The sequence below is a fragment of the Garra rufa genome, chromosome 20, assembly GCF_049309525.1.
Source record: "Garra rufa chromosome 20, GarRuf1.0, whole genome shotgun sequence".
NCBI lineage: Eukaryota > Metazoa > Chordata > Actinopteri > Cypriniformes > Cyprinidae > Garra > Garra rufa.
The window spans coordinates 27555088-27678502 of record NC_133380.1 but is presented as its reverse complement, the minus strand read 5'-3'; the positions used below and the strand labels follow the sequence as shown (position 1 = coordinate 27678502).

The 123415-nt window shown below is 41.3% G+C and overlaps 4 protein-coding genes and 1 long non-coding RNA gene across 5 annotated transcripts in view; 1 reads left to right on the top strand and 4 right to left on the bottom strand.

Annotated features, from left to right (window-relative positions):
* serinc3 (serine incorporator 3) overlaps positions 1-2247 on the bottom strand; it is a 14415-nt gene extending 12168 nt beyond the window's left edge. Inside the window, exon 1 of the mRNA XM_073826188.1 lies at positions 2040-2247. Coding sequence (XP_073682289.1) covers positions 2040-2075 — 36 coding nt within the window. The 5' untranslated portion in view covers positions 2076-2247. The remainder of the gene's footprint in view (positions 1-2039) is intronic.
* A 13509-nt stretch (positions 2248-15756) lies between these two features.
* dgkab (diacylglycerol kinase, alpha b) lies at positions 15757-42820 on the bottom strand. Its single transcript, XM_073825535.1, has 26 exons — positions 42717-42820; positions 42410-42486; positions 41676-41820; positions 41479-41553; positions 41220-41269; positions 40964-41038; positions 34139-34255; positions 33897-34014; positions 32579-32667; positions 26560-26670; positions 26305-26394; positions 26061-26144; positions 25860-25933; positions 25665-25739; positions 25492-25577; positions 23693-23703; positions 23334-23574; positions 23145-23284; positions 22846-22861; positions 21798-21958; positions 21608-21672; positions 21385-21475; positions 20350-20524; positions 19873-19993; positions 17745-17805; positions 15757-16496 (listed from the first exon to the last, which is right to left on the bottom strand). Exons 1-26 carry the CDS (start codon positions 42799-42801, stop codon positions 16419-16421), a joined length of 2511 nt encoding a protein of 836 aa, XP_073681636.1. The 5' UTR covers positions 42802-42820; the 3' UTR covers positions 15757-16418.
* An 860-nt stretch (positions 42821-43680) lies between these two features.
* On the top strand, positions 43681-49001 carry nabp2 (nucleic acid binding protein 2). Its single transcript, XM_073826037.1, has 7 exons — positions 43681-43891; positions 44073-44184; positions 44942-45080; positions 45290-45361; positions 45563-45638; positions 45749-45797; positions 47522-49001. The coding sequence occupies exons 2-7, from the start codon at positions 44106-44108 to the stop codon at positions 47701-47703; spliced, it is 597 nt and encodes a 198-aa protein (XP_073682138.1). The 5' UTR covers positions 43681-43891; positions 44073-44105; the 3' UTR covers positions 47704-49001.
* Positions 49002-49324: 323 nt separating this feature from the next.
* LOC141293502 (serine/threonine-protein phosphatase 6 regulatory ankyrin repeat subunit C-like) lies at positions 49325-75999 on the bottom strand. The gene is made up of 17 exons (XM_073825534.1): positions 75971-75999; positions 75845-75913; positions 75592-75732; positions 71100-71159; positions 70898-71009; positions 70259-70330; positions 68643-68844; positions 68274-68361; positions 63709-63826; positions 59711-59930; positions 59466-59553; positions 59298-59381; positions 58784-58929; positions 58565-58647; positions 57539-57621; positions 57369-57460; positions 49325-50231 (listed from the first exon to the last, which is right to left on the bottom strand). The coding sequence occupies exons 1-17, from the start codon at positions 75997-75999 to the stop codon at positions 50038-50040; spliced, it is 1881 nt and encodes a 626-aa protein (XP_073681635.1). The 3' UTR covers positions 49325-50037.
* Positions 76000-76003: 4 nt separating this feature from the next.
* Positions 76004-79155, bottom strand: LOC141293307 (uncharacterized). The gene is made up of 3 exons (XR_012340714.1): positions 79025-79155; positions 76254-76336; positions 76004-76072 (listed from the first exon to the last, which is right to left on the bottom strand). It is a non-coding gene; the product is annotated as an uncharacterized lncRNA (long non-coding RNA).
* Between the last annotated feature and the right edge of the window lie 44260 nt (positions 79156-123415).

Here is a 123415-nt window from a genome sequence, read left to right as displayed (position 1 = left end):
GAGAGTATGTCAGTGGTTAGCTTTTATTTACAGCAGTCCAGTACATTACTACAGTTAGATTTTCCGATTTATATTGTGTTTACAGGTGTTTTGAACTGTGTCTGACTCACACAAACATTAAGAAGCAACACATGAATCTCAACAATGGTGACAATCAACAAAAAACTTTTTTTGTAACTTGTTTTGTGATGATTAGAGTTCATACACAGATTCATACATAGGTTCATATATGCAGACTCGGTGTCTGTGAGTCTATAATCCTGTCCAAAAAATGAACAAAAAAAAAACATTCAAAAATATCAAAGCAGGGCAGGATTTTATGCAGTTGTATCCTACGCCAAACGTAATACAAAATTAATCCATCTAAACAATACATGGACATATTGGATGCTGGTTGAGACCAGCGTGTCTTCTATATGATAATTAAATGCACATCAACAACTAACCAAATTCATCTAACCACATTATTTCTTTGAAATTTTGTTATAACAAATGTGCTTTATACACACACAGTTACAACATTAAAAAGGCAGGGGTCAAGAACCCAACTAAAGCAAGCGCTTATCTCCACAATGGTGACTTCAAACTAGGGGTGTGTGATATTGACAAAAAAAAATATCTCAATATTTTCTGTATGGAAGGTGGAAAATCTCAAAACTGTGCAATTAGAGGTGTGTAGACATTCCATAGACAGTATATTTCAGCTGGATCATAATATTGAATACTACTCCTGCTTATCTACATAATGGCATTAAATATGTAAATTTGTTATGTTATATCTGTTTTATTATGATCGAATGTTCAGCATTTATTTGGTTCTATGGCTTTTTCATAGTGACTGCTATCACTATCAAAATAACTTCAATAGAAGATTCCAATATTGGTCAGTTGTGACAAACTGACACTTTGAAGATTAGAATGGAGTTTTTTAACCGCTAAGCAAAAACATTGGACATATTTAAATTCTTCATACTGTATATCATTACTTTTCTAATAGCATAAGTTTTTTAAAATAAGACTTACTCTTAGCTGTAGCTCAAACAGTAGCACATGGCACTAACAACACCAGGGTCATGGGTTGAGTACCCAGAAACACCAAAAACTGATAAAATATTTATCTTGAATGCAATGTATTTTGCTTTAGGTGAAAGTGTCTGCCACATGCATGAATGTAAATGTAAGAACTTGATTTTTAATTTAATGTTTATATGGCAGCACAAAGCAGCCTGCTAAGTAGATATCAAAAGAGAGACACATAAACTTGATTTGCTCACTTTAACATACTTGCACACAGGATATGGAATTGATAAATGTTAATTTTACAGTAGCAGCAGGAGGTCTAAGAGGCAAAGAGACTGTTTATGAATTAGACATAAGATTTAAAGCAGCTAATGTAAGATCTGAGCTCAGTCTGTTGTAAACAACTTAATACTGTCACCTTGAGAAGTCATACAATGCATGCAGCTAAACCATGTGAATTAAAAATGTTCTCTAGAATACGTGTTTAAAAATCTCTATAATATTCTTTATAGATCTGTATTATATAGAATAATATTCTATAGAATTGACCTATGCTTAATTATATTAATAATATTCTTTAGAATAATGATTCTCAAGCATGGTTGTGCCCGTCTTCATTATCAGACACTCTATGTGTAAAAATATTGTGTAAAATACGTGTGATTAATAGTATTCTTAAGAAATTACCTGTGTTTAACTATTCTGTAGAATTCAGCTGTTGTTAATATTAATCTTAATTCTTCACCTGTATTACATTATACTATACTATATATAAACATTTTCGATATATACTGTACACGTATTTGACATGACGTAGCTGAACTGACCCGCTGCTGACTGTCAGAGGAAACAATACGACTAATCCAGTTAAGCACGAGCGTAAATAACAGGTGATTTACTTGACCTGTCCTGCTTTCATTACACATGAATCAAATTTCTTTGATTCTTCAAAAGTTTCATTATATTACAGTCTGAACAAAATGTGAATATATATATACATAAAAAGCATAACGACTTACCCAACTAGTCAGGGTCCCCAACGCAGCACCCATCATTTAGCTCTTTCTGCAAGAGCTACAATACCTCTGATCGCCTGTTAAAGTATTTTGAAGTCACTTTAGAATAATCGAATAAATAATTCCAGAGGAGATCCCTTTGAAATTAACAGAACATGCTGTAAAATATAATGCTGGCCGAAATTCATGTAGGTATCAGTTCCGATCCAGATCCACCCTTATTTGAGTTCTGGAATGACAGGTGGGAGATCCATCACATGACCAAACATCAGTAATATTAATTAGCTTCGTGACGTTTTCCTAACAGACCTTACTGATTTGCTGAAATAGAGCCGGCCCCTAAAAGGCTAGCCAATTAGAAGAATCATGTAGAGGTGGAAAGTTTATCTCATGAATATTAATTATTCTGTGTCTGAACGGAAGGTTGACCAAACAGTTCAACAAGCTCATTAATATTTATAAGCTTAGCTTTTGCCATCACCACTAGCTAGCTAGAAGAATATGAGAGATGTTTCACAAAAGAATGTTTCTGTTTTACGTTCCTAAAGATGATTTCATGATTTTTGAATTTAAAGTCATTTACTGTTAATTTAATGTAATTTAAATTGTTAGTGTGACGAGATAAATATTAACCCCAGCTAACAAAAATATGTTCTAAGAACGTTTTGCTAACGTTATACTAATATAGAATAACAAAGCATTTACAAACATTTTTTAGAACAGTCATACCACAAGCCAGGAATACCACAAGTGTAACAAATTGGGGAGAAAATTAAAAAAAAAAAAATTATTTGTCAAAAAAATATTTTGGGACGATTTGCTGATGATAATCAGGTAAGGTTATTAGTAAAATTATTTGTTTCATAAGACACAAGAGAAAACATGTTGCACATTGGTCTGTTTTGATGAATTACTTTTGAATTGAATATGGAATTTCTAAAAAAGCATAAAATAAGCCAGAATTTTTCTTATAGCAATGTTTTTTATCGGTTTATTTTTACCATAATTACTTTGACTTCTGAAAGTATATGTACATGTCATTTTCATTATTATTTTTTGCTGTCAAAAAAAAGTAATTTGCTTTGAGGTCATTTTTATTTTGTTCATAATGATTTAAAAAAAATAACAAACAAAGAAACATTTATTTATGGACATTATGTCCAGTGTGTGTTCACTTGTTATAATTTTAGTAAAATATTTTTTTTCTTTCTCAATTTTAATCTTTATTTTTTAATAATAATATAATGTTTTTTTTAATTATTAAAAATAAATTATTTATAAATGATTGATTTATCATGAAATTGATTATAAAATTTATTCATGGAAAGTATATATTCCATATGGATTTTATACACACTGGTAATTCATAGTGCTTTAGTGATTTTAAAAATCTAATTAAAACAAAAATAATACACTAAAAATAAATATAAAAAGTGTAAATTAATACATTTTTCAAAACTGCATGCTAACCAATGTATTGACTGAGAAGACAAAGGAATTTTAATATTATGCTTAATGTGTAAGACGTCTGTGGATGTAGAAACTTTAATCACAATACCAATACAAACTGTTGACCAGATGTGGGACGACACCAGCAAGTCTGTACCCTCTGCTGCTGCTGTCTGATGGTTCCACCTGTTGAACACAAACACCGTTTTTAGATGGTGTTGAGGCATTTCAATTATCTCGTAACATCCTTGTCTATTTCATATCTATCTATGAATTGCTGGCTATATCTTTCATATGTGTGATGAACTGAGCCACACCTATACTACACAGAAAACTCTTCTGGAACTTCTGAGGATGTGATGTCAAAGTGCATGACCAGGAGAACTAGCACCCTGTAGAGAGAATCAGATAATTAGAAATTATGCTTAGGTTGAGTTATTATTTATGATGACAGCTAGAGTGTTCAGAGATACCTTCATGGCTGTGACAGGACAGACAGAGAATTCACAGACAACCTTCTTGGCCGTGACAGTTGGCAGACAGGGTTGCTGTTCTTGGGAGGTTTTTGGCGACTGGAAGAGCAGCAGATGGTGGAAAGACCTCTGAGACCACCAGGCTTGAGAACACTGAGGCCACAGAGCTGGAGATGCCAGCCGTCTAACACCATATCAAAGGAAGTCTGCCACACTGGACACTAGTGTCGTCTGTCATAAGAGGATTCAGACGGTGCAGGGTGATGATTTTAGGAGCATAGCTTTCCCCCAGAAATATTTAGACATAATGTTTAGACAGAAATGTTTAGGGAATGAATCCTTCTCCACTTTCCCCACGGTGAAGGGGGATCCACTGAGCTGGAGCAAGTTCCACAAACTCGCAAATGGCCCCTAAAGAGTCATAACTGAGTTGTCATGATTTTAGTGGTTCGTTAAATCCAGCGTGAAAAAAGTGATAAGAGTATTGTTCAGGGAGTGGGTTTGATAAGACAAGTCCAAAAACTCATGGGTGTGGTCCTCGAGGGAACTTTAGTTGCATTCCTGCTAGATCCATTGCACATTCAGCATAATGGTAACACACAGAAACTCTTTAAATCCCAACAAAACATTAAACACTTATAGATCTTTCAAGATCTCAGCAGAGCATGATTAAACACACAAACAACCATCTTCACTTATTACTAACCAGTTTAACTTTATTTCTTTCATACAAAAGTTGTCATTGAGAAATGACAGAGGTTTAGATATTTCAGTTTTATTGTAAATAATACACTCTGATATCATCATGATGGAGATCAGTGTTTGCTTTTATTGGGCTCTTAACCCGGTAACACTTTATAATAACTACACACTATGAGTCATTAGTTAAGCATTGGTAAATAGTTAATTAATCATTTATAAAGCATTATTCCTACATTAATAGACATTTGTAAGCAGTTCATAAATACAGCTATAAATGCTATATTCTTGTTTTATAAGCATCTGTATAATATGCTTAATAATTGTATTTTCATACTTTATTAAGGATCAGTTAATCATTTCTAAATTAAGCATTACATTATTTACAAACCAGTTAGTAGTTGTAAGTGGTACATGAGATCGTTTAGAAAATGTTAGTAAATGGTCAATAAATTATTTGAATGCACATTTATATATCTTATTATTCAGACATATATTAACAGTTAGTCAGTGTGTTAATAAATTATTTAATAACACATATTCCTGCTGTAACTCATAATTAATTCAGGCAGTTATAAAACATTTACTAGCTGTCAGTTAATAGTTTTTGTGAGCTCATCTAAAGTGAGGACTATTTATGCCTTGTAAAGTGTTAATAAGTTTTACCATTTTGAAATCCATTCAGCCGTTCTTCTATGCTATATTGGTCTCATAGGATTCAATGATCTATGCTAAGCTATGCTAAAAGTGATATCGCCAGAACAGGAGAACGACTTTTGTAAACACTTTACTTGGCATAAATAGTCTTAACTTTAGATGAGCTCACAAAAACCATTAACTGACAGCTAGTAAATATTTTATAACTGCCTGAATTAATTATGAGTTAATTCAATTCAATTCAATTCAAGTTTATTTGTATAGCGCTTTTCACAATACAAATCATTGCAAAGCAGCTGTACAAAAAATGTAGGCTACTACAATATATTTAGTAGCTTATTAGTGGTGACTACCGTATGTTAAGTCAAAGTACATATGGTATAAATATAAAAAAAGTAATGGTGTAATCAAAAACAGATGATGAACACTAATAGTAATGATTATGTGTTGCAATCAAACTTGTAGAAAAAATGTGTAGTGCTGTATGTTGTTTCAAGGCGGTCCTCTGAGGGGTTGGCATCATCTCTTCTTCTGAATCCGGGCTGAATCTTGTGCAATTCCTAGATACCAACGGGATGGAAATCCCGTGGCAGAAACAGAGAAACAAATAGAGAAATAATTAGCGTAGCTGCTGTTCCAACCAAGCAAAAATTATGTGTTTTGCCCAAGCTGAAAAATGTTGATGTGCATTTGATCAGATGTAACTGAAGTACAACGTTATGAGATACACTATGTGAATGCTTGGCTAAAGAGATGAGTCTTCAATCTAGATTTAAATATACAGAGTGTGTCTGAACCCCGAACGTTATCAGGAAGGCTATTCCAGATTTTTGGAGCCAAATGTGAAAAGGCTCTCCCTCTTTTAGTGGACTTTGCTATCCTAGGTACTACTAAGAGTTCAGAGTTTTGCGACCTTAGGGAGCGTGAGGGATTGTAGCGTGGAAGGAGACTAGTTAGGTATGCAGGAGCTAAACCATTAAGGGCCTTATAGGTCAGAAGTAATATTTTGTAAGTGATACAGAACCTAATAGGTAGCCAGTGTAGAGACCGTAAAATTGGGGTAATATGATCATATTTTCTTGACCTGGTAAGGACTCTAGCAGCTGCATTTTGGACTACCTGTAGCTTATTTATTGAAGAAGCAGGACAACCACCTAGTAGTGCATTACAATAGTCCAGTCTAGACGTCATGAATGCATGAACTAACTTTTCTGCATCAGAAACAGGTAACATGTTCCGTAGCTTGGCAATGTTTCTAAGATGGAAGAATGCTGTTTTTGTAACATGAGAAATATGATTTTCAAAAGACAGGTTGCTGTCTAATATAACACCCAGATTTTTGACTGTAGAGGAAATAACAGTGCATCCGTCTAGTTGCAAATTGCAGTTTAAGAGATTCTGTGTACTGTTTTTTGGTCCAATAAGTAATATCTCGGTCTTATCTGAATTTAATAGTAGAAAATTATTGGTCATCCAGTCTTTCACATTTTTAACACATTCTGTTAATTTTGCTAAGTTAGAAGTTTCATCTGGTCTTGTTGAAATATATAGTTGAGTATCATCAGCATAAAAATGGAAACTAATCCCATATTTCCTAATAATATTACCAAGGGGTAACATGTAAATTGAAAATAGCAGAGGACCTAGGACAGATCCTTGTGGCACTCCATACTTTACTGGTGTTAGCTGCGATGACTCCCCATTTAAATAAACAAAGTGATAGCGATCGGACAGGTATGATCTGAACCATCTTAAAGCCTTCCCTTGAATACCTGTATAGCTTTGTAATCGATCTATAAGTATGTCATGATCTATAGTGTCGAACGCAGCACTAAGATCAAGTAAAACTAGCAATGAGACACAGCCTTGATCTGACGCAAGTAGCAAGTCATTTGTGATTTTTACAAGTGCAGTTTCTGTGCTATGATGGGGCCTGAAACCTGACTGAAATTCTTCAAAGAGATCATTATTTTACAAGAAGGAGCACAATTGAGCAGACACAACTTTTTCCAAAATTTTAGACATAAATGGAAGATTAGAAATAGGTCTGTAATTTGCCAATTCATTAGGGTCTAGCTGTGGTTTCTTAATAAGAGGCTTAATAACCGCTAGTCTGAATGGTTTTGGGACATGACCTAAAGATAACGATGAGTTAACAATATTAAGAAGCGGTACTTCTGCTACAGGTAGCAACTCTTTTAGTAATTTAGTGGGTACAGGATCTAATAGGCTTGTTGTTGGTTTAGATGTGGTGATAAGTTTATTTAATTCTTCCTGTTCTATAGTTGTAAAGCACTGCAGTTTTTCTTTGGGTGTAATGAATAATGCTGAAGTATCGGTTGCTGTAGTATCTATATTTGTTATTGTACTTCTGATGTTGTCTATTTTATCAGTAAAGAAATTTGTCTTTACTATTAAACTGTGCAGGAATATTTAGGTCGGGTGGCATTTGGTTATTTGTTAATCTAGCCACTGTGCTAAATAAAAACCTTGGATTGTTTTGGGTTTTTTCTATGAGTTGGTGGATGTATTCGGCTCTAGCAGCTTTTAAAGCCTGTCTATAGCTGGACATACTGTTTTTCCATGCAATTCTAAAAACTTCTAAGTTAGTTTTTCTCCATTTACGCTCAAGATTACGAGTTTCTTTTTTTAGAGAATGGGTATTACTGTTGTACCATGGCGCAGTACGTTTTTCTCTAACCTTTTTTAGCTTGATGGGGGCAACAGCTTCTAGTGTATTAGAGAAGATAGTGCCCATGTTACTAGTCATTTTGTCTAGTTCATTTGTATTTATGGGTACACAGAGCAGCTGAGATAAATCAGGCAGGTTATTTGTGAACCTATCTTTGGTAGCAGGAACAATAGTTCTGCCCAGACGATAGCGCAGAGCTATATAGTTAACATCAGTAATACGCAGCATGCACGATACAAGGAAATGATCAGTAACATCATCGCTTTGAGGTACGATATCTATATCAGTAGGATCCGTGCGATATAATTAGATCTAGTGTATGATTAAAACGATGAGTGGGTCTGGTGACGTTTTGCTTGACTCCAAAAGAGTTTATTAGGTCAGTAAACGCAAGTCCTAACGCATCATTTGCATTATCAACATGGATGTTAAAATCTCCAACAATTAATGCTTTGTCAAAATTAACCAATAGGTCTGAGAGGAAATCTGCAAATTCTTTTAGGAAATCTGTATACGGCCCTGGAGGTCTATACACAATAGCCAGAGCAAGAGATAGGAGAGATTTCTTTTGCATATCTTACAGTTACAGTAGATATTTTGCATATCTTATAGTTACAGTAGGAATATGTGTTATTAAAGCATTTATTAACACACTAACTGTTAATATATGTCTGAATAATAAGATGTATAAATGTGCATTCAAATTGTTTATTAACACTCTAAATGATCTCCTGAACCACTTACAACTAACTAACCAGTTTGTAAATAATGTAATGTGTAATTTAGAAATGATTAACTGATTCTTAATAAAGTATGAAAATACAATTATTAAGCATATTATACAGATGCTTAATAACAAAAATAGAGCATTTATAGCTGTATTTATGAACTGCTTACAAATGTGTAATAATGTAGGAATAATGCTTTATAAATGATTAATTAACTATTTACCAATGCTTAACTAATGACTCATAGTGTGTAGTTATTATAAAGTGTTACCCTTAACGCTTGACTTTTGCATTTCTGAACTTCTCACTTCATGGCAAAAATGCAAGAGAAGATCAGATTAGTTGAGGTTGCTTGCTTATTGGTGAGTTATTGTGTAATGGTCTGATTTCTGATTAAATGATTTAGTTAATAGTTTTACACTAAACTAAGATCAGCAAATCCACCACATGATAGCTACATCATCAGCAAGAAGTCAGTCAAAGTCAACTTTATTGTCAATTCTGCCATATGTACCGGACATACAGAGACCTGAAATTGCGTTACTCTCAGACCCTAGGTGCATACACGTAACATCAAATACAAAAGGTAGAAATTTAAAAATACAAATAAATACAATTAAACATATAACATATAAAAAAAATATATACAAGTAAGGGCACATGGCAGACAGTGCAAACCAGACAGAGTAGTGCAAATGCAAAAAAAGAATATGGTGCAAAAGGAGCTTATAAGTGTAATAAAGTGACAGTTATAACAGACAAGTCTTTAGAGGTAGTCTGTGTGTAGTAAGAGGTAGTTAGCAGAGCACCAATACTACACAAAGTGACTGGTGCAGGTCAATGGGTGGGTGTGTGCGTGTGTGTGTGTGTGTGTGTGTGTGTGTGTGTCTCTCGCAGTTTAGGAAGTTCGTGGGGCAGAAGGGAGTGGGGGCAGAGCCGGTAAAGAGTTAAGCTTCCTGACAGCCTGATAGATGAAGCTGTCCTTCAGTCTGCTGGTTCTGGCCTGGAGACTCCGCAGTCTCCTCCCTGATGGAGTAGCCAACATCATATTTTGCTGCTTTGATTAATTTGTTTCAGAAAGCAAGCGTCAAGGGCCTAACTAAAGCAATACTGATCTCTATCATGGTGACATCAAACTTTAGTATTTTTAATAAAACATTAACATCTAAACAGTTTTTCAGTTGTTACAGTTTTTCTTGATTGCTAAAACACAGCTATAACCAGTCTTTTGAACTAAAATTTTAAAACTATAAGGCCATTTTTTAAAAAGAACACCCATTTCCCTAAATTATAAATACTATTCCTCTGCTTTGACACAGGAGTTATATTTGGTGAACTGTTACTGCAAAACTCTACACACAAATCCCTACATTTCTCAGGGCTTACACTGTCACGATGCAGGCAGGAACACACGAACAACGACGTAAATAAAAGACGTATATTTAATAAATCCAACGGAATACAGGCAGACACAGGAACACCAGGGGAAAACATCCATATAACATTAAAGACCGACAAGAGTACTGGGAAAACACACACCTTAAATAGACAGACTAATTACAAACACAGGTGCAGACAATAAGGGAGAAACCAAAAACACTCAGAACTGCGGGGGAAAATGGGAAAAACCAACAAGAAAGTCCGGGGGTGTGACATTACCTCCCCCTCCCGGAAGGCACGTCCTCGTGCCGACAAACAGACAAAAGGAAACAGTACAAAGTCTTAGGAGGGGGCTTAGGTGGAGGACGGACTCCCGGGAGGAGGACACAAGATGGAGTCCAGGGTGGTGACGGAGGGAGGAGCCAAGGAGGTGACAGGAAGGGGCTGGAGCAGGAGGAGCCAGGTGGGACCCAGAACTCAGCCATGGAGTTCCAAGGTGGAGCCGATGGAGGGAGGAGCCATGGTGGAGGAGAGGCTGACGACTCCATGGGGCCAACCGACGGAGGCGGAGCAGGTGGTGGGAGAGCCCGATGCGGAGACGGAAAGCCGAAGATCTTGAACGGAACCCAAGGCTCTGGCGACCAAAGCGGAGATGGAGATCCGGAGGTCCGCAGCGGAGCTGGAGCGACAGAGGGCCGAGGCTGTGCCCGCGGGAGGGAGGAGGTCCAACGAGCTGGTGGGATGGAGCGACGAGGCACAGCCGGAGGAGTATAGTCCAGAGGCGAAGGTGGGGCGACGACTGACCAGGGCGGAGCCGGAGGGACGATGGAGCCCGGTGGAGCTGGTGGACCGACGGGCGACAGCGGAGACGAGGGAGCAGAGAGCCGGGGTGGAGCCGCAGGGTCGGAGGGCCGAGGCGGAGTCCAGGACTCTGAGGCTGGAGGCGATGGTGAGGGATCCTCCAGCCATGACACCGATGGAGATTGGCAGACCCGCGGCGAACCCACCGCACAGATGGTGGGCTGAGGGTGAGCAAGGGAACAGACAGCAGACAACGGGGATTCATGAAGGCTGGGCGGAACCAGCGGTGACTCTGGATGACTGGGCGGAACCAGCGGAGATTCAGGCTTAGGCAGAAGAGGGAGGGTGGGTGGGAAATCCAGGCAGATGGGTATTTCCGTGAAACAGTCAATTAAGTCCCCAGAGTGCTCTTGCTCACCCCCAGTGGCGGTGCAGTGGACGGGGCTCTCTACAGCCCTCTCTTGCTCCACGAAGCACTCCACCGTCGCGGATGTAATGGCCGGCTCACGCACCTGATCAGCAGTTTTGACCCCGTCGGCACTCCATACTGCTGTCGCTCCGGGCTCGGGCTTTCCGTCTGTGAAGGGCTCATAATCCGCGGGTCGGGGTGGCTGGCTGGGCTCTGGGTCCGGAGTGGCACTGGCGAGATGCTCCTTGGAACAGGCGGGGAACGCGGGTCTGTTTCTCGCCAGTGTCTACTCCACAAATGCGGCGAAATCCGCTCGAGGGCCATCCTCGGACGACGGCGCTCTGCACGACGCGTTGAGGCTAGCGTCATAGAACGTACAGAGCGCGTCGTCCGGGTAGCATGTCATGGTACAATATAATCGAATTATGCGAAATATAGGCCTAATAACTAATATCACGCTGATGAGCACGAGGTTGGATTTTTTTTTTCTTCTAAAACTAACACTGCTAACTGACATGGATAAGTATTTCTCACTTGCAAAGGAAGTTTCAAACTAGGCTAGTGTGTTTAATACTTCACTCACAAAGACATGTAAAAAAAACTCGAATAGGTCAGTGATAAAGTTTAGCTATTTGTGTTAAAGTTATAGGTTGAACATTTGTGATTAGGAAAACCGCTATGGTGCACAAACACCCTCTTAAAATATATCGTTTATCCAAAAAAACGACGCTTTGTTTAATAAGGATTACTGGACAAAAGTATTTTTAGATGTGACGACGGCATAAAGCATGTCGTTGCATAGAAACGTATAACGTTAACTTATATGCCTGTGGCGATGTGACTGATCGCTATAATAATAACGTGGCGAAAAATAGCACGTGAACTCCGCCTAAACTTGCATTTAGTTTTATTTGCTAACTGTTTTACCTTTCATTTAGTAATGATTAATAATCTATTAGCTGTTTGAGACAAAAAGTAAAGTGCTACTTACAGTAACCAGACCTTGATAAAATGTGCGCTCCATCCATGTGACGTCAGTTCAAAGAGCCAATCAAAATCTTCCTTGGATAGCGTTGCTTTGACAACGGACTAGAATAAGCTCTGTTAAGTACATTCAATTGAAACAATTCAATAGAATGAAAAATATAATGCAAATCGTTCAACAAACTAAACACATGGAATAATTGGGCAAAAACTATGTTTTTTATGTTAATTGTATCCAAGGCTTTTTAATTAAAACAATTTCAGGGATAACAGTGTATGGAAACAAAAAGACTGAAAAACTGAATGATAAACAAAACGGGGTGGAATACGCAAAAAAAAAAAAAAAAACTGTTTCGGTCGGTCTTTCTGTCACGATGCAGGCAGGAACACACGAACAACGACGTAAATAAAAGACGTATATTTAATAAATCCAACGGAATACAGGCAGACACAGGAACACCAGTTGGAAAACATCCATATAACATTAAAGACCGACAAGAGTACTGGGAAAACACACACCTTAAATAGACAGACTAATTACAAACACAGGTGCAGACAATAAGGGAGAAACCAAAAACACTCAGAACTGCGGGGGAAAATGGGAAAAACCAACAAGAAAGTCCGGGGGTGTGACATACACATGTGATAATTTAGAAAGCACTAGCATTCAATATTGTTCACTCAAATCTGCAAGGTTTGAGCTCAATTAGCACACAATTAACCAAGTGGAGTTAAAATATATCACACACCAATATATCTTAGATTGAGATTAAAAAAAAAGGGCCAAAGTCATCTTACCGTTTTTCTCAATGGATTTGGTGCATTTCTCAGATCGGATATGAAATTCTCAAAACTACTTGTTCAACTTCCACATCAAGTCACTTGTGCACATTATAAAAAGTTTCTCATTCTTTTGAAGAAGTTGCTTTGGTACATTCATGCAACTGATTATATACATTTGTCTGCGGTTTCCTACATTATCAATTGTATTGTCATGTTGCTTCAAATTTATTATATAGTTCTCTGTGCAATAGACTTACCCCTCAAAACATCAAGTCATTACCTCATCGTCTAAATAAATAGTTTTTTACGATTGCTTACACACTAAAATAAAAAATAACACAGTGAAACCTGACACCCAAGGAGCAAAACCTCAGCCCAAATCTATACACAACTATAAGCACATTTTCAGTCTCACACTTTTTGCAAGACACTAAACACACTTCTCTACATTCATCTAACACTTCTCTACATTTATCTAACATCTATAAAAATCTAACATGATGTCACTTCTTTGCCATTTTAAGGCTTTCCAAAATACTCCACATATAAACCAATTGATCAAACTTGGCCATTAGGTGTGCAGACACCTGTGTAACCTAATAGAAGCCAAGTCTGAGCAAGGATGGAGTTGCCAATCGAGAAGATACTTCCCTTGCTGTCTTGTGAGGGAGGACATTAGCTGTAATGTAAACCACGTGGCCATATCCAGCTACATAAAGAGATTATGCTAAGGTGGGGTTTTTTAGATACCATATTGTATTTAGAATATGTTCAGATTTTCAGTGCAAAATGCAGTGTAATTGCAATGATTTTACAATGTGGTGAGAAATAAATATTTAATCAAGGTGCAATACTTGTCTCATGTGTTGTGTTTGGTCAATATATTCATGTTCTTTAACAATATCTCAAAAAAGGGGAAAAAATCAAACCCAGACTTTATTATTAGTAAGGTAGAAATGTTACAAGTGTTTAAGATGGTTCAAACAGAATCCAACTGTATGAACCATGTGGGTGCCATATGGTACCAAAACTGGCTTTTGTTAAATTATTGTACAGTTTCAAAGTGTTTCATTTTGCTAAATATCTTAGATGTTCTGCTACTTGTGTGTGTAGATGTGTGAATTGTGTGTATAGGGTTTTGACAAAATGAGCCTTGTTTTTAAATCTAATGCCTAAGCAATCGTAAATGCAAATTCTTTGATCTAGTTGTCATAAACTCTCAAGCATATTTTCTACACATCTCTATTAGACTTTTTTTTTAGAAGTTTGCCATGAATTGTTTAAGTGAATCTTGACTTTCACTAATGAAGAGAATATAGATCAACCAATGATAAAGCAGTTTTCTGAATTAGCTCAAAGGTACATCTCATGAACCTTCAATGGGAAAGCATAGACACAAGACAACACAAGAGTTACAAATTCTGACAGACTTTCTAAATTTTATTGTCGCCTTTGTGCCCATGCAGTATTTCTTTTTCTTTTCTATTTCACAATGACGTTGTAATGCGTTTTTTTTTTTTTTTTTTTTGTCAGACCACGATAGTGAAAGTGTAACTGTGAATCCTATCCAGTCTTTTTCAATCAATCTATACAGTAATGTGTAAATTTGAAGAGGAAGAGTAGGAGGTGGAGGAGTATGGAGAGGAAGAAGAGGAAAGGGAGAAGACGAAAGAGGAAGAAGAGAAGGAGGACGACGACCACAACAACATGCAAGAGAAAGAGGAAGGGCAAGGGCAAGAAGACAAGCAGTCTTATATATTTTAGTTGATGTGTGCCAGGGTTGGATCAGGCATGCAAGAAGATTTTACCCTTGCTGCCTGGCCAGGCCAATATAGCCTGTGATGCTGAAGAGGTTCTTTGGCCTGCCCAAACCGAAGTTGGGAGGCTGGGGCAGAAGAATTATTGTTGTTGTTGCTTGCTGTTTTGTACTGTAATCTACAGTACATTAAAGTACATTAAATTAAAGAATAAAACACTTGCAAATGCATTCCTTTTTTTTGCGTTCATATTTTTTTTTTTTTGGCACAAGCAACACTTATTACCAGTTTTTGTAGTATTGTTTTGAATTTATCTCATCAGTGTGTAAAACTGTGTTGTAGTGTGTGTGTTTTGAGGGTTTGTGTGTTATGTCTGAGAACAAAGTTTGGTTTTTCAGCAAGCTTAAGTTGTTTGTAGTGCACTGTAAAAAAAATCCAAAAACTGTAAAATTAAAGTGAAATATTCTCATTTTAAAAAAGTGCAAAAACCTTTACAGATCCCCCCCCCCCCCCCCCCGAATTACTATAATCTAACTTCACTGTGAAAACAAAACAAACAAAAAAATGATTAACAAAATAAATGACTAACAGCAACAGAACAATGAACATAAACAGATCTCTCAAGATCTCAGCATTACTTACCAGTTTGACTAAATTTCATACAAAAGTTGCAAAACTCTAAACACAAATCCAAAACTTCTAACTCAATTTCCCAAAGTTCCTATATTCAGGTCAAAATGAAGCTCATTTTGCATTGCAGAACTGGGCTATATCCATCTTATTATCAAAAACAAAACACAGACTCCCGTCTGAATAGAGGCCATTACAAGAATTAAAAATAGCTGACAGTGTTATAATCTTATGTAAAAAAAAAAAAAAAGTCAGATTAAAGGACAGCACATTCATGATAGTGTTGTGTAGAATTTTTATTTTTTTAATCTTAATTTCCCTAAACATTTAAAAAATGTTTTTCACATTATTTTTCACATTTCACATGTACAATATATGGAAGCATCATATAATTGCTTATTCAGTGTATCAGTTTCACGACTACAAGGTTGTGTGTACATGAACATTGCACAATAGTTAACATGATCTAACAATGAGCCTACTTTAAAGCTTTTTTAAATATTAACATGTAAAGATTTGAATAATAATGAAGTTATGTAGCATACTGAACTAACATCTAAATCAAATAAAATAAAGAATAAAATTATAACTATAAATTAACGTCAAACAAGATGAAACAATGTTTGGAAAAATGTATACAACTTTGTTGTAAAGTGTTAATCACAAAAACATAATCTCATGTTGTGAGATACTAGGACTATTTCTGTAAAATAGAATTCTTAACTAACAGGAAATACATAATTTATTTGCCAAACAAATTATCACTACATAACTCTAGCGCAAGAAAGACAAGAAAAAAGTTAATCAATCTCATTATATTAAAAGTAAAAGGTTCACTATTATAGTACAATATACAGTGTTAAATTACAAAATGTATACTTAAAAATTACTAATTTATTATTTACTTTATCTTCTGTGGTATGATTTTCAAGCTTCTGTTTTACTTGGAGAAGCATCCCAGTGATTTAGCAGAAGGAGCCATCAACATATTAGCCTGGTTTTTGTGTGTGATGTGGATCTACAGACAGAAAGGCAAATAAAACTGATGTAAATTAGGAAGTACATATACAGTATCTCACAAAAGTGAGTACACCCCTCGCATTACACCCAGAGGTTCAGTAACACCCTGAAACCGAGTTACACTACAGTGGTTTTCCAAGATGGGTTTTATTCGGAACAGGCCTTGCAAGGGTCGATCAACAAAGTTGAGAACTCCTTCTGTGCGTCAGGTGCAGAACCTGACTTCAAAAAACAGATGCATGAGTGCTGCCAGCATTGCTTTAAAGGTTGCAGAAGTAGAAGGTCAGCTTGTCAGTGCTCAGGCCATACGCTACACACTGCAACAAGTCAGTTTGCATAGGTATCATCTCAGAAGCAAGCCTCATCTGAAGGTGGCTCACAAGAAAGCCCAACCTGTGCAGCTCTGGTCAATTCCATTCCCAGGATGTTAAAGGCAGTGGCAGATAACAATGGTGCTAACACAAAATATTGACACTTTGGACAAGTTCACTTAGGGTGTACTCACTTTTGTTGCCAGCTATTTTGACAATAACATACAGGTTGAGTAATTTTCAAGGGACACTAAATCTATACTGCTATACAAGCTGCACATTGACTACTCTAAAATATATCCAAGTTTCATTTCTATAGTATTGTCCCTTGAGAATATATTAAAATGGTTGCTGAAATGTGAGGGGTATACTCACTTTTGTGAGATACTGTAGCTACAGTAAATATCACTTCACAGAAATCAGCATGGAGGCTAAGCCATCTGTCAAAGCACCCTATATCAGGGGTGCTCAACCCTGTTCCTGGAGATCTACCTTCCTGCAGAGTTCAGCTGCAACCCTGATCAAACACACCTGAATCAACTAATCAGGATCTGAAAGAGCACTTGATAATTACAGACAGGTGTGTTTGATCAGGGTTGGAACTAAACTCTGCAGGAAGGTAGGTCTCCAGGAACAGGGTTGGGTACCCCTGTCCTATATAATATATTTTAATTCATAGCTAGCTATAGACTAGCCTATTTATACCCCTGGTTCAGGTCGTTTTTTTCTTAAGTAAATGTGGTTAGTGTTGTTCTTTGGAAATTATTCTTTAACGTGCATCTCCTTACAACCACTATATACATGACACGCACATTCATAACACCCTACAACTGATGCATGATGAAACATTTCAATTAATGAGAAATCACTGTAAACAAAATAATACTGATGACATCTTTACAGATCATCAACTGTTTTCCAAACAGCACACTTACCGTACATGGAGGCTGCATCCACGGTTCTCCATCAATCTGCATGGGCAGAGTTTTAGATGTTCTACAGGAAAGAAGAAAAAGCAATGTTGTATCATGTATTGCAGCTCAACATACAATATTCAAATAACTTGAAATCTATAATGTTTATTTTAGCTTCACTTGCTTATTCAAATGAGTGGGAAAATGTACAGTATATAGTAAACACATTTAATGAAATACAACATCAGTTAAATGAACACACTGATCAATGTAATTAAAATTTATTAATGTACATTACTGAAAAAATTAAGATTTCAGTGGTTGATAAAAGCTTATTTTAAGAAAAAGGAAGCTGTGGCCACACTTCCATTTTATTTGCCGTGTAGGGCTCACAAACTCCTCGGGCACACCTGTTGGTTAAGGCTTAAGAGCTGTCTGAAGTTATTTATAGAACTTTTAGTATAGAATTTTAAGCATTTTTCATTCACATAGTATGCTACTAGTATGTCTACACTCTTAAAAATAAAGGTGCTTTAAAAGGTTCTTCACAGTGATGCCATAGAAGAACCATTTTTGGTTCCACAAAGAACCATTCAGTCAAAGGTTCTTTAAAGAACCATCTCTTTCTTATCTTTTTATAATCTGAAGAACCTTCTTTCACCACAAAGAAAGGTTTTTCAGATGTTAAAGATTCTTTATGGAACTATTTAGACAAAAACGTTTTTCTATGGCATCGTGAAGCACCTTTATTTTTAAAAGTGTACTGTGCTATATATGCTTTGGAAATATTTTAAAGGTGCCATAGAATGCATTGAAACAATATTTTAAATTGTTCTCTGATATCTACAAAGAAGGTATATGGCATAGGAAAGGGCAAAAAATCTGCTTTTACAGGTCCATTTACAACCCTAGGATTTGTCCCTAGAATGAAATGCTCTGTTATTGCCTTATTTGGAAGGTCCCTGCATAATAATGAGGAGCTCTGCTCTGATTGGCTGTCTCACAGAGCGGCATGCTCACACAGCTGTAAGGAAACACATGGAGGAAATATATATTTAATTACGGCCGCTTCATTTATTTAACTCTAGCTGCTTTTAATATGCGGTTTGTTGAATCTGCCGTTTTGAATCCGCTGACATTTTACTCTCTCTACTGTGATCGCATGTGCTCTGTATAACGTTACACTGCAGCGAAGTAGTATAACGTAAGAAGGACTTACCACACAAGTTTTGATGCTTTAATGATGCTCAGGATCTGTAAATTATTGGCCATCATCAGTGCACTCATCTCTCCGTTTATGTGGTAAGTAAAATCTTATGTACAGGCTACCGCTAGAATTAAGCTAACCATGTCCCTTCAGTGGTTTTACTGATGTACTGCCGTTACTGATGATTGGGCTATGCAAATGTTGGGGGCGTAACTATTAACGATCGGGACTATTGCGTAATAGTCGGTGTTATGTTGGAATTGACCTATTTTTCGGTGGTCTTTTGCAAACACCAGATTTATATAAGAAGGAGAAAATGGTGGTGTTTGAGACTCATGGTATGTCATGTCCATGACTGAACTGTTATTATTCAACTATGCCAAGCTAAGCACAGTTTTCCATTCTATGGAACCTTTAAATTTTATTTTTTGTAGAGGGACACAACTTCTCTTAATGAGCATTTAACATCATATATCAGATCGGAGAATGTTTTTTCAGTAATGCATATAAATGCATTTAACTAAAGTTCATTTATCTCCACTAGTGTTTGTAAAAGGTTTTTATAATGCACATAAAATAATTTCACTAACATTGATAAATGTTTATTTCACTAGTTTGTAAAAGGTTTTTCAGTAATGCATATGAATTTCACTAAATTATATATTTTTCCATTATTATTTGTAAGAGACTTTACAGTGATTACCTATTAATGAGTTTTAAGTTGATGTGTTCATATCAATAATGTTTGTAAGAGGTTTTCCAGTAATCCATATGAAAGAATTTCACCAATGTTGATCAATCTCTTAATTTTACACTAGCGTTTGTAAGGCTTTTCAGTAATGCATATGAATGAATTTCATTAACACTGATCAAAGTGTTAATTTCACTAGTGTTTGTAAGAGGCTTTTCAAAAATTATGGCCTATATGGACCCTCCTATTACCTGATAGTGATGTGAGCAGCCTGAAGCAGACGATGTGCTTTACGCTTCAAGCCAGTGTAAATCTGACCCATTTCCACAACACTCTCCAGCCCAACAACCTCCAGGAGTTTATCATTCATGTCTACGAGTATAAATAGCATTTATTGCAAAAGACTATATCAAAATGAATGACACTGACATTTTGCCAACAAGGGCATCATCAAAATATAATACTGACCCTATTTACTTTATTAAAAGACATTCGTGGTGTTACTGTGAAATCACTGGTTCATGTTATTTCAAAGAGAAATGTTTTTTCTACTTTAATATGTAATAACGTGCTCTGAAACAACTCTCCTTTTCAGCTGAAGTCACATTTATTTTACTCTCAACAAACGCATAGCAACTATAGCATTTATGAATGTGAACAAATAATGGTTAACATATAACCTATTGTTGGTAATGTATTTTTTAAAATTGTAATGAGCATTTGCTTACCCTGTGAGCACATTTTAAGAGCATCAGGATCAACAGTGACCTCTTCCCACTTCTTTAGCTTTTCAGCACTTTTTGTTTCTCCCCACAGGTTTGAACCACCGTGCATGCTGGGAATGTTCAGGACAGCAATGCCCTCCAATGAAAGTCTGCTCAGATCAACTGGAACTCCACAACACTAGAGTGAAAGTTACACTACAGTTCATCAATATCATTCGCTTCGACTATATTTCACTTATTCATTTAATAGTCACACTGACACGCAGGTAAACAAATTAAATATTTCAAATTTTAGTGTTTAAGTATTAAAATTAGTTTTATTTTACATTTTTATGATTTAATTAATTAGCTTTTTATCAACTCACAAACCCACTGTAGTCCTTATATTAAGCCCAGTTTGTGAAACCCTGGTTTGATGTAACGTGTAATGCATTTAATGGCTTATATGGCTTGGTTGATGGTAAGTTTAAAACAAGTTAGATGAAATCTAAATATTGAGAAAATCACCTTTAAAGTTGTCCAAATTAAGTTTTGATATATTTATGGTAGGACGTTTAGAAAATATCTTCAAGGAACATGACCTTTACTTAATATGCTAGTGATTTTTGGCACAAAAGAAAAATCAACAGTTTTGACCAATACAATGTTTTAGTTGGCTATTGCTGCAAATATATTGTGCTACTTATGACTAGTTTTGTGGTCCAGGGTCACATATATATATTTTTACAATTATACTGAAAGGCATTTTACTTGCTAAAAAATAATTAAATTAAATTAAATTAAATTAAATGCCTTAGAAATGTGCATATTAAATATAACACAGTAGGCTTTATAAGGTTAAATAAGCTCTGGTATGTTATTTGATGGAAGGTTTCTACTAAAATAATATGTGACCTGCAAACAAGGTGTGTTAAATCATCTTGTTTTTTTCTAGGCAATAATGGTGAAAACATTTAATAGCTTTTTTGTAGACTTTATGAGAACAGTGAATGAAAATCTTGTCCAACTATTGAACATAATCATTTTAAAATCATTTACCTCAATAGTGAGACATTCCTTGAGGTTCCGGCAGGAAGCTGAAATAGTCTCAGATGTTGCAAGTTGAAAATACCACAGCTTATTTCTGGTTCTTCCATGTCATAAAACAAATAAATGTAGGACACATAGATTTAAACAAAGCAATAACTGCAACAATAGCATTGTCAAGCAATAACATTGTCAAAACACAACACAGTGTACCAAACACATTTCAGATCCTGACCTACTGTTGAACTTCTGTGGATGTTTTTCTCTCATCACATGAAACTGGTGTGCTATAGATGCATCCTGTTGAAGGAATCACCAAAATTATTGACACAAATACAATATAGCTGCCAATTACAGAAAGAGTCCCTCCATTTAAAGAGCCAAATGACTCAAAATACATAGAGAGGAAATTAAAAGGCACTCACCACACCAACAGAGAAATAGTTGTTGATAATGTCATTAGGCACTGGGTCACCCTCATCTGCCATATCCACTGGAATAACTTGCAAACTCCAGCGATCCATCTGTACCAATGTGCTCTCTTCAATCTGCTTAATGATTTCTGTCAGATCAGTGCCTTCATATCCTGTTTAATCCAACATGTATGAGAATAAAATTTAAATTAAACAAGTTAAACCTCAAAAAACAAACATAGTAACACTAAAATTAAAAGTAACACTAAAAGTTTTAAAGTTAACATTTTAATTGTTATTATTAGTACTTAGAACACAGGCTGTCGTAACATAGCAGTGGCTATGATGGAACAACTTGCTCAGTGTAACATTTAACCTGTACATCATACATTAGCAGCATGAAGTGAGCCATGGAAATATCTCAGCTGATGCAGACAATAGTCATGGACTAGGCTGTTGAAGAAGAGACTCACCTGAGAGACTCAGATGTACATCTGAGTGTAACAGCTTACTGAAAAGAGAAAATGTAGGGCGGCACTTTATTGAAACAAAACAGAAAAGGTGAAAACAGAACGGTTAGTACTGAACAGTGGTGAGATGAACAAAGGCAGTGCAGATGTCTTTGCAGATGGAAATGGCAACACGAAGAACATAACTGGAATACTCAAGTGGACTTAACAAGGCAACAGGAACACAGAGATAGGATGACTGGAGAATTAGAAGACTGGATGACTAAGATGCAAGATAACAGGAAAGTCCAACAGGAGAAAGTCTGTAATGTTGTGTGCACAATAAAGTCCAGATGATGAACAAGTCTATGCACTTGCTTGTGCACTTCATTGGTAAAATGTGTTGCTAAGTACTCTGGTGAAGGTGAAGGAAGTGTGGACTGTAACTCCAGAGGAAACCTCCGATTTCTGAGCCGACTCTGTTCATGCAGTGCAGGGTGAGATGGATAAACCATGTAGAAGTTGTTCAGTATAGAGTCGAATCCAGAATGTCACCTCAAGGTACCTAGGAACTCTCTTCAGGACCTTAACCTTCCCAGTCGATCAGGTACCTGAGAGTCCAGGATCCTACAGACAGCATAGACAAACAGAATGGTAATAAAATCCACTCCTAGGTGTGAGCAGGGGTAGTGGAAGTGGGAGTGGAAGTAGCTTGCCAACTGAGAGATAAAGTGGATTCTTTGACATGGTGCAGTTGGCGCATCCTTTAATGAAGCCCTGGACATCCTGTGACATCTTGGGCCACTAGTAACAATTTTGAAGGAGTAAGAGGGTCTGCTGTTGGTCGGAGTCACCGGAGCTCAGGGAGGAGTGGACAGAGTCTGAATGCTGATGGGATGTAAGTCAATACCTTTGGACAACCAAGCAAAACAGGCTCCGCAGGTGTGACTTTGGCCATGAGGGAATGAGGATGTATGGTTTCAAATTCTGCAGGTGTTGATGCTGGAGTGAAGAGCTGAGAGAGGGCATCTGCCTTGGTATTCTTGGACCCTGAAAAGTAGCTGAAATGGAATTTAATCTTATGAAAAACAGATCCCACAGAACTTGTGAATGTTCAGCCACAGAGCTTCTCCTAGGTTTTCCAGGTTGCGATGGTCTGTTATCACCTCAAAAGGATAATTGGAATCCTTGAGTCGTCGAGGGTTGCCAGTATCATAGTTCTCCTCTACTGGGGTCATCTTCCTGTAGAAGGTGCATGAGTGAAGCTGTGCGGAATCCCCCTGTTGCTGAGAGAGTACCACTCTGACTCCATTAGTGTACGTGGTATAAAAGTTCTGGGTCTGGGTGGACAATGATGGGAGCAGTAGCAAATGTATATATGAATTAAAGTATAAATGTATTTCTGAAGGAAACCAACTTTTTTAAGGAAAGTCTGATGACATTTTCTCTTCAATTTACCTCTATGTAATCTGTAATAAATTCAGGTTTATAGGCACAGCACTTCTTTGTGTACAGCATTTACCAGGAGAAAAGCTCTATTCTGCTCTTCAGATAAGTGTCACCACCTTTCAAAGAATGTATTTGCATTCATTCAGACTGTCTAATGTTTGTGTTCAGACCAATGGAAAATGGACTGAATTTTTGTACTGTTGTAAATTGTAATGTAAACTGGTTGACTGAAAATTATGTAATTTGCATTCTAAAAAATAAAACCAATTCAGATAATGAGGTATCTAGAATTATTCATGGTGCAGATATAATGCTTATTTGTCATTTTGACTCATATCACTTTGAAATGTGAGTTTTATTTTGTCAAAACTTGAACATGTAGTACATGTTAGTATTTAACATGTTGACCTGGTTTCACATACAGGGTTTAGGTTAAGCCAGGATTAGGCCATAGTTCAATTAGGACATTTAAGTATCTTTTATAACTGTGCCTTAGAAAATAACATCACTTGTGTGCATCTTGAGACACAACAATGGCACCAACATATTTTAAGAACAGTCAATGCTAGTTCATTAAAGTTAAAACAGCACAGACATGCATTTTAGTCTGAGATTAGTCTTAAACTTTGTCTGTGAAACCAAGGGGGTTATGCTGTAATGCAAATGCTTTTAAACCAAAGTGTGGGGTTATGCTTTTAAACCAAAGTGTGATTTAAAATTATGATATTTACTCTGCTACAGAATTTCTAATATTAAAATTTAATGTGGATTCAAACACTTGCCAAATTTGGAGAACATTTGGAGGACATAAAGTGTAGACTTTGTTATAAATTGTTTATTTCCTATATTAAAATATCTTATTCACAAATGCAAAGTTTTAAAACAGTTCTTAACCCAGGAAAGTATTTGATTTGTTTAATCAGTATGATATACACTTTATTTTTGCAATCTATTTCTTGGTTTTACTTCTTATTTCTCTTTAGAGCTTGACATATGAAATTGAATTTTTGAAACAGACTGAACCTTTAGAAAAATATTTTAAACATCAGGCTTTTGTTTTTTGATATAGTATAGTATAGGAGAATATGGAGCTCACACTCGAAAAAGAAAAAAACACATTCATTTTATTCTGAGGCACAAAGAATTGCTGTAACCAAACTGTTGTTGGTCCCTATTGACGTCCAAAAAAATGAAAAAAAAAAAAATATATATACTATGGAAGTCAATGGGGGTCATCAAATGTTTGGTTACTAACATTCTTCAAAATAACAAAAGCTGAGTAAACAAATGGGTATAGGTTTCAAAGGAGAAGTTCACTTTCAAAACAAAAAATTTACAGATAATTTACTCACCCCCTTGTCATCCAAGATTATCATGTCTTTCTTTCTTCAGTCGTAAAGAAATTATGTTTTTTGAGGAAAATATTTCAGGATTTCTCTCCATATAGTGGACTTCTATGGTGCCTCCGAGTTTGAACTTCCAAAATGCAGTTTAAATTTAACTTCAAAGGGCTCTAAATGATCCCAGTCGATGAAGAAGGGTCTTATCTAGCAAAACGATCAGTTATTTTCTAACAAAATGGACAATTTATATACTTTTTAACCTCAAATGCTCATCTTGTTTAGCTCTGTGTGAACTGTGTATTCCAGGTTATGACTAAAAACTCCCATCTCATTTTTTTCCCTCCAACTTCAAAATCGCCCTACATCGCTGCAGAAGTACCGACCCAGTGTTTACAAAGTGAACATGCAAGAACACCCTTTACAAACAAATATTTGGATAACTGTGCATAACTTTGTATTTCTCACCAATAGCATCCAATATCCACCCAACAGTGCCATCTCCTCCGCAAACCAGGATTCTGTATTTAAGAAGATTTTGAAAGAACTGGAGCCTGAAACGCATTCACATTCATAGATACACATGTGTTTTTGTACTGTATTCATAATTGTGTTTGTTCACACTAATTATAAAAACGTACCCTGGATTTGGTCCCCCATTGTCAAGATTGTATACCTGTCTTGGGTTCAGGAGGTACTGAAACTTCCTCAACACTCTACAACAAACCAGATAAAGACATTAAGTCATATTATGTAATAAAATGTATGCAAACTATGTAAACAATTAGTAGTTGTTTTAACAAACAGTTCTTCAAAAAGTCGATAGAGGGCATAACCTCTTTCCCTGTTTTCCGCCACTCTTTGGATTTACAAACACCAAGAGAGGGTGTGTGTCCTTCACAGGAAATATCTAAATAGACAAAGTAAATAAATGTATAAATAGACAGTTATAGAAAATAAATTAACTAAAGCACATGCATACAAAAACACAGTTATATTTAAATTCAAGAATGGTTTAAATATAAATGTCTGCTTACCTGCAGAACGTGTCCATCTGAATTTATGTTTGCCAGGTAACTTTCTCCAAGACTGCTTCCCGAATTAGAGTCAGCTAGATCCATCTATAATTGAACATGGGGAGGGGGGGTGCTACAATTATTGTATACAAAATGCTATAAAAGCTATAGGAAAACTGCCTATATATCAACAGCAGCAACAACAACAATAATAATAATAATAAAAACAATAATAATATTTTATATTGTTCTAGTTGTTGCTTACAGCACATATGGCCCATGGTGGAAGGATGTGATGCTGTAATAGTCCACAGTCACAGTGTGATGAGCCCAGAGAAACACAGTCACTGTGGCGCTACATTCATCATCACCAGCAAAAAATAAATAAAAAACATCAGCATCTAAAAATGTACTGTATAAGGTAACAGATCTCTCTAAATAAATTAACCAACTAAATTAAGTCTTTAGGTCAAATGTTTCCTGATAATACTGGTAGCTCTGGACAAAAATCTGCACTCACCATGTGGTGACACCATGCACAGCTCTTTCCTGTGAATATCTTAATCTTTTTGTGGCAAATCTCACATTTGTTGGATTCACAGTCAGCACTGATCCAATCATGAGCTGAACACTGGTAAAGAAATAAAAAACAGGCCAAGCATTAACTGTCACGGTTTATGGATCTGTGTGTTCATTTTGCGTCTCTGTCTATTGTGTGTGTGTGTGTGTGTGCGTCCGTTGCTTAGCAGCCGCAGCTCACGCTCTAATCAGTAGCTACAGCTGCGGCTCGTTTTGCGCTGCCTTTATTAGGCTGTTGTTTGCATGGCGTGTTGTCGGTTCGTTAATCTTGTCTTGTCTCCGTTTTAGCTCTGTTGTCCACCTCTCTGCCAGCTTCGGATTACTGCTTTCACGTTTTGGACTCTGCACTCACGTTGGACTATTTGCACTCGCCGGGTTCTCTGTAGCTCTTCTGGAGTTTCGGTCTGGAATTCCTGGCTGCCTGCTGCTCTCCCCACGCTGACGGTAGCGTGCGAGTTGATTACTCTGCTGAGTGATTCTTCTGTGTTTTCTCCATGCTGGCGAGTGTATGGCTCTTCTCTGAAGAGTTTGTTCCTTTGCTATTGTTAATAAACACTGTTCACTCGCTCTCTGATCTCTCCGACTCCCTCCTTGTGACAGAACGAACCGACCAATGATGGATTCAGCGAGTGCGGCAGAATTAAGAGATTTTTTGACTAACAGCAACCAGCGTTTGGATCAACAGGAGGAGCTGAGTCTCAACACTTCCCGGGCTATCCAGACTCTGATTACTCAGGTTTCTGGACTGACTACACAGCTCCAGCAACTGAGGATGGAGACAGCGTCGACCTCACAACCTTCACTTACACCCGGTCCACCTGTTCCAGTGGATCAAACTGTTCGCGTAGCCGAACCCCGCCTTCCACCTCCTGTGTTTTACTCTGGTGAGCCCTTATTATGTCGTTCGTTTCTGGCCAAGTGTTCCTTGTACATATCTCTCCAACCTTCTTCATTTCCTACGGAGGAGTCTAAAGTCGCCTTCGTTATAACCCTCCTTTCGGGAAAGGCGGCCAGTTGGGGAACCACCGTTTGGGAGCAGAAACTCCCATGCTGTGCTTCATTTCAATCTTTCTCGGATGAGCTTAAGAAAGTATTTGATCGCGCTGCTGCTGGCAGAGAAGCCGCACGACGTCTTGCAGAGTTACGTCAAGGTGATCTGACTGTTACCGATTACTCTATTAATTTTCGTACGCTGGCTGCGGAGTGTGGCTGGAATTCTGAGGCGCAATGGGACATGTTTTTACACGGACTTTCTGATTCAATCAAGGACGAGATATATGTATTGGAATTACCGGTCAGCGTAGATGACCTCATCAGCCTGGCTATCCGGGTGGATTCCCGCCTGCAGAGACGGGGCCCGCGGACACCTCGCGGCTTACCGGCCTCCTCTTTGGGCCATTTTTCAGCGATTCCTGGTGAGACTGTGTTTTCTGTTTCAGAGCCGGAGCCCATGCAAATGGGCCGGTCCCGTCTTTCACAGCAAGAGAAGCAGAGACGTAGAGAAAGAGGACTATGCTTATATTGTGGAGCCGCCGGTCACATCGCCGTGCAGTGTCCAGTAAAAGCCAGCACCCGCCAGTAGGTAAGAGGTTACTGACGGGTGGGATTACACTAACCAAATCCTCTTTTTCAGCCACGCATCTTCCTGTTAGTTTAAGATTACTTTCATCGACGTATGACTGTGAGGCTTTAGTGGACTCTGGTGCTGAGGGTAACTTTTTAGACATTGGCCTCGCCCACAGTCTCATGATACCTGTGGTTACTCTCACCCAGCCCATCTCTGTGATTGCGCTGAATGGTCAGCCTCTATCCTCCATCACCCAGACCGTCTCTTTAAGTCTCATCACCTCAGGCAATCACTCTGAGAACATTGACTTTCTTCTCATTGACACTCCTTCAGCTCCTGTGGTTTTGGGGCACCCTTGGCTGGTACTTCATAACCCCCATATAAACTGGTGTATGAATTCTGTGTTGGCTTGGAGTGAATATTGTCATGCTTCTTGTTTATTGTCTGCATGTTCTCCTGGGTCTTGTTCTGTGTTTCAGGATGAACACCTGGATCTGTCTAACGTGCCACGTGAGTACCTTGACCTGAAGGGAGTGTTCAGTAAGTCTCGAGCTGCTTCTCTACCTCCGCATCGTCCCTATGACTGTGCTATAGACTTATTACCAGGTACGTCTCCGCCTAAGGGCAAATTATATTCGCTTTCTACCCCAGAAAGGGAGGCTATGGAGAAATATATTTCTGATTCTCTAACAGCCAAGATCATCCGCCCCTCTTCGTCTCCAGCTGGCGCGGGGTTCTTTTTCGTGAAAAAGAAAGATGGCTCTCTTCGTCCCTGTATTGACTATCGAGGGTTGAATGACATCACGGTGAAGAATACTTATCCTTTGCCGTTGATGTCATCGGCTTTCGAGCGTCTGCAGGGAGCCTCCTTTTTTACGAAATTGGATCTCCGTAACGCTTATCATTTGGTTCGCATAAGAGAGGGGGATGAGTGGAAGACTGCTTTTAATACCCCCAGGGGGCACTTTGAATATCTTGTTCTTCCTTTTGGCCTTTCGAACGCGCCTGCGGTCTTCCAGGCACTCGTCAATGACGTGCTGAGAGACATGGTAGATCAGTTTATTTATGTCTACCTGGATGACATACTGATTTTTTCTCATTCTCTCCAGGAACATGTTCAGCATGTCAGACGAGTGCTTCAGAGGCTGTTAGAGAATGGGCTTTTTGTCAAGGCGGAGAAATGCGTTTTTCATGCACAGTCTGTTCCATTTTTGGGGTACATCGTCTCGACCGAGGGGGTGCGCATGGATTCCGACAAGACTCAGGCTGTGGTGAATTGGCCAACTCCGGATTCTCGCAAGGCCCTGCAGAGATTTCTGGGGTTTGCCAATTTTTACCGGCGGTTCATTCGCAATTTCAGCCAGCTAGCCGCTCCTCTGACCGCCTTAACCTCCACCAGGACTCCGTTCAGGTGGTCCAGCGCAGCTGACGCTGCGTTTGCTAAACTCAAGAGCTGCTTTGTTTCAGCCCCGATCCTTGTTGCCCCTGATCCGTCCCGGCAGTTTGTGGTGGAGGTTGACGCGTCAGAGGTGGGGGTTGGCGCGGTGTTATCCCAGCGCTCCTCCTCGGACGACAAGATGCATCCCTGCGCGTATTTTTCTCACCGTTTATCACCTGCCGAGCAAAATTATGATATTGGTAACAGAGAGCTGCTGGCAGTCAAGCTTGCCTTGGAAGAGTGGCGTCATTGGTTGGAGGGTTCGGGGGTTCCCTTTATCGTTTGGACTGACCACAAGAATCTTGAGTACATCAGATCTGTTAAAAGACTAAACTCTAGGCAGGCCCGGTGGGCCCTTTTTTTCGATCGCTTTGATTTTTCCATTTCTTACCGTCCAGGCTCTAAAAACATCAAGCCAGATGCGTTATCCCGTATTTTTGATCATTTGGAGCGCTCATTCTGTCCGGAGCCCATTGTGCCACAGAAGGTTTTTTTTTCTGCGGTCACGTGGGAGATCGAGTCGAAGGTCCGCACGGCCTCCCAAGGGGTAACGCCTCCGCCCGGAGGTCCACCGGGTCGTTTGTTTGTGCCAGAGGGGTTAAGGTCCGAAGTCATCCGATGGGGTCATTGTTCCAAGGTAGCCTGTCATCCTGGGGTTAATCGAACTATGTTTTTAATTAAACAACGGTTCTGGTGGCCATCTATGGCTCGCGACGTTCGCTCTTTTGTATTGGCTTGTTCGGTCTGCGCTGTTTCTAAGTCTTCCAATCGACCCCCCGCTGGACTCCTTCAACCATTGTCAGTTCCTTCGAGACCCTGGTCCCACATTTCGCTAGATTTTGTTTCGGGTCTCCCGCCCTCACAGGGAAACACGGTGGTTTTGACCGTGGTGGACCGGTTCTCGAAGGCAACTCATTTCATTCCTCTGCCTAAATTACCTTCTGCCAGAGAGACAGCGGTTGCTGTCATTGACCACATTTTTCGCATTCATGGCCTCCCGATGGATGTGGTCTCTGACAGGGGGCCTCAGTTTGTTTCCAAATTTTGGAGAGAGTTTTGTCGTTTATTGGGGGCGACTGTTAGTCTTTCTTCTGGCTTTCATCCTCAGAGTAACGGTCAGACCGAGAAGGCCAACCAAGATTTGGAGCGCATGTTGCGATGTTTGGTCTCTCAGAACCCCTCCTCTTGGAGCCAGCAGCTTTCATGGGTTGAGTACGCACATAACTCGTTACCAGTCTCAGCCACGGGCCTATCCCCATTTGAGTGTAGTTTAGGATACCAGCCACCTGTTTTTTCCAGTATGGAATCCGAAGTCGCGGTTCCCTCTGCCCACGCTTTTGTCCAGAGGTGCCGACACACCTGGAGCAGGGCTAGACAGACCCTCCTCCAGATGGGTGCGCGCACCAAGGCCCAGGCCGATCGCCACCGGTCAAAGGCTCCCGTCTACGTCGTTGGTCAAAAAGTGTGGCTTTCATCTAAGAATATTCCTCTTCGCTCCGTCAGTAATAAGCTTGCTCCCAGATTTATTGGCCCATTTACTGTCACCAAGATTATTAGTCCGGTGGCAGTCCGCCTCAAACTTCCTCCGGCGTACAGGAGAATTCATCCGGTGTTTCATGTATCCAAATTAAAGCCCGTGTTTCATTCAACCATTAACCCGCCTGTCCCGGTTCCCCCCCCGCCGCGTCTCGTAGATGGGGAACCAACCTATTCGGTAAGACGTATTCTGGACTCGAGGCGGAGGGGACGAGGATTTCAGTACTTGGTGGACTGGGAGGGTTACGGTCCTGAGGAGAGGAGTTGGGTTCCTGCAAGAGACATACTGGATCACTCCCTTATCGATGATTACAATCGCCAGGTAGGTTCCTCTGGGAGCGCCAGGAGGCGCTCCTAGGGGAAGGGGTACTGTCACGGTTTATGGATCTGTGTGTTCATTTTGCGTCTCTGTCTAGTGTGTGTGTGTGCGTCCGTTGCTTAGCAGCCGCAGCTCACGCTCTAATCAGTAGCTACAGCTGCGGCTCGTTTTGCGCTGCCTTTATTAGGCTGTTGTTTGCATGGCGTGTTGTCGGTTCGTTAATCTTGTCTTGTCTCCGTTTTAGCTCTGTTGTCCACCTCTCTGCCAGCTTCGGATTACTGCTTTCACGTTTTGGACTCTGCACTCACGTTGGACTATTTGCACTCGCCGGGTTCTCTGTAGCTCTTCTGGAGTTTCGGTCTGGAATTCCTGGCTGCCTGCTGCTCTCCCCACGCTGACGGTAGCGTGCGAGTTGATTACTCTGCTGAGTGATTCTTCTGTGTTTTCTCCATGCTGGCGAGTGTATGGCTCTTCTCTGAAGAGTTTGTTCCTTTGCTATTGTTAATAAACACTGTTCACTCGCTCTCTGATCTCTCCGACTCCCTCCTTGTGACATTAACTTGCATTAAAAAAATAGTTCAAATAAAAAATAAAATGTGCTTACTTTAAAATTTACCCTCAGGACATTCAAGATGTAGATGAGTTTGTTTCTTTATAAGAATAGATTTGGAGATTTTAATGGATTTGTTTCTTACAAACACGCAGCTTTTTGCTTCACAAGACGTTAATTGATGGACTAGAGACCTTCCTTGTGGATTATTGTGATATTTTTATCAGCTATTTGGACTCTCATTCTGACAACACCCATTCGCTGCAAAGGATCCATTGGTAAGCCAGTGAATTTCTCCAAATCTGTTCCCATGAAAAAACATATCTACATCTTGAATGGCCTGAGAGTGAGTATATTTCCAGGATATTTTAATTTTTGAGTTAACTATTTAATTAATGCCTTTTGTGAACAAATTTAACACATAATTAGCAAGTAAATGTTACTGTAGAACATAATGTGATGCAAATATTACCATGCAGGTGTTACTGTATGGTACAATGTAATTTATGAAACGTGAAACCATCAGATTTTTTTTTTTTTTTTTTCTCACCCCTATCTCGGTTTTGGACTTGACAAAGGTCCTGACACATGGTGTGCTGTTTTTGTTGGCACAGCTGCTGTGGACGGTGTATTTGCAAACTAGAAATCAATAAAAAAAAAAAGTGGGGCAACATTGACAATGTCAATAAATTAAAAAACACTACAGCCACAAGTAAGAGAATATACATAGACACTAGACAAGATTATTCTTATTAAAATCAGACAAGACAAGCCTGTACATATACAGTGTTACTTGCCAAAAAACAACAAATGTACTGTTAGGGTTAGGGTTAGGGTTAGGGCTCTTGAAATGGACTGTGGATATAAACAACTGTTAAAAGAGAGAATATGTATATAGGCCCATTCACACCAAAGACAATAACTGGAGATAACCATAAAGATATAGTTCTGATGACTATATAATTCTAAATTTAAAAGAATAGTGAAGTCTACAGCTATAATGATAACGGCATAGAGGAATCATTGGAATCACTTTTCCAGCTGATGAACACCCTAGTGAAAAAATATACTAAAATGTATTTGAAATACATTTACTTTGTGCTAAGTATACTACAAATACATTTACATATTTATGTGCTTAATAAAAATACCCTTCCAATGTACTTTCAGTATACTGAACTGGTCTAATTTTGTTGCTTAAGTGGAACTACTGCAAGTATACTTAAAGTACACTTTACACTTAAAGACTGATATTACTTTGACCATATTAATAGTGATATTAAAACACATTTTAAGCATAATATTAAAAATATGCATTCTCCAATAAAGAAATACTCCAAATAAAGTTTATGTATAATTTTACATCAGTAAGTCTTAAGTGATGTGTCAATAAATATGTTAAGTAAACTTAAAGGTCAGTGCCGACAGCCTTGTGGGAAGTGCGCCAACATATGGTGAATCCCGCTTTGTGGACCTTTTCCCAATCACTCTCCCACTCACTTCCTGTTATATCTCCACTGTCTTGTCAAAAGAAAAATGGAAAAACACCCCCCAAAAAAGTGTACTCAAAGTATACTTAGTATGAAATAAATATACTTTAAATAAATGATGATTTATTCAATAATACTATTAGCCAATAGGAATCCATCTTGCTTTAAAAAGCTCAAGCATTTAAAGCTGCAGATGGTAAAACTTCAGCAAGCTAATAATTAACAGAATGCTGGTGTGGATGCTAATATAGTTACAGTGTCTTGTAGTTGTCTTTATAGTTACCATTCTCTGTGTGAACAGGCCTTCAGGTTGTACACTGATGATAAATAAATGTTCCCATGAATTAAAAAAAAGAAGATTATAATCGCTAAACTCACAATTGCAGGACAAGCCCTGCTTTCGTAAGCCTAACATCATGTTCTGACAGACAAAGCAATATGTGGGCCTGCTGAAGTTCTTCAGCCGCCAGACATGTTGGCCATCTTTTTCAGCTACCTGAAGATTTAAAAAATAAAGATTAAAAATCTAATATCTAACATCTAACATAATGAGTTCTACATCTTATGACAATATGACAACTCATTACATGATTACATGTACATTCTGACAAAGTATTTACCTTTAATCCCAGCAGAACCAGTAGAGGAATGTTGTTCAAACCACCTTGTATCCATTCTTGTTGGGTTACAGTACCACTGCTGTCTATGTCTATGGCTTTCAGCATGTCTCTAAGTACCTAAAAAAGGAAAAATATACAGTTGAAGTCAAGAATTTACATATTTGCAGAATCTGCAAAATGTTAATTACTTCACCAAAATAGGAGGGATCTTACAAAATGCATGTTATTTTTTATTTAGTACTGACTTGAATAAGATATTTTACATAAAATATGTTTACATATTATAGTCCACAAGAGAAGATAATAGTTGAATATATAAAAATGTGTGGTTTTTTTTTGTTTGTTTGTTTGTTAGTGATAGTCTACAAAGACATTTCATGAGTTTGTCCCTTGTTTGTCCTGAACAGCTAAACTGCCCGCTGTTCTTCAGAAAAGTCCTTCAGGTTGTAGCGTTGCCACATAAATGTGTTTTGTTATAACTATTTCATTAGATGTGTGAAATGGCCATGGAGTTGTATTAAAACTTTCTTCATTTGTCTTAAGGCTTTTATTTTGATACGGTGTATTTGCGAGCAAGTTCATTTCCTTACGTACACACTTATATGAAAAGAAAGTCGTGACGTATTGTCAAATATGGTGACCCATACTCGAAATTGGCTCTCTGCATTTAACCCATCCAAGTGCACACACACAGCAGTGACAAGTGAACAAACACACACACACACACACACACACACACACACACACTGTGAACACACACCGGAGCAGTGGGCAGCCATTGCTCAAGTGCCCGGGGAGCAACTGGGGGTTCAGTGCCTTGCTCAAGAGCACTTCAGTCATGGTACTGAAGGTGGAAAGAGCGCTGTTCATTCACAATCCCCACCTTCAATTCCTGCCAGTGTGGGAATCGAACCAGCAACCTTTGGGTTACCAGCCCAACTCTCTCACCATTAGGACACGGCTGCCCCCAAAAAAGAGATCATCAAAATATAAATCATACCGTCACACCAGTAGGGGGGTATCGGGTACTAGGACGGCGTTCACGAAGAAGCAGAACGGGCGTGGAGACGGCGTTTGCCTGGGCAATCTGTGGTTGGATTATTCGCGATCGCTTTGTGGATTTTAAGAGACTGTTTTCGTCGTTGTTTCATCTCCTGGGGTTTACCGCCCGCTCGGGACTCGTAGAGACCCAGAGGATTACTTATATGGAACAGCTCATTTGGATTGTGCTCACGGACTTCAATTTGAAGGTGAGGCCGATTCTCTCACATCTGCATACACTATCACAGAGTTTGGGACTTTACACAGATACGTCCTATTTGTATATTTGTATAAAATGTGTTTTTGTAGTGCTTTTGTAAATAACATATGAGAGGTTGGGCAGCAAATATTGGTTGTTGGTTTTTTTTTTGTTTAATTTTTGAAGATTTGAGAGTGTAAGTGTCATTCAAACAAGAGAATAGACCCGTGTTTATCTGTGTGACCTGCCTGATATAGGCGGACGGTTACATATTGGTGGCCCGTACGGGGACAGATTCTCTGACTTGCACTGGTTCATGGTTTATTTGTTATTCGTGGGTTTATTTATTATCATGGATTCTACATACACAACTGTGGATGAGATAAGTGGTACGGAAAGGGACACTAATTCTGTTGTACACAATACAGACACAAGTGAAGGGATTGAAGTTGATTATACTTGTGAGCAATTTAGAGTCAGACGCAATCCAACTGAACAAATAACATCGTTGCTTAGTTCACTGTATATATCTGATGTTGATCAAAATGTTGATGATGTTGATTCTGATGGTGGGGGTGAACAAGGAATTCGAGTTGAAGTTTCACAATTGAAGGAGGATTTGTTGGCCCTTTCTGATAAGGTTCAAACTATTGAGCATGATTTTAAGCTAGCTTTGGATAGCACATGTAACCGTGAAGCTACCTTTAGGCAAGCTTTGGATGATCGTTTGACTAAGTTAGACAAAGTTAGAGAGAGCTGTGATGGATTGTTTTTTGAGGAAGGATGAGAAGTGGGAGAATAAGCTTAAACACATACATTCAACTAGCACCCCTTTTCCCACGGGAAGGCAATATAGACCGACTGCTTCCACTTAACATGACTGGTCCCCTGTAGTACAGTCTCCTATACCACAGACTTCTGTGAATGCCACCTATCAGGTTTCACCTTCTAAACTTTTAGATCCTTCTACAGCTCCTGATACCGTGGTGTTATCTGACTCGTCCTCATTTTGCACTCGACCTCCTGTATGGCTTGAATTCCCTACATTTGGTGAATCCTGAGAGACAGCAGATGTCTTCAGTTTCATAGAGAGGTGTGAGGACTATTTGGAAGTCCGACCACTTGCCAACTTTGAACTTTTAGGAACCCTAAGCACCGTCTTGCAAGGACCAGCTCTCAGTTGGTGGAAGGCTGAAAAAAGCAAGGTTAGGGACTGGGAATCCTTTAAGAGGGCATTAATGGATGCATTTCTGCCGGATGACTATCTTTCTGAGGTAGAGGAAAAGCTCAGGATAATGGTACAGCAACCTAATCAACGTTTGAGGGATTTCGCTTACAATTACCGTGCCTTATGTTTAAAGTGGAAACCTGATGCTTCAGAAGAAGAACTAGTGAACCGGGTGAAATCCAAGGGTGGCAGGAGGGGAACCGTACATACTGTGAGTCAGCTGGTGAAGGTAGGAGCTCTGGTGGAAAAGGATTATATGGGGGCGAAGGAGTATTGGAGAAAAGTGGAAAGTAGTAATGGGAAAGATAAGGGTAAGAAATCTTCTGAGACTTCTCATTGCAAACACTTGGCTGGAATAAATATAACCCAGCACCATCCAATATCCTCTCTGCTGGGAGTATCTATTAAGGTGAATGGATGGGAGGTACAGGCGGTTATGGATACAGGCAGTACATTTACCTTACTCCAAAAGAGTGTGTGGGACAAGATGCATGATAGGGAAGTTAAAACATCTAAGGCAATGCCTTCCCAGAAGTTTATCATGGCCGATGGAACTATACATCATTCCATGGACCACCAGTTGATGAATTTTGGTTGGCATGGACAGGAATATGAGATGGGGGCTTTTATTATGGAAGACTCCCACTTGGCATTTCCTGTGATCTTCGGCTTGGATTTCTTAAAGCTCGCTGGAGTAGTTGTGGATTTGGAGCAAGGAAGATATGGTATTAGAAGAGGAAAGGTTTACCAATATTTTCCCTTCTTGCCTCTGCTTCCACCTGGTAAGGGTATGCCGCTAATCCCTTCTTGTTTACCGATACCTGCTACACTCCATATGTACTGTGCTGTTCTGATTGGTCAGTTGAGACTATGAACACTCAGTGTCTGACCCATATAAAACTCATGAGACCACCTACTCTGAAGAATTAAGGGAGTTAATTACGGCTTGGCCAGTTATTACTTCAGAAAATCTTGGTCATACCTTGGTCGTCCGGCATAAAATCACCCTCACCGATGATACACCGGTAACATCCAGAGACTATCGGGTCTCTCCACTGAAGAGGGGTATCATTGAGGAAGAAGTTGATAAGATGCTTGAGAAAGGAATCATCGAACCCTCATTCTCGCCTTGGTCTTCCCCGGTCGTTCTAGTCCCAAAGGAAGATGGAACGTTCCGGTTCTGCGTGGATTATAGGCGTCTTAACAAAAAGACCATCTTTGATGCCTATCCTATGCCTTTGATCCACGGCATATTGGAGTCACTGGAGGGAGCCACTTGGTTTACTTGCTTGGATTTAAGGTCAGGTTATTGGCAAGTTGCCATGGCTGAAGAAAGTAAGGCCTTGACAGCCTTCATCACCACCAAAGGGCTCTTCCAATTTAAGTACATGTCGTATGGGCTCAAGAATGCCGCTGCTACATTTCAACGGCTTATGGAGAGAGTGTTGGATGAATTGAGGGGTAAAATTTATTTATTTATTTATTTTAATCTTTGAAGATGTAAGTGTCATTCAAACAAGAGAATAGACCCGTGTTTATCTGTGTGACCTGCCTGATATAGGCGGACGGTTACAAGGTCCCACAAATTCTTTGGTTTTTCAGCATTATTGTGTATTTGAACCCTTGATTTTGAGATCCATCTTTTCACACAGATGACAACTGAGGGACTCCTATGCAATTATCAGAGAAGGATCAAACACTCACTGATGCTTCAGAAGGAAAAACTATGCATTAAGAGCCGGGGTGTAAACTTTTGAACAGAATGAGTGTGTGTTCTTATCCAAGATGTATGTGACTTTGTTTCTACAGTAGAACACAAACGAAGATTTTTAACTCAAACCATTGCAGTCTGTTAGTCATATAATGGCAGTGAATGGGCACCAAACCTTTGAAAGTAAAAAAAAACATGCACAGACAAATCCAAATTAAACCCTGCGACTCGTGATATATTGATGTCCTAAGACATGAAACGATAGTTTTTTGTGAGAAACTGAACAATATTTATATAATTTTTTTTTCAGCTTTGATACACAGCAATATCCAACTGTCCTGAGCGTGAGCTCAGCATCCGGCTCGTTACATGTGTATGCTCTCTGGCGTAGTATACGCAATCGGTGGAAGCGATCTGTCGAATGTATACGACACTCATTGTTTATACAGTGCACAGAGTTTGTGGGTATAGCGGCTATTCCGAATGGTAATTACTTGCGCTTATCCTGATTGTTCAAACCAATTTAAAGCTAAAAGTTTACGTTTGCTTGCGCAAACTCATCTGGGACTGTTGACTTTTCACCGATTTTCCCTTCGTGTGTTTGCATATACTACGCCAGAGCGCATACACAGGTAACACGCCGGATACTGAGCTCACGCTCAGGACAGTTGGATATTACTGTGTATCAAAGGTAAAAAAAATGATATAAATACTGTTTAGCTTCTTCCAAAAAAACGATCGTTTCGTGTCTTAGGACATCAATGTATTGTCACGAGCCGCAGGGTGTAATTTGAATTTTTCTGTGCATGTTTTTTTTTACTTTCAAGGGTTTGGTGCCCATTCACTGCCATTATATGACTGACAGACTGCAACAGTTTGAGTTAAAAATCTTTGTTTGTGTTCTACTGAAGAAACAAAGTCACCTACATCTTGGATGCCCTGGGGGTAGGCAGATAAACATCAAATTTTCATTTTTGGGTGAACTATCCCTTTAAGAATCAAGTGTATATATTTTTATCATTAGGCCATTTTTATAAATTCAACCATTATCTTCTCTTGTGGACTATATGTAAACGTCTTTTATGTGAAATATCTTATTCAGGTCAGTACTAAATAAAAAATAACATGCATTTTGTATGATCCCTCTTATTTAGTAAAATAATAAACATTTTGCAGATTCTGCAAGGTATATATGTAAACTTTTGACTTCAACTGTACATGTTTTTACACACTTAAAATTTTTGAAAGAGCAAACCACCCCATCTATTGTTCTATGCCTGATTAAGAAATAATGAGGCTTTTATGTACAGCTATTAACATCACTTATTACACGGCTCTTTGGAATGCTCGATTCTCATTGGTCAGTTGAGACATTTGTAGGTTCGTTCTTTTCAAATAATCACCGCTCCAAAGTAATAACGCATAGCCGGTACTACTTGTATGTTTAAAATCCCTCCGTGCCAACAAAGATTACCGTTTGGCGCCATCTTGTGACAAACACTGGACAACCAATTAACAATGGATTAACAATGGAAAATTTCGACATTAATCTATTTAAATTGTCTTACTAACGTACATAGTTTGAATGTTAGTCACGTGGTACTATATCGTTTCGCGGAAGGATAAAAATGTTAATTTAAAACAAATATGCCAATAAAAGGTTTCAAATTCATATTCATGTCCAGTTTTTTTCCTTATGTGGCAAGTAGCCGTGTAATAAACGGGATAATGTACAAGCAGCCTGTAGTTATCGCGAAATAAGCCCCTTCAGTGTGATACAAGTCCTGATCACACTGTCGGGGCTTATTTCTGCGATAACTACCGGCTGCCTGTACATTATCCCTTACTTAACCTTAACCTTCCAACAACAAAGAAATTCTGACATGGATGAGTTTACCAGTAATGGGGAAAGTAACATGCTTAAATTAAGGGGGAAAATGTGTGAGCTTTTGAGCATGATGAGAAAAGGGGGAGACTTTTCAGTGTTTGATGATCAGTTATGTCGGGATTTAGAACTGTTTCAATTATGCTGGGTTATTATTGCATTTAATACAGACTGAACACCATGCATGTTAATATGTGGTATTACCTGGGATTTATTTTACACATCAGTTTCTTTAATGGATTTTATATGGCAGATGGATGTTGTTTAAAAAGAACGGAGGCAGTGTGACAATTAGAAGAAAAGAGCAGTTATAGAAAAAATAAAGGTATGATATGGTGACTATAAAGATTTTGATTAAAGGTAAAAAAAGGGTATAGAACATATGGATAGATGAATAATTCACAATTAAATAAACATTGTATTTTTTAATTTATTGTATGAAAGCTTAAACAGTGGAAGAGTTTGTCATCATCAAAGACTGCTTTTGATGGAATTGACTGAAACTTGTATCTTATTTCCCGAAAAGACTCATTCATGTCAAATGAATTTCAGATATTGGCACTGAAATATTTTTTTTCTCTGTAATGCTGCTTTGAAACACTATGCATGACAAGATTTGACTTTTTTATGTAACAGAAAAGGCAGAACGTCTAGAACTAACCACTGGGATTAACCACTGGCACTAACTAACTTTAAAAGTAATTTCTCCAAACTCATTATACCTTCTGAAAGAGTTACTTGTATGTACCGTATGAACTTACTGGCTTTAGTTCTGTCACATCCCATCCAAGGTATTCTGCAGCTTGCATCATCTGTGTAACAATTTTGTCAACTTCCTTTTAAACAAACACACAAAACAAATTATTATAATTCATTTTAAGAGGAGATCACTGGACATGTTAGTAGGCTAATTTTAACCTAAGTGAGCTACAATGGGGATTAAGAGGGATCATTACACAGAAATATATAGACATAGACATAGACATAGACATATTGAAAATGTATGCATCTTGTTACCTTGCTATCAAGAAGTCCATTGTCATCTTTGTCATATAATTTGAAGGTGTCTGCAAAAGAGGTGTTATATGATTAATAAAAAGCCTACTTTGCAACTTTATTTAATGACATTTAAATGCAAATGGCATGTTTATATAATAATTTAGATTATTAAAAAGTAAGTCAATTCATTATTACATTATAAATGGTATTAGTACATAGTAGCACATGGTATTAGTAATATCATCTACTAGAGATTTAAATTCAATGAATGTCTTACACTCTAGTTTATCTCGTGGATTTCCATCCTCCAATATGGAAAAGTAACATAATACAGCTTTAAGAGAGACACCACCTGAAAGAGATCAAAGAATGTGTTAGATCTTTCACAGAGTTTGGGTATGAACAGGTTGGAAAGACAATAGACTTAAATGATGTAGTTCAAGATGATTTCTTAAAAATGAAGCAGCAGATAACCATCTTTGGTGTGTGGAATTTGGTCAGGACAAGACTGCTCAGATCTTTGGAAATAACAGTAGAGATGTTGGCAGAGATCGGCTGGAAAATCTTCAACCTCAAGATAATTCTTGAGGAACAGAGAAAATCCAGTTGCATCTATGTGCTTCAGTGGAGAAAATGCAAAGGGAAAGTGTAAAAAAAAAAAAGTAAAAAATATGGTTGATTTTAGATTCATATTCAGCATTTTAAACTATGAAAAAAACACCAACTCTGTCTCTGTCCTATGCATTCTATATATTAAAAAAGTATAGTTTACAACCGTCATCCTTTATTGACTGAAAGACTGTCATCCCTTTTCAAACCTGAGACAATGAATCCCACTGATTTTTATTGTATAAGCAAAAACAGATCTCATTCTTTATAATACAAAAAAAAATAGAAAAAAGTAGGTTATATAGGTTTGGAACAACATGAGGGGTTTTAATTATGTTTTGATTAGGTCCCCATGAGGAAACAGGCTTATAAATCATGCACAATGAGTTTTTTTTGAGGAAGTAAAAGTGTGCACAATCTCCTCTGAGGGCTAGGTTTAGGTGTAGGGTAGGTGTAGGGCAATAGAAAATACGGTTTGTACAGTATGAAAACCATTACGCCTATGGAATGTCCCCATAAAACATGTAAACACAACATTTCAATGATTATATTTTTAATGGACAAATTAGAAAGTCATTAGAAAGTCATTGTTAACTTACATCACCAAACCTGTGGTGGACCAGCTTTCCACCAGCATGAAATTCCTTCATTGCATCTTTCGCCTTTATCCTGCTGTCTAAGAAATTCAAAACAAAGAAACAACAACAACAAAAGGAAAAAAAAAAGAGGAATTGTTAAATTAAACCAAACAAATAAATAAATAATCAAAATCTTTTATCAGCTAAATAACATTCTTACAAAGTCTGTGCCATGATTTATCTTGTTATTCTATTATGTATGAGTCAATAAAGAAAATGAGCAATATTTCTCTTAATATTCTGGATGTGGTTTATGAAAGGTACTTACATTCTATATACTCCTGCAACTGAATGAAGTCAACCGGGCTAATCTCATTTTCTAAAGCAGATTCTGTGGCCATTTTGTTTGCCATAAATCAGTCAACCTGAGAAATAAGGACAGCGAGAGGTCAATATACATGAGGAATACATAAACGTACTGTACAGCTATGAAAGAAATCATGTAATAAACACAGACCTTTTTTGTGGCAACGTTTTGTAATCTTTAGTGTGTTGATTACAAGACATCTTTATTTTCACATGTGAATAATTACTGTAACATGCACTATAGTATTTACACTGCTGAACGTTTCTTTATAAGCACAATAGACGACCAAAACAAAGAAACAAATAAACATCTTGATGTGAATTTTTAATGCTATGCATGTATTTCATTTCAAATGATGACGAACGCATTAAGCCTACAAACTCTTAAAAAAATTGTTTAACTACTGGATTAAATGAGACTTCAACTATTTTTTTCTCAAATAAATCAATAAATACCTAAATAAATTCTGTGTTGCTTTAACTACTGACAGTTTTAATCGATTAAGTGACTCTTTATTGTGTGACGGCGTGTTCAAATAACGGTTTTAAAAACACACCCTAAAACACAGTAATTTTAATGAAACTTACCTTAGAATGTCGAAAATTCACTCGGTTCAAATGAACGAGGGATTAAATATCCCCTTTTAACACGTTAAATACAGCCTAGATATATATATATTATGTGGATTAACTAGGTATGTGTATTATATATAGTTCACAAGAAGAACCGTACAGCTCAAATCTCTAAATACTGTTTCTGTACAAATGTGAACATTTTCACATAATTCTAACATAGTTTCATTTTCTAACACATTTTCATTTAACAGATAATTCAACTTTCAAATTATACATATGTTGTGCAAGTCGGTTACGTGCGGTAATACGTCATAACGTACCGAAACATTACGTCACGACGTTCAGAAAAAAATACGTCAATTGCTGTAAGCGGTAGTTGACTGTCCACGTTAACCGTGATGATTGACAGCTGTCAGATCATTTAGCGCCCTAAATAACATAACGAGCAGTGATCCAGTCTTTTCAGGATTGTCCACACAAAGTGTTGCAGATGAAGACAAATAGTAGGCTACTATTAAAACAGAAAACACAGTCAGTGCAGCCATAGCTCAGTGCTAACCAGTAAGTGTTTTCATTAGTTTCCTGCTTTCAGAATGTGTAATGTTGTTGATCAGCTGTCGGTGTTGCACGTGCATGTTTTGTCACAGCGAAATAGTTTGTTTGACAAAAAGTTATTTACATAAATGTTTTGAAACAGTCAGTAAATGCATCAAATGTGGACTGACATCAGGTTATGTGTCAGGTTTTGCAGGATTTGGGCAGAAGCAGGCTGATAATGAGCACAGAGACTCATGTGAAGGACATTAAACCTGGACTCAAGAATCTCAATGTCATCTTCATCGTGCTGGAAACAGGTGTCCAAACAACAAAAACATTAAACTGCATTAACATTTAATTGTTCAGCAGACGCTCTTTATTTAAAGTGAACAACATTATCATACAAGAACCAACAAGCGATATACACTGTAAACCACTGTCATATTTTTATGTAATCTGTACCCTAGTGCTGACACCAAGTGTTACCAAAAATTGTACATTATATTAACTGCTATAGTGTTACAACGATAACACTTTACAATGAGGTGTCTTTAGTTAGCATTAATCGATTAACTAACTTAAACGAACAATGAACAATACATTACATTACACAATTTATTCATTTTTGTTAATGTAATTTAATAAAATACAGTTGTTCATTGCTTGTTTATGTTAGTTCACAATGCAGTACTGTTCATTCTTAGTTAATGTTAACTAATGTAGTTAAGTGATGTTTACTTATAAACCTTATTGTAAAGTGTTACCGTTCCAACAATATACAACATTACTAAAATCATTTTTTACCAATTATAATATTCTGACAACCACCATAATTGCAGGTGGTGAAAACATGACTCTAAAATAAACCCCTAATGTACATAACTGATAAGAAAAAAATATGAAAAAACTACTCTCAGAGGATTCTAGGAACATCAGTTTGTTTTCTTTCACTGTAAATGATAAGATTTTCTTTTGTATGTTTAGCTATAAAAAAAACAGTCTGATGTATCACAATACTAGTCATCCGGACTCTGAATCAAGATCTGAATCTTCTCTCAAACTTTCTTATTCAAGGACGAGTGACAAAGACCAAAGACGGTCATGAGGTGCGCACATGTAAAGTGGCTGACAAGACGGGCAGCATCAGTATATCGGTTTGGGATGAAGTCGGTGGACTCATTCAGGCTGGCGACATCATCAGACTTACCAAAGGGTGAGATTGTGTTTGAAATCAATGATAACCATTGAAAGTCTTTTTTTTTTTTCCCCAAACATATGCTAACATATGCTAACGATGTTCTGTCAATTATAGGACTCAGTACTAAGTGCTTTTATAGTACATATTACTAAATCTGTTCATATACAGGCCTAAAGGTTTACTGTTCACAGAAATGTTTACAGTACATTTGTATTTTGTTGCAGTTACGCCTCAGTTTTTAAGGGCTGTTTGACACTGTACACTGGAAGGGGAGGTGAACTACAGAAGATTGGAGAGTAAGTTGATTATTGGAGAGTAAGTTACATAATCATTTGATTTTTAAAAATTTATTTTTATGTTTTAAATGGCAGTATAGTTATTACTGGGTAAAAAAACGTATTATTAATTTAAGAAGAATTGCTTTACATATAAAAACTTTTATCATGCCCATTATTTTTTATTGTGGAAGAATTAATGTTTTGTATCCAATTTTTAAGATTCTGCATGGTGTATTCAGAAGTGCCAAACTTTAGTGAGCCGAATCCAGAATATTTGGCCCAGATGAATAAAACGGTATGTCTAAAAATTTTTTTTAGACTTTTGTCTTAATAATGAATCAATTCATTATTAAAAACAGTTAAATATTGGTCATAGTAATTCACTTTGTTCTTGTTACCCATCAGGGACTGAATGACCAGAGCAACACGAACAGCAGCACTGGTGCCGCTGCAGGTATAATTATATAGATCAGCATGTGCTTAGGGTTAGGGTTCCTAATTATTTATAAACTGACCAAAATTATAAACACAACACAGCTGAACTCAAAGATCTAAGACTTTTTCTATGTACACAAAAAGCCTATTTCTGTCAAATATTGTTCACAAATCTGTTTAAATCTGTGATAGTGAGCACTTCTCCTTTGCCTAAATAATCCATCCACCTCACAGGTGTGGCATATCAAGATGCTGATTAGACAGCATGATTATTGCACAGGTGTGCCTTAGGCTAGCCACAATAAAAGCGACTCTAAAATGGGCAGTTTTATCACACAGCACAATGCCACAGATGTCGCAAGTTTTGAGGGAGTGTGAAATTGGCATGCTGACTGCAGGAATGTCCACAAGAGCTGTTGCCCGTGAATTGAATGTTCATTTCTCTACCATAAGCCGTCTCCAAAGGCGTTTCAGAGAATTTGGCAGTACATCCAACTGGCCTCATAACCGCAGACCACGTGTAACCACACCAGCCCAGGACCTCCACATCCAGCATCTTCACCTCCAAGAACGTCTGAGACCAGCCACCCGGACAGCTGCTGCAACAATTGGTTTGCATAACCAAAGAATTTCTGCACAAACTGTCAGAAACCGTCTCAGGGAAGCTCATCTGCATGCTCGTCATCCTTTTCAGGGGTCTCAACCTGACTGCAGTTTGTCATCGTAACCGACTTGAGTGGGCAAATGCTCACATTCGATGGCGTTTGCCACTTTGGAGAGGTGTTCTCTTCATGGATGAATCCCGGTTTTCACTGTACAGGGCAGATGGCAGACACCGTGTATGGCGTCATGTGGGTGAGCGGTTTGCTGATGTCAACATTGTGGATCAAGTGGCCCATGGTGGCAGTGAGGTTATGATATGGGCAGGCGTATGTTATGGACAACGAACACAGGTGCATTTTATTGATGGAATTTTGAATGCATTTGAAGATACCGTGATGAGATCCTGAGGTCCATTGTTGTGCCATTCATCCATGACAATCACCTCATGTTGCACCATGATAATGCACGGCCCCATGTTGTAAGGATCTGTACACAATTCCTGGAAGCTGAAAACATCCCAGTTCTTGCATGGCCAGAATACTAACCGAACATGTCACCTATTGAGCATGTTTGGGAAACTCTGGATCGGTGTATACAACAGTGTGTTCCAGTTCCTGCCAATATCCAGCAACTTTGCACAGCCTTTGACGAGGAGTGGACCAACATTCCACAGGCCACAATCAACAACATGATCAACTTTATGCGAAGGAGATGTGTTGCAATGCGTGAGACAAATGGTGGTTACACCAGATACTGACTGGTTTTCGGACCCCTCCAATACAGTAAAACTGCACATTTTAGAGTAGCCTTTTATTGTGGCCAGCCTAAGGCACACCTGTGCAATAATCATGCTGTCTAATCAGCATCTTGATATGCCACACCTGTGAGGTGAATAGATTATCTTGGCAAAGGAGAAGTGCTCACTAACACAGATTTAGACAGAATTGTGAACAATATTTGACAGAAATAGGCCTTTTGTGTACATAGAAAAAGTCTTAGATCTTTGAGCTCAGCTCATGAAAAATGGGGGCAAAAACAAAAGTGTTGTTTTTATAATTTTGGTCAGTGTATTGTAAAGCTATTGATGTAATGTATTTCTTCAATATACTGGTCCACAGAGTTTTTATTTACTCTTTGAAGGTAATGACACTCCCAATGGAAATGGGGTGAATTCTCAAGGCTCTGGCAACTCCACAGCAACTAATCCACAGCCAGGTGGACGAGCAAGTAGTGGAAATGGAAACAGGTCGACACCAAGTCCGGGTGTGGGAGGAAGTTCTGTGAGCAATGGCAAGGAGACACGGCGAACGGTCAAAAGATGATTTTGTTCATAATGAAACAGCATACAGTAATAATTTCAAAATGGTTGTGAGCAGCTATTTTTCATGTCTTATTTGAAGACATATATTACTAAATTTTGAGCTTCATGCTCTTATATATATTGGTTTAATGGATTGTCCAGTCTTGCAAAGTCACTTTTAGAGAACTGCTTCCTGTTTTTCTTGTCCCACGCTCTCCAGAATGAACACATTAAGCTATAGCATCTAGTCCAACTTCGGATTAAAATCACAGTTTTATCATCTAAAATAAGTGTTAGTGGGTAAATGAAGGCAAAAACAAATACACCAACAAACAGATGGGAAACGTGGCAAGAGTGACAACAAGTGTTGAGATTTTTGTAAGTCATAGTGCCCTCTAAATGCCAGAATCTGATCACATTTGATATGTTTCCTCAGGTTCCCTAGAAGTTTTGAACTTGAAGTTTTGAAAATTGCATCTCTGCAAATTAGTTATTATGGGGCAAGGCTGAAAATTTCCATGAAAATTTGAAAAGTGTCCTGTGATAAGTTAAAACTAGATGTTTTGGGGAAAACAAGCTTTTGATTTATGAGCTTCTTGGATTTCTAAAAAAATCACTCTGATGGCACTCTGATTTCATAAACAGTTTACAGTACGTACCATTGTACCTGTTGTCTGTCACAAAAGGTTTTTGAACCTGAAAGGAGCTAAATTTCTAAAACACTGAAATCGTGCAACCATTAAAACTTTTATTTCTGTTTATTTTCATATTTTGTCAGGATATTCTGATATCAATAAAAAGGAATGGAAAAAAAACCCTGAAGGTTTGTTTCATCTATTTTGTTTTAATGCTATGCTGATAGAACATTGACAAACATTACAAAGGATGAGATAAAATAGAGTCTGAATCAAATGATTGTTAAAAGTAACTGTCAAACAGTGACACTTGATTGATCACATTCTGGTCAAATGTACATGAATGCATTTCTTTCTTAGAGAAAAATGGTATTTGTGAGGATTTCCAGTCAGGATTTAGTCTGTATCATAGTACTGAGAATGCTCTCATTAGAGTTTCAAATGACCTGCTCTTATCATGATTGTTGTTGTATCTCTCTGTTAGTGCTACTGGATCTTTGCACCGCGTTTGACACTATCAACCACAACATTCTTGCCTTATTGCTTTTATAAAATTGTTACAGTAGCTGGGGTGCTCAGTGATACAGTGTTTCACATCAAAGCTACTATATTGTGGATTTTAGCACGGCTGGAATGATTTACTCTGTAATGCCCCCATGCTTAGTGGTTATAAAGTACAAATACCATCATGATTAGTTTGTATTCAGCATTAAAATGTGATTTATTGTGAAAATATGTTCATCTTTCGTTCAGTTGTTTGTCTACTCTACTGCAGTAAACATTAAATATAGTCTACTAGAACTGTTAACTTACAATAAATGAAGATTGAAACAAATGAATACAAACACAGTGCAACTTAGTCATTTTCAGTGTTACCGCAAAAACATGAATAGCAAGTGCAATACTGTGACATGAACAAATTTCAGTAGTTTGCAGGTAAGTAAACACAGTAAACACTTTCATTTATTTTTCGAAATAAATTTATTTTTTATCTTCAAAAATGCAGTGTCCACTTTACACAGACTTTACACTGACACTTTATCACCACTTGACACTTTAAAATGGTAACTTATTGCTACTTGCACTACACTTTTATACTGTGAAGAACTTTTTATTGTCAGTTGTTTTCTAATTAGCATATGTGTTCTCTTTTTTTCTCTTTCATTACTTTTTATGCTATTATTTATATTTTTATTACACTTTATTGTATATTCTACATTTTTCTTAGGTATTTTGTATTGTCCTTGTAAGTTATGTTTGTTCTCTTTCTACCCTGTCATTCTTGAGAGGAGTAAACAGTAAGAATTCATTGTACTAGTACATATGACAATAAAGCTCTTGAATCTTGAAAACTGGGAAATGTATTAATAGGCTGAGATAAAAGTGAAATGATAAAGATTTATATTTAAAGTACCCACACATAAATTAATACATTTCTCTCCATGTATACTATATAATGCTAAAACTGCAGCAGATAATTGTACTCTATAATAGAAGTAATTTTCTATTAGTAGATATAAAGGAGGAATTCAGCATGTAATGGAATGATGCAGTTTAGGATGTCTTTCCATACAAATGATTGTCACTGTACGCACTGCATGTTGCTAAAACAGTAGCATTGTATAGTATTGTACAATAGAAATTACATTCTAACATCTTCTGGATGGATAAGAGGACTTCAAACTAATAGAGCAGTTCAGTATAATGTTTAGTGTTCAGCTTTATGGTTCCTCTGTGATCAGCTGTATAGGCACGCTGTTGGACAAGGGCTGATGGGATGCAGCAATGCCACAGTGCTTCATCAGACTGATACCACAGCTGGTGCCAGTAGAAAAAGGCATCATTGTGGAAATGATGAGAGCCAAGCAGTCTGCCACATCTTTATTTGGTGCGCATGCCAATGCTGGAGTATGTCCTAAAATGTCAATAAAAATAGTAAATTGTGACGTAGATACCAGCAATGTAGCATTTTTTCACAAAACATTGATACTCATTGGCTATCATTATTGGAAACCACACAGATGAAAAACAGTTACAGTCACAGTGCTGAAAAATGTACAGTTGAGGTCAAAAGTTTACACCCCCCGTTCAGATTCTGCAAAAGGTCAATTATTTTACCAAAATAAGAGGGATCATACAAAATGCATGTTATTGTTTATTTAGTACTGACCTGAAAGATATTTCACATAAAAGATGTTTACATGTAGGCCACAAGAGAAAATAATAGTTGAATTTTTAGAAATAACCCTGTTCAAAAGTTTACATCCCCTTGATTCTTAATACTGTGTTGTTACCTGAATGATCCACTGCTGTGTTTTTTTTTTTAGTGATAGTTGTTTGTGATTCTCTTGTTTGATTCTCTTTTAGTTGAACTGCCTGCTGTTCTTTAATAAAATCTTTCAGGTCCCACAAATTTTGGTTTTCCAGCATTTTTCATAATTTGAGGACAACTGAGGGACTTATATGCAACTATTACAGAAGGTTTGAAGGTTACAAATGTTCATTGATGTAGAAGGAAAAGCGATGCATTAAGAGCTGGGGTTGAAAACTTTTGAACAGAATGGAGCATTTTTTTATTTTGCTTTAATGTCATATTTTTTTTGTTTGGTACTTCCCTTTCATTGGCTACAGAAGATAGTTACATGTTTCCCAGAAGACAAAATAGGTTAAATTTACCCCGATAACAAATTCAAAAACTTTTCATCCCCTGGCTCTTAATGCATTGTTTTTCCTTCTGGAGCATCTGTGAGAATTTAAACCTTCTGTAATAGTTGCATATGAGTCGCTTAGCATATGAGTTGTCCTCAGTGTTAAAAGATGTCAAGATCTCAATATCATACAGTCATTGTTGGCAAGGGTTCAAATACTCAAAAATGCTGGAAAACCAAAGAATTTGTGGGACCTGAAGGATTTTTCTGAAGAACAGCGGGCAGTTTAACTGTTCAGGACAAACAAGGGACACATTAACAATTATCACTTAACAAAAAATAAATAAAAATCAGCTGTGGATCATTCAGTATTAATATTAATATTCACAATATTAAGAATCGAGGGGATGTAAACTTTTGAGTCATTTTTATAAATTCAACTATTATTTTCACTTGTGGACTTCAGGTCAGTACTAAATAAACAATAACATGCATTTTGTATGATCCCTCATATTTTGGTACAATAATTAACATTTTGCAGATTCTGAAATGGGGATGTAAACTTTTGACCTCAACTGTAATTAAGCTCAGTTAGTTTTTTCCTCAGCACTGATACTGTATCTAAAAAAGACACAGCAAATACACATTATTTTTCTATTTTAAAAATATATACAGTGAGGTCAATAAGTAAGGACAGAAAAAATGTTTACAGAGAAGATTAATGTAAACTTGTCACATTGCCTTCTTAGGATATAACGTCATATACAGTGAGTTCAATAAGTATTTGATCACCCTGTGATTTTGCAAGTTCTCTTAATTAGAAATAATGGAGGGGTCTGCAGTTTTCAACATAGGTGCATTTCCACTGCGAGAGACAGAATTTAAAAATAAAAATCCGGAAATCACACTGTATGATTTTTTAACAATTTATTTGTGAATTACTGTGTCAAATAAGTATTTGATCACTTGGACTTCCTGTTTTGCTGAGCTGCCGTGTGGTGTGTGTTTTTAGCTCTCTGTAAATGTAGCTTTCTGGAGCTTGTTTTTCTTTAGAAATCTTTATCTTATTATTACTCTCTGCTGTTTAAAGTAATTAAAAACAGCTTTACTCCCAACAGACTTGTGAAATTATCCGTCACACTAATCTGACCGCTCACTTTACCCGTTAATCCGCGACTGCAGTGGGTTAGCTATTTAGCTTAGCTATTAGCTAGTCACTGGCGACTTGCATTTACATTTACGTTCTCTACTCGCGTCTACTACCACTCTCCTTTTTCTCTCGCGAACCGTTTCGCTTTTATTCCACAACCACGATTTGCAACAAGTTAACATTCAGTTAGCCGATTAGCTTGCGAATCGCGATTCCTTTTACATCCTATTCACTCCGTTGTTCCTCCTTACATCCCTCTCTTCAAGAGTTCATCATAACAACAGTGGTAAGTTGGAACCATTCTACAAAAACGGTGAGTAATGGCTTCTTCTCTTGCTATTGTTGTCTGCACCACCTGCCACATGTATAGTTTATCTATCTCTGTCGGCAGTGAGCCTTATACATGTGATAAATGCAAGGAAATAGCTAGGCTGACAGAGAAGATTTCAGAACTAGAGACACACATCCAAACTTTAATGGAGGATAGTAAGAATGTGAAGGGACTTAGATACGGCTTTGGATGTGACTAGTTCAGGGAGACATGCAAATTGTTTGGTTCCGGTAGTTACAGCGCCCGTGCAGCAGGGCAACTGGGTGACTGTGAGATGGCATAGTCGCGGGTCAAAACACCGCTCTTCCGTTCCGATTAGAACATCAAACCCCACTCAGTGAAGCACCCACTGAGAAACCTGATGAAAGTGCTCTAGTAATTGCCGATTCTATTGTACGGAACGTGAAAATAGAGACTCCCAACCATAGTCCAGTGTTTACCGAGAGCCAGAGCGCCTGACATCTTGGCAAATTTAAAAGTGCTGGCTAATGCTAAACGTAAATTCAGTAAGATTGTTATTCACGTCAGCACTGATGATGTTCGACTTCGCCAGTCGGAGATCACTAAAAATAATGTTAAAGAGGTGTGTGAACTTGCAAGTACGATGTCAGACACTGTAATATGCTCTGGTCCCCTCCCTGCTTACCGTGGTGACGAGATACACAGTAGATTGTCATCATTAAACGGTTGGATGTCAAAGTGGTGCCCTCGAAATAACATAGGTTTCATAGACAATTGGACGAGTTTCTGGGGCAGACCCGACCTGTTGAAAAGAGATGGTCTTCATCCCTCCAGATGTGGAGCATCTCTCCTATCTAGAAATATGGCACATAGTCTTAGCGTTTGCACTTGACTAACTGGGGCCCAGGTCAGGAAGCAGACAGACTGGCTAAACCGACCGTCTGCTAGCCGCCTCACGTCACAGAAATCAGTTTCACTTAGATATCACCTAGAGACCCTTTCACCTAGATATCACACTATAGAGACTGTGTCTGTTCCCCGAGCTAGAAAATTCAATAAACGTCCAAAGCAATGTAAGAGTAACAATTTAATTGATGTTCAACAAATAAAAAATGTATATAATACTGAGAAACAAATGATAAAGCTTGGCTTATTAAATATCAGGTCACTTTCTACGAAAGCACTTTTTGTAAAATGATATGATCACTGATCATAAGCTAGATGTGCTCTGTTTGACAGAAACCTGGCTAAAACCAGATGATTACATTATTTTAAATGAGGCAACCCCCCAAAATTACTGTTATAAACATGTGCCACATGTAAAAGGTAAGGGGGGAGGTGTTTGCACAATTTATAGCAATATGTTCAGTGTTTCTCAGAGAACGGGCTTTAAGTATAACTCGTTTGAAGTAACGGTGCTCCATATAACATTATCCAAAGAATCAAGTATTAATGATAAATCTCCTGTGACGTTTTTACTGGCTACTGTATACAGGCCACCAGGGCGCCATACAGACTTTATTAAAGAATTTGCTGATTTTCTATCCGAATTAGTGTTGGCCGCAGATAAAGTCTTAATAGTGGGTGATTTTAACATCCATGTTGATAATGAAAAAGATGCATTGGGATCAGCATTTATAGATATTCTGAACTCAATTGGGGTTAGACAACACGTTTCAGGACCTACTCATTGCCGAAATCATACTTTAGATTTAATATTGTCACACGGAATTGATGTTAATGGCTTTGAAATTCTGCATCAAAGTGATGATATCTCAGATCATTATCTAGTCTCGTGTATACTCCAGATAACTAAAACTGTAAAACTAACTCCTCGCTAGAAGTACGGTAGAACCATTACTTCTACCACAAGAGACTGCTTTGCAAGTAACCTTCCTGATTTATCTGAATTCCTCAGCATATCCGATAGCTCAGGAAAACTTGATGATGCAACAGAAACTATTGACTCTCTTTTTTCTAGCACTTTAGATATAGTTGCTCCTCTGCGGTTAAGAAAAATTCAGGAAAACAGTCCAACGCCGTGGTATACTGAACACACTCGCGCACTGAAGAGAGCACGACGAAAAATGGAGCGCAGCTGGAAGAAAACAAAACTAGAGGTTTTCCGTACAGCCTGGCGTGAATGTAACATATCCTATAGAAAAGCATTAAAAACTGCTAGATCAGATTATTTTTCATCTTTCTTAAAAGAAAACAAACATAACCCTAGGTATTTATTCAATACAGTGGCTAAATTAACGAAGAATAAAGCACCAACAGGTGCTGAATTTTCCCAACAGCACAGCAGTAATGACTTCATGAACTATTTTACTACCAAGATAGATACTATTAGAGATAAAATTGTAACTATGCAGCCATCCGCTACAGTATCACATCAGATATGCTATAAATCTCCTGAGGAAAAATTCCATGCATTTTCAACTATAGGAGAGGAAGAGTTGTACAAACTTATTAAATCATCGAAACCGACAACATGTATGTTAGACCCTATTCCATCTAAGCTACTAAAAAAGGTGCTTCCAGAAGTCATAGATCCTCTTCTGAATATTATTAATTCGTCACTATCGTTAGGATATGTCCCCCAAAAATTTCAAACTGGCTGTTATTAAGCCTCTAATTAAAAAACCTCAACTTGATCCCAATGAATTAAACAATTACAGACCAATTTCAAATCTCCCTTTTCTATCAAAGATACTAGAAAAGGTAGTGTCCTCACAATTGTGTTCTTTCTTAGAGAAAAATGGTATCTGTGAGGATTTCCAGTCAGGTTTTAGACCGTATCATAGCGCTGAGACTGCTCTTATTAGAGTTACAAATGATCTTCTCCTGTCATCCGATCGTGGATGCATCTCTCTATTAGTACTACTGGATCGTAGTGCTGTGTTTGATACTATTGACCACAATATTCTTTTAAATAGACTTGAAAATTATGTTGGCATTAGTGGTACTGCACTGGCTTGGTTCGAATCGTACTTATCTGACCGCCATCAATTCGTAGCAGTGAATGACGAGGTATCATATCAATCACAAGTGCAGTATGGAGTACCTCAAGGCTCAGTACTAGGGCCATTACTTTTTACATTTTATATGTTACCCTTGGGAGATATCATCAGGAAACATGGTGTTATCTTTCACTGTTATGCTGATGATACGCAGCTCTATATTTCTTCACGGCCTGGCGAAACATACCAATTTGAAAAACTAACAGAATGCATAGTTGAAATAAAAAATTGGATGGCAAGAAATTTTTTGCTGCTAAATTCTGAAAAAACAGAGGTGTTAATTATTGGACCTAAAACCTCCGCATGTAATAACCTAAAACACAGTCTATTACTCAATGACTGCTCTGTCAATTCGTCGTCATCAGTCAGGAACCTAGGTGTGCTATTCGATAGCAATCTTTCCTTCGAAAGCCACATTTCTAGCATTTGCAAAACCGCATTTTTTCATCTAAAAAATATATCGAAATTATGACCTATGCTCACGATGTCAAATGCAGAAACGTTAATCCATGCGTTCATGACCTCAAGGATAGATTATAGTAATGCTTTATTGGGTGGTTGTTCTGCACGCTTAATAAACAAACTCCAGCTGGTCCAAAATGCAGCAGCTAGAGTTCTTACTAGAACCAGAAAGTATGACCATATTAGCCCGGTTCTGTCAACACTGCACTGGCTCCCTATTAAACATCGTATAGATTTAAAAATCTTGCTAATAATACAGTGCAGTCGTCCTGTCCCCTGTGCAGAAAAACACCCCCAGAGCTTGATGCTTCCAGCCCCATGCTTCACTGTAGGTATGGTATTATTGGGATGATACTCATCATTCTTCTTCCTCCAAACACGGCGAATGGAGTTAAGACCAAAAAGTTCTACTTTGGTCTCATCTGACCACAGGACTTTCTCCCATGACTCCTCTGGATCATCCAGATGGTCCCTGGCAAACTTTGTGCGATGCAAGATTTTAAACCATGATGTCTTAGTGTATTACTGATAGTAGCCTTGGAAACAATGGTCCCAGCTCTCTTCACGGCATTGACCAGCTCCTCCCGTGCAGTTCTGGGCTGATTCTTCACCATTCTTAGCATCACTGATACCCCACGAGGAGAGATCTTCGGTGGGGCCCCAGTCCGAGGGACATTTACAGTCATCATTAGCCTCTTCCATTTTCTGACAATCACTCCAACAGTTGTTCTTTTTTCACCAAGCTGCTTGGCAATTGCCCCGTAGCCCTTTCCAGCTTTGTGAAGGTCTACAATTTTGTCTCTTGTGTCTTTTGACAGCTCTTTGGTTTTGCCCATGTTGCTACTTAGACTTTGGCTGATTTTGGGGTGCACAGGTGTCTTTATGACAGCTAACGACCTCAAACAGGTGCTACTAATTTAGAATCATGAGCAGAGTGTAGCTGGACTATTTAAAAGCAAAATAACAGGTCTTTGAGGGTCAGAAATCTGGCTGATAAGCAAGTGATCAAATACTTATTTGACACAGTAATTCACAAATAAATTGTTAAAAAATCATACAATGTGATTTCCGGATTTTTATTTTTAGATTCTGTCTGTCACAGTGGAAATACACCTATGCTGAAAATTGTAGACCCCTCCATGATTTCTAAGTAAGAGAACTTGCAAAATCACAGGGTGATCAAATACTTATTGATCTCAATGTATATGACGTTATATCCTAAGAAGGCAATGTGACAAGTTTACATTAATCTTCTCTGTAAACATTTTTTCTGTCCACACTGAAAGCAAAAATGGTGCATGAAATAAACAACTGGATTTTAGACTACTGGGATCCCACTGTTGGAAGAGCTACCCATTTATTGAACTAGCAGCTGGTGAGCAACCACAGGCTGGAATGTATCTTTTAGTCAGTTCTATTCGTAAAGTTAAGTCTTTTGGCCCTATCTTGGAAATGTGATGGCCATGGAGTAACTTACCGTCTTCATCTATGGCCAGAACGGTTGCACCTCGAGTAAGCAGCACCTCAACCACAGTGGCAAGACCATTTCTTGCTGCAATATGCAGAGGCCTAGTGGTATGAAAATAGAAAACTTGTTATAACCAAGAAAATCAATGCACATGCATTTATACAGATTTGAATACTCACGTTTGGAGTGCAGTGTTTGTAGTATTGATGAGAGACGGGTCATCAATCTCCGCCAGAATGAGAAGAGCACACATTTCTTGACTCTGTTGAGTTAAAGGTGCCATAGAATGCATTAAAACAATAATTTAAATTGTTCTCTGACATCTACATAGAAGGTATATGGCATAGAAAAGAGCAAAAATTTTCCAGAAACGGTTTTACAGGTCCATTTACAACCCTAGGATTTGTCCCTAGAATGAAATGCTCTGTTATTGCCTTATTTGGAAGCTTCGTGAATATTAATGAGGAGCTCTGCTCTGATTAGCTGTTTCACAGAGCTGCTAGCTCTCACACAGCTGTAAGGAAACACATGGAGGAAATATATATTTAATTATGGCCGCTTTATTTATTTAACTGCTTTTAATATTCGGTTTGTTGAATCTGCCGTTTTGAATCCACCGACATTTTACTCTCTCTACTGTGATCTCATGTGCTCTGTGTAACGTTATACTGCAGCGAAGTAGTATAACGTAAGAAGGACTTACCACACAAGTTTTGATGCTTTAGTGATGCTCAGGATCTGTAAATCATTCGCCATCATCAGTGCACTCATCTCTCCTTACTCTGTTTATGCGGTAAGTGAAATCTTATGTACTGCAATGTAACAGGCTACCGCAAGCATTAAGCTAACCATGTCCCTTCAGTAGCTCGCCTTATTTTGCTGATGTACTGAAGTTACTGATGATTGGGCGATGCAAATGTTGGGGGCGTCACTTTTAACGATCGGGACTATTGCGTAATAGTCAGTGTTATGTTGGAATTGACCTCTTTTTCGGTGGTCTTTTGCAAACACCAGAATTATATAAGAAGGAGGAAACAATGGTATTTGAGACTCACGGTATGTCATGTCCATGTACTGAGCTGTTATTATTTAACTATGCCAAGGTAAATACAGTTTTCCATTCTATGGCACCTTTAAACAAGTGATGATCATTTATGACGGAAACTCACTGCACAAAATATGCTGTATAGTGCTGGGTGCATTACCTTTCTACAGGCGATATGAAGGGCTGAGTTCCTGTTGATGTCCAGCAGTGAGAGGTCCGTACTGGCCTGATGAAGCAAGATATCTGGAACCATATAAAGTCTGAGATGATCACTAAGACTACTAATTAAAGACCACACATAAACCACAAGTTTTAAAACCAATGTAATATGTAACCACTTCACCATATGATACAAAGCTCAAAGTGCAGCAATACAAACCGACAGCAGAAGTATGCCCATTTTCAGCAGCAATCATCAAAGCAGAGCGTCCTGTATAATCAACTGAGTTTACATCTGAACCACAGGTCAACGCCAACTGCAGTGCTGTGACATTTCCTGCATATGCAGATGCATGTAAGGGAGTTCTGCAGATACAACATACAGAAACATGTTAAACTGAATGGATATTACTAATATTAATCATTTTAATAATAATAATGGTAACACATTATTTTAAGGACCAACTCAATATTAACTAGCATGCATATTACTAGCATATTGGCTGTTTATTAGTACTTGTAAAGCACATATTATTCCCTTATTCTGCATGACCAAATTTAGGATCCCTTAGTCCTGCCCAATACCTAATCATAACAACTATCTTACTAACTATTAATAAGAAGCAAATTAGGAGTCTATTGAGGTAAAACTGGACCTTTTGTGAAAAACTGAGCCTCTTATTTCTCCAAAGTGGTTGGAGTTAATATTTTAAGCGTACAATAGACATACACACCTTCCTTTGGCATCTCTGAGGTTCATGGTTTTTTCCCCCATAGTTTTAACAAACAGCTGAGCAGCACCATCATGACCAGCAATTCTGTGAAGAAAGAAACAGGAAATCTATTCTTATAATGGAAATCTAGAAAAACATTTTGAAGATGGCCAGATGAGGTTTACTTACAGTGCACAATGCAGTGGTGTAAAGGTATTTCCTTCCTGAAAGCTTGATGGTCTATATTCAAGTAAAACTTCTAGACAGTCATTGTGCCCTTAAAAAAGTTAACAGTTAAAAAAAAGCATTAAAATACAGAATGTGGCCTTAATTTTAGGTAGCAAATGAGAGATTTGTCATTTATTAGTATAATTCTCAGCCGATGTTTCTGTATTGATTTACCATTTATAAAATATTATAAAATGTAATCTTACCATGGTAAGCAGCCCAGTGAGTAGGTGTGTAGGCACTGTAGTCTAACAGAGAGTCAAGGGGGTCTGAGAGTGATGCAGCATGAAGTAAAGGATGTAACAGCCCTGCGTGTCCACAAGAGGCAGCCAAGTGCAAAGGGCTTCTGCCATAACCGTCCCTGCACAGAGCGAAGGCTCCATGCACCAGTAAAGCCAAGACACACTCTTCACTACCAACTACTGCCTGAAATGCACAGAGGAGACTGAAATTAAGTTTACTTTTACAGTTTATTTTACTAGCACTACACAGTACTTTTCAAGTACTTTTTTATTTTTTGATGGCACAACAGTAACTGTTAAAGTATAAAGAAGAAATACAATTTAAGTGACTAACAAAATGTCTAGTTATTTGAGCAGCCATCTAAATTTAAGGTTTTGACATAATGTTGATTAAATTTGATGACTAAAAATAGTAATTTGGAATCTACTGTACTGAATCCCAAACAATTTACACAAGTTTTCCACCCCCAAAATATAACAACACTGTTGTCTGGTCACTAACCAAGTCCATTCCGGTTAAAATAAGAGTCAGCTGAATCCTCACACAATATATTTCCAGTCCAAGAGGAACTGATTCTCTGAGGATGATGCAACGATAAGTCATTTGCACCTTCATATTCAAGTAAAACATGACTGATCACCAGCCCTCTACATGACCTCTACAGCCCTATAGTTTGACACTATCAACCACAACATTCTTTTGAATAGACTAGAAAATTATGTTGGCATTAGAGGAAGTGCATTGGCATGGTTCAAATCGTACTTATCTAAACGTCATCAATTCATAGCAGTGAATAAGGAGGTATAATAACAATCACAAGTTAGGTATGGAGTACCTCAAGGCTTAGTACTAATACTGTTACTTTTCACGCTTTACATGTTACCCTTGGGAGATATTAGGAAACATGGTGTAAGCTTTGAAAAAACCTCTGCATGTAATAACCTAGAACACTGTTTAATACTTGATGGCTGCTCAAGGTTAGATTATTGTAATGCTTTATTGGGTGATTGCTCTGCGTGCATAAACTTCAGCTGGTTCAAAATGCAGCAGCTAGAGTTCATACTAGAACCAAGAAGTATGACCATATTATCCTGGTTCTGTCAACACTGCATTGGCTCCCTATTAAACATTATATTCATTTTAAAATCTTGCTAAATACCTATAAAACCCTGAGCAGTTTAGCACCTCAGTATTTGAGTGAGCTCTAACTGCATTATAGTCCTTCACATCCACTACGATCTCAAAACTCAGGCCATTTGATAATACCTAGAATATCAAAATCAACCGCAGGTAGCAGATCCTTTTCCTATTTAGCGCCCAAACTCTAGAACAATCTACCTAACACTGTTCGGGAGGCAGACAAATCTCTTTAACCTGGCTTACACAAAACACACTAACACATTTCTAACATTCAAATCCATTAAACCGAACCGGGAACATTTTCTATACTTTTCTAGACTGCATCCTGGATCTAGTCTTTATCCAGTCCAGTGAATCAGTACCTAGAAATGACCTCTACAGCCCTAAATGTCAGCTAGATGAGCCCCAGAGACACCTTGTTACCTAGATCAGGACTAGACCACAGGAACCAGATGAGTCCTCTGCACACTCACTATCTCACTATGCTGCAGCCTAGAATTAAACTGCTGGTTTCGTCTGGCCAAAGGAGAAAGCAACACTATTTCAACATACTTTTTCCCTGCTAATACTGTAAAGCTGCTTTGACACACCATCTGCGTTGTAAAAAGTGCTATATAAAAAATGGTGACTTGACTTGACTAATATACACACTAATATACACACACAACTTGTTTTCAGCATTCAAAGATAGCTATGGCCTCTGCAAGCATGACATTGTCTTAGAAATAAAGGGCCAACTGTCATGATCGGGGCTGTGAGGTTTCCCTCAGCCTCCTGAGGTCGCTTTTAAGAGGCAGAGTGTGAACTACTTTAAGAACTATCACAGATGATTCCAGTGTGGAGGGCTCAGACGAATCCACCGTGGGCCGCAGTTATGTGAAAAGCGACCTCAGGAGGCTGAGGGAAACCTCACAGCCCCGATCATGACACCAACAGCTGGTGGATAAAGATATTAAACATATCTGACTTGTTGGATTAAACTCTATTTTGCTTGAGAACACCATGACTATGTAGGTCCACCAGCTAGACTTGCACTTACACTAACACCCATGCCAGCACTAACCAGCATAAACTAGCTAGTTTATGCTTTATTTTTCAGCAGGGTGTACTGCATGTCTACTGCGTAGACCACTGCTTTTCTTTCAAGTCCTTCATTAAAAGATCTTCAAGTCTTGAAGTCAGAATGCCTCAACTTGCATGTCAAAAATACTGTGCTTTTGGCAAGCAGTGCCCCCATGGAATATGCTATGGAATATGTCGAGTCAGACCATGTATCATGTGAGACTGGATTATCTTGCTTCTCAGCCACTTTATGGCTGAGCAGAGATGTGGAAGGCTCTCTGTCAAAACACTTGAGTGCGCTCAAGTGGTCATGTAATTGACCAATGCACTTTTCTTTCTGTCGATTTGGAAGCATGTCAAAACTGTGCAAAATGCGTCTGTCCTTCTGGACAGTGTAAAGTGGGATTACCATGAATCTGAGCATTATATTTCTTATTTCTCATCTGTTCTACCAGCCAATGCAACAACAAAATATAACTTAAATTAAGTTTTTAAAATAATTTTATATAAAATATAACATAATAAAATATAATTTAATACAATTTTAAAGATGATTTCTTTATGGTCTTTTCTCTTTTGGCATTTAGTGACAACATTCATTCAGTACCTATTTTAATATAAAGTTGCTTCTAAATCCGGTTATGAGTGTACAGTGAGTTGGGGGCAGAAGCGGCAGCCCAAGCTTTAGTCAACCATTATGACAGCAGGCAAAGCAAATCTTTGCCATTTAAATATGAATGGATCATTCAGCTGTCATCACAGAATATAAAGTGGCTTGTAAATCCAGTCTATTTATAGAGGTCAGTAGCCCTATTTTTGTCTTCAGTCCAGTCAGTAGGTGCAAAGCACTCCTATAATAGGTTGTAGAGTCAGCATGGCTAGTTGAGCTAAGGTCATACCTACTTTGGCTTGTGTCAAATGTCACTAATTTTGAAAAAACATGCCTTTATGATCCTGTAGTTGAATTTAATCTAACCTATCGTACCTGCATATGAACAGTATGGCGCTGTAGGTTACACAGCCATAACAAACTACATGTTCTTGATAGGCTAAGTCAAAATCCTAGAACTGTATGTTTCCACCAACCAACTAAATGAAAAAAGCTTAAATAATTGAATGCAAACAATACAGAAAAACACAAAGTTCATTTTTCTTCATTCGTCATCATATATTAGTTGGGAATTCAAATTCAAAGTTGCTTTTAGGGAAAGAAATGTTTACAAACTTCTCTCAAGTGAAAAAAATTGGTAAATAAGCAAACAAAATAGCAAACAAAATTCCATTCTATATTACTTTCGTACCTGTGGTCTATGGTCAGGTGAGATCCAATCATGATTTAATCACAAAAAACACAGGCCAATGTTTTTCACAAAGTCCCCCCTTCAGATTCTTTGCACAACCCGACTCCTATAATTAGGCCACATGTGTTGACTCGTCCTCACTACAGAGCTTAGATCTGCTGACATCTTTCCCACATTTAAGCCCAAGTGACCCAAGCTAAGTTTGGAGATGATTCGAATTCACAATGTTGCCAAATGTGAAACATAGAAGGGCTGTTAAAATGAAATGGATATCTCATAGGATTAGTTAGTTGCAATGATTCTGAGGTTGTATAAAGACCAAAAAATATGATGCCATTTTGCAGAACCAGGTGTACTCAATGCTGTCAACACACCTTAAATTTCCAGCACAATAATGTGTAAATATTCATATAAACAAACTAAACCCATGCATAAATACATACAGAACATAAACTTACTGCACAATGTAATGCAGTGCGGCTTCTTCTGTCTCCAGTGTCTGGTTTACTTCCTCTCTCAAGCAGCATGTGGACACAGTCAACGTGACTGCCCAGTGTAGCCAACATCAATGGAGTCCTACAGATACCATTAAACTATGCTTACAATAGCATTCAAACAATTAAAAAATAAATAAAGAGAGAAAATAAGGAAAACAATATAATATATTAATACTTCTGAATTTTCACAACATTCTGATCAAGCATATTACTAAACTTCGAGCTTTGCCATTAAACAGAAAAATGAGTCTGAACAGGCAGTTTTGAAAATTATGTCCTATAAACAGCATCGCTATGGGTTGTGTGTGTCTTGCTTAAACAAGCTCAGTTTGGACAATGTAAAGTAGAGTGTTAATTTCCTGTTCTTTTATGAATTGGCTGAACTATGTAGCCACTGTCTGTTTCAAGTATAAAAATAAAAATAAAAAAAAAACATGAAATGGCTAAAATAGAAGAATTTGCATTAATTGTAGGTAGTGTTTAATTTACTCTTATTTACATACTGCATATTGATATACTGTTCATATACATTACCACTTTTGATAATTATGCAGCAATATAGCCTATCCCCTGAAAAAGAATCCCCACCATAATCCCTAATCACCATACCATAATCACTTTACAAAACACGTTTCCACTCCTCCAGTGTCAGCGCGCTTTTCGCCACTGATGTGAGGCTTTTTTTGTTTTTTCTCCATTTCTGTCACCTGTGGAGTTTTGATTCCTTGCCGCTGTCGCCTCTGGCTTGCTTAGTTGGGGACACTTAACTTCCAGCGATATCGTATAATATTTGAACTGAACTAAGCTGGATGAAGAGAGTAAATTAAGATAGTACTTAGTACTAGTACCATATTGTCACAAATATGGTTGGAAAGACAATGACGATGAAAAAGGTAAAGTTCCAAAATAAAATGTAATATCAATAGGTAGGTCCAAACATCTAAGGAGGAGTAGGCAAAGGAAGGTCACATGATGGTCGAAGGAGCCATATGGAAGTGGCTTGTGGAAGGACCCATGAAAGATTGGATGGTTGACAATATCATAGTGACCCAGGAGATGGCCATGAGGAAGGTGACACACAGCGGAACTGATGGAGGGAGGAGCCGAGTTGTGACCATGGAAACAGCATTCATGCCCATAGTGAAGGTGGAGTGATGACTGACCAGGACAGAAACGGTGAGACAAGGGTTTCAGAGGAGTCTGCAGGGGGCGCGGCACCAGGGCATAGCTCAGCGACAATAAAGACTGTGCTAGATTTGACTGGTGATGAAGACTGAGTAAGATCAGCGATGACAGACTCTGAGCTAAGTTCAATCAGTGATGACGAAGACTGTGCTGGATGTGACTGATGACGACAAAGACTCTGAGCAGGACAAGACCAGTGATGACGAAGACTCTGAGCTGAGTGGGATCAGCAACGATGAAGACTCTAGGCTGGACGGGACCAGCAACGATGAAAAAGAGACTCTTATGCATGAGGAAAGTTCATGGCTGGGCAGGGTGGATAAGCACTACCTCAGTCTCGCAGTCAAAACCCCATTCCTCTGAATCCAGCTTCACCAATATTCCCACAGGCACAGATGTAGGTGGCCAGCTCACACACCTGGTCAGCCCGGCATCTCAGGCTTTTCCCTCGAGATGGACTCGGCTACTGGTTATGGCTCCATTGTGGGCATCACCACAAGCATGAAATCAGTGGCGGGCATAAAGTGGGTCTCTTGGTCTGTGGTGGGCAGGTTAAACAAAAAAATAGTGGCAATTGAATGGCTGAGATAAAAATGTTGACCTTCTGTTTGTACCACTGTCCAAGCTGGATCTTGTGGACAATAAGCTGAACTTTCTCAGACTTTGTATGACAACACTGTGAATTTAGTGACTGCTGCACTTGATTTTCAAGTCATCAGAAGGTGACCAGACGGAGCAATCTCAGCCCTGGATAACAGTTTTGATCACAGCATCAGTTTTGATGCAGCCTTAATTATGGTACCCAAAGATAATTGTACACCACCTTGGCATAATGAAGAGGTTTGCTTCCTCTTTGAAACACGATGCTGCTTTCAGGGGAGGTGACAAAACAGCAGCCAGGGAAGCCAGGAGGCTAGGAGGGAGGCCAGGAATAATCTCACTGCTGAGGTAAACAGGGTCTACAGTAGATCACATACACCCAGAGGATCCAGAATTCTTGGAATCTAATGACCCTTAGTGCATGTGGAAAGGACTAAAGGAACTTAATGACTACAAGAACAACAACTACAGAACTGCTTCTTTTGGTTAATTTGTTTCTGCTTAATGTAAAGGACAACTTTTTTGCATGTCTGAGGACTCTAACAGCACCTCAGTTATGAAAATCAACCCACAAGCAGATGACATGGGACTTACAGCAGCTGAAATAAAAAGGACTTCGTAGAAAGTTAACCCATGCAAGACTGCTGGCTCAGATGGCATCCCCACCCGGGTGCTGAAGGAATGCTCAACCCAACTGACTGATATCCTTATGGACATCATTAACTACTCTCTGTAACAGTCTGTGGTCCCAGTATGCTTCAAAACTGCCACCATCACCATCACCAAAGAAATCATCAATAACCTGCCTTTTTGACTATTACCCTGTGGCACTCACACCCATCATCATGCAGTACTTCAAGTGATGTTATGACTCACACTGAGACCATCATCCCACCCACACTGGACCATTTAAGGTTTGCTAACAAACACAACTGCAAATGCCATATCATATGCCTTTCACCTTGCCCTCTCACACAGAGTCAGAATGCTGTTCATTGACTTCAGCTCAGCATTCAACACCATTATACCACAGACACCCACTAGCAAACTATTCACTCTTCAACTTTACTCTGCAACTGGATCCTAGACTTCTAGACTAACCGAAGTTATTCCTGTGTTCCAAAGCCCCTCTGGCCTGTGTTCTCAGCCCCTTAATATTCATGCTACCAAAGTTCCTTTAAGGCAAGTCATTCCACTCGGCGACCATCTTTGAAACGCCTCTCGGGCATGCAAGTGCAGCTCCTATCTCTTTGAATGGGAAAACATCAAATTCTCCAAAACTGTTCACCAAGCATACGATTAAATTTCATATTTGAAATCACCAATGAAATCTAACAAGAACTGCCCCATAAATATGGTTCTTTGTTCTCCAATAGCGTCAAAAAACGCTTATTTTTCAGGCTAGATCAGCCAGTGTGCATGCGCAGTACTGAGTGCACGTCTTAGAGCGCCAATTGTTTCTATAGGAACCGGGACTTCTAACGGCAGCTGCAGTGACACGCTGACTTCGCGGCCATAATGAGTGTTGTATTTTTCTCCATTTAAAACTATACGACTGACACGTCTTGGGTATTCTATAGTCTTTGATGCTACTCACTTACGACTGTGTTGCCCAGTATCATAACAACTACATTATCAAGTTTGCTGATGACAGAACACCCTGTTTTTATGCGCATTTTTAAGTATCACATCAGAAACGACAGATGGAAAAAAATCACTTAATTCGCAAAAATGATTTTACGCTCGCTTTAGGTGGTTTTTGAACTGCGCAAAAAAGGGTTAATACGAATAATAGGAGATGGAAATGCATTTTGCTAAATAAATTCCTCCACCCACACCAAAAAAGTCATGTGACTTTGTGCGATGGGACGGGATAACTTGACCAACCAGAGGACCGATCTCGTTGCACAGCATCTGAAATGTTTTGGTCATTCTGAAATGCCTGAGCAAAGTCTGCCGTTAAAGTATTTCTGTATAACTGCCTCCCAGAACCGTCTTACAAGACTTGGTTCCCAAACAGCAGGCATCCACCCCCGAAAGCAATGACAGCATTGATTGTGTTTCATATGCTTGCTCTCAGGTACAAATAATATATTATATTTAAAAATTATTATATACAGTGGCTTCTCCTACTTATCTTAGTGATATTTAGTGCCAGTTTATCAGAAAGATTTGTTCTCTTTGACTCTTTGGATGCTTATTCGCAAATGTTTTATGCGATATTGCAATTTTGTGCACAAGTTAAATTCGCAACTTTGAATGGAAACCCAGCTAGTGATAGGCCTTATCACACAGTAAAGAGAGAAGGTAAAAACCTTGAGCTGTGATGCAAAGACAACCTTAATGTAAGCAAGACAAATCTATTTTTACTCTTATCAGCAGTCTAGGATTTTAAGCTTACTCTTACTATTTCCATCATTTTATTTTATTTATTTATGTATTTATTTTATTTTATTATTATTTATTTAGCATTTAGCATCATATTATTTAGCATCATAATGTGTCATCTTGCACACATTATACAAACAATTAAGCATATAAATTAATAAAACACAGGAGACTCAACTCATTTGTACCACATTTATCTGAGTCAGACTTAAAGCAGTACTGGGTTGATGCTCACTCGTAGGTAAACTTTCCTCTTCACTTCTATGAAGTTATGTTCTGCTTAATTTTAAATGGTGCAAATATATTGTAAGTCCATGCTATATAACTGGAATGAATGATTAAATGTTACTTACTGTCCATGTATGTCCATGAGGTCAATTATGTCATTTTGTTCTGCTTTTTTCAACATCATGAGCAGGCAGTCAGTTTGACCACTGGCAGCTGTGAGGATAAATCAATGGATTAAATAAAGTTAAAATGTGACTTGCAGTCTCTTGTACAAATTTATATTCTGGCCCTGCCACAGCTCTGCAATTATTTAAGTCTACATGAACTTTAACAATCAAAACATTTGACTTGACTCATACAGTACATCCTTCCCAGTACGTAAGAGCCTTGATAAGACTGTGGCACAAAATATAGCACAATTTTATATTTTTATAATATTATTTGCTTAATTAGTTCACAAACTGTTTGTTCCTTTACATGTTATCCTTACACACCTGAAGCATGTAGGGGTGTCCACCTGTGGATGTGCTCCCTAACGGCATACGAGGCCCCTTGAAGCAGCAGCAGCTCCACACAGGGGCTGTGACCTCTTAGAGCAGCCATATACAGAGCTGTATGACCCATGGAGTCTTGTATGTCTACATTAACCAGTGTTTCGGACAGCACCTGAAGAGCTTCATTGTGACCATAATAAGCCTGATAGAAACAATTTACCAGGGTTAGGCAAAATTCTTACCATGTCTTACTATAAATTTATGACTACTTTGAATTGAACTGGCTATTTTACACATGATGTTGAAATGGATTTTAAAATGAAATGAAAGAGAGAAGAATTACTGAATTACTACAACAGACAATGGTTTAATTTTTTAACTTTCATACAATGCTTAAAGGTCCCATATTGTCAAAATCGAAATTTCCTGGCTTTTTTCATGATAACTGAGGTCTAGGGGCTATGTAACTAACATATGAGTTTCAAAACAGTCAATCCACAGTAAACTGCACACAGCCTGCTTAAAGTAGCTGTTTCTTTTCACAAGCCGCTGTGACTTCCGTAACGATGTGACGTCCGATCTACTCAGTCACCGCCTTCAGTCACCACCCCGAAAGCCAACCACCGTCCCACCCTCCTTTTGCCAAACCCAGACAATATCGTGTCCATAACATTGCTAAGCAACAACAACACGAAAACAAGTCAAGAATACCCTGTTCAGAACAACGTGAATATAAGAGACCAGAGGCACATCAACTTCAGCCTCTTTCACACAGCGATTCCGGTAAATACACGGATAATATTTCCCATGATTTGTTCCAGAGTTGTTTAATTTGGTTAATTCACAGTTGTTTTCCGGAATCTGTGCGTGCTTTACACACAACCCATAAAGACATGTGACGTTTGGATGTGAGATGTAATGCGACGTGTACATTTCACTAAACTCAAACTAACCTGAACAATCTGTGATAGTGAGGAGCTCCCTGATCGCTGCTTCATTCCACTTTGCATCATCACTACAACACTGCCTTTATGGTTCTGGCTTTTGTTCACACAGCGCTCGTTCCCGTAATTTTCCAGAATCAGCGCGCATTGTGAAAGGGGCTTTACTAAAGCAAAAGTTATGTAGCTTACTGCATTCGGTGTTTGAAAAAGAAAAAACATTAATGATCATTCTGAAATATCCTGTTGAGTATCAGCAGGCTAGGCTCTCTCTATGGCTCTGGGCTCGGCTAAAGCATACATGACCGTAGTCACCTGTGGTTGGCCTGGCTGTGCGTCACTCAGAAAACAACAGGCCAATCAGAAGAGAGGCTCATGAATATTAATTAGATGGGCCAAAATCGACCTGTTTTTGACAGAGCTCCTAAAAAAGGAGCTGTAAAAATATATTGAGATGGATTTTGGCACTTATACCGCAAATATATATTCTTAAGTACATCAACAACTAAAATAAACCTCCAGAAATGTGTACAATATGGGACCTTTAAGTTTGTCTTTATGAAAAATAAAAAACTTGTAGCAGTTATATAAATCTCAGTTCATTTTAATTCTACTTAAATTCACATTCAAACTGCATCAGAGATAAAGAGAAAAGACTAGAGATTGAATACTCACCGCTAAGTGAAAAGGGCTCACAGGAACACAACTCTCCACATCTTCCACACATTTGAAAGACATTTCTATAAGCTAATAAGAAATAAACATTGCCAGTTTATTCAAAGTAAAGAAATAGCAATTAAAAGGCATGGGCACATTTTATTTTATTTTTTTGTAGGAGTTTGCATTTGGAGAGTATTTACAGGTATTTGCAAATTTTTCGCTCTGCTCTGACCGTACTGCTAAAGCCGCTTCAGCGCCCCTAAAGCGAATAATCTGAACAATTAGGGCAGTGCTGCTTGCTCAATAAAGTTTATCATTCTCACATGTTTTAAGCCTTGTCAGTTTAGCTGTCTTGACAAGTATCCACCTAAATGTAATGTGACCGTAAACAAAAATATTGAATAGTGTGTTAATATAACAGATCCGTGCATTTTTTATGTTAATAACGTTAATCAAACAACAATAGTAAAATAGAGTATCACTCACTGCTCTTAACTTCTGTAAGTAACCTCTGTAGCTTTAATATGTATATGTGGTAAAATTTGTGAAATTCATGTGAAAGTGTCCCGTGTCACATGTCCCATAATTTACTTAATACATGGTATGCCATGAGTATTACCAAATCCGTTGATTTTCTTAACCTTTGTGACTTACCAATTTTAGGTTGTGTCTGTCACCACAGGCAGCTGCATAGTGGACTGGACTGAAGCCTTTACTGTCACGCAGTGTTGGATCAGCACCACTTTGCAAAAGAAATTCCAAACACCTGTAACAACACACAACACATAAGGGGTCATGTACTATTTAGCTTATTGACAGTTAGTCATTTAGTTTCAGATCCCAAGAGAAGCTTTACCACTGAGCTTCCTCATCACTATCACTGCTGGATTGTTTGTCAGGACAGTTCTGCTCAACTCTGTTGGGGAAAAATAAGCACAAAGGTCATAAAGTCATACATAAATTCATATTTGAAATTAGTCAAATAAATAAATATGAATTTGTACTGGTATATACAGTGTACAGCATAAATAAGTATACCCCCTCTGAATAAATATTATAAATAAATGATCACTAATATAATTCATGGAAAGATGGCAAAATTGAAATGTATTAAACATAGACTTAATAAAAACAAAAAAGATGTGCTTGAGACCATTAAGATTGGGTAAAATACATGTCCACTAAAGGATTTTCATCTCAGGAGAATGAATATCTTCATTGTCATGTTGAAAAAATGCCTAACAAAGCAGAGAATGAGGAGAGAGCATCTTCAGTTTCAGGTTTTTGTATTACATCACACAGTGGTGTGTGAATTCATGACAGCATCGATAAAGCACAGCTCCCTCACACCTTCACCTATCCCTATATAAGAGCTTTACTACCACTGAATGTCACTGTGGGAACCAGGCACTTCTCACTGTACTCCTCCTCTAGCAACACCATAACATTGTCAATGCTGTTCGATCCGAAATAACTGACTTGGTTTTTTGAGACCAGAGTATGGATTCCCAGAAGTCTATATTTGGTAAATATGGGCCTTGGAAGAGGTTAAATTCTTTTAAATTGTTTAAATTGTTTGTAAATTGTTTTTTTAAAGAGTTTATTGTGCTTTGGCGACAGTAGGTAATTCTAGTGGTGACAACAACCATTCATGTCACTTTTGCAGGCTGTGTCATACTCTGTGAGATAAAGTGTCACTCTTTTCATAGCTTTTGCTGGCTCTGAGACACTTGTGTGGTATTTCTACATTTATATTTAAATTTAGACATTAAGCAGATGCTTTTATCCAAAGCAACTTACAAAAGAGGACAATGGAAGCATTCAAAAACAACAAAAGAGCAATAAAATGCAAGTGCTGTAACAAGTCTCATTTAGCCTAACGCAGTACACGTATCAAGGTTTTTTTAATTACATAATTAAAAAAAAAAATAGATCGAATAAAAAAAAAGAAAAAGCAAGCTAGTGTTAGAGGCCTAAAAATACACAGAATACAACAAGAACAGAGAAGCTAGTGTTAGTTTTTTTTTTTTTTTTTTTTTGTGCTAGAGGGTCAAATAAAGATGGAAGAGATGTGTTTTTAGCAGATTCTTGAAGATGGCTAAGAACTCAACTGTTCCACTAGAACGGTACATTTAATGTGAAAGTCTGTGAAAGTGATTTTGTGGCTCTTTGGGATGGCAAAAATAATGCTGAACTTGCAGAACGCAAGCTTCTAGAGAGCACATAAGTCTGAAGTAATGAATTTAAGTAAAGGGGTGCAGAGCCAGTGGTGGTTTTGTAGGCAAACATTAATGCCTTGAATTTAATGCAAGCAGCTAATGGTAGCCAGTGCAAACTGATGAAGAGAGGTGTGATGTGCGTTCTTTTCAGCTAATTAAAAATTAATCTTGCAGCCACATTCTAGATTAATTGTAAAAGGTTTGATAGAACTGGCTGAAAGACCTGCCAAAAGAGCATTGCAATAGTCCAGCCTGGACAGAACAAGAGCTTGAACAATGAATTGTGAAGCATATTCCGAAAGAAACGGCCTGATCTTCCTGATGTTAAATAAAGCAAATCTGCAGGACCAGGCAGTTTTAGCAATATGGTCTGAGAAAGTCAGCTGATCATCAGTTACAACTCCAAGGTTTCTGGCTGTTATGGTTGATGTGCCTAACTGGATGGTAAAATTGTTATGAAGTGATAGGTTTGATGGAACCACAAGCAGTTCTGTCTTAGCAAGTTTGAGTTAAAGATAACGGTCCTTCATCCAGCAAGAATTATCTGTTAGACAAGCTGACATCCGAGCAGCTATCGTCAAATCATCAGGATGGAATGAGAGGTAAAGTGTCATCACCATAGCAGTGATGTGAAAAGCCATGTTTCTGAATGACAGAACCTAGTGATGCCTTGTAGACAGAGAAAAGAAGTGGTCCAAGAACTGAGCCCTGAGGTACTCCAGTAGCTAGATGTTGTGACTTAGATATCTCACCTCTTCAAGAAACCTTGAAGGATCTATCTGAGAGGTAAGACTCAAACCACTAGAGTGCAGTTCCTGAGAAGCCCTTTGCCAGTAGGGTTGACAGGAGGATTTGGTGGTGTACCATGTCAAAAGCAGCGGACAGATCCAGCAAGATAAGTATTGTAGATTTGGAATCTGCTCTTGCAAGGCTTCAACAACTGAGAGCAAGGCAGTCTCAGTTGAATGTCCATTTCTGAAACCAGACTGGTTGCTGTCCAGGAGGTTGTTTTGTGTGAGAAAGGGTGAGACTTGATGGAACACAGCTCGTTCAAGTGTTTTTGCAATGAAAGGAAGAAGGAAAACCAGTCTGTAGTTCTCTAATAGAGGTGGGTTAAGGGTGGGTTTCTTTAGTAGAGGGGATATCCAAGCTTGTTTAAATGTAGAGGGAAAAACACCTGTATGAAGGGATGGGTTAATGAATTGAGTAAGTGTAGGCGCAAGTGCTGGTGCAAGTGCAAGTGCTGGCGCAAGTGAATGATTTTGAATTTTCACACTTAAAACAATGATTTGGTATTCCTCTTGTACCATTGTCGTCATCTTTCTTAATCCCAATTCTGATATTGTGACAAAAAATGTCATTAAACTTTCTTTCTTTCTTTGTCACCTGCAAATCAAGTTGATTGATGATTATGTAGAACAACAGTATTGTTAGATTTTTTCAGTTTTGCATACTGACTTACAACTGTCATGAAATAAGTTGAGGACCCAAAGGCAGAGGGTTTAAAAGTGTTTATCGAAAGAAAAGAGCAAAGGAAAAATAATAATGGCAGTGAAAATAATAAACTAAGAACCCTGTGAGGGACTACCTGTCAGAGACACAAGTCGTCCGTTAGTACAAGAAAGCTTAAGAAGCGGAATTAACTATCCACTGCCATAAGAATTACCACATTGCTGCTGGATGGGGAAAGCCCAATAACAAAATTTAGGGAATTATGGGACTAAAGAAAAGGAGCGGATGGGGAAGGGGAAGGGGAAGAGCAAACCAACACAGAACAAGCAGGCCATCATAAACTAACAAATGTTCAACCAAAGTGGCAACCAAAGTAACTGACGGAAAACAAATGACAGACTCTCAGGGCACCTCCCTTATTGTGCCTCGACTGTCTGAGGCTTATGTGACAGGCTAGAGAAAGAACTTCACCTAGAATGAAGAATGAATGGCATGCCGATTTCTTAGTGGAACAGCTGCAGCTGGCAGTGCTACTTCCTGACCAAAGCAGAGCGGAACTGCCCATCAGCTTGGTGAACTGAGCAACAAGCATTTCCACAGCATGTTTAGAAGAGGAGAACTCCTCTTCATGACACCCAAGCATGATACCCAAGATCTCTGGGTCAATAAGACTAAGAGAGCTACCAAAGAGAGAAAGGCCAGAGCGAGTGCAGTATCTGGGGCACATGCACATGTCTATAACTAGGCAAGACAAACTAAGGCCTGAGTAAAAAACTAAAGAACAGCTGGCACACAGCAGGTGGATAGAAAATGAGAACAGAGCTAAACAGGACTGGGCAAGACAAAACTAGACTGGGCTCGACTAGAGAACAAGAGATGGAAATAAACAGTAGAGAGGATCAACATGAAGAAAAGACAAAGTGACCCTGGACCAAAAAAACATTCAAAAGGGTCAATTATTTATACATCTAAATAAATTAATTAAGCTGAATAAATAAGCTTTTCTATTGAAGTATGGTTTGTTAGGACAGGGCTGCTCAACCCTGCTCCTGCAGATCTACCTACCTGCAGACTTTTGTTCCAGCCCTGCTCCAACACAGCTGTCTGTAATTATCAAGTGCTACTTAAGAGGTTAATTAGCTGGTTCAGGTGTATTTGTTTAGGGTTGGAGCTGAACTCTGTAGGATAGTAGATCTCCAGGAACAGGGTTGAGCAGCCCTGTGTTAGGATATTACAATATTTAGCTGAGATACAACTATTTGAAAATCTGAAGTCTGAGGGTGCAAAAAAATCGAAATACTGGGATGCATATTACTAATCTAAAAGTTAAGTTTTGATATATTTACGATAAGAAATTAAAAAATATATCTTCATGGAACATGATCTTTACTTAATATCCTAAAGATTTTTGCCATAAAATAAAAATCTATATTTTTGACCCATACAATGTATTGTTGGCTATTGCTAAAAATATAACCGTGCTACTTTCGACTAGTTTTGTGGTCCAGGGTCACAAATGTACTTATTTTTAATACATTTTCTCACACGAGTTCTCACTAATCTGCTTTTTGCTCTGTCATTATAAAAATTAAGCAGTTCATCATTAGACAGCAACATAACAAAATGAAAAATGGAGGGCTTTGAATACTCTCCAAAGCAGTGTTATAAGTGTTATACCTGTGTGGGGTTTGAACAGCAGCTGCGTAGTGCAGAGGACTGCACCCATTTACATCCAGTTCATTAACATCAGCTCCAGCTTTCACCAGAGCCACTGTACACAGATATGAGCCATTTACTGATGTATAGTGCAAAGGAGACCTGTAAATAAAAAAAATTCACTAGTGGTCTCATACTTATGGACTTATGAATATGTGCACAAGATTCACATTGTAAACATATAACAGAATATTTTTGACTAATAAAGATTTACCTTCCAAAATAGTCCTTTTTACTCAGATCAGCACCACTGTTCAACAGCAATTTAAGACATTCAACATTTCTGTCAAACAAATTGAAAAACAAAGGATCAATAACTAAATAGAATATAGAATCTTACAAACCATTAGGCACATAAGTGGTAGACATTTAGCATACCCGCCTGACGCAGCTATATGCAAACATGTCCTTCCGAGGCTGTCCACAGTGTTTATATCAAACCCTGCTGACAGAAAATGTTTGTTAGACTAACATACATTATTAGAGAGTTGACACACATCTGGTTTAATGTCAAGGAAATAAGATAATACTTCTGCATTGTGCATCATTTTGGATATAAGCACCTGCCAAATTAATAATGTAAATGTCACTTACTAGGCACTGTATATTTGTATGATTTTTACCTGAGGAGAGTAACTTTCGGCAACAGTCTGAAAATCCATAAAACACTGCCAAGTCCAATGGAGTCATCCCATTATTGCCTCGCCTACACCATGGACAGTTTTTGTAAAAGCATATTAAAACTTAAATATTAAAAATATTCTCAAGATAAACTGAAGACATTACATGCATTTAAAGGGTCATTCCAGGGTTTCAATTCATTCAAAGGGTCCTTCTATAGAAATATTAACTTTTGGAATAACAGCAAACTAAGTAAAGTATTTATACAGTACAGTATTAATTTTGTTTTTTTTTTACATACATTTCAATTTAACACTACTTAAAATACTGGCTAAACCCTTAACTGTATGAATATTCCAACTTACATATTATATATACAGATTATTGCTTTCTCTGCTGTGGAGTCAAGACATTTGAAAACATGATTAAAAGATGAATATGAGACATAACTGCAGAATGTCACATTTTATCATTAGGTCTTTCAACACATATATGTTTTACCAAATAAAAAGGACAGCACTTTTAGAGTTCATCCCACTATTTGATGTCAGCAATTTAAGGCAGATGTAAAAGATTAAAAAAGATGTAAAAGCTAATATTTAGTTGCATATCCCTTGTGTGCAATCACAGCAGTGAGTCTGCGACCCATAGACATCACCAGACTCTTGGTCTCATGTATTGAAATGCTTTTTCCCAGCCTTTAATGCAGCCAATTCCAACTGTTGCTTGTTTTGGGGAGTTTCTGCCTTTAGTCTTCTCCTCAGTCAGTAAAATTCATGTTGAATCAGATTTAAATCAGGAGATTGATTAAGGCAATCTAAGACTTTCCATTTCTTTGACTCTTTGACTGAACTGGCAGGGTGTTTTGAGTTATTGTCCTGATCCAATATGAAGTATTTTCTGATGAGTCTGGTGGCATTTTCTTGATTATTGGTAGCCAAGATGGTTTTGTACCCTTCCAAATTCATTCTGCTACTGTCATCATACATTAAGTCATCATTAAAATTGAGAGAGACTTTTCCAATAGCAGCCATGCATGCCCACGCCATGACACCACCTCCATGCTTTACAGATGAGGTTGTATGCTTAGGATCATTCGCAGTTCCCTTTTTTTCTCCACAATTTTGCTTTCCCATCACTTAGATAAAGGTGAATCTTTGTCTCATCAGTCCATAAACTCAATTCCAAAACTCTACTGGCACACATTTGTGCTTTTTTGCAAACTCTAATCTTGCCTTTCTATTTTTGGTGCTGATCAGAGGTTTGTATCTTGCGGTAGCCTCTGTAATTCTGTGTCAAAGTCTCCTGTGGACAGTAGATTGTCATAGCATCACCCCTGCTTTCTGTTTCTGTATTCAGCTCCTGTTGTTGGCTGCTGATGTTTCTGGTGGTCTCCAAACTCTTGATTTCTCTATGCCCTTTGTTTTTCCTATAGTTCTGATTTAGCATCCAAATTGCTTGCTCTTCTCTCGAGGCCAGCTCCCTCGTCTTCATCTTGGTTTGTGGATGGTCAGACCCCTCTGTACCACATTCCCTGCTTTTAATATCTGAAGAATTAATGCAGCAGGACACAGCTGATCACTTAGAAAGACCTGTGAGGCAACTGTTCCAATACTTATGCTCACATCAAATAGAGATGAAACTCTAAAAGTGCTGATCTTCTTAGCTGATAAAACATTTATGTGTTGAATCACCCAATAACAAAATGTGACATTCTGTAGTTTTGTCTTAATAAATTACCAGTCAAAAGCTTTGGGACAGTAAGATTTTTAAGAGAAGATGTTTTTTAAAGAAGATGTTTTAAAAAGCCTTTTAAATGTTTTTACTGTTTAAAAGAACTGCTTTCTATTTGAATATATTCATTATTAAAATGTATTCCTGTAATCAAAGCTAAATTTTCATCATCATTACTCCAGTGTTCAGTGTCACATGATTCTCATGAAATCATTCTAATATTCTGATCTGTTGTTCAAGAAACATTTTTCATTATTATAATTATCATGATTTAAAACAGTTTTTTTTCAGGATTCTTTGATGAACAGAAAGATCCAAAGATCAGAATTTATCTGAAATAAAAAGCTTTTGAAATATTATACACTATACCATTTAAAACCTTGGAGTCAGTATAATTTTTATTATAATTATAGAAATTAATACTTTTATTTAGGCAGGATGTTTTAAATTGTTCAAAAGTCATGATAAAGACATTTATAATGTTACAAAAGATTTCTATTTCAGATTAGTTCTGTTCTTTTGAACTTTTTATTCATCAAAGAAACTTCTACTCAACTGTTTTCACATAATAATAATAAATGTTTTTTAAGCAGCAAATCAGAATATTAGAATGATTTCTGAAGGATCATGTGATACTGAACACGAGTAATGATGCTAAAATTAATCTTAAAATCACAGGAATAAATTAAATTGTAAAATATATTCAAATAGAAAATGGTTATTTTAAATAGTAAAAATATTTCACATTTTTTCTGTTTTTGCTGTACTTTGGTTCAAATAAATGCAGGCTTGGTGACTTCTTTAAAAATCTTACTGTGGTAGTGTACATGCCAACTACAATAAATGGAATTTAATTTTGATTTAAGTAATATTTGCTCCATGTTTCAGTCACTTGTGTGACAGTATACTGTTGGCAACATTAAAAGTATTATAAATACCATTATTGCACTAGCTGTGTTTATTTACATCATGAAGAGGAGATACAAAGAAAGTGGAAACAAATTCTAAAGTTCTGAAGAATTGTTTTGTAAAAACATACCTGGCCACATCTGCACTGTTATTCAAGAGTAAACTGATGAGCAACTCATGACCATGTTTAGCAGCGGAGTGAAGAGGGGTATTACCATATTTATCAACACACTCCACTTCTGCACCTACAAAAGAAAAAAAAGAATGTTATTACAAGATCAGCAATGCTTTTAACCTTAAAACACAGCCTTTGTCAAACAAACTACAGACCAGCAACCATGTGACACCATACCTACCAGAAAACAGGATTTTCAGTTGCTTTTAAGCAGCACAAACTTAAAGATCTCATAGCCAGAGAAGTGCCCTAAATTTCACTTGCTCCTGGTTGCTTGATGCTGATTTATTTTACCTCTTGTTTAAAGAAGCAAGTAATGATGGTGTGGCACACTGTTAACAAATATTAATGTTTAATATTAATATAAACTTTAATATTACTAATTTTGCCACACCACAGAGCACCACTCACATTATATTTGTCTCAAATTGTTATTAATGGACATGATGACCTCACCGTACACTAGTATAGACATTATTCCATAATACGTTTGTCTTTCTGTGTATTAAATAAAGTCTATGCTTTATATAGAGAGATAATACTGTCACGTATCTGGTCTATCCTGTCATCATGAACTCTTGCACCACACTTCATGGACTTCATTCCCCACAAGCCACTGCACTAATCACTGCATTCACCTGCTCTCACTTTACTGATTACCGCTCACAGCTGCACCTCATCACACTGTCTGCATTTAAGCCACTCACACACACAGCCACCTGGCGAAGTCTTATTGTTCCTATGGTCGTAATTCTAAGCGTTTATCTCTGTGTTGGATTCTCTGTGTATGACTCTGGACTGTGTACCCCGTTGACGATTCCTGCTACCTGCCATTGCGACCATTGCCTGAGTATTGAACTGTTTACTGGATTTCCTACGTTGTTCCTGTTTTCCAGTGATTACTCTTGATTGTTGACGATTCTCTATAAATGCTGCAAATGGATCCGCACGTCTCAGTCTGACTCCCTGTGACAGAAGACTTCGCCACTACAAGGATCCAGCAGCTATTGTGGAGTTATCCGGTTCCAGCATGAATCTAACGGTGCAGATCATGCTTCTCAAGCAGGGTGAGCGGACTATTGAGGATTATGTCATGGCCTTCATCGAATTGGCAAATCTGTCTTCCATGGATGATCAATGCATGATGATTTTCTTCCGTGGAGGACTCTTAGAGCCATTGGCTTCCCTCATGCCAATGTTTGAACCGGGCTGGACTTTGCAATCTTATATGGATCTTGCTCTTTTGTTGTGTGGCTCTCCTTTTACTGTGGGAATTGTGGAGGAGGACCATCTTCCCACAGTAAGTTCCAGCTCAGAGCCACAGCCTAAGATGTCTGCTAGTCCAGAGCCTGTTCGCAAAATGGCTGCCCCTCCAGAGTCTGCAAGCAAGATGGCTGCCCCTCCAGAGTCTGCAAGCAAGATGGCTGCCACGCCAGAGTCTGCAAGCAAGATGGCTGCCACGCCAGAGTCTGCAAGCAAGATGGCTGCCACGCCAGAGTCTGCAAGCAAGATGGCTGCCACACCTGAGTCCCCGGCCAAGATGGCCGCCAAACCTGAGTCCCCGGCCAAGATGGCCACCAAACCTGAGTCTGCACCTAAGATGGCTACCGTCAAATCAGAGTCTCCGCCGCCAGAGCGCCCTCCAGTGACTGCGCCGCCAGAGCGCCCTCCAGTGACTGCGCCGCCAGAGCGCCCTCCAGTGACCGCTCGCTCAGAGCTTGCTCTTCCAGAGTCTCCGCTGGAGACGCCCAGCCCTCCTGAATCTCCGCTGGGGTCGTCCAGTTCTCCAGAGCCCGCTCCTCAAGAGCATTGTCCAGAGCCCGCTTCACAAGAGCGTCGTCCAGAGCCCGCTTCACAAGAGCGTCGTCCAGAGCCCGCTTCACAAGAGCGTCGTCCAGAGCCCGTTCCTCAAGACAGCCTTCCAGAGACTCCGCTGGTTCAGCCCAGCCTTCCAGAGCCTCCGCTGGTTCAGCCCAGCCTTCCAGAGCCTCCGCTGGTTCAGCCCAGCCTTCCAGAGCCTCCGCTGGTTCCGCCCAGCCTTCCAGAGACTCCGCTGGTTCCGCCCAGCCTTCCAGAGACTCCGCTGGTTCAGCCCAGCCTTCCAGAGCCTCCGCTGGTTCCGCCCAGCCTTCCAGAGCCTCCGCTGGTTCAGCCCAGCCTTCCAGAGCCTCCGCTGGTTCAGCCCAGCCTTCCAGAGCCTCCGCTGGTTCCGCCCAGCCTTCCAGAGGCTCCGCTGGTTCCGCCCAGCCTTCCAGAGACTCCGCTGGTTCCGCCCAGCCTTCCAGAGACTCCGCCGGTTCCGCCCAGTCTTCCAGAGACTCCGCTGGTTCAGCCCTGCCTTCCAGAGACTCCGCTGGTTCAGCCCAGCCTTCCAGAGCCTCCGCCCAGCCTTCCAGAGCCTCCGCTGGTTCCGCCCAGCCTTCCAGAGCCTCCGCTGGTTCCATCCAGTCGTCCTGAGATTCCTGTCTGCCCGGTTCTGGTCACGGAGGCCATGCATGGACTGTGTGGGTTCCCACCCACCCCCCCTGCTGCTCCAGTCCCGCCACCTCTGTCTCCTGACAGTCCCTCTGCTCACCCACATCCCACCTTCGGTGCAGAGAACTTGCCGTGGGACTGCCAGTCTCCATCGGTGTCCAGACTGAAGGATCCCTCACCATCACCTCCAGTCCCAGTGTCCTGGACTCCACCTCGGCCCTCCGACCCTGCGGCTCCACCCCGGCTCTGTGCTCCCTCGTCTCCGTTGTCGGCCGTCGGCCCACCAGCTCCTCCGGGCTCCATCGTCTCTCCGGCTCCGCCCCGGTCAGTCGTCGCCCCACCTTCGCCTCTGGACTCTACTCCTCCGGCTGCGCCTCGTCACTCCATCCTGCCGGCTCTGTGGACCTCCTCCCTCCCGTGGGCACAGCCTCGATCCTCTGTCACTCCGGCTCCGCTGCGTACCTCCGGACCTCCATCTCCGCCGGGGTCGCCAGAGCCTTGGGCTCCGTCTTGGCCCTCCGGATCCTCGGTGTCACCTAGGACCATCGACTCTCCGGTTCCGCCTCGGGCTCCACCGGCTCCACCTCCGTCGGTCGGCCCCATGCAGGAGCCAACCCTTCCTCCACCATGGCTTCTCCCTCCGTCGGCTCCGCCTCAGTTCGTGGTTCCAGTACCCCTACATGGACCTGGCCCTCCATCCCTCCCCCTGTTCCGCCTCCGCTCCACCACCTTCCAGGTTGTATTAGGTGGTTAGAGCGTCTGGAAGCCGCTCCTTGGGGAGGGGCTCTGTCACGTATCTGGTCTATCCTGTCATCATGAACTCTTGCACCACACTTCATGGACTTCATTCCCCACAAGCCACTGCACTAATCACTGCATTCACCTGCTCTCACTTTACTGATTACCGCTCACAGCTGCACCTCATCACACTGTCTGCATTTAAGCCACTCACACACACAGCCACCTGGCGAAGTCTTATTGTTCCTATGGTCGTAATTCTAAGCGTTTATCTCTGTGTTGGATTCTCTGTGTATGACTCTGGACTGTGTACCCTGTTGACGATTCCTGCTACCTGCCATTGCGACCATTGCCTGAGTATTGAACTGTTTACTGGATTTCCTACGTTGTTCCTGTTTTCCGGTGATTACTCTTGATTGTTGACGATTCTCTATAAATGCTGCAAATGGATCCGCACGTCTCAGTCTGACTCCCTGTGACAAATACTGACCGGTGAGTCAAGTGAAGTAAATTTTTAATTGCATAGAGATTTACGTACGTTCTTTCAAATTAGCTTTACAGGAAAATACAGCTGTAAAATCAATTAGTATGTACAGTATCTCACAAAAGTAAGTACACCCCTCACATTTCAGCAACCATTTTAGTATATCTTCTCAAGGGACAATACTTTAGAAATAAAACTTAGTTATATTTTATAGCTAGCAACAAAAGTGAGTACACCCTAAGTGGGTACACCCTAAGTTATAGTTTAACCATGCAAAGCTACATGTCCTATTCATCATGTTTATGTTTTTGTCTGCTTGACAGGGCCACACAAAGTTGTGTATCTTGTATTAGAGCAGTTAAAATTAGGCACTTTAAAGGTGCCATAGAATGCATTGATACAATATTTTAAACTGTTCTCTGATATCTACATAGAAGGTATATGGCATAGGAAAGGGCAAAAAATCTCCAGAAACGGTTTTACAAGTCCATTTACAACCCTAGGATTTATCCCTAGAATGAAATGGTCTGTTATTGCCTTATTTGGAAGGTCCGTGAATATTAATGAGGAGCTCAGCTCTGATTGGCTGTTTCACAGAGCTGCTCATCTGAATAGCTCACACATGTGCTCTGTGTAACGTTATACTGCAGCGACACAAGTACTTACCTAACAAGTTAGTGATGCTCAGGATCTGTAAATCATTCGCCATCATCAGCGTAGTCATCTCTCCTTTTATTTGGTAAGTGAAATCTTATGTACTGCAATGTAACAGGCTACCGCTAGCATTAAGCTAACCATGTCCCTTCTGAGGCTTGCCTTATTTTGCTGATGTACTGAAGTTAATGATTATTGGGCTATGCAAATGTTGGGGGCGTAACTATTAACGATTGGGACTACTGCGTAATAGTCGGTGTTATGTTGGAATTGACCTATTTTTCAGTGGTCTTTTGCAAACACCAGATTTATATAAGGAGGAAATGGTGGTGTTTGAGACTCATGGTATGTCATGTCCATTTACTGAACTGTTATTATTTAACTATGCCAAGGTAAATACAGTTTTCTATTCTATGGCACCTTTAAGTACAATTCGCTCATACTGACCACTGGATGTTCAACATGGCATCTTATGGCAAAGAACTCTCTGAGGATTTGAGAATTAGAATTGACGCTCTCCACAAAGATGGCCAAGGCTATTAGAGGTTCAGTAACACCCTGAAACTGAGTTACACTACAGTGGTCAGGGTCATACAGAGGTTTTCCAAGATGGGTTTCATTCAGAACAGGCCTTTTAAGGGTCGATCAACGAAGTTGAGCACTCGTTCCGTGCGTCAGGTGCAGAACCTGGCTTCAAAAAACAGACGCATGAGTCCTGCCAGCATTGCTTTAAAGGTTGCAGAAGTAGAAGGTCAGCTTGTCAGTGCTCAGACCAAACACCACACACTGCAACAAGTGGTTCTAGAAGGAAGCCTCTGAAGCTGGCTCACAAGAAAGCCCCCAAACAGTTTGATGAAGACAGTAGATGGCTCAGATGGTATCCAGCATGTGTGGCGATGCCCTGATAAGGAGTATCAAGAAAATAGTGTCTTGCCAACAGTCACGCATGGTGGTGGTAGCATCATGATCTGGGGCTGCATGAGTGCTGCCGGTACTGGGGAGCTACAGTTCATTGAGGGATTCCATTATGTACTGTTCATTCTGAAGCAGAACATGATGCCTTCCCTCAAGAAACTAGGCCAAATGGATGTTTTCCAACATGATAACGATCCCACAAAGATGACAACTGCCTTGCTGAGAAAGCTGAAGGTGATGGGGTGGCCAAGTATGTCTCCAGACCTGAACCCTATTAAGCACCTGTGGGCATCCTCAAGCATAAGGTGGAGAAGCACCATGTGTCTAACATCCAGCAGCTCCGTGAGGAGTGGAAGAGGATCTCAGCAACAACCTATGCAGCTCTGGTCAATTCCATGCCCATTAAGGCAGTGCCAGATAACAATGGTGCTAACCCATATATTGACACTTTGGAAAAGTTAACTTAGGGTGTACTCACTTTTGTTGCCAGTTATTTTGACAATAATGGCTGTTATTGAGTAATTTTTAAGGGACAATAAATCTATACTGCTATACAAGCTGCACATTGATGACTCTAAAATATATCCAAGTTTCATTTCTATAGTATTGTCCTATGAGAAGATATACTAAAATGGTTGATAAAATGTGAGAGGTGTGCTCATTTTTGTGACATACTGTAGGTTTTGACATTTGTGCTTTGACCTTGGCTTTACCATTTTGAATGAGTATCTGAGAACGGGTAAAATGTCCATGAATTGCAGCCATATGCAAAGGACTCTTCTCGTCTTTATTCTGAAATCAAAACAAAAAAGTTTAGAGAAAAACCCTGAAATAAACATCTGCTAATTTTAAGTTCGAGTTGAATCCGGTCTACTGACCGGAATGTTAACATCTGCCCCATTATTGACCAGCAGCTCCAGACACAGGGCTCCATCAGCAGAAGCAGCAGACAGGTGCAGCGGTGTGCATCCATGTACATTTGAATGGTTAACACTGGCACCACAGTTAACCAGCTCACTTGCTACAAGCTCTTGCCCAGCGTAACAAACCATATGGAGAGCACTGTTACCAGAACCATCTGATTCATCAATCTAAAATAAGAGAGAAAACTAAAATCAAAATGAATTCAATTCACTTTCTATTTGTCTCTGGTACACAATTCATGACCGCACATTACTTACAATGGAAAAAAATGGGTTCTTAAAATACAGTATGCTTTAATGAATTTTAATTACAGCAGCAAACTTCCTTGACTATTACACCGGAATGGAAGTGTAGTTCCTAATCTTATCAGCCTAGAAACTCGCAGCTTTACATTTCCACCGGTCTTAGTACACAATATAACTACAGAAGAGTCAAGTTTTAAATACAACAAATATGGAAACTCGTTGGTCATTTTTGAACGCGATGCTATTGGTCTAATAGGATTCAATGATCTATTCTAAGCTATGCTAAAAGTGATATCGCCAGAACAGGAGAACGGCTGAATGGATTTCAAAATGGTAAAAATCAACTTATTAACTCGGGGGGAGTTGGAGAATGAGCCTATTTCCAAAAAAAGTGGAGTGTTCCTTTAAGTAATCAAGTGCCAGTAGAAATATTTGAATATGCCTTCAGGTGAAATGTATCATTGCTGACAAACAAAACAAGCAAAAGATGACAAAGTGTCTATACCAGCATAAACCAGCGCTATACAGTACCAGCATAAACCAGCCTGGAACAGCACTAACCAACATAATGCTGGTATAGTGCTTGTTTGGAATTCTTCATGTTTGCCCAGTGACAGAGATGTGCACGTTGTGGGTGCTGTACGGAACGGCGTTGCGCAACTCGCCGGTGCGTGCACTCTGAATGGGCTGATTGCGAGCGTTGCGCTCTGGTGTTGCGTCGGCCGTTCGCACTGGGAGTTTGCTTGATTGCTCTCATTGTGGTGATGTTGCATGAGTGATGGACAAAGTAAGTTTAGTGTTATTGCGTTGGTTTATTGTTACATTGTGTTTGTATTTGTTGCAGATAATGTTTGGCAGTTTGGCTCGTTTGTATTGCCGCGAACTGTTCGCTGCATGTGAGTTGTGCACTGTAATGTGACATTGATCCTTTGAAGTGCAAGATAATGGTTATTATAATAATTGTATTAGCAAAGCATACTTTATAATGCTAACTTATGTTGTTTGTTTTATTGCGGCTAAGATGGCTGCCATGCCAGAGTCTGCAAGCAAGATGGCTGCCATGACAGAGTCTGTTCACAAGATGGCTGCCACGCCAGAGTCTGTTCACAAGATGGCCACCATGTTACTATCTGCCCTCAAGATGGCTGCCACGCCAGAGTCTGCATGCAAGATGGCCTCCGTTCCTGAGTTTCCGGCCAAGATGGCCGCCAAGCCTGAATCCCTGGCCAAGATGGCCGCCAAGCCTGAATCCCTGGCCAAGATGGCCGTTGTTCCTGAGTCCCTGGCAAAGATGGCTGCCAAGCCTGAGTCCCCGGCCAAGATGGCCGCCAAGCCTGAATCTGCACCCAAGATGGCTACCGCCAAGTCAGAGTCTCCGCTGGTTCCGCCCAGCCTCCCAGAGTCTCCGCTGGTTCCGCCTAGCCTCCCTGAGTCTCCGCTGGTTCCGCCCAGCCTCCCTGAGTCTCCGCTGGTTCTGCCCAGCCTCTCTGAGTCTCCGCTGGTTCCGCCCAGCCCTCCAGTCACAGCGCCGCCAGAGCACCTTCCAGTGACCGTGCCGCCCAGAGCCTGCTCTCCCAAAGTCTCCACTGGGGTCGTCCAGTCCTCCAGAGCCCGCTCACCCCGAGCGCCGTCCAGAGCCTGCTTCTCTAGAGCGCCGTCCAGAGCCCGCTCCTCAAGAGCGCCGTCCAAAGCCGACGCCTCCAGCGCGTCCTCCTGCTCGCCTTCCAGAATCAGCGCGCCCTCCAGAGCCGGAGCTCTCTCCTGCGCGCCCTCCAGAGCCGGAGCTCTCTCCTGCACGCCCTCCAGAGCCGGAGCTCTCTCCTGCACGACCTCCAGAGCCGGCGCTTTCTCCAGCACGCCCTTCCGTGCTCTCCTGGGTGGACTATGCCTTAAGTTCCCCCAAGAAAAATTTTTTTGGGGGGGGGGCTACTCCCCTGATCAGCCATGGCCTCCTGGACTGCTTACTCGGCCATGGCCTCCTGAGCCCCCAGATCTGCCATGGCCACCTGGACTGTTTACTCGGCCATGGCTTCCTGAGCCCCCAGATCCGCCATGGCCACCTGGACTGCTTACCCGGCCATGGCCCCCTGAGCTCCCAGACCCACCATGGCCTCCTGGACTGGTTACCCGGCCATGCCCTCCTGAGCTCCCAGATCCGCCATGACCTCCTGAACTGTTAACCTGGCCATGGCCTCCGGAGCTCCCTGATCCACCCTGGAGACCACCCCTGTATCCTGTGTTTCCTGTACCCTGTCTAGTGGTCTCCAGGGCGCCCACCCTCCCTCCCCTATGGATGTTAGACGGCACGAGACGCGCCTTTTGGGGAGGGGGGTGTAATGTCAGTATTTTGTCCTGTCCTGTTCTGTTTTCCTAGTGTTTTTCCCCCTATGTTTCTAGTGTAATGGAAGTCTTTGTCTCCCCCTCCTGGTTTTGTCTATTTTGGTTTAGTCATGCCCATATTTGTATTTCCCCCTCGTCATCCTGTTATCTCGTTTGTATCCACGCCTTGTTTTTCTGTGTATTTAAGTCTGTGTCTCCTCACTCCCGTTTGTCCGTCGATAACGTTACATGTTCTCTGTTTATGCTCCTGGTTTTAGTTTGTTTGTTTGTTTATTCAGTGTTTCATTTAATAAACTTTAATATATTCATTTACTCCAGTTCTCCTCCTCCATCTCCACTCCTCAACCCAGCCAGATTGTGACAGCAACACTCTGTAGCCCCAGTTTGTGCTGATTGTTATTCGAGTTATCCTGTTTCATACTCAGCACAGCCTAGTAATCTTGGGGCGCATAGTCATCGGCACCCAGCACAACAAGTAGCCTGGCCACAATATGTGGATTACCATGTGACTCCTCCACCTCCCATTAACTTGTATGAAGCACCAAAGCCTTCTATACCAGACTTTGCTGAGGAGCCTGTCTACGTGTGAACAGCAACTAAGTTCAATGCCTTTAGGACCTTCCAGGGACAACAGCATACTCACGAGAAGATGAACTCTTAGGGCAAAGGACTGGAAACTACTAGCATCAGCCACTTTCACATCTGGAGCATTGAGTATAGCTGCTATTTCACTCTGTGCTAATTGATGGGGCTGTCCATAGTGCAACTGTAGAGCCTGCATTGCTCCTGTATACGGCTTAGCTTCATGTCAGCATGATTGGCCAATCATTTGAGCCTCTGAGAGCTTGAGATGTTCAAGCAGCACGTGCTATTTGTATTTCTCTGACAGCTGAGGGTGAGAATCTAGTAGATTATCCAATGCTAGCTTCAGATTGGCGAAATCCCTTTCACTGTCCACAGCAAAGTCTGGTATAGAAGGCTTTGGTGCTCCATACAAGTTACAGTTTTTTTCAATCGCTAACAAGCGCTTACCCATACTTAAGATACTTTTTCTAAACTCTTAACACAGACTCCCACCTACAAAACACAATAGGCCAAATGGATAATTTTCTTCTCAAAAATACATTTTGTTAAATATATACTAACTCTTCATTTCAAAATAGAACACATCTTTCTCTGCACAAACTAACTTTACCAAAACACTGGAAATCTGACTCAAAATGAAATTATTCTGTCAAAGAATAACACTTGTTTTCAGTTCACAAGGTACATGCAGTCAATCAAAGTACACCAGGTTTCAAAATACTAGCTATTGTTGATATTACAAAAACTGCATAAACTTTTATGTTTCAGTTTTACAGGTATTTGCATGCAAAACATGCTATCCACCATTTTGACACTAAATTTCTTGGTTGGGAACTGTATGTCCACATGTACAGTAATGTTCACATTCAAAAGCATTCCAGTAAAAAGTAAATAAGTACAGGTACAATAGAAACACGGATAGAACAGAAAAAGTTTTACAGTTTTGCTTACAGTAAACAAAATATCCATGAAACACACAAGAGCATTCTGAAAAAAAGCACAAAATTACTGTATCTAATCTCTGCGATCTTCAGGGTAAGGCCACATGTTTCCAAACAGGGTTAGGGCCATTCATGAATTGAATTGAGAATGAATGGTAAATTCCAATTCACTTCCTGGAATGGAATTGGATTTGGAATTGGAATGTCGGGAAACAGAATTGAAATCAAATAAATTCCACTAAATTCCACTTGAGTTGCTAAATAAAATAATTTGGCTTGATTTGCTTACAGTTTTTCTCGATTGTTTACACACATTTTCTGAAAGCATGCCTCATATTCTCAGAACTCTACACACAAATCCAAAAACACACACACAATGGGCAAAACCTCTCAATTCTCCTGCAAAATTAAACTTCACATTCAAAACAATGTTATTTCTTTTCAAAATGGTATTTTGTTTTCAAATGACACACACAAACCATCATATCAATAGACATTTATAAGAACCAGATGAACACTGACATGCTCAATGTAAAACACACTTCTCCTTTCATCGTAATGACTTAGGCCTTTTTTGTTCAGTGTTACACTTACTACAGACAGTATATACATAAGTGTGTTGTGATGTAAAATATTTGAGAATATTGTTTTTATACTCAGAGCACACAAATACATGGTAATGAATATATTTAATTTTTCCCACAAAAACAATGTACACAGTGTACATCCCAACCAACACAAAGTTCCACACACTGTACAGTGGTCTACAAAAGAAGGATTTACTGTATACAGTTACTGTAAAAAAAAAGAAGAAAAAAAACTATGCTGCATCCTGTCTTCTGTTTCGGTCTGGCCACAGCACCTCATCCACATCACAGACAATGTTTTCCCTGGCCAAGCAGCGGAGGAAATATCACCTAGCATGGTGAATCCAGCCATGAAAGCATCAACTGCTAAATCTCTACATGCGTCTTCCATAGCTTGGAGAAGGGGTATACGCGTTTGTGGATTTCGGTCATACACTTTCCATCTCCAGGCAGAAAAAAATTCCTCAATAGGATTTAGGAATGGGGAATATGGAGGGAGATAAACAACTAAAAATTGTGGGTGGGCAATGAACCAGTTACGAACCAGAGCAGCCCGGTGGAAACTTACGTTGTCCCAAATTACAACGTACCTGAGCTGCTCTGGGCCATCTATCTGGTTTGGTGGAATGAGTGTGTTGTGTAGCGTGTCCAGGAATGTGATCAGATGGCCAGTGTTGTAGGGGCCAAGGGTAGCATGGTGATGCATGACACCGTGGTGCGTAATCGCTGCACACATTGTGATATTCCCTCCGCGCTGGCCAGGGACTTCAACAATAGCACGCTGCCCGATTATATTCCTCCTCCTCCTCTTACTCTTACTCCTCTGGCTCTGGCTCTCCCTCTGTTTCCAATGTTGGCATCCATTGCTCCAAAACAGAGCTGACCTGTTGCCCTTTTTATGCTAAAGCTCTGAGTGCTAATTGTAAACCTGTGTGAAAGGTGTTTACCATTGTGATGAGTCAGTGTGCATAGTAGGACTACTTAACTTTAGAATTTGAATGGTAGTGTGTTCCTTGTGAAAACAAGATATTTTCATCATGAAAATTGTGCCAAATGCAGAGAATTGTGTGTAGAGTTGTGAAAAAAATGTGTTTTAGAATTGCAATTTGAGTGTAAAGCAGGAATTGTGCTTGTAGTTTAGCAGAATTGGTTCAGGGGGTTGGTGCACGAGTTACATGTTGTGGTCATTGTGTCTCAAGTACCAGTTTTTGCGTGTAAACAATCGAGAAAAACTGTAATAGTTTATAGTACATTAAATATTGTAAATCACATAAACAACAAACATATAAAAGAAATAGAAAGTACTGTATGTTTAGTATGTCAAGTATGATCATTTCACATGCCAAATTTCAGGAAATGATGATAATTCGATGCAATAAAAAGTGAATGAAATACATGAATGAACATGACTCATTTTTTGTGAGTTGAGACATATATTATGTGGTAATCATATATTGAATGTATAGTACATCCAGAAACGTATCACCACTGTCATTCAATAATTAATTCATAATGTACAGTTCTCATTTTTATTTACCCTGCATTTGATCAACTCTATTTCATACATTACTTGGTATTTGTAAAGCATCATAAATAAAGTTCAAATGTATGTCTCTAAATGCAATCACAAATAGATGCTGAGAAACAGCAATAAACGGAACTCAGTGGAATTTCCCTGAATTGAATTCCACTTCCTGTAATTCAAATTCAATTCCAACTCTGTTTCCTGTAATTGTTGTTGATTTCCAATTCCAATTCCATTTCCTTCTTTGAAATGGAGTTCATTCCTGAATTGACCCCAACCCTGTTTCCAAAACATCACTCCTAAAATTCCTCCTTTTACTGTATAAGTGTAAATGTAATAGAAAAAAATAACCACTGCCTCTGAGTGTAAGCCAGACTGGAATCAGCTGTGGTTGGCCCAATTTACCCAACATAAATCAGCTGTGTGTCAATTATTCAATTGTTTGTTTATTATCAGCTGAGGTATATTTTTGATATTGATATTGTTTTTGAACTGATTTGATTGCAGAAGCAGAGGTTTTTATACTGTATCTAAGGTTTGGAATATTGTATTTGCTATTGCGGGATGTTGTGTGCTAACATTCGTAAATACTACAAAAACAATCCATAATTTTGTTGGGAGGTATAGCTTGTCTGTTAAGAAAATGTAAGCATTGTGGAAATGTGTTCACTGACTGCATATTGGGTGAAAACGACATGAAATTTGTGAATGGTATGGCCATAAAAGACCGATGCTGTGCTAATTGTGTTTAGAGTTTTGAAAATGTGACAACTGATTGGACAAACGCTTGTTAGCGACTGAAAAAAACTGTAATGGGAGGTGGAGGAGTCGCATGGTAATCCAAATATTGTGGCCAGGCTACTTGTTGTGCTGGGTGCCGATGACTATGCGCCCCAAGATTACTAGGTTGTGCTGAGTATGAAACAGGATAACTCGAATAACAATCAGCACAAACTGGGGCTACAGAGTGTTGCATTGTATGTACTGCAGTTGGGTGATTAGAGACCCACTGTTGCTGGGTCAAATGAGAGACACCCTCAAGCCCTAAGGACCTTCTAAGCACAGGAGATGAATTGTCTTCATATTGCCTTTGTGGCATTAATTGTACCTGTGGTGCAGCATCAGGCGCTGTGGACAGTTGTGGAGACATAAGGCATGATGGCGGCAATGAGCGGACTGAATTCATATCATGTAGTGGAAGTGTTTGTGGGGCAGGCCGGGCTCCTATGTTAGACTGGGCCACGTTTGGCATAACTGGAACCGGTGACATCAAAGGTAATTCAGCCCTCTTCGGTTTGGAGCACATTCTTGTAGGCTGAGATTCTGGATTGTCCGCTGATGTCTTTGAGAAGTGTTCAGCAGTCGAGGTAATGTTAAGAGCAGGATCATGGGAAAGTGCTCCCTTCTGTAATGCTACATCTCCTTGGATCGAGAGGTTGTCTGCTTCCTCCTCCTGTAGGAATATGCGTATGTGCTGTAACATATCCTGTCGACGCTGCTGCCTTTTCTCATAAAGAGACAGTCTGCTTGCAAGCTGTGCCATCTCAACTGATTCCTCCTTCTCAGCTTCTGAGATGGTCTCCATCAATTTTCTTAATGACATTTTATCTGTTGGCTGGGCTTGTTCTGGTTTATGCTGCGGAGTAGACGTACCGGTTGGAGATGATACTCTGCTTTCCCCAGCTGGAGACACTGCAGAAGTCACCTGCTTTGTGTCTAGTGAGCATGATGGGGGACTAGTTGATCTTGGAAGGTTACCATCAATAACATAGTCCTCCATCATCATCATGCGACGACATATCTGTAGTAGTCAGCCTCCGGCTCGAAGGACCATGTTAAGTATTAGGAATTTAATGCTGGTTTGGAGTGTGCTAACCGCTACAGTGTTCCTATTAGAGAACCCGCAGTCTTGTTGAAATGATATGTAGCTTTAATGATTGGCCAGTCATGCTGACATGAAGCTAAGCCGTATACAGCAGCAATGCAGGCTCTACAGTTGCACTATGGACAGCCCCATCAATTAGCACAGAGTGAAATAGCAGCTATACCCAATGCTCCAGATGTGAAAGTGGCTGATGCTAGTAGTTTCCAGTCCTTTGCCCTAAGAGTTCATCTTCTCGTGAGTATGCTGTTGTCCCTGGAAGGTCCTAAAGGCATTGAACTTAGTTGCTGTTCACACGTAGACAGGCTCCTCAGCAAACTTCCAAAGTATCTCAGAGACAACTTCATTGAGTTTTTACAGATGCAAGGCAAGTTGAATGTCGCCAGCCTCAACCCGTATAATCTCCAGGACTTTTCTGGTTGGCTGCAAGGTAAAGCTCAGCAGCAGCGTCTATCAAGTAGACTAGTCGAGCGCTATCAGAAGGAGAAATCCTCCCCCACATTTCATGGTAAGGCTTCAACGTGACCCAGAGGACAGAGTGCCTCAGTTTACCATGGTGCAGAGCCCCAAGGCTTTAGAGGCCCTAAACAAGAACCTCAGTACTCTCAGTGGAGGAAATCCAAAGTGCATTGCTTGTTCTGCCATAGCAAAGAGCATTACATAACACAGTGCTCAGAAATAAAGGAGCAATCAACAGAAAACCTCATGCAATGGGTACGAGAAGGAGAACGATGCTGGAAGTGTGGCCGTTCCCATCTTCCAGAGAATTGTAACCTAAAAAACCCTGTGGAATATGTGGGGCAATACATCTCCAAGTACTCCATGGAGTTGCAGAACAGCGAGCTAAGGATAAGCTGACCACTGCACTGAAAAGTAGGATCTATCTCACCCCTTCTAGTTCGTCTGGTCGAGTATTACTGAAAGTTGTGCCAGTGTTTTTGCATAATGAGGACAGAACGATTGAGAACTTCGCAATATTGGATGATGGTGCTGAGAGAACCATGTTGCTACCTACTGCCGCTCAAAAGCTACAGCTAGAAGGGAAAGAAGAAACGCTAGCCTTACGCACCATTCAGCCCGATGTCACATTCCTAGCCGGCTCTGTTGTTACCTTTGATGTGTCCTCTAAGATTAATCCAGGAGTCAGATACAGAATCCAAAATGCCTTCACTGCGGATGGTTTAGATCTTGTGGAACAGAGCTACCCAGTCAAGGCTCTCCAACGCAGATATGTTAACTTAAGAGGTATTCCGTTACAGTCATTCAAGAACGTTCAGCCACTATTGTTGATTGGCTCGGATAATAGCCCTCTGATCACTGCAGTGAAGACCGTGCATGTAGACAGTCAGGTGGGCCCAGTTGCAGTTTGCACAAAACTAGGCTGGGCCCTTCAAGGCCCTGAAAGTCTTCCAGATCGAACAACCTCCACTTGTCAGAGTTATTTCATCACTGCTGCAGCAGCATATGATACCCTCTATAGAGACGTGGAGCGATTGTGGCAGCTGGATTCTTTACCCTACCGCAGTGAAAAGCTGATAACCCGTTCTAGACAAGACCAAGAGTCTATCAAGATTCTAGAGACTAAGACCTGCAGAGTACAGATCAATGGTGTTCAACATTTCACCACACCTCTGCTTTCAGCAGAAGCTCCCATGCTGAAAGCTCCTCAAGAGTCAGTGCTCGCCAATCTCTGAAGTACTGAAAGGAGACTCCAGGATCAACCAGAACGGGCTGCTGCCTATAAAGGGGAGATGAATAGACTAATTCAAGCAGGTTACATGAGGGAGATCACAGCTGAGGAAGCTAATGAATCAGCGGAGTCTTGGTATCTGCCACATCACCTTGTCTACCATAATGAGAAAGCACGTCTGGTGTTCAATTGTTCATATGTCCATAAGGGCACTTCTCTCAATGAACAGCTCCTGCCAGGACCGAACCTAGGACCATCCCTCATTGGGGTCCTACTGAGATTTCGACAGCACCACGTTGCAATCAGTGGGGACATTAGGGGTATGTTTCACCAGGTTCGCCTATTACCTGAGGACACACCCCTATTGCGGTTTCTTTGGCGGGATCTGCAACGAGATACTCCACCTAAAGTATTCGAATGGCAGGTGCTGCCATTCAGAACAACCAGTAGTCCCTGCTGCGCCATCTACACGTTACAGAAGCACGTCAAAGAACACCCACGCAGCACTCCTGACATCATTCAATCAGTTGAATCCAGCTTCTATGTTGATAATTGTCTGGAGAGTCACTCCACAGCTGCAGCCCAGACTAGAGTTGATGATTTACGTGCCCTGTTAGTAGATGGCGGATTCGAAATTAGGCAGTGGGCTAGCAATCGATCCTCGGTTGTGGCTCACTTACCAACTGATGCTAAATCTCGGGACATGGAACTGTGGCTGGAACACAATCGGTGTGATCCTCAAGAGCCCACATTAGGACTCTGTTGGAACTGTAGGACAGATACCTTAGGGTACAGATACCGACCCATCGAGCACTCGACACTGACAATGCGTACAGTTTATAAGATACTAGCGAGTCAGTATGACCCTTTGGGTTTCATCACGCCATATACGACCAGAGCCAAGATTCTCATACAGCAGCTATGGTCAAAGAAAAGAGACTGGGATGACCCAGATCTCCCTACAGATGTCACGGGTATGAAGGAGGTCTGGGTCCAGATGCAGGTAAGTGATTTTAATGATAGGAAAATAACCAAAAAACAAACAAAAGGCCAACACGGCACAACAAGACATAAACTGAAACACTAAATAAACAAAATCAAGAACTCAATCAAAGGCCAGGGATTTCCGAACACAGAATACAAAAACCAGACTAAAGACAATGCAGATATGAAACAGGAGTGAGAAGTGAGAGTTCTTATAGTCCAGATAGTGAACAGATGTGGGTGATCAGTGCAAATGACAATGACAGGTGAACTCAATCAAGGGAGTGCAGTGCAGGAACAGCGACATCAGGTGGCTGGGGGAAAACCCACAGCCCCAATCATGACAACAGATCTCTGTGAGTCCTGGAATGAATGGGAGAGTGAATTACCACACCTCAGAGCAGTATCAATTTCACGCTGCTATGTTCCTGGAAGGATGGATAAGCCTGGGGTTAAGCACCACCTTCATGTTTTCTGCGATGCCTCAGAGAAGGCATAAGGAGCGGTAGCATACCTCTGATCAATGCTTGAAGGCGTCGACAATATTTCATTTGTCATGGCCAGATCGAAAGTGGCCCCAAAACGTCAACAGACCATACCACGTTTAGAGTTGTGTGCAGCGCTGGCTGGAGCACAACTCGCGAATTTGATTTTGACAGAATTGTCCTCCTTCTTACAGAAGACCACACTATGGACAGACTCTACAACTGTTCTGGAATGGCTACAGTCAGAAGCATGCAGGTTTGAGGTATTTGTGGGCACTCGTGTATCAGAAATACAGGAACTAACAGACCTGCAAGCATGGCGTTATGTTGACTCACTCAATAACCCGACTGATGATCTGACAAGAGGAAAAAAGCTTCTGGAGCTTACTGGACCCAGCAGATGGCATAGAGGGCCATCTTTCCTTTTACAAGCTCCAGATAAGTGGCCGAAGAGACCACACTCTACTCATCCACCCATGTCCAATGAACTGAAAGGTTCAACTTTCTGCAGCTTAACATCCGTGCTGCAGCAGAATAATACTCCAGATTGATTCGTGGAAGGACCTGGTCGAAGCTGCACGCCAGCAATTCCACGGGGCAGCAGAGTCTAACCATACTCAGCCAATAAATAGTTACCGTGAAGCCGAACTTACCCTCCTGAGAGCCTGCCAAGCACAAAGTTTCCCTGAAGAACTCGCTTCTCTAAGAGCAGGTCAGCCTGTTCGTCTCAGCAGCAGGCTCAGTCATCTAGCACCAGAGCTGGATCAAACAACAGGTCTCATCAGAGTAGATGGAAGGTTACGACAGATGCAGCAGGTCAGTGACTTTGAGATCTACCCTATCGTACTCAATGCTCGTCACCCAGCTACTATGCTTCTAATCAAAGACTATGATGAACGTCTACTACATACTGGCTCTGAGAGAATTTTCGCAGAGATCAGAAGACAGTATTGGATTTTGAAGGGTCGACAGGTCATCAAAAAAACACCAGGTTCACTGCCAGAGATGGAGAGCACAACCTAAAGTTCCTCAAATGGCAGACTTGCCATCGGCTCGTCTTTGTATCTTCTCTCCACTTTTCTTTTCAACAGGCATAGATTGTTTTGGGCAATTTATTGCTAAGATTGGCAGACATAATGAGAAACGTTGGGGAGTGATTTTTAAGTGCCTAACAACACATGCAGTGCACTTGGATCTCCTTAATTCCATGGACACAGATGGCTTCTTACTAGCCCTCCGCCGATTTATTGCCCAACGAGGCAAACCAGCAGAAATCATTTCAGATCAAGGCACAAATTTTCGAGGGGCTGACAGGGAACTTCAAACAGCCTTTGAGGAAATGGAGCCACAGCTTCAACAGAAACTGGCTAGCTATCAGATTGAGTTCAAATTCAATCCCCCTAATGCACCACACTTCGGAGGGGCTTGGGAGCGGGAAATTCGCTCCATCAAAAGTGCACTTCAGGTTGCAGTGGGAACTCAATCATTACCAGAGGACGTGCTCCACACCATCCTAGTGGAGGTGGAAGGTATCATCAATTCCAAGCCTCTTGGATATGTTTCAGCTGATGTCGCTGCCCCCGACCCTATAACACCAAATATGCTTCTCATGGGGCGGCGAGACGCTTCTTTGCCACAAGCTGTTTATGCTCCCGAAACTATTGGATGGCGTAGATGGCGGCATTGTCAGAATATAATAGATCAGTTCTGGATTCGTTATCTACGGGATTATTTGCCAACACTTCAATCCCACTACAAATGGCAGCAAATGACAGAGTTCCTTGCTTTAGGGACCGTTGTAATGATAACTGAAGCTCATTCCCAGTAGAGATGGGTGTATACAAACTGTCGAAATTCAAGTAAGAGAGAAAGTGTACATTCGGCCTGTATCCCGCCTTATCCCACTTCCAGGACTTCCTGAGGGTGCTGAAGATCAGCAACCATGAAGAATCCTACTGATCTACACATTTACTGCTCAAATGTGGGGTCGGCTCTTTGGAATTCTTCATGTTTGCCCAGTGACGGAGATGCGCACGTTGTGGGCGCTGTACGGAACGGCGTTGCGCAACTCGCCTGTGCGTGCACTCTGAATGGGCTGATTGTGAGCATTGCGCTCTGGTGTTGCGTCGGACATTTTCACTGGGAGTTTGCTTGATTGCTCTCATTGTGGTGATGTTGCATGAGTGATGGACAAAGTAAGTTTAGTGTTATTGCGTTGGTTTACTGTTACATTGTGTTCGTATTTGTTGCAGATAATGTTTGGCAGTTTGGCTCATTTGTATTGCCGCGAACTGTTCACTGCATGTGAGTTGCGCACTGTAATGTGACATTGATCCTTTGAAGTGCAAGATAATGGTTATTATAATAATTGTATTAGCAAAGCATACTTTATAATGCTAAGTTATGTTGTTTATTTTATTGTGACATGAAGAACATTTAGTGATTCAGTTTGTAATTATTTTATTCTTTATTGTTTTAGAAACCTTGCACATGTCCAACAGAGCAATCATTAAAGCTACATATCATTTCAACAAGACTGCGGGTTCTCTAATAGGAACACTGTAGCAGTTAGCGCACTCCAAACCAGCATTAAACTCCTAATACTTAACAGTGCTAGTTCATCTTGGTTAGTGCTGGTCCAGGTTGGTTTATGCTGGTATAGTGCTGGTTTATGCTGGTTAGTGCTGGTCCAGGCAGGTTTATGCTGGTATAGTGCTAGTTTATGTTGGTTAGTGCTGGTAAATTGCTGGTTTAGTGCTGGTTTATACTGGTATAGTGCTGGTCCAGGCAGGTTTATGCTGGTACAGTGCTAGTTTATGTTGGTTAGTGCTGGAATAGTGCTGGTCCAGGCTGGTTTATGAAGGTATAGTGCTGGTCCAGGCTGGTTTATGCAGGTATGGTGCTGGTCCAGGCTGGCTTATGCTGGTATAGTGCTAGTTAGTGCTGGTACAGGCTGGTTTATGCAGGTATAGTGCTGGTCCATGCTTTTCTAGTTGGTGGACCAGCATATTCATGGTGTTCTTAAGCAAAATGGAGCTGGTTCACCAGCATGGTCTTGTAGGGTTGAGTGTCAGTAGGTCAGTTGTCTGTATGCAAGTAATGATTTGGGGACAAACATATTTCTCTATTTAACACATTAATGATGCAACAGAAAAACAATATAAGGTTAAAACATGATTTATTGAATTATATGATAACTTTGTAATTTCTTTAGTTGAAATTTCTTTTTAACTTTAACTAGTTGAAAGTTGTTGTTTTTAAAGACCTTTATAGTTATCTGGGAAGTCACATCCAAATGTCCAAATTCAGCTGTCAGTCATTGATTTCAAAGAACATACATAGTAAAAGGTATGTCAGTGCAGTGAGGACCATGAAATATTATTGAAATAGTAATAGTGTGCACTTTGCTGAAATAGAGTTAATTCAACCAAAGTCAATGGCCAAGTGCCCAACTAAAGGGAACACTGATCACCATTGGTAACAGACTTCATCAACCTTTGTACATGTACCTTATGAATGAAATAAAGCCAAACTGGTTTGCAATAAGTAAATATGGTCATTCTGTTTTTGCAGTTGTTTTATCATCCTCTGGTGAGGTACTGATTTAATCTAAGGCTGTGTTGCTGTAAGTAGTTGATGTGTTTCTGCTCAAAATTTTCTTGGTCTTTAACTACAAACACAAACCAATTTTAAAAGAAATGTGATATATAGCACGGTAGTTTTGTTGTGGTCTTGCTAGGATCATACCAGCACCCAAAAGACAAACGCTGCAAAACATACCTTATGCTGGTCCACCAGCACAGCTGCTTACCGTGCTGTGTGAACCAGCAACCAGCATCCCATGCTGGGGACCAGAGTATGTAAGCGGAACGGAGTGGGAGCGGAGCGCTTAGTGGAGAGGAGCAGTGTGATTTTAAATAGAGGGAGGAGTGGATTTTTTAAAAGTTGGAGCGTCGTGGTTTTCACGCGCTCCAAGAGCACTCCACCACCGCTTGATCATGAGTACAATTCATGCCAACGGCCCGTAATATAACTGCATATTAAGCAAGAATTCAAATGTTAAACATATTTAGCCAGCTTGATAGAGATGGATCACTTAAATTAGAAAGAATGTGAAGGCTATGATGACCGCATTGGACATGAGCGGTAAGTTATAGTTCACAAGGAATTAGTTTGTTCCTTCTAGATAATATTTTCAGGTGAAAGCATGATTTAAACATGAGGTACAACACTTAATCACATGCAATAGATCTCTCAATAATGCATTAAAACAAATGTAATCTTACGGCCCTGCTGAAAAAAACTGCTAAATCCAGCCTAGGCTGGTTGGCTGGTTTTAGCTTGTCATAGCTGGAGTTTAGAGGAGTTTTGGCCACTTTCCCAGCCTGGCCTGGTTTTAGCTGTTTTTTTTTTTTTCAGCAGGGAGTCCTACTTCTGTATCCGATTTCGAATGAGCAGAAATCTTTAAGAAATGCAGCGATCTGTAGGTAAAATAACTGACGAAAACTTATTTTCATCACAAACTAAATTTGCACTGCAAAAAGCAGCAATTATACCTTTTAATGCTGACAACCATGTTATTAGCTTGGCATGTGGTAGGAAAAAAGTTTGCAAACTAGTGTTCCAAATTCTCCTGTTATTTTTTATTTATTATTTGTTATTTTAATATACATTATGAACAGAACTGTGATATTTCAAACATACTGAAATTTTTTAGACGTGGAGCAAAGGCGGAGCGGTGTTTCTAATATCAGTGAGCGAGGAGTATAGTGGGATTGGCAAATGGTGAACCCAGAGCGAAGCGATTATTAAATGCACAGAATTCGGAGGAAAAATTGTTGCCGCTCTACCAGCAACCAGCATCCCATGCTGGGAACCAGCAAAGCAGCAACCAGCATCCCATGATGGTTGCTGCTTTGCTGGTTCCCAAGTTGGTCTTAGCATGCAAAACATACCTTATGCTCGTTCACCAGCACAGCTGCTTACCGTGCTGGGAACCAGCAAACCAGCAACCAGCATCCCATGCTGGTCCAAGCATGCAAAACATACCTTATAACAACATGAAACAAGAACAAAACCTAAACAGACGTGATGGAAAACTGTTCCTAGTTAGTGTCACATGTAGAAATGACTATTCCTCACTGTTTTATGCATCTTTTCTATTCAATAAAGACAGACAGCTGAGACTAACTTGACCTTTCTTTAATAAACTTGTGAGCCCTACACACAAGTTCACCTGAGCCTTTCCTTCAAGTGTTACACTTTTCGGCCCCTCCTACAACAGACATAAAACAATTGTTCCTATTGTTACTGTCACGATGTAGGCAGGAACACACGAACAACGACGTAGTAAAAGACGAATATTTAATAAATCCAACGGAATACAAGCAGACACAGGAACAGCAGGGTAAGACATCCATATAACAAAGACCGACAAGAGTACAGGGGAAAACACACACCTTAAATACACAGACTGATTACACATCCAGGTGGAGACAATGAAGGAGGAACCAAACACACACACTGAACTGCGGGGGAGAATGGGAGAAACCAACATGAAAGTCCGGGGATGTGACATTACCTCCCCCTCCCGGAAGGCGTGTCCTCACGCCGACAAACAGGAAACAACAAACAGTCTTAGGAGGGGGTTTCGGCGGAGGACGGACTCCTGGGAGGAGGGCACAAGATGGAGTCCAGGGTGGTGACGGAGGGAGGAGCCAAGGATGTGACAGGAATGGGCTGGAGCAGGAGGAGCCAGGTGGGACCCAGAACGCAGCCAAGATGTATTCCCACGGTGGAGCCGATGGAGGGAGGAGCCATGGTGGAGGAAGGGCTGACGACTCCAAGGGGCCGACTGACGGAGGCGGAGCAGGTGGTGGGAGAGCCCGAGGCGGAGACGGAAAGCCGATGATCCAAGGCTCTGGCGACCAAGGCGGAGATGGAGATCCGGAGATCCGCGGCGGAGCCGGAGCGACAGAGGGCCGAGGCTGTGCCCGCGGGAGGGAGGAGGTCCACAGAGCCGGTGGGACGGCGCGACGAGGCACAGCCGGAGGAGTAGAGTCCAGAGGCGAAGGTGGGGCGACGACTGACCAGGGCGGAGCCGGAGGGACGATGGTGCCCGGTGGAACTGGTGGATCGACGGGCGACGGCAGAGACGAGGGAGCAGAGAGCCGGGGTGGAGCCGCAGGGTCGGAGGGCCGAGGCGGAGTCCAGGACTCTGAGGCGATGGTGAGGGATCCTCCAGCCATGACACCGATGGAGACTGGCAGACCCGCGGCGAACCCACCGCACAGATGGTGGACTGAGGGTGAGCAAGGGGACAGACAGTTGACAACGGGGATTCAGGAAGGCTGGGCGGAACCAGCGGAGATTCAGGGCTCGGGATTCCTGTCTCTGATGGGCTCACAATCCGCGGGTCGGGGTGGCTGGCTGGGCTCTGGGTCTGGAGTGGCACTGGCGAGATTCTCCTGGGAACGGGTGGGAAACGAGGGTTTGTTTCTCGCCAGTGTCCACTCCATAAACGCGGCGAAGTCCGCTCGAGGGCCGTTCTCGGACGACGACACTCTGCATGACGCATTGAGACTTGCGTCATAGAATGCACAGAGCGCGTCGTCCGAGTAGCTGGTGGTTTGAGCTACGAGCTGGAACATTAATGTTTATCCCTCGAGCGGTAATTCCCCCTGCTTCAGCCGTAGCAGGATGAACTCTGGACGTAAAAAGGAATCCATGGGGAAACACAACGGAAACAAAAAGGACTGGAAAAAACAAACGGGAAACAAAACGGAGGTGAACACGCAAAATAACTGTTTCGGTCGGTCTTTCTGTCACGATGTAGGCAGGAACACACGAACAACGACGTAGTAAAAGACGAATATTTAATAAATCCAACGGAATACAAGCAGACACAGGAACAGCAGGGTAAGACATCCATATAACATCAAAGACCGACAAGAGTACAGGGGAAAACACACACCTTAAATACACAGACTTATTACACATCCAGGTGGAGACAATGAAGGAGGAACCAAACACACACTGAACTGCGGGGGAGAATGGGAGAAACCAACATGAAAGTCCGGGGATGTGACAGTTACATCCTTTCTCTTTTTTTTTTAGTTATAACATTCCAAACAGCTCTTAATTTCTGATACAAACAAATAACAATACTTTTTGTTTAGAACTTCTGCATAATACTTTCACATTTCCATTTGAACAGTTTCACATTTCTTCTTTTTTTGTGATATTGTCTTTTAAGTATTGAGTTTTTTTTTTCTATGTGATATAGTCTTTTAAGTATTGAGGTTTCTTTATCAACCGTCATGATTTCGTGACAACAGACGCTGGGATTTCTGACTGTTCTGTGTTCTGCATCTGATTTTCCACATTGTTGGATGTTTGTGGTTGAGCATCTGCAGTTCCTGCATGTTTTGTATTGTCAGTAACAATAGTCTCTGGTTGGTGGGAGACTCTGGGGGTCGTTCCATGGTCTCTCCGTAGATGTCTCCTGTTTCTCCTTATTACACCTCCAGAATCCAACTGGATACTGTAGGATCTCGGATCGATGGGCTCCACCACCGTTCCCCTTCTCCAGATCTTATGAGGCTCAAATAATTGTATCCTGACAGGGTCACCTTGTTTTAGCATGTCTAAGTGTTTGGCTGATCTGTTGTAATATGTTTGCTGCCGTTGTTGATTTGTTGTCAGTTCTCTCACAGAATCCTGAATCTTTGGTTGCAGGAGGCTGGTTTTCGTGGGCAGAAGCGTCTTTGTGCAACGACTTAGCAGCCTATGTGCCAGGCTGGTTGACAATCCGTGTGTTGGTGTGTTCCTGTGGTCTAGGATTGCTAAATATGGATCCTGTCTTGACATCCGTGCTTTAAGCATCAGCCTCTTGGCAGTTTTGACTGCTGATTCTGCCTTACCATTACTCTGAGGATAGCCAGGTGATGAGGTTTTGTGCAGGAATGCCCAGTGGTGACTGAACTTCTGGAACTCCTGTGATGAAAACTGTGGGCCATTGTCAGAGATGACGATGTCTGGAATACCCTGACGTGCGAAATGACCTTTCAGTTTTCTTATAACTGTTGTAGATTTGGTGTCTGTCAGATAATCAATTTCCCAAAAATTTGAATAGTAGTCTACCGTAATTAGGTAGTCCTTGTTGTCAAAGGTAAACAGGTCCGTGCCCACCTTTGCCCAAGGTCTGTCCGGCATATCATGTGGACGTAGTGTCTCCTTTTGCTGGTTACAGTCCACTGCGCGACAGGTGTCACACTGCTGTACATATGTTTTGATCTGCTCATTCATTCCTTGCCAATACACACACTCTCTGGCCCTCCTCACACATCCTTCCACACCTAAATGAGAAGAGTGTATACACTGCATTATTCCTTTCCAAAGCTGCTTGGGGATAACAGCTCGTTCACCCCTGAAAACAATGCCATCCTGGTAACTCAACTCATCTTGAAATGGGTAATAATGACCTATTTCTTGTGGTATGTCAGCCTTGTTCTTTGGCCAACCTTGTAATTTGGCTTTAATCAGTGTCTGCAAAGTTTTGTCCTCTTTTGTTGTAGAATGGATTGACCCAAGTCTGTCCACTGAGATTGGTACATGTTGTGCCATGTTAATTGTCTCTAACTCCGCTTCAACAGCACCACTGTGCATGCTGTCAGTCAGATATGCTCTACTTAGCGTGTCTGCTAGCCACATCTCTGGCCCTGGGACATACACAACCTCCACATCATATTTTTGAAGTCTCAGCATCATTCGTTGGAGTCTTTTGGGTGCGCTCAGTAGTGGCTTACGCAGGATGTTTTCCAAGGGTTTGTGATCACTTTGTGCTGCTACTTTTCATCCATATGTACAGTATAATAGTGAAACTTTTCCATCCTGTACAGTAGGGCTAATAATTCTTTCTCTATCTGTGCGTAGCCCCGTTCTGTGCGTGTTAGTGCTCTGCTTGTGAATGCTACTGGCTTACCTCCTTGCATGAGTGCAGCACCAAGGCCTCCCTCCGAGGCATCACATTGGATGGCAAGTTCTTCATCAGGGTTGTAATACTTTAACACTGGAGCATTTGCGATTGTTTCCTTTATTCTACCAAATGCCTCTTCATGCTGCACAGTCCATCTCCATTCGCAGTCTTTGTGCGTCAGCTGTCTCAGGGTTTCACACTGGTCTGAAAGATGTGCACAAAACTTTGAGAGGTAATTTACCATCCCTAGACCTGCTTTTACATCTGTTGGTTTCTGCATTTGTGTTATTGCCCGGACTTTTTCTGGGTCTATCTTCAATCCATCCGATGTCAGGAGGTGTCCGATGTAAGAGACTTCCCTTTGTCGCAGTTTGAACTTTTCAGCATTTAGCTTGATATCTTTCTCTCTGCATCACGCTAGAAATGCTTTCAGTTTTTCATCATGGTCTCTCTCAGCCATTGTGTCTCTCCTTGACCTGTTATGAGCACATCATCAGCAATGATGTATATTCCAGGCAGGCCCTCTAATGCAAGTGTGAGTTTCCTCTGAAAAATTTCAGGGGCTGGACTTATGCCCATGGGCATACGCAGCCATCGATACCTGCCGAATGGGGAGGAGAATGTGGTGAGATAGCTGGATTCTTTCTCCAACTTGACGTGCCAGAATCCACTTTTCACATCGCACACAGTAAACACTTTGGCTTTTGACAGTTCAGGGAGTATATCATCAATAGTCGGTAGTGGGAAATGACTGCGCTTTAAAGCTCTGTTTAATGGTCTCGGATCTATACATACTCTGAGTTTGCCGCTGGGCTTCTGTACGACCACCATACTACTGATCCAATCCCTACTCCTCTCTACTGGTGCAATGATTCCTCTCCTCTGAAGATCATGCAGCTCTTCCTTCAAAGGTTTCATCATAGCCACTGGAACCCTTCTTTTTGGAAGCTGTACAGGTTTTACAGTGTTGTCAATCTCAATTTTGTACTCTCCCTCCAGACAGCCATCGCCCATGAATACATCAGCATATTCAGTCTTTATCTGTTCTAGTGACCACTGGCTGGCTGCAGGCCTTTCTGTGGTGACTATACTGTCTATTGCAAGAATGTTCTCGTAATGCACTTTGATGAGCTTCATAGCTTCACTGGCTCTCTTCCCTATTAGGGGGACAGTGCAGTTGTTATCCACCACCTGGAATTCCAGCCTGTACAGTTTGTGGTTTCTTGGGTTTCTGACTTTCAGTTTGCACTTTCCTAGTGGTCTCACTTTGCTTTTGTTGTACATTATTAGCACAGTCTTTGTATCCTCTAGTTTTATATCTGGGCTCAGCAGACTGATGGGAATCACATTACAACTTGCCCCACAGTCAATCTGAAATTTCACAAGGTCCTTTCCCAAAAGCATCCCTGCATACAGCTGTGTTTTCTTTTCATTGTCCTTCTATTTTTTGTTTACAGTCTCTGGATGTGCTACGTCAAATGTAAGGATATTGTCACGGGGGAAGAAACACACGGCAAGGATAGCTCGGAGAATACCCGCGGAGGGTGGATTTTATTGAACAAAGTGAGAAAAACAAACAGTAGAAAGTGCGGTGCTCCGGTGCTGTTGGCGTGCTCAGTCCTCTGTGAAATCGTGGGAAAAGAGGTGACGTGAGGGGTGGGCCGATCGATCCTCAGCTGCTGTCTGTATGAGAGAGAGAAATAGAGCGTTAGCGTCTGTTCTCATGGAGGTGAAACTCAGTTCTGACGGTGTGCACGCAGCTTAAGAGCCTGCGGCTTGATGAGAGGCAGCTGGGATCGATCAGGCTGAGATGAGGACGTGCAGGTGTGTCTCGTCCGTTTCCAGGGCGACGCTGATAATCCTTCGGGACGCCCGTCACACTCCCCCCCCCTAGGCGTCGTCCTGGTCCTGCGGATGAAACGAGACAGTAGGGGTGATACAGGGGGTGGGTGGGGAGTGACCCCTGACAGACCTGAGAAAGCTGCCCAAATCCGAGAGAGGCCATCAGCGTTACCGTTGGTGGCCCCGGCCCGGTGCCTCACAACAAAGTGGAAGTCCTGGAGCGCTAGAAACCATCGGGTCACTCTGGCGTTGGTATTCTTGGCGCGGGCCATCCACTGAAGAGGCGCGTGATCTGTCATCAGAGTGAACCTTCGGCCGAGCAGGTAGTATCGCAGCTCCAGGACCGCCCACTTGATGGCCAGTGCTTCCTTTTCCACTGCGGCATACTTTCTCTCGGCAGGGGTCAGCTTTCTGCTGATGTACAGAACCGGATGCTCTTCACCTTCCTGGACCTGGGAGAGGACGGCCCCAAGTCCTGTATCGGATGCATCGGTTTGCAACAGAAAGGGGCAGCTGAAATCCGGGGCCCGGAGTACTGGTGCTGAGGTCAGCGCTGCTTTCACCCGGTGGAATGCTTCTTCCGCGGCTGGTGTCCACAATATCTTTTCCGGCTGCCCCTTTCTGGTCAGATCTGTCAGAGGGGCGGCTAAAGAGGAAAAGTTAGGGATGAAGCAGCGATAGTAACCCGCCAACCCTAAAAAGGCTCGTACCTGGGTTTTTGACTCTGGCCTTGGAGCAGATCTGACGGCTTCCACCTTTTTCTCTTGAGGGCGGATGAGGCCTCGTCCGACTTGGAAACCCAGGTACTTTGCTTCGTGGAGCGCGAGGTGACATTTGCGAGGGTTGGCGGTGAGCCCAGCCCTTCGGAGTTCGGACAGCACCCTCCGTAGACGTTCCAGGTGGTCTTCCCATGCCTCGGAGTGGATGACGACATCATCCAAATAGGCTGCCGCGTAGGACTGATGGGGTCGGAGGATGATGTCCATCATTCGTTGGAAAGTGGCCGGAGCCCCATGGAGACCGAAGGGGAGGGTCCGGTATTGCCAGTGGCCACTGGGGGTAGAAAAGGCCGTTTTAGGTTTAGCACTGTCAGTGAGGGGTACCTGCCAGTAGCCTTTGGTGAGGTCCAGCGTTGAAATATACCGGGCCCTCCCCAGGCGATCCAGTAGCTCGTCCACCCGAGGCATGGGGTATCCGTCGAACTCTGATACCTCGTTGAGGCGACGGAAATCGTTGCAAAAACGGAGGGTACCGTCAGGTTTTGGGACCATCACGATAGGGCTGGACCACGGGCTGCGGGATGGCTCAATCACCCCTAACTTTAGCATTTGTTGTATTTCCTCCTCAATAGCCAGCCGACGAGCCTCAGGGACCCGATAGGGGCGCTGCCGAACGACGACTCCGGGGGGGGTTCGAATATCGTGCTGGATCACGTTGGTCTGCCCAGGCCGGGGGGAGAACACATCGGAGAACTGACCGATCAGGTGTTGCAAGTCCTTCTTCTGGGCAGCTGAGAGGTGTGGATTCATGTCGACAACCACGGGCTCGGAGGATGTCAACGCCGCGAGCTGATCCGTCGTCCCAACCCACCTCTTCAATAAGTTGATATGATATAATTGATCAGGTTTCCTTCTTCCTGGTTGGCGCAGACGGTAGGTGACAGGTCCGAGTTTTTCTAGTACTGTGTACGGGCCTTGCCACTTGGCCAGAAACTTGCAGGCAGCGGTTGGGACGAGGACCATGACTCGGTCTCCGGGGTGGAACTCCCGTGGTTGAGCTGCCCGATTGTAATGACGCTGTTGAGCCTGCTGAGCCTTCACTAGGTGTTCCCGGACTAATGGCATAACACGGTCGATCTTCTCCCTCATCTGCTTCACGTGTTCCACTACGGAGCGATGGGCTGCCGGCTGTTGCTCCCATGCCTCCTTGGCGACGTCCAGAAGGCCGCGGGGTTGGCGGCCAAAGAGGAGCTCGAAAGGGGTGAAGCCAGTCGAGGCTTGGGGAACTTCTCGGACTCCGAAGAGGACGTACGGGAGCATGAGGTCCCAGTCACGTCGGTCCTCGATTGTCACTCTTCGGAGCATCTGCTTGAGTGTCTGATTGAAGCGTTCCACCAAGCCGTCCGTTTGTGGGTGGTACACGGTGGTCTTCAACTGCTTCACCCGTAACAGCCGGCAGAGGTCAGCCATTAGCCGGGACATAAAGGGGGTTCCCTGATCGGTCAGGATCTCTACTGGGATGCCGACTCGGCTGAAGAGGAGGAAGAGCTCTTGAGCAATGGCTTTGGCGGTGGCTTTGCGGAGGGGAATGGCCTCAGGGTACCGGGTGGCATAGTCGACAATCACCAGGATGTGCTCGTGTCCCCGGGCAGACTTCGGCAGCGGCCCTACCAGATCCATCCCGATGCGCTCGAAGGGCACCTCGATGATGGGTAGTGGGATGAGAGGGCTGGGGGGAGGTTTCCTGGGCGAGGTCACCTGGCAGGTGGGGCATGCTTGGCAGAAGCGTTTCACTTCGGCCTCCAGGCCGGGCCAGTGGAAACGGTCTCGGATGCGTTGGATGGTATTCTCCGCGCCTAGGTGACCTGCCATGGGGTGAGAGTGAGCCAGCTCGATCACCGCCTCGGTCTTGGTACGTGAACCACTAGTAAGTGTTTTTCCTCCCCCCTTCTTTGGGCAACACAGTACAACAGGCCATCTCTGACCTCGAAGTGCGGGAGAGGATGGGGCCCAGGCTGAGCGTCCTCACCATTTATAACACGCACTTGGGTCCAGCAGTGCTTCAGCCTGTCATCCTGATGCTGTTCCTTTGCGAATGATCCCCCTCCAGATATCTGTTGGAAGACATCAAAAAAAACATTAGGTTGTGAGGAGGGGGACTCACCATCTCTCCCGCTGTCCGAGGCCAGTAAGGCAGGGCGTTGGCGTGGTCCTCGGGGTGGTCTCCGTCTCTGGCGGCTCCCCTTCTGGCTGACAGACTGCGTAACGGCAGACAGGAGGCGGTCAAACCCGGGCCAGTCTCGTCCAATAAGCACTGGAACCGGCAGATCTTTGACAAGCCCTACTTCCACAGGCCAGGCTCCAGGGGCTCCAGAGATGGTCACCCGACGAGCGGGTACTTGGCGTGTTTCTCCGTGTACACAGGTTATTGGGAGGAAGGTTTTAGACTCTCCCCGCGGGGGTAACAAGTGGGATTGGACCAGGCTGACCGCACTCCCTGAATCGAGGAGGGCGCGGAATAACTTCCCGTTAACCTTGATGTCCACTTCAGGGGCTCCTGTGGGCACGTCACGATGGACAATGCAGCCTGCCAGCCAGGTTCGAGGGGGTGTTGCAGGGACCTCGGTAGGCATTGGCTCGTCACGTGGAGGGGGAGCCGCCGGCCTGTTGACTGGTCGCAAGGTGCCCTCCGGCGCTCGTCGCTCCTGGCCCACCCTCCGGGGAAATGGCGGCGTTCGCTCCCCCGCCTCCCGCTGTTGGGCAGCATCCGCCAGTTCGATGGCTTCGATGAGCTCTTGGACGGTACTGGGGTTCCTCATGCCGACCGCTTGCCGATGGGAACGTGGAAGAGAACGGAGCATCTTGTCAACCACCACTCGCTCTGCCACCTGTTCCGCTGTGGGGTTCCCCTCGAGTAGCCAGTGTTGTGCAAGCCGTGAAAGTTCAGCCGCTTGGGCACGGGCTGGCTGACGGGGCTTATATTCCCACTCAAAAAAAATATTGGGCTGCGCAGACGGGTGATAATCCGAGCCGGCCCAAAATCTCTCTTTTCACATCCATATAATTTTCAGCAGCTCCTGTAGGTAGGGAAAAATAAGCTCGCTGGGCTTCACCCGTCAACAGGGGTGCCAAAGCCCGTGCCCATTCCTCCTGTTGCCAACCTTCCAGTACCGCAGTAGTCTCGAACATCTGTAAATAGGCCTCCACATCATCATGGGGCGTGAGTTTAGGAAGGATCTTCACGGCTTGCACACGGGGGTCCGGCAGCGGGGTGCGTTGAGCAGCGGCTTGAAGTGCCGCCAAACCCTGCTCCGTCTCATCCTGGCGGGTGGCGAGGTGCTCAACTATTTGTTGCTGGCGGATGCTGACCTCGGTGAGCCGTTGGAGGATCTGATCCATAGCGGGGAAGCAGCGCGCGCCTGAAAAAAATCCAGAAAAGAAAAAAAACACGGTAAGTTGGGCGAGATCACTTGCCGGTGTTTCTTCACAACTTGCCCGCATTCTCCACCACTGTCACGGGGGAAGAAACACATGGCAAGGATAGCTCGGAGAATACCCGCGGAGGGTGGATTTTATTGAACAAAGTGAGAAAAACAAACAGTAGAAAGTGCGGTGCTCCGGTGCTGTTGGCGTGCTCAGTCCTCTGTGAAATCGTGGGAAAAGAGGTGACGTGAGGGGTGGGCCGATCGATCCTCAGCTGCTGTCTGTATGAGAGAGAGAAATAGAGCGTTAGCGTCTGTTCTCATGGAGGTGAAACTCAGTTCTGACGGTGTGCACGCAGCTTAAGAGCCTGCGGCTTGATGAGAGGCAGCTGGGATCGATCAGGCTGAGATGAGGACGTGCAGGTGTGTCTCGTCCGTTTCCAGGGCGACGCTGATAATCCTTCGGGACGCCCGTCACAATATCTTCATACTCATCACTGTCCTGTTCAGTCACTTTGTTTACTGATTTATGATTTCCTTGTCTCAGCTGGGCTCTACATTTAACTGCAAAGTGATTTGTCTTTCTATACTTTTTACATCTCTTACCAAAAGCTGGGCATTTCTGTTTGTTCATTTCATGCTCTTTACCGCAGAATCTGCACATTATCATACTGCGGGGTGGATGGCGATCTTGACGTGCTCCTTGTCTGACAGCATGCACCTCTTCTACCACTGCACCTGCAATGGCTTTGCTGTTTTGCCGCGACTGCTCCGCTGCTCTGCATATACGTATGCACATCTGTAGTATTAAATCTTTCTTGCGAAGCAGTCTCTCTCTCAGTCCTTCGTTGTTAATTCCCGCATACTATTCTATCACGTATTAGTGAGTCTTTGATTTCTCCAAAGTTGCATGTTTTTGCAAGCATTCGTAACTCCGTGACGTAGTTATCGATCGACTGCTCAGCTCCCTGGCTTTTTGAGAAGAATCGATAGCGTTCTACTGTCTCGTTTATACTGGGATTACGGTGTTCATCAAACTATGCGATAATGTTTGTTACCGTTCGTGCATCCGCGGCTACATCACTCATCAGAGTTTACAGCAGTTCCCGACCGCTCTCGCCGATGAGATAGTAAAATAATTTGACCTTCATCTTTTCCTCTGTGTCCGACATAGTCAGCTCCAAGTAGAGATTAAACTGGTCCCTCCAGGATTTCCAGGACTTGGATAGATTGTTGGCATCCATGCACAACGGTAATGGGGGCTTTTATCCGTCCATCGTGCAACTATGTTCAGATGCAGCTCTCCGCCATCTAATTCTTAACTTGTAAACTAACAATCTAAAAGTGCCCACGCTGCCACCATGTTTTATTCGTCTTTTCTATTCAATAAAGACAGACAGCTGAGACTAACTTGACTTTTCTTTAATAAACTTGTGAGCCCTACACACAACTTCACCTGAGCCTTTCCTTCAAGTTTTACACTTTTCGGCCCCACCTACAACAGACATAAAACAATTGTTCCTATTGTTACACTCACCTCTGCTCCATGTTTCAACAGGAACTTGACCACTTCAGTGTGTCCACCAAGAGCAGCCACATGTAGAGGGGTAAATCCCTGCTTGTCCCTGCAGGACACATCAGCACTGCATGCTACTAAATGCTTCACAACCTCCAAATGCCCTGATCAACAAACACAATCAGTCTGAATAACAAACTATTACAATAAAATATATTCTGAGCAAAGGTCTATATAATATACATTCTTAATGAAGCAGGAATTCAGAGTCAGAGGGCCAGATACCTAGATAAGCAGCCAAATGGATAGGCTGTCTGTCCTTTATGTCTCTGGCAGTCACGTTGGCCCCTTTATTTAGGAGCAGGGTCACTGTCTAAAAACATTATTAATTAGTTTTCCAGATTTTTTTTTTCTTAACATCCATGCCTAAACAATAAAGTTATGTTTATGTTTAAATGCTGTCAGCTTATGCAATACCTCTGCATGTCCACTGTGGACTGCGTGATGTAAAGCAGTTCTCCCAAAGCGATCTGCTACATTCATACTGCTCACATAAGGAATCAGAATATCTACACACGTCATCGCACTGCTGGCTGCAGCTATGTGCAGTGCCGTTTGACAAAACCTGTCCTGTGCGTTCACATCGGCTCCTTTTCTCAGCAGCAGCTCAACAGATCTCTGCATTTAAATAATAAAAAATGAGAGACAAAAAAAAAGAAAATAAACAGCAAAGTGATTTTTAAAAATCATCTCTTACTTCATTCTGTGAGGTAGCTGCCCGATGCAGAGGAGTCAGCCACTCCTGGTCTTTAGCATTAACATCAGCACCTACGACCACAAAATCACAGGCAGTCAAGCACAAAAACAGAAAGTGTTAAAGACTGCATTCTGGCATGAATAAATTATGCAATTGCTTTGTTTTACTGTTGTTGTTTTTATTTGCCAATTTTATTTGCTTAAAAATAAATAAAATAGCAAATAATAGCAACCTATTTATTACTTTTCTTCCCTTGAAATCAAATAACTCTGATTTCATGTTACATTGCTGCATCAACTGGAAGAAAACTATAATAATAATAAACGAAGTTCCAAGTGCCTAACCAAAGGGAACAGTAATCACAAAACATTTTAGGAAAATCAAATCAGTTTATGAAGTCAGCTTATGTGATGTTCTCTCAGATATTTCAATTGTATTTAAAATTCAACATTCATATAAAATGAGTGAAAAGTCTATTAAAAATTGCCCCATCTTAAAAACTTCTTCTTCTTCTGCTATGTTGCACATTAGCAACATATTAGTGCACTGCTGCCTTTGTTTATTACAGTTTTTTCAGTCGCTAACAAGCGTTTGTCCAATCAGTTGTCACATTTTCAAAACTCTAAACACAATTAGCACAGCATCGGTCTTTTGTGGCCATACCATTTACACATTTCATGTCGTTTTCACCCAATATGCAGTCAGTGAACACATTTCCACAATGCTTACATTTTTTTAACAGACATGCTATACCTCCCAACAAAATTATGGATTGTTTTTGTAGTATTTACGAATGTTAACACACAACATCCCACAATAGCAAAAACAAACCTTAGATACCTTAGATAAAACCTTAGATACAGTATAAAAACGTCTCGGGTTACTAATGTAACCTTAGTTCCCTGAGGGAACGAGACGCCGCGTCAGGAACGCTATGGGGAACGCCATTGGCGGGCCGCACTCTGAACTGTGTATAACAACCAATGAAATGACGGGGGTGACGTCACAGGCGCGGTCTTATTTGAAGGCAGACGAGGAGTCTTAGTCCTTGGTCTGGGGAAAGCCAGAAACCAGAGGGACCGAAATACACTCGGTCTGATAGCATCCTGCGTCAGAGCACGAGGAGAATTAAGCCATTGTCTAGCATTCCGCGGACAAGAGGGCTGTGCAGTTCTCGGCCCTCAGGCACACGAGAAACGTGACCTCTGCCTGGTTCGCCAGCCAGTGCGAGAGGCACCCCTCGGCCCTCGGGCTCACGAGGAGTCTTAGTCTTTTGTCTGGGGGTACTGCCAGGACAAGAGGGACTGAAAGAGCTTTTGTCTAGCTTGCACGGACAAAAGGTAGAATTTGCAGATCTCTTTTAAGTGGCGAAACGACTTCTCTTCTTTCCGCAGAAAGAATGCGCCTTGAGAAGTCTCCTCCTGGCTAGGGAGGTGGCTTACCCTCCAGGCCTAGCGCACTAGGCCGAGAGTACAGCCGAGCCTGGAGCGGCTCTGAGGTCGAGCTCATAGTACCTAACGAATGATAGGGGCGTGGACCAACCCGCAGCATTGCAGATGTCCTGTATTGGGACACCTGCCGTCAGAGCCCTCGAGGCCGACAGACAGAGGCCCAGCGGAGATGGGAGACCAGAGGACTCGTAAGCTGTAGATATGGCATCAATGATCCATCTACTAATAGTAGGCTTTGAAGCCGGGCTCCCCCTCTTAGGGGGGCCGTAACAGACAAACAATTGCTCTGTTTTACGCCACGTGGCAGCTCTGTGGACGTACATATCTAGGGCTCTGACTGGGCACATGCAATTGAACTTCCTGTGGTTCGGCTCCGCGAACGGAGGAGGATAAAACGCCTGCAGGCTTACATAGAGCTTCTAGCACCACAGCGAGGTCCCACGTGGGGACCCTGGGTGTCACTCGAGGCCTCAGCCTGAGCGCACCGCGGAGGAACCGTATGACCAAGGGCTCTCTACCTACTGAGAGGCCACCTAAAGGGGCGTGGTAGGCACTTATGGCCGCCACGTATACCTTCAGGGTGGAATGAGCTAGCCCTGCGGAGAGGCGAGACTGTAAGAACTCCAGAACTGTACCGACCGGGCAGTTGACTGGGTCTAGGTGGCGCTCGCGGCACCATCTCGCGAATAAGTTCCACTTAAGGCCATACAGTTTCCTCGTAGAGGGAGCTCTGGATTGGAGAAGGGTCTCAACAACCTCGGTTGAGAGACCCGCTCCTATGAGTTGTGCCCCCTCAGGGGCCACACCCATAACCTCCATTTCTCTGGGTGGGGGTGGCATATTGCGCCCCCAGCCTGAGACAGGAGGTCCCTCCTGACGGGAATCTCCCATGGAGAGCCGTCGAGGAGAGATACCAGGTCCGAGAACCATACTCGGGCCGGCCAGCGCGGGGCTACTAGTAGCAGCCGCACTTGAAACCAACGGACCCGTTCCAGAACTCCCGGGAGCAGAGCGATTGGGGGAAAGGCGTACAGACGCAGCCTCGGCCACGTCTGTGCCATGGCATCCAGCCCCAGTGGAGCTGGAGGAACTAGAGAGTACCAGAGGGGACAGTGCGATGTCTCCTGAGTCGCAAACAGGTCCACCTGTGCCTGGCCAAACACTCTCCAGATCTGCTTCACCACCTCTGGGTGAAGCATCCATTCCCCGGGCCTCGGCCCCTGCCTCAACAGGACGTCTGTTCCCACATTCAGATGTCCAGGAATATGGACTGAGAGGAATTTCTCTTGAGACCAAAGGAGTATCCGGTACGCCAGCTTGTATAAGGGGTCCTCCTTGGTGGTTTATGTAGTAAACCACCGCAGTGCTGTCTGTACGGACCAGCACGTGTTTGTTTCTTAGGTCTGGGAGAAACCTCTTTAGGGCCAGGAATACTGCCAGCATCTCTAAGCGGTTTATGTGCCACGAGAGATGGTGGGCGCTCCATAGGCCTTGGGCTGAGCGGCCACTCATGACCGCCCCCCAACCGGTAAGGGAAGCGTCGGTCGCTAGCGTGATGCGGCGACCAGGCACTCCCAGAACCGGTCCCTGAGAGAGGAACCAGGGTTTCCTACACATGGCCAAGGCACGTAGGCAACGCCGCGTGACCTTGATCTTGCGGAGCGGGTTTCCCCTCGGGGAGAACCCCCTGGTCCTGAGCCACCACTGTAGTGGTCTCATGTGCAGCAGTCCAAAAGGTATCACGTTGGAAGCGGCTGCCATAAGACCTAACAGTACTTGAAACTGTTTGACAGTGAGTGACTGGCCTAGCTTTACTGCATTCACTGCAGTCAGTATGGAATCGACTCGTGCAGGAGACATGCGTGCCTGCATGGAGATCGAGTCCCACACTACGCCTAAGTAAGTGGTCCTCTGTAGTGGAGAAAGCACACTCTTCTTGGCGTTGAGTCTCAACCCCAACTCTTTCATGTGAGCGAGAACAGCACCTCGATGCTGAACCGCTAACTGTTCCGAGCTGGCTAGGATGAGCCAGTCGTCTATGTAGTTGAGTATGCGGATGCCCTGGAGTCGAAGTGGAGCCAGCGCAGCATCCACACACTTCGTGAAAGTTCGGGGTGAGAGCTAGGCCGAAAGGAAGCACTCTGTATTGGTAAGCTTTGCCCCTGAAAGCGAACCTGAGATACTTCCTGTGCTGAAGAAGGATGGAGACGTGAAAGTAAGCGTCTTTTAGATCTATCGTGACAAACCAGTCCTCGGACCTGATTTGTGACACGACCTGTCTGACTGTAAGCATTTTGAATTTCAGTTTCTTGACAGAGCGATTTAGAAGCCTGAGATCTAAGATGGGCCGAAGCCCCCCATCCTTCTTCGGAACAATGAAGTACCGGCTGTAGAACCCGGATTCCCTGTCTTGAGGAGGGACCACCTCGATGGCCTCCTTCCTCAGAAGAGTTTCTACTTCCTGTTCCATTACCAGACCCTGCTCGGGGCTTACTAGAGTTGGAAATACCCCGCTGAAAGGTGGCGGCGTGGCGCCGAACTGAATAGCATAACCTTTCTCTACAGTACGCAGGACCCAATTTGAAACTTTTGGCAGTAGTTTCCACGCTGCCAGAAAGTTTACTAAGGGTACCAGCCTCTCGAGACTGGTGTCTGGATTTATTCGAGGAACTAACTCGGAGACCTGTAACAGCGAACTGGCAGGAAGCTCCTGAACTAGCTCCTCGAAGGACCCCCGCGGGGGCTGCGAACTCTCCAGGGCCGCTACGTTTCCGGGCGGGACAGCTAGAGGATGTTCGCGGGAGATCGCCGCGCCCTGTAACACTGGCAGGGTAAGCTGGCAAATCTCCTGAGGGCCCCGAGGGGGTTTGAAACCCGCACCTGAAGGTACGGTGCAAACCCCCACGAGAGGGGCTGCCCTCAACGGCCCTGAGCCACAACCGTCAGGGCCGCTTAGCCGAGGACCTCTTCGATTGGAGGACGACCCTCAGGTCGGGCCTCTTCTTCTTAGAGGCCCCCGACTTAGAGCGTTGCTTTCCGGGTCCCCTAGGCTGGGCCGGGGGAGCACGGGCGGCAACGCTCTGCTTTTGTGCCTCACGATGGGAGCTCGTACACGGCTGAGGCTGCCTCTTTGATGGTGCAGCAGCCTCAGAGGAGAACACGCGGCGAGGAAGGAATGTTCTGAACGCCGCCGCCTGCTTGCGGGCCTCCTGGTGCCTGGCCACGACGGTATCAACCGTGGCACCAAAGAGGCCAGATGGTTGCAGGGGGGCGTCCAGAAGTGTGACCCTGTCCTTTTCCTTTACGTCGGACAGGGTCAGCCAGAGATGCCTCTCCGCGGCCACCAGGGCTGCCATAGACCGCCCCACAGCACGGGCGGCCTCCTTGGTGGCGCAGAGAGCGAGATCTGCTGTTTTTTGCATCTCTGTAACGCTAACCTCCTTGCCGCTGCTGAACTCCTTCAGCAGGTCAGCCTGGTAGGCTTGCAGGATGCCCATAGTGTGAAGGCAAGACCCTGCTTGACCTGCTGCCGTGTATGCCTTACCCATCAGGCCAGATGTGACTTTAAGGGGCCTTCAAGGACGACGCCGAGCCGGGTGACAGATAGCCCGCAAGCGTCTGTTCAACCCGTGGCATCGTCCTATAGCCATTCTCCTCTGCCCCCCCCCCCCCACATTTCCATAATTTTCAGCGGGGGAGAAAAGACGGGAGGAGTATGGCTTTTCCCACGATCTCGCTAGCTCTTGGTGGAGATCGGGGAAGAAGGGAAGGCTCCGTTTTGGAGGTGCTGACTTTGTCCGCAGGAAGCGATCATCTAATCGGCTTCGCTGCGGCTCATGTGTTTGCTGTTGTTCCGCGGGCCATGAGATGTGAAGTTTGGCTACCGCGTTTGTCAGCACCTCTACGAGCTCCTCATAGTGAGGCGAGCGTGATGGCGGTTGTGGTTCCTCTGTAACACTTTCAATGTCAACCTCCTCGGAGGAAGACAAGAGGAACTCGGGGACCTCCTCCCGGGGGGAAGAAACCGCAGTGCGGGCTTCCGCATCCAGGAGGAGGTCGCTCGATCCGCTGAGTGAGGGCGGAGATAGGGGGTCACCCGTCTCCATACCCTCCAGCAGATCGAGCTGCGAGCCCCACGAGTGCAGCCGCCGCTCCGCCTCGACGGAAGCAGGGCCAGACCCACGGGGCACGCTGGTGAAAGCCCCCTCCTCGAAGAGGGCTTTCCGGGAGCGAAGCACGCGCACCGGCAGGCGTTCACAGTGCTCACAGCCAGCCTTTTCGAGGGCTGACTGAGCGTGCTCTGCTCCCAAGCAGACCACGCATAAACTGTGTGTATCCCCACCAACAATGAAGCGTTGGCAGGGAGGGACACACTGTTTATGCGGGCGCTTCACCGCCACCAAACTCTTTTTCTTTTTAGGTTGTAAAGATGCCATACTACTCAAATAAAAGTGTGTCAAACTGGACACAAAAACAGCAGTAATGGCAAGACAGACACAGACACAGAGCGCTCTCGCTGAATGACAAAAGCTGCCGCCGGCTTCAAACGCACGTGCTTTATACTTCCTGGTCAGTGACGTCACCGCGCCTGTGACGTCACCCCCGTCATTTCATTGGTTGTTATACACAGTTCAGAGTGCGGCCCGCCAATGGCGTTCCCCATAGCGTTCCTGACGCGGCTCGAGTTCCCGGAAGGGAACCTCTGCTTCTGCAATGATATCAGTTCAAAAACAATATCAATATCATAAATATATCTCAGCTGACACAGTTTTTCTTGATTGCTTTGACCTGGTTAAAGAAACTAGGATCCACTCAGTTTTCATCATCACTATCTCAGCAGAGCAGAAGACATGTCTTGCAAATGTGTTAACCCTTTCTCATTGGATTGACACATTTTTCCCACCCTTTTGCAAAACAGTTAACACGGATGTCATTCAAGCAGTCCAAACTCCATTGTTTTAGCTATGGTAACCAAACAGAAACCATCTATTCATAACTATTAGAAACTACCTAGATCAGTATGAAATCAGTGAAGCACCTATTTGACACTCCTTCACACAAATCTTCAATTAGCAATCAGTCAGGAGGCCTTATAAAAAAAGTGCCACATCTGTGTTGTTCTTTGCCAGCATGGATGGAGGAGGTCTAAGGCAGATGAGAGTGAGAGTAAGAGGTTGAGGGGTCCGAGGAAGAAGAGGATATTATTTACAGTATTTCAGTTTTCAGACACATTTTGAAAAAAAATGAATGTCATGGAATCAAGAAAAACTGCATCAAAGCATTTCTTATTCTGGATCCAATTCTTTGCAAAAAGGCAAATTTGACAGCCTACATAGAAAGACAACAAATGGCACTGGCAATAGGCCACAATGACAAGCAATGGTGCGCTGATTCACATTGAGTTTTGTATTTTGTATTTTGTTGTCCATTGTGTAATGATTGACTGAAAGAGCTCATATACTTGTTTGCAAGTTGTGTTGTTTGAAGGTAAAATTAGCTTTTGTTGCATATTTTATTGTTTTGGCGCACTTAGAGCCTTTTGCAAACAAAATGTGTCATTTTGACCATGAGTGCCACTGTTTAGGCCTGTGTGTTAACTGTTTTGAAAATGTGGAGTTTGAGTTGACGGCTGCATCAAAGCAATCAAGAAAAACTGTAATAAACAAACAATTGAATAATTGACACACAGCTGATTTATGTTGGGTAAATTGGGCCAACCACAGCTGATTCCAGTCTGGCTTACACTCAGAGGCAGTGGTTATTTTTTTCTATTACATTTACACTTATACAGTAAAAGGAAGAATTTTAGGAGTGATGCTTTGGAAACAGGGTTGGGGTCAATTCAGGAATGAACTCAACAATTCCAATTCAAAGAAGGAAATGGAATTGGAATTGGAATTCAACAACAATTACAGGAAACAGAGTTGGAATTGAATTGGAATTACAGGAAGTGGAATTCAATTCAAGTGGAATTTAGTGGAATTTATTTGATTTCAATTCTGTTTCCTGACATTCCAATTTCAAATCCAATTCCATTCCAGGAAGTGAATTGGAATTCACCATTCATTCTCAATTCAATTCATGAATGGCCTCAACCCTGTTTGGAAACATGTGGCCTAACCCTGAAGATCGCAGAGATTAGATACAGTAATTTTGTGCTTTTTTTTAGACCCCCCCCCCCCCTTTTTTTTTTATCTGGGCTGTAAAACTATTTCTGTTCTATCATACTGTGTTTCTACTGTACCTCCTGTAATAAACAGATAAAGAAACTTATTTACTTTTTACTGGAATGCTTTTGAATGTGAACATTACTGTACATGTGGACATACAGTTCCCAACCAAGAAATTTAGTGTCAGAACAGTGGATTGCATGTTTTGCATGCAAATACCTGTAAAACTGAAACATAAAAGTCTATGCAGTTTTTGTAATGTCAACAATAGCCAGTATTTTGAAACCTGGTGTACTTTGATTGACTGCATGTACCTTGTGAAAACAAGTGTTATTCTTTGACAGAATAATTTCATTTTGAGTCAGATTTCCAGTGTTTTGGTAAATTTAGTGTGTGCAGAGAAAGATGTGTTCTATTTTGAAATGAAGAGTTAGTATATATTTAACAAAATGTATTTTTGAGAAGAAAATTATCCATTTGGCCAATTGTGTTTTGTAGGTGCGAGTCTGTGTTAAGAGTTTAGAAAAAGTATCTGAAGTATGGGTAAGCGCTTGTTAGCGATTGAAAAAAACTGTAAACTTATGTTCAAAACAATAACATTATGCAAAACTGAATAAGACAGCAAAATTCAACAGCAATATTTTATTGAAACATAGTTCAAATCTAAAAATGCAGTAGATTAGCATTACTATTGTATCTGTATCAGTGGATGGTGTGTCTACAAATTCTTGTATTTTGGAATTACTTAGTGCAAAAAAAAAAAAAAAAAACTACATAAAATATTGACGAATTCTGCATCATGTCTGATTTATTCCAGTAACATATATTGCAGTTATAAACAATATATATTGCAATTATAAACAGAGATGTGTCCTTGTTTTACACAAGAAAACACTGTGTAATGCTACATGTTGTTAGTGTTTTTTAGGCCATTGTTTTGTGGGTGACAAAGTGTGTTTGTTGGCTGTCAAGCTTTGCTAGTGTTCTGGAAGAATTAGTTTATTTGAGACCTGAATAAAGTGTTTTGGTAGTTGTAGTGCATTTTGAATGTGAAATAAACTGCTTTGCCAAGCTGAAAGTCGGTTAGGAGAATTGTGTGAAGAGTTTTGCAAAAGTGACCTAAGTATTGAGAAATGTGTCCTAGCGTCTGTAAAAAACTGTAAGATTGAGCACAGCAGTGTGTAAGTGGTTCAAACAGAATCCGACTGTATGAACCATGTGTGTGCCATATGGTACCAAAACTAGCTTTTGTTAAATTATTGTACAGTTTTGAATTAAGTGTTTCATTTTGCAAAAGATCTGAGATGTTCTGCTAATTGTGTGTGTAGATGTGTAAATTGTGTGTAGGGTTTTGACAAAATGAGCCTTGTTTTTAAAATCGTGCCTAAGCAATCTTAAAAAACTGTAAGACCTGAATAAAGTGTTTTGGTAGTTGTAGTGCATTTTGAATGTGAAATGAACTGCTTTGCCAAACTGAAAGTCGGTTAGGGGAATTGTGTGAAGAGTTTTGCAAAAGTGACCTAAGTATTGAGAAATGTGTCCTAGCGTCTGTAAAAAAATGTAATACCTCTGTATGTCAAATTTTGCACACCCTGAATTTCCTGATCTTACCCGAACTGATGAGAAGGTCCATGATGTAAACACCACCCACATAAGCAGCAGCATGCAATGCAGTGCGGCACTCTTGGTCCTGAAAAAATAAATAAAATGACTGTACCTAACTTTGTAATTTCTAAGATAACCTTGTGTGTTCACTCTTACATATTTTATATTCTTATTGCATAATTATTGTTATCAGGCATGTGGGTTTATGCTTTCTTACAAAAAATATATATAATAAATGGAGTAATGGAATTAGAACCAAGATAACATTGTTTCTTCAAGACAAAACTGCATACCAATTCATTAACTTCTTCCTTTTGTTCCAACAAAAATTCCACCATTTCTGCATTCTGGCTAAATACTGCCTGGACCAGGAATGACTAAAAGAGAGAAAGACAGAAACAAGGATCAGTGTAGTTACACTTTGGAAAATAAA

What these genes read in the sequence shown, in the direction of transcription:
- dgkab (XM_073825535.1), bottom strand. Translation starts at nt 42,801, where the DNA reads ATGGCAAACAAAATGGCCACAGAATCTGCTTTAGAAAATGAGATTAGC. An exon ending in ATGGACTTCTTGATAGCAAG is followed by an intron (nt 41,039 to 41,219) that starts GTAACAAGATGC and finishes TTTGTTTAAAAG; the next exon opens with GAAGTTGACAAAATTGTTAC. An exon ending in TCTTAAAATGTGCTCACAGG is followed by an intron (nt 19,994 to 20,349) that starts GTAAGCAAATGC and finishes TTATACTCGTAG; the next exon opens with ACATGAATGATAAACTCCTG.
- nabp2 (XM_073826037.1), top strand. Translation starts at nt 44,106, where the DNA reads ATGAGCACAGAGACTCATGTGAAGGACATTAAACCTGGACTCAAGAAT. An exon ending in CTTCATCGTGCTGGAAACAG is followed by an intron (nt 44,185 to 44,941) that starts GTGTCCAAACAA and finishes TTCTTATTCAAG; the next exon opens with GACGAGTGACAAAGACCAAA. An exon ending in GAACTACAGAAGATTGGAGA is followed by an intron (nt 45,362 to 45,562) that starts GTAAGTTGATTA and finishes CCAATTTTTAAG; the next exon opens with ATTCTGCATGGTGTATTCAG.
- LOC141293502 (XM_073825534.1), bottom strand. Translation starts at nt 75,999, where the DNA reads ATGTCTACCACTTATGTGCCTAATGGTTT. An exon ending in TCACTGGGCTGCTTACCATG is followed by an intron (nt 59,554 to 59,710) that starts GTAAGATTACAT and finishes AACTTTTTTAAG; the next exon opens with GGCACAATGACTGTCTAGAA. An exon ending in ACAAACACTGCACTCCAAAC is followed by an intron (nt 57,461 to 57,538) that starts GTGAGTATTCAA and finishes TCATACCACTAG; the next exon opens with GCCTCTGCATATTGCAGCAA.